Source organism: Somniosus microcephalus, chromosome 3 (assembly GCF_052327205.1).
Source record: "Somniosus microcephalus isolate GS21.2 chromosome 3, FLI_Smic_1.0, whole genome shotgun sequence".
NCBI lineage: Eukaryota > Metazoa > Chordata > Chondrichthyes > Squaliformes > Somniosidae > Somniosus > Somniosus microcephalus.
In genome coordinates, this window is record NC_140989.1 from 336698501 (window position 1) to 336842679 (window position 144179).

Consider the following 144179-nt stretch of genomic DNA (forward strand, 5'->3'; position numbering starts at 1 on the left):
CAATTATGAATCTACTATGAGTCATAGAAAGATAGCGTCTCATTATTCTTCACTGCTGTATCACTATCTGATGAGTTTCAAGCACTTTAATCAATGGTCGTTCATTCAGAAATAGCAATTTAAAGGGATACAAACATTAACATCATTTGGTATGTCACATTTGTCCTGTGTAGGCATGTGATAAATTGCTTTTTTTGATGTAAAATGCTAATTCTGTGTTTGCGACAAGGTAAAAGTACCCTAGTAAGTTATCTATATCTATGTCTATCTATCAATAAATTAAAAATGACATGTCGGCACATGTGAATGTCAAACTGCAGATGTCACATTGCAAATGTTACACTCTATATAATAAAATGGTAAATTGTATGCATAAATGCTACACTTAGTTACAGTAGTGAAAGAATCTTAAAGTGCTGTGATGTTTTTGCCCCCCATTCACCCTCCCTCAGGTTCAGAAGCTGGCTCTTTTTTCCTCTTTGCCCAGTTCAAGGTGGCAATCTTTCCCTCCCTCCAATTGAATGCTGGAACTGTGCTGTTACCACTCTGATATCATGCTGGCACCTTTCTCCCCTCCCCAATGTCATCTCCCCTCTCCAATGTCATCTCCCCTCTCCAATGTCATCTTCACACACTCTGTCTTCTCCAATTTCATGCTGGTACTGTTCTCCCCCTTACATTTTCAAACAGGAACTATTCTCTCCACTTCCATTTTTATCCTGGCACTCTTCCTACCCCTTTCTAATTTCAAACTTGTACCATTTATTTCCCCCCTATCCAATTTTATGCTGGTATTCTCATGCCCTCAGTGTGGTTCCTGCCTTCCCCAACCTCAGCATGGCTCCCAATTTCTATCCATAGCTGCTGCTCCAAGTGACTGAACACCATTGCACATTGAGGGTGGGAAGTTTTATGAGATTGAGCATTCCTGCCCACGCTGTGCCGTGGCGTTCAATTGTTTGCAGCAGTCGGGAGGATCCACGAGCCATGTTGAAGGGGCTTACCTTCTTAATAGCAATTAACCTTTGAATGAACTTATCCACTGTTTAATTAACATCAATTAGGCTTTGTAATACAAACATCTACATTTTAGCAGCAGAACCATAAATTAGTCTAGATTTTCCACTGTCACTGCAAAAGAAAATGGACGGGAGTTCTATCCTTTGGATCTCTCCCCACTTTATGCCATGATGCAATTTCTGGGGGTGGGGGTGGAGGAACCAGTGGCATAGGCACAAGACAGTGGAACATTTAAATATTCCTTTAGAGTGGGCACATCTTGCATCCCATTTTAGGATTTTGGGCATCTGGGGCATTATTTCTAAAGGATGTCCACGTGAAATGGGCACCCAGCATTGATAGGGAATCAACTGTGACGGTGGCTGATTTAAAGGGCCTTGCAATATTTCCGTCATTCTGACCTTTTTTTCTTATTTTAATTTGGGATTTTTTCTGGTACTTAGTTTCTCATGCGCCTTTGTGCCAATTGTTCATTATTTCCTCCCCAAGTAACATTGTAAAAACATTATGCATGTGCGCATGTCTTGTCCAACAAATTTCAGATGTCCATCACACTTCAGACATTATACATTGCCCATTGCAAATTTGAGTGTTTCACTTGGAAAAAAATCCCCATTTGGTTTAAAGAACCAAAGGTGCTGATTTAGAATGTACAGGCAAACTCAAAACATGCTAGAGCCACAGGTCTACAGCCCTTTAACTGGCTTGTGTATGAAATTACCTAGTATTTGCTCAGTAGGCTTAAAGGAATACACATCTATGCTTAGCAGCATAATAATAAATTCTGTTTTACATGGTTTAATGACATTTCTCTCGAACAGTGTATCCTCTGACTTACTCTGAGCAGCACCATGAAGATTTGCTAGTATTATTATAAAACCAATACGTCAGCAGACATTCTCTCTCTGTTACACCATTCTGCCTATCACAGTTTATCATAATGAAAAATATTTCAAATTCTGGAAATTTCTGTGCTATCTTTACAACTTATTAGCTTATAAGTTCTTTTCTAGGTAAAGCTTATATTGAGTACTTCTTAAAACATAAGTGTGTGTGCGTGTGTACGAGAGAGTCAGACAGACAGAAACACCGATTACATGCTTGTATCTTTTACTTGTGATGAAATAGTAAAGATTCAATGAACTTCAGAAATGTATCAAGCTGAGAGAGACACAAAGAGACTGACAGAATAGTCTCTCCTAATCGAATTTGAGTTCTTTTTTTTAAAAAACCCAATTTAATTTAATTTTGAAAGCATCTCAGGCAAACAGTAAGGCTTTTAACATCACCTATATTTTCAAACATTCTAATTCATGAGAGCTCTAAGAGAGAGAGAGAGAGACAGCGAGACACACAACCAGGAACTAATCACAAACCACTGAATTCAATGTTTGCAGACATTTCCGAAAAATGTACAAACCAGAGCTCCATCAGTACTCTCAGGCCCATGCCCTAACTCCCCTTCCCTCATTGTTGACATTTACCAGGAAAGTACCAATGTGCTAAAACACCACGCTCTACGTCTCCCAGCTCTGCCAAACCTCAGCACCCCACCAGAGCTCTGTCAAAGGTGAGGTGAGAGTGACTGCCCACGACATCAAGGCAGCATTTGACCGAGTCTGGCATCAAGGAGCCCTAGTAAAACTGAAGTCAATGGGAATCGGGGGGAAAATGCTCCACTGGCTGGAGTCATACCTAGCACAAAGGAAGATGGTTGTGGTGGTTGAAGGTCAATCATCACAGCCTCAGGACATCGTGGCAGGAGTTCCTCAGGGCAGTGTCCTAGGCCCAACCATCTTCAGCTGTTTCATCAATGATCTTCCCTCCAACATAAGGTCAGAAATGGGGATGTTCGCTGATGACTGCACAGTGTTCAGCGCCATTCACAACTCCTCAGATAATGAAGCAATCCTTGCCTGCATGCAACAAGACCTGGATGACGTTCAGGCTTAGGCTGATATGTGGCAGGTAACATTCACGCCACAGAAGTGCCAGGCAATGACTATCCTCAACAAGCGAGGGTCTAACCACCTCCTCTTGACTTTTAACAGTATTACCATCGCCGAATCCCCCACCATCAACATCCTGGGGGTCACCATTGACCAAAAACTTAACTGGACCAGCCACATAGATACAATGGCAACAAGAGCAGGTCAGAGGCTGGGTATTTTGCAGCGAGTGTCTCACCTTCTGACTCCCCAAAGCCTTTCCACCATCTACAAGGCACAAGTAAGGAGTATGAAGAATACTCTCCACTTGCCTGGATGAGTGCAGCTCCAACAACACTCAAGAAGCTCGATACCATCCAGGACAAAGCAGCCCGCTTGATTGGCACCTCATCCACCATCTTAAACATTCACTCCCTCCACCACCAGTGCACCGTGGCTACAGTGTGTACCATCTACAAGATGCACTGCAGCAACTCGCCAAGGCTTCTTCGGCAGCACCTCCCAAACCACGACCGCTTCCACCTAGAAGGACAAGGGCAGCAGATGCATGGGAACACCACCGCCTCCAAGATCCCCTCCAAGTCACACGCCATCCTGACTTAGAAGTATATCGCTGATCCTTCATTGTCTCTGGGTCAAAATCCTGGAACTCCCTCCCTAACAGCACTGTGGAAGTACCTTCACCACATGGACTGCAGCGGTTTAAGAAGGCGGCTCACCATCACCTTCTCGAGGGAACTTAGGGATGGGCAATAAATGCTGGCCTTGCCAGTGACGCCCACATCCCATGAACGAATAAAAAAAAAACTACTCCAGGGCCCCTGCCTTAGTTCTGCCAAACCTGAGTGATACCAAAACCCAGGAATACCCTTAGTACAGCTCAGACACACTTCCCTCCTTAACACTGCTCAATACAGTCTACCTACTTCCAACTAGTACATTTTGCCTATCATCTTCCTGTATAGCCCCAGCTTTCAAAATGTTAATAGATAAAATGAAATACTTAGGCAAAGGAATATAAAATATAATGGTCATTTATTTCCGGTATTCACAGAATAATGGACAGAATTGTAATCAATGCAATGAATTCAATCACTAAATCAGTGGTTAAACACTCCAGAATATAATGTAATAAAATGGAATTTGACTTATTCAGTTGCAATGATGTTACAGCGTACATGGCATGAATGTTCATATTATGAAACAACACAATACCACAGGCTTTCTGTTGGTATATGTATTGTAACAAGCTGAAGCAGGCTCAGAACCCAGTGGTCAATTAGGCACGCAGACAAGAGCTTAGTGTTCAAAACAAGTGGGGGGAAAATTCAGTTGGTTAGCGCCTCCCATTAGCAGCTGCAGAGGACGGTAATGGGGCCCTGATGCAGTCGCGCTGGGGCGAGGCAAATCCAGCGCCGCACAGCAAATCCGGACCCCCCGTTGCGCCGCCGGTACGAGGTACTGCTGCAGACTTTGACGCCAGGCAGATTGTGACGTCAATGAATGTAGAACGCTCACTGGGCGCCCGATCTGCAAAATTTATTTTTGGCACTTACCTTTGTGCTTCGACCAGACAGCGACAGGGAGAGGAGGCACACAGCTGCAGGACGCTGGCTCCAGGGACGTTATTTAAAAGCATCCGCATTAATCACTCCCAGCTGTCAGGGCAGGTTAGTTTCAGTGGCTTCTTGTCAGTTTCAGCCAGTGGAGCAGTTTGTATGTGTAATTTCAAGCTTCTTTTTTATCAGCAGTGTTCTGGCAAGTGCAAAGTGCCTACATTTATTGTTCAAAGATTCAAACTGCTACACTTGGCAACATTATGGGGGCTGCACTGGTGCCACCTCGCCCTCCAGGATCTACCTTCAATTAAGCGAGGAGCAGTGTATTAGACAGCTCCACATCACCAAGGTGATGGTCACAGAACTCTGCCACCTCCTCTAAACAGACTGCCAGCTTCACACCAGGATGACTAAAACCCCAGATCCCTTTTGCTCACCACATGCCCATCATACCATTCCTGCGACATGCCATATCACAGCGTTCTCCTGGGCGCAAAGGTGAAATGAGAGAGACTACAAAATATTGCAAGCTCCATTAACAAATTTATGCATAAACATATCACATTCATTCTAATAACTAATGACCCTTGTACCTGCCTTGAATAGCTGCTATTGTGTGCAAGGTGTGAGACGTGGATGTGAGTGTTGGTAGGTAGAGAGTGTTGGTGGGTGAGCGCTGGGCGTATGGTGCTTTGGGCAGTGTGTGAAGCTTGTGGTACAGATGGTGGTATGTAGCATTTGTTGAAGCATTCAATCACACTGACCACCTGACTGAGGTGGATCTGCCATGAGCACACCTGCTTCAGTCCTCCGGCTCCTTCTCCTTGTTGTGCTTCTCCTTGCTGAGGCAGCTGCACAGCCAGCAACGCTGTGAATGAGATTTTGCAGTATCAATGAACCTCCCCTTTAAGTATTGGGAAAAGCTTGTGGCAATGATGAGTTGAGATTAGACTGTACCTGATATTGGTCCACCCTTTGTAATTCTATATAATTCCTTTGAGGGTAATGCCGCTGAGCTAGGCCTTTAAGACTTGATTTAGCACCCCAATCATTCCTTTGAGCAGTGAGAATGAATTTTGCATGTAGTCTAAAGCATTAGCACCTGGTGCTAATTCTCAAACTTTTCTAAAGATACCGCCCATTCCTGGGCTATAATGAATTTCTAGCCCGTGAGGTTTATTCACCCACGGCAGCATACAGATTCTCATTCTTAGCAACTTTCTCGCTTACCTTCCCCAGCTGAACCATTTCCCTGTGATTTAACCGTTCAGGGTGAGAGTCCTTCCTGATTGCCCTTAATTGTCTTTAAAGATTTCTTAAAGCTATACTGCCTTGCCTTGGTCATTTTGACAGTTTATACAGTTTCTTAAAGCAGTAGCCCTATAGCGGATACAGAGCTCTCAAAAGCCTATGGCTCACATATCGTCCCTCTCTCACTCTGTTACAATCTATATAAAATTTGTGCGTGTCTTGCACCTGCTGTGTGCTCATTAGGCTCCAGACATTACATTCCTTGCAGAGATAATACAATCTTTTCAAAACAGAGGAAGAGCTCCAGACATTTCCACTCTACATAAAAAGTCCCAAGCTACACATATTAGCTTCTAATTATTTTTAGAAGTAACGCCCCAAAAAAATGTATACAAAATCACTAGAGGTCTACTTTCAACTTCTCCCTTTGATTTGTGTGTAAACTCGGCATGGCTGCTTTCAGTGTAAGATCCTCTGTGTAGCTTGCTTAATATCAGCTACGATGAGTGCCTTGAGTGCAGATGTTGAGCTACCAAATAAGTGAAAGCCTCAGCTCTCTCTGAATAAATGACTTCTTGGCAGTTTCTGAATTTAAGTGTCCTGACATGTAAGCAGCAGGAATATCACATCCAGGGAAATAGATAAAAATCGAGTCACAATCTTGGACTCTCAGCAACCAGCGTGGGATTCTGGAAGAAAATTTAGACCATGGCCTGGGGAGTATGGAATTAAAGATTTGTGGACCTAGAAATTGGTTTGCGCCGGCCGGTATCGCAATGAGTGGGCCCGAGAGTGGCGGCCTCCCGAGGTCCCTTTAAGGACCGCCGGTTCGGCCGCATGTTGACCACGTTTTCCTGAACGCAGCCAGCCCACTGCTGGCGGTATTTTTCTGGATATGGATTTGGGCCTGAATGCTTCATTGGATGTTTTTGTAGAGATCTATGGCTGGCTGATTGACAGCATCAGCAGAAGTGATTTTTTTTTTGCCTGCCTGCTTGACCCTTCAGAATGGGTTTAATTTCCACTGCAGTAATAACCTGCGATTGGAGTTGACCTGGTGTGCCTGTGGTTTTGGCCTGGCAGGGTGCATTTTCTGCTTGACATTTATCTAGTTGATAGAAACTTGTTGCTAAGTTTCCAGATCTGCTGCCTGGCGCTTGACTGGATTAACTGCCCAGCAGAGTTCTAAACGCTTATCTAAGGTGTACTCGTTCTCAAGGGCTCAGTGGCACAACGTTTTAGAGAAACATTTTCTATAATCTGTTTTTAGGTTTTTACGACCTTGCAGATTCATTCTTATGTGGTTCAGCTTGTCGAAATTTGTTGTATTTTATCTGGGCTTTCTTAGCTTTTTCATAGCCTGCAGCAGTTCTACAGTAAGCTCTTTCGTATCCGGCACCTACGGGACCGAGATGGTGCCGGTTTATGAAAAATTCCGGATAACAGAGAGGTAGGCAATTTTTAACACAAAAAAATAAAAACCACTGACTAACTCGGCCACCGCGGGAAAACTCGGACTCGGAAAAACGAAAAATGGATGGATTCGGCAAGATTACCGGTTATCTATTTTGCCGGTTATTAAAGAATTCCATATGATGAAGTGCCATTTAAACAAGAGTTTACTGTAGTATTGGACAGAATGTTGAATATATCTTGCAAATATTCTCCTTAATGCAAAAACGAAGCTCTCTTTTGTCTGGTACTGGTGATGTCAAAACCCCTTATGGTACATTCACACAATTTCACCGAATTCGGGTGGTTTAGCAGAGGAGAAGAAAGGACAATTAGTCAGTGAGGTTGACTGCCATGTTTCCACCCTGACCTCCATTTCACACTACCCCACCTCAACCCCCGCCCCCCACCCCCCCCGTCCCCACTGGGATGGCCAACAACCACCCCATCACTATCCGCAACATGTAAATACTGGTAGAGAGGTGGGGCCTGGTCAGCCTTCCCCCACCCCATTCCACCTCACTATTTCCCTGCTTACTGCTGCTGCCTTCACAGACCCAAGGGACCACCAGGAGAAAGGTGGCGGTAGTCATCATGGTAAGCCTTACCTTTTTAGACCCCGGCTGAGTCCAAGGACTAATAAAACCCTGAAATTCTGATCTTTGGGGTTCTTCCTGCAGTAGTGCCAGAATTTCCCACTATCGCAGCAGCGAGCTTCCTCTTGGTGGGAGGAAAATGGGTCAGGGCACCACCGCTACCTTGTCAATGACAGGAAAATCCAGGTCGCGCGTGCCTACCAATGGAACAGAGTTGGATAGAGAGCAGTGCCTCTATGAACCGGACTATGGAGTGAACAGAATGCTGTTGTGAACTGGGCAGTGGGAAGTTGGATGTGCAAGCTCCTTTTTTCCAAAATTAAAGCTCTATTAATTGTGAAATATAAAATTGCTTAGAATTAACCAGAATGCATTGTTTTTAATGTAAACATGAATTCTTTTTCCCAGGGAAGAATGGCTAGAAGTGATAATCAAGATGGCTTCTTACATTAATGTGACATGAATGTTTCTTGCAGCTGGCAGTGTGTTGTCCTTCACATACTTAACAGGCTGCTGTTGCTCCTCTGGCTGACCCCCCTGCTATTTTCAGGTGACTTCCTCTTTGGGGTGCAAGGTTGGGGGGGTGGGGGGGGTTGGGATGCGGGATGCGGGGGGCTCCATGCTGAAGCTTTTTTACAAGGCAAAGTTGTGCAGCACGCCCTAGCTGGACTATATTGTAGAACATACACAGATTGATCCAGACACCTGCAGAGCACCATCACATTCTAGTTGTGTGCTTCATGACAACTTTGGTGGAGGAATGACCCTTGTTACAATGATGCTCCTCTGGTATATTCTGATAAAAGTGCACAAGCATCATCAGCCATGGCTGTAGAGGAACCATCCCTGCCTTTCTGGGTCAAAGAGCACTGGTGAGGTAGACTGACTTTAAAAGGAAGGCATTGTGGCAGCTCCCAGGAGAGTGAGCATTCACTTGCATGATACGCTGCTGCTGTTAACCAACAAGCTGAACGTTCAGATAGTGGAATTCTTTCGTGTTAATGGAAATGTGACGGAATTGATCAAGGGAGCACTTCTGGCCACATGACTGTAATCTATAACTCCTTGGACCTTGGAGAATCCTGACACTTTTAAATTATAGTGCCCTGTCATGCGGCTGCTAGTTGTCCAAGGGAAAATTGACGAATAAGCTTTCTCCAGTAAACAACGCCTCTGTGACATGCTTTATATATCTGTGCACAGCTGATTGGCTATTGTTACCAATGTTCCCAGTGACTGCCTGGAATGACCCCACTGTATACATGTTCAGGGTAGCTGTAAAGGTACTGGCAGTGCAGTGCCTATGGTGGAGGTGGGCTATAGGTTGGGTTGAAGCATATGGCATAACTTATTGATGGCTTCCTTTGTGAAGGTCAACCACTGCCAGCACTGTTCCTGGCTCAGCATCTTGATCTGTATATTCTGGTGTGAGGGTACTGGCGGGTGGGTGCTATGTTTTTCATTTGCTGCCTGACCAGCCTGGATCCCCTTTTCTTCCTCCAAAATGCAAGATACAAGGAATGCATAAAAGTAAATGGTAAAGCAGTTGTCAGTGGCAAAAACATCCAAAAGTGGCTGAGGATGAACCTTTCTACGGATTCTTATAAAGTACCCGCTGGCCCTTAAAATCCACCCTACCTTTTCTGTATTACCTAACAACACTGGGCATGCATTTTATACAGACATGATTGGTGCTGAGTGTAAATGTAGCGTTGATGACAGAAAATGGGACATATGATGCCAACAAGTCATTTCTGCCTCATCTCAAATAGGAACTTAGGAACATTAGGAACAGGAGTAGGTCATTCAGCCTCTCGAGCCAGCACCTATCTCAGCCTGGAAAGCTCCAATTGACCCAGCATCCACAGCCTTTTGTGGGGAGAGTTCCAGATTTCTACTACCCTTTGCCATAGTTTTGTTAATGTCCCTTTGCAACTTCCTGCTCTCATCTGCACTACTTACTGTCCCTCCTAACTTAGTGTCATTTGCAAACTTGGATATACAACTCTCTATTCCTTCATCCAAATCATTAATAAATATGGTGAAAAGTTGAAGCCCCAGAACAGGTCCCTGGGGAACACCACTTGCCACATCCTACCAATCAATGTATCAACCCTTTATCCCCACTCTCTGTCTCCTATCTCCCAACCAATTTCCAGCCCAACTCAAAAGGCTACCTCCAGTTGCGTACACACTCATTTTTGCTAATAATCTTTTGTGTGGAATCTTATTAAATGCCTTCTGGAAGTCTATATAGATAATACCCATAGGCACTCCCTTATCTATTTTATGAATGACCTCAAAAATTCAACTAGATAAATCAAACATGACTAACCCTTAACAAATGCTCTGATCAGCTCATCTTTGTTCAAATGCTCAGTCACTCTATCCCTAATGATAGATAATATTAGCTTCCCCACAACTAATGTTAAACTGACAGGCTGGTATTTACCTGGTTTCTCTCTCTCACCCTTCTTAAATAATGGAGTGACATTTTAAAATTCCCAATTTAACGGTACAATTCCTGAATCAAGAGAGCTTAGAAAGATTATGGCCACAAATTTGCCAGTGCTCAGAGGGCGGGTTTGGAGGTAGGCCGGGGTTAAAATCCAAATGATTGATGGCAGGTTGCCATCCCACTGCCATCCCACCTTCACGCAACTTTGCAAAGTGTTGGATCTGCGAGTCCCAATCAAACCCGATACCAAACGGCGGGAGAGGCACTTAAGGCAGTCGCTTGTTAATCCCTTTTTGACTGGTTCTTCCTATTTTACAACATTTTCAGCGTGTTGCCCATCATGCGACAAACACGCCAGCTGATTGTGCCGGGTTCAGCAAGTAGCTGAATTGCTGACAGCTGCTCCTGCAGCATAAAAGTGGACCTGCAACATTGCTCACTTTCAGATGACAGAACTTTGTACTTTGAGGTTTTGTTACACATTTTGGAGGTCTATTGAGCTTGTGAGTGTTAAAGCTGAGATCCATATGCACTGTAACCTCCTTGGAATACCCTCTGGCCACATTGACTGGGTGCTTCTAACATCTCTTCTCACCACCTTCTCAAGGGCAATTAGGGATGGGCAATAAATGCTGGCCTTGCCAGCGACGCCCACATCCCATAAACAAATAAAAAAAAACCTGAGATATATACCAGCAGGATTTATACCCTCATCCTGGTCCTCAGAATCGGAGGAAGAGCAGCCGCGGCAGCAGCAGAACCAGGCACAACAGCAGCAGCAACAACAGGAGCGCCAACCTTCTCCTCACCCACCTGATGCTGCACAGGGCAGAGGGCGTCAGCGCAGGGCTGCTCCACGCTGCAGGAGATACCCCCAACACAGGGTTTACAGGCTGAGGATGAGCTTCCTCAACATGAGTCAGCAGCAGTGCCAAAGGAGGCTGAGACTTCCGCGAGAGGTAGTCGCTGACATCTGCGCAATCTGCACTAACACCTGGAGCCCAGAGGAACGGGTGGCCACTCCTTACCAGTGGCTGTAAAAGTCACCCCCGCACTTAACTTCTTTGCTTCGGGGTCCTTCCAGGGATCATCAGCATACATCAGCGGTATCTCCCAGTTGGCCACACATACTTGCATCACGCAGGTTACCTTTGCCTTCTTTGCAAAGTAGCACAATTACATCCATTTTTCCACGGATGAAGCAAGTGTAACCGCGTGTGCGGTTGACTTTGCAAATATGGCAGACTTGCCAAGGGTACAGGGTGTCGTAGACTGCACGCATGTGGCTATTAGGGCACCCCATCACAACCCAGCTGTATTTGTCAACCGCAAGGGCTTCCACTCCCTTAACGTCCAGCTGGTGTGTAACCACAGGAAGAACATTATGCATGTTTGCGCCAAGTTCCCTGGCAGTTGCCATGACTCATTCATCCTGTGGCAGTCTATTGTGCCTCAGCTCTTTAATCCGCCAACCCAACTTTCTGGATGGCTACTTGGAGACAAGGGCTATCCACTGAAAAAGTGGCTAATAACACCGATGAGGAGGCCATCAACCAAAGCTGAGGAGCGCTACAATGTGAGCCACATTTCCACCAGATGCATCATAGAGCAAACCATCGGCTTGCTGAAAATGCGATTCAGATCTGGTGGAGCCCTACAGTATGCACCAGCCAGGGTCTTCAGAATCATCGTGGTCTGCTGTGCCCTGCACAACATCGCACAGCAGCGTGGCTTAGCGCTGCCTGAGGAACAAGTGGCTCAGTGCACAGCCTCCTCGGAAGAGGAGGAGGAGGAGGCGGCAGATGAGGGACACCTTGCAGGGGCGGATGTGCCAAATCCACCAGCACGTGAGCACATTGCTGGCCGTGAGGCAAGGGATGCACTCATCCATGCCAGATTCGCATAATTTTATGCATCAACCACATATGGCTGGCACATGGAAATGAATGTCTGGCCGACCTTCTTAACACACCATACAGCATTTGTGAATTAACTGTGGTTTCATAGAAACATAGACATAGAAGATAGGAGCAGGAGTAGGTCATTCGGCCCCTCGAGCCTGCTCCGCCATTCGATGAGATCATGGCTGATCATCCAAATTCAGTACCCCGTACTTGCCTTCTCCCCATATCCCTTGATACCTTTAGCTCTAAGAAATATATCTAACTCCTTCTTGAATATATTTAAAGACTTGGCCTCAACCGCCTTCTGTGGTAGAGAATTTCACAGGTTCACCACTCTCTGGGTGAAGAAATTCTTCCTCATCTCTGTCCTAAATGGCTTATCCCTTATCCTTAGACTATGACCACTGGTTCTGGACTCTCCGACCATCGGGAACATTCTACCTGCATCTAGTTTGTCCAGACCTGTCAGAATTTTATAAGTTTTGATGAGATCCCCTCTCATTCTTCTAAACTCCAGCGAGTATAAGCCCAATCGACACAATCTCTCCTCATACGTCATTCCTGCCATCCCAGGGATCAGCCTTGTGAATCTTCACTGAACTCCTTCCATGGCAAGAACATCCTTCCTCAGATAAGGCGACCAAAACTGCACACAGTACTCAAGGTGTGGTCTCACCAAGGCCCTGTACAACTGCAGCAGGACATCCTTACTCCTGTACTCAAACCCTTTCGCTATGAAGGCCAACATACCATTTGCCTTCTTTACCGCCTGCTGCACCTGCACGCTTACCTTCAGCGACTGGTACACAAGGACACCCAGGTCTCGTTGCACTTCCCCTTCTCCCAATCTATTGCCATTCAGATAATAGTCTGCCTTTCTGTTTTTGACACCAAAGTGGATAACCTCACATTTATCCACGTTATATTGCATCTGCCACACTTCTGCCCAATCACCCAACCTGTCCAAATCATCCTGGAGTTTCTCGGTATCCTCCTCGCAGCACACACGCCCACCCAGCTTTGTGTCGTCTGCAAACTTGGAGATATTACATCTAGTTCCCTTATCTAGATCATTAATGTATATTGTGAATAGCTGGGGTCCAAGGACCGATCCCTGCGGTACCCCACTAGTCACTGCCTGCCACTCGGAAAAAGACCCGTTAATTCCTACTCTCTGCTTTCTGTCCGCCAACCAGTTCTCTATCCAAGTCAATACCTTGCCCCCAATCCCATGTGCCTTAACTTTACACGCTAATCTCTTATGCGGGACCTTATCGAAAGCCTTTTGAAAGTCCAAATACACCACATCTACTGGTTCTCCCTTATCTATTTTCCCAGTTACATCCTCAAAAAATTCCAGTAGATTAGTCAAGCACGATTTACCTTTTGTAAATCCATGTTGACTTTGTCCGATCCTGTCACTGTTTTCCAAGTGCTCAGCTATTACATCCTTTATAATAGACTCTAGCATTTTCCCCACTACTGATGTCAGGCTTACCGGTCTGTAATTCCCCGCTTTCTCTCTACCACCCTTTTTGAATAGTGGGGTAACATTAGCTACCCTCCAATCCATGGATACAGTTCCAGATTCCAGCGAATTTTGGAAGATGATCAGCAATGCATCTACTATTTCTAGGGCCACCTCCTTAAGTACCCTAGGATGTAGATTATCAGGCCCTGGGGATTTATCGGCCTTCAATCCCGTCAATTTCCCTAACACCATTTCCCTACAAATACTGCTTTCTTTCAGTTCCTCCCTCTCATCAGACTCTATGTTCTCCAACATCTCTGGGAGGTTATTTGTGTCCTCCTTTGTGAAGACAGAACCAAAATATGCTTTTAATTGGTTTCCATTTCTTTGTTCCCCATTAAAGCTTCCCCTGCTTCTGACTGCAAGGGACCTACACTTGATTTCACTAATCTTTTTCTCTTCACATATCTATAAAAGCTCTTACAGTCAGTTTTTATGTTCCCTGCAAGCTTACTTTCATATTCTCTTTTCCCCTTCTTAATTAATCCCTTTGTCCTCCTTTGTTGAATCCTGAACTGCTCCCAATCCTCAGGGATACCGCTTTTTCTGGCCAATTTATATGCCCTCTCCTTGGATCTTATGCTATCCCTAATTTCCCTTGTTAGCCACGGTTGAGTCACCCTTTTTGTTTTATTCTTATCTCAAACTGGGATGAACAACTTCTGTAGTTCATCCATGCGGTCTTTGAATGTTTGCCATTGCCTATCCACCGTCAACCCTTTGAGTGACATTCCCCAATCAATCCTACCCAATTCGCACCTCATACCATCGTAGTTTCCTTTATTTAAATTCAGGACCCTAGTCTCCGAGTCAACTATTTCACTCTCCATCCTAATGAAGAATTCTATCATATTATGATCGCTCTAACCCAAGGGGCCTCGTACAACAAGATTGCTAATTAATCCTCTCTCATTACATAATTCCTATCACTCTCACCACCATCATTACAGATGAAACACATCCAGACCCCTCACTGTGCAACTTCCATTTCTGAGCACACATAGGCCAACTCTTTAAATCTTTTCCCTCGCTTTTCTTTAATACATTTATAATCATGATGACAAGCATTTGTATCAGATGAAAACACCCAAATGACTACCCTTGTGACTATTTGTGTGTTAACTTTGTCTTACGCATGCTTCTACGTGGTGCTTCTCCTGTGGCTTCAGCAGCTGTAGTGGCACCTTGCTCACTTCTATGCTGCACCTGCTTAGATGCCTTTGGTGGGCGTCCTCTGGGTTTGGGAGTCTGGGAGGGCTCCGCAATAGTCTGCTCTTCCTGCGGCTGTTCAGGGGCTGAGACCACCATCTCAGTTGGCTGAGGAATCTGGGCCTCTGACCGAGGGCTCCGCTGTGGCATGGTAGTGAGAGCACTTGGAGAGGAGCCCATACTTCCTTGTTGTTGATCACCAACATCCCTCTCATGGGTCACCCGCACTTCACTGCTAGCAAGTGGCTGGAGAGCACCTTGCTGCACATCAGTGGGGCCATGAGGACCCATCTTTGCACTGACAGTCCTCATAATGGGGACGTCCATGTTCCTCTGGTTCCTCTCCTCAATCGTTGCCCATCTATTTAGGAGAGTCACCATGCTCATTTGAGTCTGGCGATTTATGTCCTCCATGGAGGTTGCCATCCTTTCCATGGCGGCACTTACATTCGCCATTGACTCCTCCATTCTCTGCACACTTGCAGTTACCATGGATGCAAACCCTGTCAGAGACTCCTGCACTTGTTTATGGAGTTCCAGCACCGCTCCTTTCTGGATGGCCCCAGAGGCCCAGCATCTACATGCAGCTGAGCAGAGCTAGGAGCGTCCTGCAACCTCTGACGAGGACTCTCCACTGCTGTCCCTTTCTCCACCATCTGCTGATGCTCATTTGTGAGCTGTGACACACCAGGTGACAACACTACTCTATTTCGCGAAGGACCCACCGAGGTGTGCGTTTCTGCGCTGGAGCTGGGTGCGCTGATTTCTGGTGACGCTGCTCCCTCAGAGGCTGCAGGTTCCTCTGAGGAGTCGTCCGGCTCTTCCTCCTGGACAGTGGGAAGGGGTCTCTCGATGGTCCTGTGGGGGAGTAAAGGCATGAGTTAGACATGTGATATTTAGGTAGCAGACACATCCTACTGTGCAGATGATCAGAAGTCAATCTGTATGAACATCAGAAGCCATATCAGTCACTCATGAAATCGAAATGAGAGGGTTGCAAATCTATTCTGTCACCAGCTTGCTCGACTGCGCCCATCTCTCCGTCCCCAACTTTCAGCTCCACTGCACCTCCGACGATGTCAAGAGCAGCTTCCTCAGCATTTGATAAAGTCGCCAGGGATGGTGGGCCTCCTCCTGTCCGCCCTCTCTCCCTCTTATTGTGGGCTCTCTTTTCCTGCAATGAGGGACACAAGTGGAGTTTCAGAGAGATTGATGGAGTGAGTGTAAAGAACCTGTAACATTGAAGCTTAGAGGGAGACAAAGATGGAGTGAGGTGCCAAAACCAAGGTGCCTCCCTGTGCATTTTACTATTAACCTATATCACTTGCAAGTTTTTTTCTGTGTTTCATTTTTGCAGCTCTTAATATTTTCTTTGTGTCTCTTTGTTGCTTTCACTACACCAGGCTGAGCAGCAGGAGACAGCGAGTAGGGATAATGTGTAGGTACTCTAATTGGCAGGATGTGATTAGTGGCGTCCCACACAGATCTGTGTTGGGGCCTCAACTATTCACGGTATTTATTAATGACTTAGATGATGAGGTAGAGAGCCACATATCCAAGTTTGCCGATGATTCAAAGATCGGCAGCATTGTAAGCAGTGTAGATGGAATCATTAAATTACAAAGAGATATTAATAGATTAAGCGAATGGGCAAAACTGTGGCAAATGGATTTCAATACAGGTACACTATCCCTTATCCGAAAGCCTTGGGACCAGCTGAGTTTCGGTTTTCGGAATTTTTTGGATTTCAGAAGGTATTATTATAAGACTGGGAAATTTGTATTTAATATAAATTTTAAAAGTTCAGGCTACCTCTTGCGACTGTTCTGTGTCTCATTCCCCTTCCTGCTTCTCTGGAAAGCCGGATATCGGCTGACTCCTACTAAGCTGGCCCGCAAATCAGGTCAGGGGTCGGGGGTCGGGTGGGGGGGAGAAAAGAATATCGGACGGGCCGCGGTTCAGGTCGGGGGGGGGTCGGGTCTGAGAGCGGGGGGAGAAAAGAATATCGGACGGGCTGCGGTTCGGGTCGGGGGTCGGGTCGAGTGCGGGGGGGGGGGAGAAAAGAATATCGGACGGGCCGTGGTTCGGGTCGGGTCGGAGGGGGGGAGAAAAGACTATCGGACGGGCCGCTGCAGCTATCGGACGGGCCGCTGTATTGTTGGGTTCACTCTCCCGCTACCTCCTTCACACTGCCCGGCTTGGCCTGCAATCTCCTACCCAGGAGGGAACTCTGTGACCCTCTGCCCTGCTCAGCGTAAGTCGTGCGCCACTCTGGTCATGTTGTGCGCACGACTTACGCTGAACGAAAAAACTTTCGGTTTTTAGAGGTTTTCGGTTTTCGGAAGTTCGGATAAAGGATAGTCTACCTGTATAGGCAAGTGCGAGGTCATTTACTTTGGACCTAAAAAAGGATAGATCAGAGTACTTTCTAAATGGTGAAAAGCTAGAAACAGTGGAGGTCCAAAGAGACTTGGGGGTCCATATACATAGATTGATAAAATGCCACGGACAGGTACAGAAAATAATCAAAAAGGCTAGTGGAATGATGGCCTTTATAGCTAGAGGACTAGAATACAAGGGGGTCGAAGTTATGCTGCAGCTATACAAAGCCCTGGTTGGACCACACCTGGAGTACTGTGAGCATTTCTGGGCACCACACCTTAGGAAGGATATATTGGCCTTGGAGGGAGTGCAGCGTACATTTACCAGAATGATACCTGGACTTCAAAGGTTAAATTACGAGGAGAGATTACACAAACGAGCATTGTATTCCCTGGAATTCAGAAGGTTAAGGGGTGATTTGATCCAAGTTTTTGATATATTAAAGGGAACTGATAGGGTAGATAGAGATAAATTATTTCCGCTGGTTGGAGAGTCCAGGACTAGGGGACATGGCCTAAAAGTTAAAGCCAGTTAGGAAACACTTCTTCATGCAAAGGGTTGTATATGTTTGGGACTCTCTTCCACAAATAGCAGTTGATGCTAGGTCAATTGTTAATTTTAAATCTGAGATTGATAGATTTTTGTTAACCAATCATATTAGGTGAGGGGGGCAAAGGTGGGTGGGTGAGTTAGCTCACAAATCACTCATGATCTCATTGAATGATGGAACAGGCTCAAGGGGCTAAATGGCCTACTCCTGTTCCTATGTTCCTATATTTCTTCTCGTCCGCTGGATTACTACTTTTCTTGCCGTCTGTGTAAGCCGCTTTTTTTAGTTTTATACTCTGCCTTACCTCATATTGACCATGGCTGCTTGACTGGAATTCCTCCCCACTGTTGTTCTGTGGTTTTACCTGTTAACAGCTCAGCCCAGTTTAACATGTTCAGCTTACATCTCATTTCTTTGAATTCAGCCTTACTTAAGTTTAAAGCCTTGGTTTGCATGTAATCTTTCTCCTTCTCAAACCTAATGTCAAACTCTATCATGTTATCGTCACTGTTTGCAAGATGCTCCCTGTCATAAATCGCAACTTCTACAAGAAGTAACTCAGGAAGTACTACTGAACGGCCAGCTGAGGGCGCCGCCCGAGGAGTATAAATACCTTGGCCAGAGACAGTCTGGAAACAGGAAGCTAGTGACTACTAACTAGACCTCCATGTTTTGTTACAATGTAGGAATTGACGAATTCATAACCAATAACTGAGGTCGACTCAGGAGATCAATCAAACAGGTCTTTAATGTAAGACTAAACGAGTTCAAACAGTTTGTTGAGATCGATACAGGAGAACTACGAAAACAGGTCTTAACAAGATGGAGATTCCACGAGGACTGCCCGGACAGTCACGTGGTTTGCGACGTGACATCATCGCGTTTGCCTGCGTTTTCCCGCGCTCTTAAAGGGGCCACGCCCCGTACATACAAACACTATATACAAAACACAGTAATGTCTAACACAATGGTACAGGCTTAGGCTGGTGTTAGAACATCGTTAAAGGGAATTATATACAGTTGCCCAGAGTCATTCAGTGGCTTCGCCACAACAAGTTGATTAAAGCCTTGCTTTATGTACAACCAAGTGCGTAGTGAGTCTTTATTACGTCACTCCCATTACAGTCAGATTATTAATTAATTCTGGCCCATTACTCATTACTAAATGTAGTATATGGCCGCCCAGTTCCACTGTTGGCTGGAAATTACGATTAAAAGTTGGCGAGCCACAAAATGGGTGAGGTTCTATCATAATGGATCTTTGTCCCATTTCCTGCCCCTGCACCCGGGAAACTGTCCAAATACAGAAATCTGGTAACAGATGGAAAGAAAAATAACACCTTCATGGGCTCACTAGGATTCCTTCATAGATACTCTGGAGTCCAGGTGTCTCCAGGTTGAAAATGTATGCATAATGAGATTGAAAAAGAGTAGAAAGTAAACAGAAAGATAACGAGAGGGCAACAAGAATCATTTATAGGACAGAAGACAGAGAAACAATTAAAGAAAGAGAGAAACTTTAAAAAACGTGTTGCCCATGAGTCACAGGAGGTCAACCTTTTGTCATTAAGAAACTGAAGGACATGAAGGTTCATAAGGCACAGATGGAATACAATAATACTAATACTAGAATAAACCAATATAGAAGCAAAGCATTGGTGTGTTAAACCTTGCAAAGCTTATTGAGGGTTGTCACTAGCGGATTGCAAGATAGCTACTGTGATTCCAATCTTTAAAAAGCTCAGAGGTGCAGTGCTGGGAATTATAGGCCTGTTAGTGTGACATCTCTTGTAAGAAAAATACTAAACTTTGCAGTAAAATAAACAATTCAAGAGCATCCAGAAATGGCAAACCAATATATCCAAGCCAATAAAGCATTGTAAAAGACAGATCGTAGCTCACAAATTTATTGGAATTCTTTGAGGAGAAGCAGTGGGTGGATAAAGGGAAGGATGACTTTCAGAAACTATTTGTTAACATCCCACAAGATTTGTGGCAAAAGTGAAAGCTCAGTGGACCCGAGCTGAAGCAGTAAATTGGATTATTAATTAGCTAGATAATAGGAAACAGAAGGTAGTTATTAATGGTAATAATATTAATTGAGTGCTTGTGACCAGCAGAGTCCCTCAGTGAACAGTCCCAGAAAACTGCTTTGTTAATACATTTATTAATATCTAACAGGGTTATCGGAGAAGATGGATTTAATTCAGATATGAAGTTAACAAGTGGGCAGATGAATTATAAATTGCACTTAACATACCAGTTAATGCATACTGCGCTAAAATAATAAATATGATCACCGTGGGGTGTGTAATATTATGCAAGTTGCGTTAGGGAAAAGATTTAAGTGTGTTAATGTGATGGACCTGAGGATCGCTTCTGGTTCAGATCATATATTTTTTAATTAAATTTTAAACTAGGCCAATGCCCTGGGATTTTTAAAAATGGGCTTGAGCCAGCAATTTCCGAGACTAACCTATTGTTTCTGTTGCTTGGAATACAATGCTGGATTGTTTGGTTTGATGCCTTGTAATCCTTTGAAATCTGCCTACCAACTTCTGCATCCTTTGCAGGACAATGGAGGTCTCATTTTGGTCATTCCTATCAGAAAAGTACTAAAAGATGGAAGCTGCCAGACACGAGCGATTTGCTTGTGATTGCGGTCTCATCGTGGGGTCTTCTGCTGATATGGACAAACATTATCTCTAATAGTTGAACCAACAAGAGGTGAGTTTGCTTTCCAAAAGATAGTCAGGTGCACATTGAATTAGCATCTTCTGGTGAAAGTATTTTTGGATATGCATTTATTGTCCATCTCTAGTTGCCCTTGAACTGCCAATCAATACGGTACGTGAGGCATCTCCTGTTACTGTGTATTTGTCTTAGTTTTGATCGTCAATTCTGTCTCCAGAACTAGTGTATGCTGGGAATAACCGTGACAGCTGCTTCAGTTCATGTGATTCAATCATTCAGCTCCACATCATAGTGGTAAGTTGGAACTTTATGATCTTACAGCCTATATTTGTCTTATAACCTGAATAAAGGAATAATACTTCTTAGAATAAAACACTAAACTCAAAATGACTTGTTATGTTGGTATTGAAGAACAGGTACATGTAAAATTTAAGCAGTGTATTACTTTCCAATCTACTGTTCTTTTTGTGCATCTGTATAGTCATGGAGGCCGAAACTTCCGTCGCCCTCCCAGCACATTCTTGCCATAACTCTGGTGGGAGTGAGCCAGAAGAGTTGCAAATTAGGTCGGATATAGTGAATCCTGGCTTTACGTCAGGGATCCCTTGGGGTTTTGGTCCTCACAGGGCCAGCGGGGTAGGAGTGGGCGGGGCCGACATCAGGGACTCCGAACACCAGAAGTTCTCGCAGCCCCGACCTCACTGCCAGTGGGCCCATCAGTGGTGGTAGTGTTCCGGGCCGTCAAATGGTGCATGTGTGCCCTACCTGGGGGGTCCAGGCCGAGATTGTGGCCTGGACACACAAAGGTTCTGCTGCTAAGTGATGAGTTTTTGGCCCTCTTATGAAGGGAGCCAGTGGGGACATTGTTTACACGTAACCCAAAATCCACCCCACCACGCCCTGCAGACTGCCAGTGAGGAGAGATGATTTGAATTGATCCTCTTCATGAAGCGTAATGGCCTTCACTTCTTCCTATTTTATGTTCTTTTCGACAATTACAAGTCAAATCAAAGGGAAATGTGGAGAAGTTTGAGATTCCTTGCTGCCTTTCTGCCTGGCAGAGGCTGGATGAAGATACGTGATTGTGAGTGACTCCGACATTGTTGGCTTTGCAGCTGGAAAATGTGCAACCCAAAATACCTGTGCCCTCAGCTGGAAGAGGACGCATATTGTAAATTGCTCGTCAGATCATGCTGCCCTCCTAACAAGCCCAGAATTTCCAGTCAATTTGCACCCCAACATAAGGCGTAATTGAGGTGCAATACCGATTTCTGCCTCAAAAGATCAGACTTATGCTCATTCTTATGGGTTCCATGCCCGAATTTCTTCGATCTTTTGAACCGGTTCAACGAGACTTTCACCGGATCCTCCACTGCACATTAAAGTTGCCCTGCGTCCCCATCCAAAAATGCGGACAATGCGAATTTCTCACATTACGTTGGTTCAGAACAACTTGCGGCAAAATTTTAGCAGCGTAGGCTTCCTTTGAACTTACGCTCGCGATTGACAAAAGCAATTCCAAGCAGTCTTGGAATTCAGTTTTACATAATACCAGATATACACATTTAATAAAAGACGTATTTTGCAATTCAAATTATATTAAACAGCAATATCAAACAGAGACGAGCTTGCACTGAATTAGCAGTGAGATGGTTGCCAAATAATTACAGCAAAACAGAAATTGACTGCATCAGATTTTCTCACTGAGTGAAATAACAATTAGAATTCCCCCTCGGCAGCGCAGGGGCCAATCTAGATGGATGATAATTGGCAACACGCACAAAAGCAGGACAAAATAAAACTAAATAAAAATATGGCTGTGATTTGTAAGGATGGTGTATAGATTTGGCTTTGATACAACTCAGCTTCATAGGTTCAATGAAGAAATATTATTTTAATGCTGTTGTTTATGTATTTCCGTGTTAAACGGGTTTAGGATGATCAATATTCACTGTTCTGCAAATGAAACAATAAATGTAAAAGCACTATATATTCAAAGAACTCCAATAAATATGAGCCGAAATATAGTGGCTTAAATGGCAACTATTTCTAAAACACTCAACTGATAACCTGGATTTAAATTATTTGTAAACTTGATCACAACAAATGTTTGGAAGCGATAAATTCTGCACAAGTTTATTGGGTGGTGTAGATCCCTAAATTCTTCTCACAGCGTAGAATGTATGGATACTTCATGGTTAAAAAAGAGCAAACATAAGTGACCTTTATTTAATGAAATTGCGATATTATTAAACAAGAATTCTCAGTCAACACAAAAAATATAGATCAATCGGAGAGTTAAAGCTGCCAACTACAATCTGTTTTGAATAGTCAAATGCTAATATTAAAGCAAACTTTTTACTCTACAATTAATTTGGTAAAGAATTGTGCCATTAGATTGGAAATTTGCTAATGTCACTCCATTATTTAAGAAGGGTGGGAGAGAGAAACCAGGGACTGAATTTTAATGGAGAAGACGGGTTGGGAGACAGGGGGGCCGGGGCAGGGGGGTGCTCTGAAGTGATCGGGATACCCGGCAGAATGGGTATCCGGCATACCATGCTGAATTTAACACCAGAGCCTGATTTACATGGGAAGCCTCAGTTTCCCACCCGCAGTCAGCCAGACTGAGAAGCTGGCTGGCTCCTGGCGGGTAGGCCTGTGGCACTAGGCCGCAAAGAGGAGGAAGGGAAGGATCGCGTGGGGGCTGGGGGGCAGCTGGAGGAGTGAGGGGAGGGGGGCAGGCAAAAATCACGGGGCAGGAGGAGCATGGAGGGTGGGGAGGGGTGAGGCGGGAGGAACACAGCGGTGGGGTAGGGGGGGGAAGGCAAATATCGTGGACTGCGGGGAGCACTGGGGTGGGGGTGGGAAGGCAGAGATCGCGGCCGGTAGGAACACGGGGTGGGCGGGGAGGCAGAGATTGCGGTCCGGGTGGAGCATGGAGAAGGGGTGGGGGTGAGGAGGCAGGGACCGTGGGCTGGGAGGAGCACGGGGCACCAGCAAGGGGGATGGGTGTCTGATGAGATTGGGGGCCGGGACCTATAATGGGTGGAGTGTTCTGAAGGGATTGGGGTCTGGGAGGAGCACGGGGAGGGCTGGAGGAGCGGCGGGGGATGGTGTCAGCAAGGATCAGCGGCCGGAGGAGCAGGGGTTGTGGGGTGCGGTTGGAGGCAGATGACATCGGAGGGCCAAAGGAGCATGCGGTGAGCAGGGGGAGGCCTCATGGGTGGATCGGAGGCCTCGTGGGGTGGGGTGGGTTGGGTTTCCGATCGTGGGGATGTGTGAGGTAGGGACACTGAATCCAGGAGTCCTCGCGTTGTATTAGCTGGCAGGTTTCTCAAGGCCTGCAAAACCTGACCAGCTAAAGTTAAATTCAAAATGGAGGTTAAAGCAGAGGCTTCCAGCCTCATTTTATAATATATAAATTGAGAACCCGCCTCCTGGCAGCAGATTGGCTGGCCGGCCCCGCCCATCTCCGTTAAAACCGGAAGTGGGCGGGTTGGAGACGGGTTCAGGTCGGACTTCAGATTTCACACTTTAACTTCTCACACGCCCCCAACCCAACCGTGCTTTTAGATTAAAATTCCCCCAAAGTAACTACAGGCCTGTCAGTTAAACATCAGTTGGCGGGAAGCTACTAGAATCTGTCATGACAGATAGAGTGACTGAGTACTCGACCAAATGTGAGCTGATCAGAGAGAGCCAACATGGGTAAGTCATGTCTGACTAATTTAATTGAATTTTCACTAATAAAATAGATAATGGAGTGTCTATGGATGTTATCTATATGGACTTCCAGAAGGCATTCGATATAGTTCCACACAAGAGATCATTGCAAAAATGAGAGCACACAGAATTGGAGGTAGCCTTTTGACTTGGGATGGAAATTGGTTGGGATGTAGGAGGCAGAAAGCAGGGATAGAGAGTAGGTACTCTGATTGGCAGGATGTGACAATTGGTGCTCCCTAGGGATCTGTTCTGGGAACAACGTTTCACCATATTCACTAATGACTTGGATGAAGGAATAGAGAGTTGTTTATCCAAATTTGCAGAATGACCCTAAATTAGGAGGGTCAGTAAGTAGTGCAGATGGGAGCAGGAAGTTGCAAAGGGACATAGATAGATTAAGGCTTTGGCAGATGGAGTTCAATGTGGGCGTGTGGTGGTCATCCACTTTGGAGCCAAGAAAGATAAATCAGAGTACTTTCTAAATGCCGAGAACTAGGAACTGCAGAGGAGCAAAGGCATTTGGGAGTTTAAGTACCCGAATCATTAAAAGCCAGTAGACATGTACAAAAAGCAATCAAAAAGGCTGAAGGAATGTTGGCCTTTATCTCCGAGGGCTGGAATACAAGGGGGAGGAAGTGATGCTTCAGTTGTACAGAGCCTTGGTCAGATCCCATCTGGAGCACTACACTTACTTTTGGGCACTGCACCTCAGGAAGGATATATTGGTCTTCGAAGGCTACAGTACAGATTCACCAGAATGATACCATAGCTTAGCGGGTTAAACTACAAGGACAGGTTGCGTAAACTTGGCTTGTATTCCCTTGGGTATAGGAGGTAGAAGGGTGAGCTTATAGAGGTGTTTAAAATGTTAAAAGGATTTGATAAGGTGGATACGGAGAAATTATTTCCTCTGGTGGGGGAATTAAGAACAAGGGGACATAATCTTATAATTAGAGCTAGACTGGTCAGGAGCGAAATCAGCAAACACCTTTTCACACAAAGGGTAGTGGAAGTTTGGAACCCTCCACCAAAAGTCTGTGGATGCTGGGAGAATTGGAGCTTTCAAGACTTGGATAGATAGATTTTCAAGTTCCTAATGTTCCTCAAGATGAAACAGATGTATGGGATGAGATTTGAATTTAAATTACAGTGAATACCTGGTGTATAAGAAATGAAAATCAGTTTCATATGGAGGAAATTTGGGAAACATCATTGTCCAAAATCAAGATTCAAAATTTATTTTCTCAAAGGAATATTCTTTAGCCTTTGGAGTTGTTTTTTAAACTTGACAAATAATTCGGGTCCTAATTGTCATGACCATTAGGATTCCAAGTGTGACTAATTCTAAATGTTAAGGGGTCGGCAATTTAGGATTGAGATGAGGAGCAATTTCTTCACTCAGAGAGGGTTGTGAATCTTTGGAATTCTCTACCCCAGAGGGCTGTGGATGCTGAGTCGTTGAGTATATTCAAGGAAGAGATGTATAGATTTTTGGACTCTAAGGGAATCAAGGGATATGGGGATCAGGTGGGAAAGTAAAGTTGAAGTGAAAGATCAGCCATGATCTTATTCAATGGCTTAGCAGGCTTGATGGGCCATATGGTCTACTTCTGTTCCTAATTCTTATGTTTTTATGTTATGAAAGGCAAGTGAAGCAATAATTATGCTACTTAGTTTGCATGCCAAAACTTCCAAGGATGCTATTCCTTGCAGCATAGATGTTCATCATTCCTGGTCATTTTCTTTTAAGGAGGTTGTGGGTTGGGGAGGGGATAGATGCAGTAGCCAAGTAGCTTAGGAATGCAAAGAGTTATAATAAAGAGAATTCTAAACTTGAAATTAATTATCTAGTCCAACAAATATACATAAAGGTAGATATTTACTCAAACAGTATAAAATTTGCTGCTTGTTTTAACATTCAACAATTTTATTAATTCATTAATAAAATCATGTAATGTTATGCGAGTTGATGACTTCCAAAATCGATTTCAGACAACGTTGGAGTCATCCAATTTATCATGGATGCTGAGGACATTTCTACATTATGTTTCAATTAAGCTAGTTGTTTTATGTTGCGGCATAGTCTAATTAGTTCCACGGGAAATGTCACCGTAAATTGACTTTGGCAAAATCGGCATATGAATCGGATGGGTGCCCCCACAGGAAATTCCAAGCCATAATCCTTAAGGAATGTTGGCTTTATCACTCTGTGGTGGAGTGCTAATTCTTCAGCTTCATTTGAGGCTCAGGCTCTGTTCTACCTGTCAGAGTTTTGGCATGTTTCTTCAACCTGGTGGCTATATTGTGGCAGTCAAATTTACTACTGGGGGAAGTTTGAAACCAAGGCTATGCAAGTGGCCATTTCTGTTTCATTGGTAACATGGTCCTACATTAAGCTTGATCAAGTGACTCCACAGTTTAATAAGCTTCTGTTCGATTAGCCATGTGATCCTCTTCTGTTCAATTGGTTTTATAACGCTGCACTGAGATTACTTTTGTTGCACTGGCTGTAGTGAGTGAGCTTATGTTCCATTGCCCATCTGACCTTGCCCCTGTCCCATTGACTACATCATCCTGCAGCAAACTTGCTCCTGTTCCATTGGCGATATGACTCTGCAGTCAGCTTGCTTTTGTCCCATTGGCTGTGTAGTGCTCATCACTCTGCATCGAGTAAGCTATGATTCTGTTGCCTGCCTGGACTTTCAGAGAACAAGCTGTCCTGTTTGACTGCCCAGTAATCTTCAAACATGGCTCCTGTTCCCTGAACTTGGGGCAGAATTAACATCAGAGTTCTGACCAAGTGCAATTTCCCCATTGACTGCATGAGAGCATGATATATTTCTGTACAAGGATGGCATAAACCTACAGTATAAAAAAGTACTTGCTATGCTGCAACACTCACATGGAAACATAAGAGACACAATGGGGGTAATTTTGATTTCATCGTTATGAGGGTCTGATCTGCAATTTTAACATGAGGCTTGAGCGGGGAAGCAGTGTTAGATTCCCCGCCAGGCCAAACCTGCCGGGAACAGCAGACAGGGTCACAAGAGGCCCAGCAAGGTAAGCTTTTTATTAATTTTTTCTGTTTCCTTCTAGGCCAGGAGCAACAAGAGTTCTCCTCCGGGCTCCACGAGGAAACCTTGGCTCTCCTTTGCCCTGGGCTTTCCCCCCCTCCCTGCCACTTGATCGGGATTCCCCTTCCCAAGACTTACCTGACTGCCGGGTACCATTCCTGAGGGCCCTGGTGGTGGCTTCCTGCCGCCCGAATTTGACTCCCGACTGCCGGCCAGGCAATGGTGGATTTGGAAATGAGGCCCAGGAGTTAAAATCTCACTGGACCGCGGCATGCGAGTTTGTCGTTGCCCTGCCATCCTAACCCCCCCTGCTCCCCATGCACCGACCCTGCCCTGAGTTAAAATCGAGACCAAAGAATGTAAAAGAGTATGAGGAAAGGGCAGGGGAATGGGACTAAGTGAATAGCTGTTTCAGAGAATGAGCACAGGAGCATTGGTGTCTTTCTGAGCTGTAAAATTCTACAATGCCCTGGGAAAAACAGAAGAAGCAAATGGTAATTTTCAGATCATCGGGCATTAAGAAGCTTCTGGCAGTACATATGAATGCACAAAAACAAAAGACGTGCTAGTCCATCAAGCCTGTCCATCAAGCCTGTCCATCACCTCATCAATGCCCTACATACCACCCCCACCTCCCACTCACCAGCCACGCAGCCTCCTGAAGGACATTTAAAAAAGAGAAAAAAACCTTATGCCAGTTTTGGAACAAAACTCACGGAAATTCCTCTTCAATCCACAAAGGTTCCAGAGGACCACTGGGACTGGGAGACTGGGCGGGCTTAACAAGGTCAATCAAGGGAAAATAGTGTGGGTTGGCCACAAGTCGATGGAGGCGGGACTGAAACCCGACAAGTGGGAGTGCCGCTTCCAAAAGCTCCCCATTGGCAAAATCACCCCCAGTGTTTTAGACAAGGTGTGACCAAGACCTTCTCCAGTGACAGAATAGTATTTCTTGTTTTCCATTTAATAGTACCACCTGAGATTATTCACTTTTATGATAGCTGTGTGGCAGTGGTCATGGGAGCTCAATGATTCATGCACTGTAAAACCCAGGTCCTGTTCCCGGTCAGCAGCCTTGAGCACATAACCCTGCATGGTGTACAAATGCTTGGCCTTGTCCCTACCCAAGTGCATAACATTACATTTATCTGTATTAATAAAAGACATAAGAACATAAGAATTAGGAGCAGGTGTGGGCCATACGTGCCTTCATAGAAACATAGAAACATAGAAGATAGGAGCAGGAGTAGGCCATTGGCCCTTTGAGCCTGCTCCGCCATTCAATGAGATCATGGCTGATCATTCAAATTCAGTACCCTGTCCCTGCCTTCTCCCCATATCCTTTGATCCCTTTAGCCTTAAGAAATATATCCAACACTTTCTTGAATATATTTAATGAACTGGCCTCCACCGCCCTCTGTGGCAGAGAATTCCACAGGTTCACCACTCTTTGGGTGAAGAAATTCCTCCTCATTTCAGTCCTAAATGTCCTACCCCTTATCCTTAGACTATGACCCCTGGTTCTGGACTTCCCGACCATCAGAAACATCCTTCCAGCATCTAGTCTGTCCAGGCCTGACAGAATTTTATAGGTTTCGATGAGATCCCCTCTCAATCTTCTAAACTCCAGTGAGTATAAGCCCAATCGACACAATCTCTCCTCATACGTCATTCCTGCCATCCCAGGTATCAGCCCGGTGAATCTTCGCTGCACTCCTTCCATGGCAAGAACGTCCTTCCTCAGATAAGGCGACCAAAACTGCACACAATACTCAAGGTGCGGTCTCACCAAGACCCTGTACAACTGTAGCAAGACATACTCGAACCCTCTTGCTACGAAGGCCAACATACCATTTGCCTTCTTAACCGCCTGCTGCACCTGCATGCTTACCTTCAGCGACTGGTGCACAAGAACACCCAGGTCTCTTTGCACTTCCCCTTCTCCCAATCTATTGCCATTCAAATAATAATCTGCCTTCCTGTTTTTGCCACCAAAGTGGATAACCTCACATTTATCCACATTATAGTGCATTTGCCATGTTTCTGCCCAATCACCTAACCTGTCCAAATCGTACTGGAGTTTCATGACATCCTCCTCACAGCATACCCTCCCACCCAGCTTTGTGTCATCTGCAAATTTGAAGATATTACATCCAATTCCCTCGTCCAGATCATTAATATATATTGTGAACAGCTGGGGTCCTAGGACCGATCCTTGCGGTACCCCACTAGTCACTGCCTGCCACTCGGAAAATGACCCGTTTATTCCAACTCTTTGCTTTCTGTCCACCAACCAGTTCTCTATCCAAGTCAATACCTTGCCCCCAATCCCATGTGCCTTAATTTTGCACGCTAATCTCTTATGCGGGACCTTATCGAAAGCCTTCTGAAAGTCCAAATACACCACATCCACTGGTTCTCCCTTATCTATTTTACCAGTTACATCCTCAAAAAATTCCAGTAGATTAGTCAAGCATGATTTACCTTTTGTAAATCCATGTTGACTTTGTCCGATCCTGTCACTGCTTTCCAAGTGCTCTGCTATTATATCTTTTATAATGGTCTCTAGCATCTTCCCCACTACCGATGTCAGGCTTACCGGTCTAGAATTCCCCGCTTTTTCTCTGCCACCTTTTTTGAATAGTGGGGTAACATTAGCTACCCTCCAATCCATGGGTACTGTTCCAGATTCTATTGAGTTCTGGAAGATGATCAGCAATGCATCTACTATTTCTAGGGCCACTACCTTAACTACACTGGGATGTAGATTATCAGGCCCTGGGGATTTATTGGCCTTCAGTCCCATCAATTTTCCTAACACCATTTCCGTACAAATACTGATTTCTTTCAGTTCCACCCTTTCATCAGACCCTATGTTCCCTGGTATTTCTGGGAGGTTATTTGTGTCCTCCTTTGTGAAGACAGAACCAAAATATGTATTTAGTTGGTCAGCCATTTCTTTGTTCCCCATTATAAATTCCACCGATTCTGACTGCAAGGGACCTACGCTTGACTTCACCAATCTTTTTCTCTTCACATATCTATAAAAGCTTTTACAGTCAGTTTTTATGTTCCCTGAAAGCTTACTCTCATATTCTATTGTCCCTTTCTTAATTAATCCCTTTGTCCTCCTTTGTTGAATCCTGAACTGCTCCCAATCCTCAGGATTATTGCTTTTTCTGGCCAATTTGTATGCCCTCTCCTTGGATGTTATGCTATCCCTAATTTCCCTTGTGAGCCACGGTTGAGTCACCTTTTTTGTTTTATTTTTATGCCAAACTGGGATGAACAACTTCTGTAGTTCATCCATTTGGTCTTTGAATGTTTGCCATTGCCTATCCACCGTCAACCCTTTGAGTGCCATTCCCCAATCAATCCTACCCAACTCGCTCCTCAGACCATCGTAGTTTCCTTTATTTAAATTGAGGACCCTCATTTCTGAGTCAACTACTTCATTCTCCATCTTAATGAAGAATTTGATCATATTATGATCGCTCCAACCCAAGGGGCCTCGTACAACAAGATTGCTAATTAATCCTTTCTCGTTACATAATACCCAGTCTAAGATGGCCTGATCTCTGGTTGGTTCCTCGACATATTGGTCCAGGAAACCATCCCGTAAACACTCCAGGAATTCTTCCTCCGCAGTATTGTTACTAATTTGGTTAGCCCAATCTATATGTAGATTAAAGTCACCCACGATGACTGCTGTGCGCTTATTGCACGCTTCTTTAATTTCCCTTTTAATGCCATCCGCAACCTCCGCCTTACTGTTTGGAGGTCTATATACCACTCCCACTAATGTTTTTTTTCCCTTAGTATTTCTCAATTCTACCCATACAGATTCCACATCATCAGAGCTAATATCCTTCATTACAATTGTATTAATCCCTTCTTTAACCAGTAATGCTACCCCACCTCCCCTTCCTTTTTGCCTATCTTTCCTGAATATCAAATACCCCTGAATGTTGAGTTCCCAGTCTTGGCCATCCTTGAGCCACGTTTCCGTAATCCCAACCAAATCATATTCGTTTACCTCTATTTGCGCAGCCAATTCATCCACCTTATTACAAATGCTCCTCGCATTAAGACACAAAACCTTCAGGCTTGTTTTTTTAATGCTCTTAGACCTATTAGAATTATTATTTACTGTGGCCACATTTGATTTAAACCGTTGATTTCTCTGACTGCCACTTTTGTTTTTCTCCTTCCTATCTTTTGCTTTTATCCTTGTTTCCCTTTCCTCTGTCTCCCTGCTCAGGTTCCCAACCCCCTTCCATTTTAGTTTAAACCCTCCCCCACAGCACTAGCAAACAAACCCCCTAGGACATCGGTTCCAGCCCTGCCCAGGTGCAGACCGTCTGGTTTGAACTGGTCCCACCTCCCCCAGAACCGGTTCCAATGTCCCAGGAACTTGAATCCCTCCCCCTGGCACCATTCCTCTAGCCACGTATTCATCTGAAGTATCCTTCTATTTCTACTCTGACTAGCACGTGGCACTGGTAGCAATCCTGAGATTACTACCTTTGAGGTCCTGTCCTGTTGAGAGACTGCTCCGCCATTCAATAAGAACATGGCTGATCTTCAACTTCAATTCCACTTTCCTGCCCGATCTCCATATCCCTTGCTTCCCCTAGACTCCAAAAATCTACCTATCTATGTCTTGAGTACATTCAATGACTCAGCATCCACAGCCCTTTGGGGCAGAGACTTCCATAGATTCACAATCCTCTGAGTGAAGAATTTCCTCCTCATTGTAAGAAATAGCTGTCAGAATTAAAACCTCATCTTTGAATCTTCGAACAGAGACTGACAACATGCAGCCAGGAACAGATGGCAGAAATGCCAGCGAGGTCGAATAACAAGCACCAAAAGGCAAATAGAGTGATAAGGGAATCGTAAAATGCAAAACAACACAGGGTGGTGGAATAATAGACAAAATGGAGCCGAAACGTCATAAAATGTCCTTAAAGAAATATAACAAAACATTCCTCAGAAAGATAAGAGTGAGGCCTCGACAGCCATGCAGGACAGGACGGTGAGGGATGCCTTCCCACTTCAAAATTGGACAATAGGATGGGGAACAAATGATTGACACCAGGTAATCCCCAGCCCACTTATAAATATAAACGACCGAGAGAGGGAATCAGGCATTTCAGGGCGAAGGCTTTCCCGAGGTCGCTATGGCCTAACATCTTGGTCAAGTTTAGCCTCTGAGGTGGCTGACAGCCTAATACCTGCAACAACCGTCCATCTGGTTGTTTTGTTCTGTTCCAGGGCTGTAGATCGCCCTCATCTGTCACGGGTTCTATGTCTACTGTATCTATTTCAATTGCATGTAGTAATATCTGATTATGCTTTAAACTGCTCTTTAATAAAAAGCCTTACAACTCCTAAACCCTTTGGGTAATCTGTGTGTGACCTGTGATCCAAACCTTACAGTGGTGTCAGAAGTGGGATCACAGAGTTGGGAGTTGTAAGGTTGAGGGGACTGGAGGGACTTGGTCAAACGCACGTGATCGTTGCTTAGACTGAGTATTTTTCTCTCTAAAAGAAGGGAGTGGGAAAGAGCATGTTAAAAAGTAAAACCAGAAATACAATGGCATTGGCATATCACCGGGAATACTTGATAGATAACCTGAAGGAGGTGAAGCATAAAGTGCAGGAGAGACAGGGAGGAGATAGAGAAGGAAAACAAAATCTAAATTGCAGGCTAACCAAGCTGAAAATTCAGCAAAGAAAGGGAAAAAGCAGGGAATTTGAAAGCCAGGAAAATCTGCTGAGATGCCGATTTTTAAAAAAAAAAGGGAAAAGAAAGAGAAATTTAAAGTTTTACCGACATGGAAGTTATTAACGTCTGTGCCGAAACAAGGGGACTGGAAGGAACAGCTTCTTTCCCAGGGCTGTCATCATACTGAACTCTACAAATAAACTCTAAAGCCTGCACATCTGCCAATGCACTTTATTATGTTTATGTTTATGTATTACAAGCCAAATGAATGTTGAATGTTAAATGTCTTAATCAAAATGTACACTCTCGGGAGCCGCAAGCCTACATTTCGTTGTACTGCACTTGTGCACTAACAATGACAATAAAGTTGATTATTGATTATTGATTAAAACACAAGATTTGCTAAGTGAAAGGAAACTTAAAAAAATGCTGGAATTTCAGTTTGTGTGAAAGTGTGTGTTAAAGAATGGAAGTTTTTCTGACGATGAATGTTTAAGAAGTTACAGTATTCCTTTTCTGTGAAAGTCTGTCTTTAAAACAAAAAGGGCAGGATTTTCATTGGGCCATGGAGGTGGGATTGGAGGCATGTGGGGGGTTAAAATCTCGAAATCGGGGGGCACGAACCCATCCCGCCCCCAACCTGCCTCCATGCCAGTTTCAAAGGAGGCGGATACCCAACCTGAGCTGGGAGCCGCCTTCCCGAGGCAGGAAGGGGATTAGTGCCAATTAACTGCCTGTTAACAGGTAGTTAACAGGCAGTTTTAGCCTAATCCCTATTTTTATTCCTGAAGTGTGGGATTCCCGACGGCTCTAAACCATGCCAAGTTAGCGAGGCGGACCGTCGGGCTGAAGGGTTCGAGATGTCCAGTGTTCAGGTGAGTGATGGGTGCATGAGTGCAGAGGTAAGTGTGTTTGGTGTGTCTAAAGTGTTTAAAGAAGTTTTACTTACCTTTACAGCCTTCCTTCCTTCAGGTCTCGGGAGTCCCTCATTTCACTGGCAGAGAAAGCAGAATGGCCGCGAGCTGTCAAAAGTTGCAGCATTCAGCTTTCTGTTCTGAAGAGATCTCTGAATCAGCCTGAGAGGAAGGAATTAACTTAGTGTACAGATTGTCAGTGTTTGACAGCTTCAAAGAGTTGTCAAATGCTGATATTTCATCTGTCAAACGCCCTTGACAGGTGAACTGTCAATCTGTGATGTCACCTGTTGCCGGGTGGCCCTTAATTGGCCTGCTGAGCCCGCTGGGCGGGCTCAACAAGGTCAATCAAGTGAAAATCGAGTGGGTTGGCCACAACTCGATGGAGGCGGGACTACAACCCCGAAAGTTGTAGTCCCGCCTCCTACACGCCTCCAGTATCAAAATCCAGCTCAAAGTGTCTGTTATGTGTGTTTTAGTTCCACCCACATCTCTGTGTTAAAAGCATTTAACCCTTTTGTCTTGTCTTGGATTTTGGAAGTGTTAAGAATGTGCAGATAAGATTGTGCATCCAGAATTGGAATTTTTTTTTAAAGTTAAGCTGGTGTGTAAAAACTGAGAAGAACAACAAAAAGTTTGTTTAACGAAAGATTAAGTTTCAGTCTAAGATTTAACCTTGGAGTTGTGGTTGCTATGGTGAAATGTTCCAAAGCAGTTTGATTTGATTTGTTTAAATGTGAAAAACTAATTTTTCTCCAGTTATATTCAATGTTTTTACAGTCATTTGGAAAGGCATCTGAAGAAAGGACAATAAGAAATATAATGTAATTTACTGTTTTCTGCAAGCATGTGTTATTTTGTTTAGTTTTATCTGTTCTGTTCGTGTTTAGTTAATAAAATATAGATCTGAATCAGATTGGAATTATTAAAGGTAACTAACATATTAAATTGTGAAAACATAACTGTCTTTTTTGATCGGGATAGTTTTTTTAAATTTACGAGAAGTGATGCAATTGTGTGCGCCTGACAATGTTTCACTCCACCTTCTTAAAAACCTGCAAAGGAGTTAACCCTTTCCACTGACAGCTGTTTAAGTTCACCAAGCAACAATTTTAGTATGACATTTAAAGATATTGGACATTATTAAATTTAAGTTTCTTAATTTTAAGTTAATATTTCTCCACAGTGACAGAAGGAAAATTATGCTTTGATAAATTAACCCCTGGGACTCTTAAGCAGAGCCACAATGGATTCTCTTCTTTCTTTTGTTATATTAACATTACCTTGTAAACTAATTGCAGCACTTCTGCCTCTAATGTTAAAACACTGTGTAAACCACCTAGCCTGGGAATCACTTGTTTCTGAAATTGGAATTGATAAGATAAATTGATAGAAATGAAATTGAACATTGGCAAAACCTGTCAGTTCAACAATACTGCTGTTTGGAATTTGGGATAATTTTGAAATAACAAAATGGACTCAGGCACTATATATATTGGGTTATTTTTTGGGAAAATAAAAGATCCTCTAAAATAATGATAAATAAAAAGTGTCAATAATCTTAAATATTGTACTGGACAGTAAAGTTCATCCAGGGCTCATGAATGGGATATGAATGGTAATTAATGGGATGTGTAAAATGGAGAGAGGAAGTGACTGAGGGTGTAAGATAGAAACAGGAAAATTACACCACCAAATGGGAATTTTCCAAACTTTCTTGTAAAAGTCAGGAAAGTGTAGTTACGAATAGTAAATTGATAGCTTTCTCTTGGAGACATTTGTGTCCCTGCCTATAATAAACCATTTAAGAAAACTGAATTTGATAGTCCGGCCACTACCCAAGACATTGGGACCATGCAGAGGAAGATGAGCAAAGATCTCCAGACGATTACAATCTTTTGATACCTGAATGTCCGAGAATGGCTTGTATCAGATGGCACGTGTGGCATAATATGGAGATACCGATATGAGCGTGCAAATGTGATTTGTTACATATGAAGCAATTGCCATCCGCAAATGCGTGATTAATCTGCACTGAAGAACGGGTCTCAGACATGCTCAGTTACTTGACAACAGCCAGACATGAAATGGTTAATGTGGCTCAGGAGAGCGAGACAACTTTTAAAGCATTGACACATACTCCATCGAGAAACTATCTTATTAATGAAACAATCAGAATAGAGTTAAACACACTGGTGCCTGTTAGAGGGATTGAAATTGAAGTTGAAGTGGCGGGTTACATGGAATTTAGATTGGGACAATTGAGGGCTAAGGAGAAACCATGTTTAGCGAGATGGATATGAGTAAAAGAGATCTGGAGAATCTTTTAAGTCCATGATTTGTTGATTAGATGTTAACTGTAGTGTCGCTTGAAATGATTGTAAGACTGAATTATAACTTGTAACTGTAATAATTGTGTTTTGTAGGTAACAGAGCATGGGGAAAACCAGTATGAATCCAGAATGGTGTGGTTTTCGTGGTGCATCCTGTGTCACTACTACCACAACTACCATGCTTTATGGGTCTAACAGGACCTGTCCCATCAACCAACACATTTTATTCAATATCAAAACCTATGCTTAAGTGAAATTGACAGTAAGTGAGATACTTAAGTATGAGCTGCACAATTATGTGGCACAATTCGGATACGACATTCCCCTGTTGTCTGAGGGTTTCAGTGAGCTCGTGATGTGACTGAACTCCGCCCTAAAGCATTTTTATGTTTTGGAGCAAGAAAACTCGAGAATAGATATTGAAATTGACAGCATAAGGGACGATTCACACTGGTGGGATATTGGGCTTAACACATCAGCACCCCCTTAGGCTCGTATTATTTTACATGCTCTGGTAGTTCTCCAACTTGTAATGATAGTGTATTTGATATATGTATACCCTATGTAGTAAGACTTTGATACATAAGCCAATTGGGTACTCATGCTTATAACTAACCAGCACCAACAAATTAACTGAGCACATCGACAGAGAAGATCCAAAGCAATGTAGAGGAGGCCCCAGGCGGGGTAACATCAGGAAAGATAGAAGAATTAGAGGATATCCCAGGTGGGGCAGAATTGGAACAGTGAATTGAATTTGAGTAAGGGGTCAGAGGTTGCTCCACCCCGTCAAAGGAATGGACTGTTAGGAAGGGGGAAATCTTAATTTTCGAGACTCCCTACTAACTAACGCCCAAGTTGAGAGAGCAATAAGAACTAGCTAGATTAGTCAAGATCCAATTGTGAGAAGTCAATAAGGATATTTCCTTCTCAAAGAAGGGAATTGTAGGAAATAGCTGTTAGATTCAAAGATGGGGAGACTGACAAGATGCAGCCAGGAACAGATGGCAGAAATGCTAGCGAGGTCAAATAACAAAGCACCAAAAGACAAATAGAAGTGATAAGGGAATCGTAAAATGCAAAACAACACAGGTTGGTGGGATAATAGGCAAAATGGAGCCGAAAAGTCATAAAATGTCCTTAAAGAAACGTAACAAAACATTCCTCAGAAAGATAAGAGGGAGGCCTTGTCAGCCATGCAGAACGGGACGGCGAGGGATGCCTTCCCACTTCATAATTGGACAATAGGATGGGGAACAAATGATTGACACCAGGTAATCCCCAGCCCACCTATAAATATAGATGACCGAGAGAGGGAAGCAGGCAGTTCAGGGCGAAGGCTTTCCCAAGGTGGCTACGGCCTAACATCTTGGTCAAGTTTAGCCTCTGAGGTGGCTGACGGCCTAATACCTGCAACAACCGTCCATCCGGTTGTTTTGTTCTGTTCCAGGGCCGTAGATTGCCCTCATCTGTCATGGGTTCTATGTCTACTGTATCTATTTCAATCGCATGTAGTAATATCTGATTATGCTTTAAACTGTAGCACTTTAATAAAAAGAGGGAGGCCTTGTCAGCCATGCAGAACGGGATGGCAAGGGATGCCTTCCCGCTTCACAATTGGACAATAGGATGGGGAACAAATGATTGACACCAGGTAATCACTAGCCCACCGAAATAACTATAAATATAGATGTCCAAGAGAGGGAATCAGGCAGTTAGTGCAGGAGTCCCCTGAGCCTATCTTGCTCACCAACCAGTATTCGGTGCTGAGTACTGGTGAGGGCAATGGTTCCTCTGGGGAGTGCAGCTAGAGCCAAGTCCACCGCACCATGGAAGGCTCAGCTGCACAGGGGGGAGGGGAAGAGGAGAGGTAGAGCAATAGTGGTAGGGGATTCAATAGTTAGGGGAGCAGACAGGTGTTTCTGCGGCCGCAGACATGACTCCAGGATGGTATGTTGCCTCCCTGGTTCCAGGGTCAAGGATGTCACTGAACGGCTGCAGGGCATTCTGAGGGGGGATGGTGAACAGCCAGAGGTCATGGACAATATCAGTACCAATGACATAGGTAGAAAGAGGGATGAGGTTCTGCAGGCAGAGTTTAGGGAGCTAGGAAAGAGGTTAAAAAGCAGGACCTCAAAGGTAGTAATCTCCGGATTACTACCAGTGCCATGTGCTAGTGAGTACAGAAATAGGAAGATAGAGCAGATGAATGCGTGGCTGGAGAGATGGAATAGCCATATTTCAGAAAGATACACCATCCTATGAACGGAATTTTTGACTTTATTAAAACATGAAAACTGTTTAAAAATCTAAAAAGCCTCAAAGACACAGGCTGTAAACAGAATACAGGCTTCGGAGATAAGATGAAGGGTTGTTAACACAAAAGTTGTAAACACCATACAAGCTTTTCAAATGGGAATCGGTTGTTAATACTAAGACAATAGCCTTGTTGAAACAGCAGGTTGGAGGTTCCTCTATGTCTGAACATTGGAAGAAACACAGGTTAAGTGTTATAAACTAACACTTCAGAAAGCATCACATAAATTTCAAGAAAAACATGTGCCTTTGAAAAAATGATATCGGCCCAGAAATTCGGGTTGGGGGCTTCCCGCGGGTGCAAGCCCCCGACCTGCACTTACCTTGCGCGCCGGCAGTTGAGCTGTAGGGCCCCGTGGAATTCCGCTCCGGGGCCTGGCCCAGCTGCCGACGCACTGTGCTTGCGTGTCCCAGGGGCGTAGTTAGTGCGATGCGTCCCTTGGGACCACGTGAGCCATGGGCAGCCAATCGGAGGAGGGAAAAGCCCATTCATAAGATTGACAAGTAGACCTGTCAAAACTTATAAATACTACAGACCCAAAATAGCAGTAAACCTTCAAATAAATTTTTTAAAAAATCACACTTTTTAAATAAATTATAAATTACATTAAATAACTATTTTAAACAATAATTTAAATTTTTGAAAAAAATAATTTTATATTATAACGAGGCTAAAAATAAACTTACCTTGCTTTAAAGTATTTAAAAATAATAAACCTGTGGAAAAAATGTTTTAATTTTAATTAATTGACCACTTACCTTGCAAAAAGTAGGCCTTGCGCCTGCTTTTTAAATGTGTAAATCCTGCAGGCTTACCCTCCCGGGAAAACCTGTAAAAAAAAAACCTAAGTTCAAAGCGCACGCGCAGCCTCCCCGCGCGCGCGTTCGACCTCTGAACCCCTTCGTTCAGAGGATCGGAAGTGTCGGTTTCCCGCGCATGCACAGTGCATGCAGGAAACCGGCAATTCCATTCGGCCTACGGGTGAGTACCCCGTGCGTACTCACCCGTGGAGAGACGAATTTCTGGGCCATCAAGTAAAAGAAATACCTGCCGTAAAATAGTTTTATGTTAAACATAGAACAAGCAGACAGTCTGTGATATAACCATTGAAGTAGCTAAGAAATGCATAGAACACCCTGGTTGAAGTGTTTTTGATTTACATATTGTAAAGGGTACAAACAGAAGACTTTGTAAATATTACATCAATAGATGCTCCAAGCAATCACATTGTTTTTGTATTGAAAATGGAACAGTTAGGAAACACAACATCTGCTTATAACCAGTTAAGGTGATATTAAGAATTGAATTGAAGCCCTTCGTAAGAATGGCATCAAATAGGTACATCAGTCAGAACCATTTTTTATGATAAGTTTTTGAACACCTAAAGGTAGAGACAGGAGTCTGTAAGTTAACAGCTGAATTGACAGCAAGAGTAGAAAACAAGTCAACAGAAATATGACTAGAGATAATTAGCTTACATCAGCAGAAAACTTCAAAGAATTTACCACTGCAAAAAGGATATAAAATATGGAAATTTCAGATAGAAAGTCAGAAGTCGCTGGAAGGGGCAAGCGATTCTCAACTTCAGAGGCTGGCTCTGTAAGTTTTTAACTCTTTGAGTCTCAGGATCAAAAGGTACTCTTTTGATTTTGGTGGATATTCTGGATTAAAAATAAATAGAAATGTAAAAATGTAACGAAGTTAAGATTTGAGAATAAGGATCTCTGAGAATAAGGAATGTAAGCTATTTGTATTTTGAACTGTTAATGTTGTGACTGAAATCACCAGCTGTTAACTATATGTCGGTTCTTTAATAAATCTATATATTTTTAGAATTGTCTCACAGATTACTTCTGTATCAAACTCGCGAACTCAATCTCTGTACACTCTTTGGTGAGGAGTTGCAGAATTCTGGGGGAGTATTCCATACCCTCATAATATCCGGAAGATTACAGTCTAGTTAAACTTATTAAAAGTGCTATCTGGAAGCCGATAACATCTTCAAGTCGTTCCTTTCCTTTAGAGAGAGATAGCCTGGACCTTTAGACCCAATTAAGTGTCTTGTAGAATTCGGCTATCTCTAACTTTAGTTGAAGGTGAACGTCTGGGGAATACGCCTAATCTGGGTTAGCCCGAAAAGGGCTAGGATAGTAATTATCCCTTCATAGGAGGGATGGCTTTAGATTCCTGAAGAATTGGAACAGTTTCTGGGGGAGGTGGGACCTCTACAAGCCAGACAGGATGCACCTCAATGGGAACGGGACCAATATCCTCATGGGGGGTTTTGCTAGTCCTTATGGGGAGGGTTTAAACTAGCTTGGCAGGGGGATGGGAACCTGAGGGTAGAATCAGAAGGGAGAAATGCTAAGCTGGAAATAGAAGATAGGCGTTTAGGTGAAGGGGTATTTAGGAAGGCAAAGAGAAAGGAGAAGGCAATAGTGCAGGGCAACGACAGGGGTAACGATCACCAGAATGTATCAGGAAGGGGCAGAGTGTACAAGCATAAGAGTGCACCAGAAAATAGAGTCAGAGTAAGGAAAAATTATAAGATAAAATTAAAGGCTCTTTATCTGAATGCACGCAGCATTCGTAACAAGATAGATGAGTTGATGACACAAATAGAAATAAATGGGTATGATCTGATAGCCATTACAGAGACGTGGTTGCAAAGTGACCAAGGCTGGGAATTGAATATTCAGGGGTATTTGACATTTCGGAAGGATATGCAGAAAAGAAAAGGAGGTGGGGTAGCTCTGTTAATAAAGGATGAGATCACTGCAGTGGTGAGGAATGATATTGGCTCAGCAGCTCAAGATGTAGAATCAGTTTGGGTGGAGATAAGAAATAGTAAGGGTAAGAAGTCACTGGTGGGAGTAGTATATAGGCCCCCTAACAGTAGCTATACTGTAAGACAGAGTATAAATCAAGAAATAATGGGGGCTTGTAAGAAGGGTACTGCAATAATCTTGGGCAATTTTAATCATCATATAGCTTGGACAAATCAAATTGACAAGGGTAACCTTGAGGACGAGTTCATAGAGTGTATTCGGGATGGTTTATTAGAGCAATACGTTGATGAACCAACCAGGGAGCAGGCTATTTTAGATCTGGTAATGTGTAATGAGACAGGATTAATTAATGATCTTATAGTAAAGGATCTCCTAGGAAAGAGTGATCATAGCATGGTAGAATTTCAAATTCAGTTTGAGGGTGAGAAACTTAGGTCTGAAACTAGTGTCCTAAACTTAAATAAAGGCAATTACAAGGGTATGAGGACAGAGTTGGCTAAAGTGGACTGGGAAAATAGATTAAAGGGTAAGACGGTCTTCTTCTTAGGCAGTCCCTTGGAACCGAGGATGACTTGCTTCCACACTATAAATTAGTTCTCAGGTGACTGATGAGTTCAATGTGGGACCTACAGTCTCTGTCACAGGTGGGGTTGAAGGGGCAGGTGGATGGCATGCTTGGGTTGACGTGAGCTCCTTCTGCTGTTTGCGCTTGGCTCCCGCTTGCTCCCGGCGAAGAGACTCGTGGGTTGTGATTTTCATTCAGAAGTCGGGGAGGAGGCGGGACAACAACTTTCGGGGTTGTAGTCCTGCCTCCATCGAGATGCGGCCAATCCACGCGATTTTAACTTGATTGGCCTTGTTGAGCCCGCCCAGCGGGCTCAGCAGGCCAATTAAGAGCCACCCCACAACAGGTGACATCACAGACTGAAATTTCATCTGTCAAGATGTTTTGACAGATGAAATATCAGTGTTTCACAGCTGTTTGAAGCTGTCAAACACTGAGTCTTACTTCTAACCGGAGTCCTTCTACACAGACTCAGTTAGAAATCTCACCGGCACAGAAAGCTGCAGGCTGTCACTTTTGACAGATCGCAGCTATTCTGCTTTCTGTGCCGGTTAGATGATGGACTCCCGAAACCTAGAGGAAGGAAGGCTGAAAAGGTAAGTACAGGTAATTTAAACTTCTTTACACACTTTATACACACCAAACACACTTACCTTTGCATTCATGCACCCATCACTCACCTGAACACAGACATCTCGACCCCTCCAAGTCCTTCAACCCAATGGCCCGACTCCTCTAAGTTGGCATGGTTTGGAGCCATCGGGAATCCCACACTTCAAGCTTTAAAATAAGGATTAGGCTAAAAACTGCCTGTTAACTACCCGTTAACAGGCAGTTAATTGGCACTAATCCCTTCCCGCCTCAGGTAGGCGGGTCCCAGTGCGGGGCGGGTACCCGCCTCCTTTGAAACTTACATGGAGACGGGTTGGGGCAGGATGGTGTCGGGACCCCTGAATTCGGGACTTTAACCCCCCCGCCCGCCTCCATGCCCGACTCCACGGGTTAATGAAAATCGAGGCCGATGTGGATGCTTCTCCTCCACTTTGTGTGATCTTGGGCCAGGGATTCCCAGGTGTTGGTGGGGATGTTGCACTTTTTCAAGGAGGCTTTGAGGGTGTCCTTGAAGTGTTTCCTCTGCCCACCTGGGGCTCTCTTGCCATGTCAGAGCTCCGAGTAGAGCACTTGTTTTGGGAGTCTTGTATCGGGCATGCGGACAATGTGGCCTGTCCATCGGAGCTGATCGAGCGTGTCAAAGCTTCGATGCTGGGGATGAGTGCAGTTTCAATTTCAATTTTTATTTGTCACATAACCAAATAAAACAAGTGAAATCCAGTCAGTGAAATGCTTTTTTCTTAACGAGCCGAGCGCACCAATCAGCAAAGGACACTTAGCTGCCTGGTACGCACGGAGCCCGCAAGGACGGCAGCCATCTTCATCGGCGCCATCACAATAGGGTCCGCTCTCGCCTTGCTCCGCCTTTCCCGCACTCCTGCCCGACAATCTTCAGCCGCCGTGGTACCGACGTCCCGGGGCCTGTTTCTCCCTGGCTCTCCTTCCACCCGGTCTGACCTCCGAGCCTCCCGCGGTGTCCGACCTTCCAGGGCCTGCTTTTCCCGACCTCGGTACGCTGGCCGCATTCCCTCCTACCAGTTCGACCTCTGAGCCTCCCGACAAGGAGCTGCCGGCCGCCATGCTACAGCGGGTCATCGTGGCCTCCATCGCTGCTTCTGCTGACTCACCGCCGACTCTTTCTTTCTAGAGGGACTCTTTTTGCCTGAATACCATTCAATAAAGAACCAATGCAAAACCAAAGGTAGCATTGCCATGAAACCAAGATACAGCCAGTCATATAGCTCTGGTGATTCCTCACATTTACCACAAATCTTCAGAGCATCTGTCCTTTTCCCTCTTGGGCATACCCCACAGTCTCCATATTGCAGCTGACTACCATTTAGGCTTTCTGTTATTTGTTTTCCACAGTATAATCCAGGGCACATTAAATCAACATCCATAGTGAGAACCAGTGGCGGCCGCTCCACAGACTCCGACACGGTGAACCCGGGGTATTCCACATCAGAACACTACCAGCGTCTCTCACCGCCTGCTTCCGGTTATGGTGGCGGTGACCTTTGCCCTTACCCGCGAGCCGAGTCCGTTAACCCCCGGTGTTGTGTATGTATCTTTAAGGGAATAACTGGTCTTAGACTGCAGTAATGGCAGTGACCACCCCTGTATAAAAGGCCCTAGCAGGCTTCTGTATTTCAGTCTGACGTTGCCTCCTGTTCAGTAAAGTACCTGTTAAACTGTTCTCCCGAAGTCCGTGTATTATTGAGGCGCGGACTTTACAGTGGTGATGAGTAAGTTCGAACTCACCTGCAGTGTGGCATCATCTCACGGGGATCTCTCCCTGAGAGGAGGGTTCTGGAAGGTCGTAGTCTGAGCAACGGGCGTCGACCGAGGGCAACCGCCCAAAGAATTCATCGGTGTCCGGAGAATTGCGGGAGAGACTGTGGAGAGCTGTGCTTGGCTCCCCAGTTAAGGTGTTCCAGCAAATCGTGCTGGTAGCAGGTAGCACGCTGACCCTTCCGGACTGCGGTGGGATCAACTCGATCGAGCGGCTCTACAAAACGGGCTGCGCAAAGTCGCCGGGAAAAGAAAATAAGAGAGAGAGAGGGTGGAGCACACAGGGCGCGGTCGGTGCTCAAGAACAGGGCAGCGGAGAGAAACTAAACGGGGGGGAAGGAAAGCGAGACGCGCTGAAGCTGCGGGTCACTGCCATTACCCCGTAGAACGCTAGGAACAGCGTGGCAGCAAGGGGAAGAAGCAAAAGCGCGGGAGGCGCCATTTTAAATCACCCAAGATGCCGAAAAGTGGCAGTATCACTGCTTTCGATAACGAGGTAGAAGACTGGATCACGTATGTGGAAAGAATTGAAGTGTACTGCAAGGCAAATGAGGTGGCCGATGGAAAGAGGGCGTCGGTATTATTAAATCTGATGGGTGCGAGTACGTACGGCCCATTGCGGAATTTAATTACCCCAGCTAAACCAATGGAGAAAAGTTTTGAGGAGATTGTTCATATCTTACAGGAAAACCTAAGCCCTACACCACTGCTGATAGCAGAAAGATTCAAGTTCCATAAAAGAAACCAGCACAAAGATGAGAGCAATGCTGACTATCTTACGGAACTACGCAAGTTATCGAAGCACTGCCAGTTCGGAGCAGGACTGGCAGACACCTTACGGGATAAGTTTGTCTGCGGTCTCCAGAGTGAAGGAACCCAGAAACGACTACTTTCAAAAAAGGACCTGACGCTAGAACAGGCTTTCAGCGTGGCAGTATCCTAAGAAGCAGCAGCACGGGGAGCTGCGGAAATACAACAGAAACCACAAGAATACAGCGCTAACGAAATGGTGTATGGAGCAGAAAAGTGCTATCGCTGTGGCAGAACAACCCATGAGCAGAAGGACTGCTGGTTTAAAGACAAAATATGCAGGCAATGTGGGAAAATGGGACATATAGCAAGAGTCTGCAGGTCGGGAAAGAAAACCAACATGACAAGAACTACTAAGGAACAGTACAGGAAAGTAAAGAAACTGACAGACAGTAGTTCAGAAGATCAGGAGAGTGATAAGGACTCCGGGAGCAGGAGACTAAGTTGTTTAAAGTTACACAACGTGATCGCAAAGGAAGATCACCGAACCATTTGGGTCACCCTCATGATAGCAGGGTCCCCAGTAAAGATGGAATTGGACACAGGATCAGCCCTAACTGTCATGAATCGACGAGACTATGAGCGGCTATTCTCACACATACCCTTAAAAGGACACGTCCATTGTATTGAAGACATACACGGGGCAAAAGGTCTACCCCAGAGGAAAAATAAGGGTGCCAGTTGAATATAACGGAAAGGAAACACAGAAACTATACATGTATATACTACGAGATGGAGGACCACCATTATTGGGACGTGAATGGATCCGAAAAATACAATTGGATTGGCATTCCATTCTGGCACTAACGGTGACTGACAAAAAGGATGATGACGTCGCACCTGGACGTCTGTCACAAATTCTATCTGACGCGGAAGAGGTGTTCCAACAAGGACTTGGGACTCTAAAAGGAGTAAAGGCAACCATAAAGATTGAGGATAACGCAACCCCAAAATTTTTCAAGGCCAGACCGGTGCCATACGCGATCCGCCCAGCTGTTGAAGCTGAACTGGAGAGTCTGGAGCGTTCGGGGGTGCTGTCTAAGGTGGACTGGAGCGAGTGGGCCACACCCATCATTCCTGTAATGAAGAAAGCATTGAGCAGCACGCCTGGGGAGCCAAGGAAGGTTCGCATCTGTGGGGACTTCAAGGTGACTGTGAACCCAGTCCTGCACACAGTACAGTATCCACTTCCGCAGATAGAAGATATTTTCGCCTCACTATCTGGAGGGAAATGTTTTACAAAGATTGATCTGGCTCAAGCGTATCTACAAATGGAGGTGGAAGAAGCATCTAGGAAATACCTCATGATAAACACTCACAAAGGCCTTTACCAGTACAATCGACTGGTATTCGGGGTAGCATCGGCCCCGGCTATTTGGCAGAGGGCAATGGAACAAGTCCTGCAAGGGATCCCAGGGACCCAGTGTTATTTGGACGACATCCTGGTTACGGGCGAAAATGACAATGAACACCTTGCCAACCTGGAACAGGTGCTCACGAGATTGCAGGAATATGGGCTACGAGCCAACCGCCCCAAATGCGAGTTCTTCAGGAGACAAATCTCGTATTGTGGCCACATGATTGATGAGGAAGGGTTGCATAAGTCGTCGGACAAGATTGAGGCTGTAGTCAAGGCTCCAGCACTGGAAAATGTGTCGCAACTGAGGTCATTCCTCGGGTTGGTGAACTACTACCATAAGTTCTTGCCGAATTTATCTACAATTCTGCACCCACTGAAGACCCTGCTTCAAACTGGTGTAACATGGAAATGGAGTGATGAGTGTAAGTGTGCCTTTCAGGAATGTAAATGCCTAATCACTTCAAAAGAAGTATTGGCCCACTACAACCCAACACTACCGATTCGGTTAGCATGTGATGCGTCACCTTACGGCATTGGAGCGGTGCTGTCACACAAATTCCGTGACGGTTCAGAGAGGCCAATAGCCTTTGCATCGCGCTCGCTAACCTCAGCCGAGCGTAACTACGCACAGATTGACAGGGAGGCCCTCAGCCTGGTATGGGGGTGAAGAAGTTCAATCACTATCTGCACTGGCAGAAATTCACCCTACTGACTGATCATTAACCCCTGGTCTCAATTTTTAACCCAAAGACGGGCTTTCCAGTGATGATGGCGCAACGGCTGCAAAGATGTTCACTTTTTCTAGGGGCACATCAGTACGACATAGAGTACAAAGGTATGAAACAGCATGGAAACGCTGATGGGCTGTCGCGCCTACCGTTGCCTACGGCGGAAGAAGCACCTGCAGTGGACCCTGTGGAGATATTCCATGCGACCATAGTCAAATGTTTGCCTGTTACAAACGCAAGTATTGAGAAGGAAACCCGAAATGACCTGACACTCTCTCGGGTCTATGATTTGACGGTGAAGGGATGGCCAGCATATGGCGACTCACTGTTGCCAGCATTCTCGCCAAGGAGAGAACAGCTGTCAGTGTGCCGGGGAACCTTGATGTGTGGATCCCGAGTGGTAATTCCACCCAAGTTGAGAGATAGAGTGCTCAATGAGCTTCATGAGGGTCATCTGGGAGGGGTAAAAATGAAGAGCATAGCCAGGGCATTTGTGTGGTGGCCGGGAATCGATAAAGAAATCGAGGATATGACCAAGAGATGCACAGGATGCCAGAAGGTCCAAAACGCTCCACCACAGGCCCCGCTACATCCATGGGAGTGGCCCTCATCTCCATGGCAACGGGTACACATTGATTTCGCTGGTCCATTTATGGACTCAATGTTTCTAATCGCTGTGGACGCCCATTCGAAATGGCCAGAGGTCATTAAAATGTCCTCCACCACCACGGAGAAAACTATTGCAATTCTGAGGACCATCTTCATCAGGAATGGGGTGCCAGAACAGATCTGTTCCGACAATGGCCCACAGTTTGTGTCTGAGGATTTCCGGAGGTTCCTGAAGAATAATGGGGTGAAATATTACACATCTGCCCCATATCATCCAGCCACAAATGGATTGGCTGAGAGGTTTGTTCAGACCTTTAAAAAGGCCATTAAGGCAATGTATAATGACAACATACCACTACAACACAAGGTGGATAATTTCTTGTTTGCTTGCCGGAATGCGACACATGCAGTAACCAACCAAACTCCAGCCGTACTGTTTTTCAACCGAAGACTAAGATGTCGCTTGGATTTGCTGAAACCAAACATAAGACGAGATGTTGAGGATAAGCAGTTCCAGCACATAAATGATAAGCCAACCAGGAGCTTCAAGCTAGGGCAACCAGTCTTGGCCCGCGACTACCGAACAGAAAAATGGCAGCCTGGAACGATATGCACACAGCAGGGACCACTAATGTACACAGTGGACGTTGGAGAGAGCATCGTGAGACGCCATGCTGACCAGATTCTAGCGTCACAGGAACAAGCCAAATCTATACCACAAGCAGGTGCACCTGGTAATGAGCCCAAAGTACAGATTGCGCCTACCTCAGAAGCAGGGGTATTGGAAGCTGACGAACCAACCAATGACAGTGAGCCAGAATTGACTCCACCGCAAGAACAGGATACTCGAGAAAGGAGCTATCCAGTCAGGATCAGGAAGCCTCCTCAAAGACTGAACTTATAAATGACTATTTCAGTTGATGTATATAGTACCGAGAAAATTGTAATTGTAATTAGTTATTATTTAGTTGTTAAATGAATGTTATGTACTGTTTATCTAAAAGGGGAGGAATTGTTGTGTATGTACCTTTAAGAGAACTGATTCTATACTGCAGTACCGGCAGTGACCACCCCTGTATAAAAGGCCCTAGCAGGCTTCTGTATTTCAGTCTGACGTTGCCTCCTGTTCAGTAAAGTACCTGTTAAACTGTTCTCCCGAAGTCCGTGTATTATTGAGGCGCGGACTTTACACCCGGGGCCCACGAGCCGAGTCCTTTAACCCCGGGGCCCACGAGCCGAGTCCGTTAACCCCCTGGGCCCACGAGCCGAGTCCGTTAACCCACTGGGCCCACGAGCCGAGTCCGTTAACCCCTGGGGCCCGCGAGCCTAGTCCGTTAACCCCCTGGGCCCGCGAGCCGAGTCCGTTAACCCCCCGGGCCCACGAGCCGAGCCCGTTAACCCCCCGGGCCCACGAGCCGAGTCTGTTAACCACCCGGGCCTGCGAGCCGAGTCCGTTAACCGTTTAAACAGAGTGCTGTGAGTTGGGTGAGTCAGGGAGTCTTAACTGTTTGCTGAAATCAAACTTTTGTTTGTTTCACATTTACTGTTTTTTTTGAGTCAAACATATTTATTTAAATATGGTAGTACTTGTTACAACTCATCAATTACATAATAAATCCATTACATTTATTAGCCACAATAAAACAAAGCCTTAAAAACAGCTTTAGGATTAACAGTACAAATGCAGTGGTAAATTTTACAGACAAATCAACAATATTAACAGTACAGGTACCCATAGTAAAAAACAATTTTATGCCAGTCCTATTGGCAATCTAGTAACTCTTCGTTTTTGCTTGGTATTACCTGTTGTCCTATTTTTTAAATTTTAACATTCAAGTACAACAGTACTTATACAACTCATCAATTACATAGTAAATCCATTACATTCATTGACCACAAAAAAAAGCCTCAAAAACAACTTTATGGTCAACAATATAATCAATAATGTTTACAGTACAAACTGCCACTATTTAATAAACCAAAAAAGAAAGAACCCGTATATGCCAGTCCTACTGGCATCGCTCAATCATTCAGTCATTCATTCCTCCGTTCGTTCGTTCGCTCAAGCGTAACTTCCATTGTGCATGTCTGCGTGTCATTTGTCTATCTGCGTGCATGCATGCGTTCATTCATCTGTCCAAGCAGGCCTCATGCTCACCAAGCCGGCCTTCATCCTGGGGAGCGAGGGCCCTTCATTCGGTCGAACCTAAGTTCCATTGTGTATGTGTGTGTGCGTGCGTATTATTTGTGTCCGCATGCGTGCGTTCACTTGAGCGTTCGTTCGTTTGTCCGTACATTGAGGAAGGCTTTAACACTAAATAACACCACAATATACAAAGTCCCATAACCATAACAGAAATCAATTAAAACTTCAAGTAAACTACTTTTAACCAGAAACCCGAAACTTCTTCAACAAAACAAGTAAATACCAGCTCTACGCCAATCTTATTGGCACGCTAATAACACCATGTTTTCACTTGATGTTATCTAACCATATAATGTCATGATCCTTGTCTACAGTCTTCAACTTTTCCACAGAAAAGAAGCCGACCACTTTCTCAAATTCCGTAAAAGAAGAAAACGACTACTCAAATTTCCTCCTTCTTGCTGTTATCACTCACAGGATCCAGCCATCAAGACATTCATTATTCCTTGCTGATATTACTTTATTGTTTCTTTTATCTTCCTTTTTTTTTCCACTTTTATTCCGTTCTCTTTTCCCATCCTATGGCCGCTCATGTGCCATGCTACAGATGGAAACAGTCTGTCTTTTCTCCACCAAAATGGCAGCACACAAACCCGGCGGCATCACCGAAACAAAGCCTCACAGCTGCCACCAGATGGAGCACAGGTGGGGCCGCTGGAATTCATTCGGGCCCGAGAACATTCTTCAACCTTAGAAACCGTACAGCATGCTCACCCACAGCATCACCCGACTCCGCTTCTGCCGACCAGCCGCACTGCCCTGAGCCCCCCGCCTAGGGTCCTCCATGCTGGGCCTCCCGCCTAGGACACTCTGCTCTGGGTCTTCCACCCTGGGCCTTCTGCACTGGGCCCTCTGCACTGGCATTCCCCGCGAGCAGCCGGGGTGTGGAGCAGCCCGTTCACACAGCACCGAGCAGAGCTGAACTGAGCTGCTGAGAATCTCGCAGCCTGTGTGTCTCTCTCCACATTGACTGTGACTATCTACTGTTTAAAATCTACATTTCCCACCTTTAAGCAGGGTTATAAAGGGATATACAAGGCCTACAATTCAGAGCAGCTGAAGGCAGTTAATTAGGGAAACTAGATTAAACTGGTTCTCCTGTAGCAAGTCTCCTTTGTTTCAGGGCCTATAAAAACAGGCTTTGAAGTACGATTTTGCACTGAGTGTGGTTTAAACAGAGTGCTGTGAGTTGGGTGAGTCAGGGAGTTAGGTGAGGATTGGAAAGAGGAGCTCCCTTGCTTCGCCTTTATTTTTCCTAACTTTTCACCCTGTAGGAATTGGTTCTTACTTTACAACAGGGAAAGAGTCCAAGAGCGGGAGCAGTCATACAACAACTGCGAAACCGCTAAAGTGATGTCACAACTAGGGAAGGTGCTGACTGGTAAGTAGGACCTGGTGAGTATTTCTACAGTCCAGTCATTGAAGGTAAGGTCTCTAGTTTAGAGTAAGTAGTGCTTAAAGGGAATTAAAGTCCCTAGTGTATTTAATATTCTTTAACGTAAAGGGAGTAAATTAAGGGTAGGACATGGCAGGGCAGCGCCACACCGTGGAATGCTCCTCCTGTGCTATGTGGGATAGCACGTTTAACGAGGTGGTCACACTGCAGGTAAAGAGTGCACAGGCAGACAGGAAATGGGTCACCGCCAGACAGAGTAAAACGACTAGGAAGGTAGTGCAGGAGTCCTTAACCGAGACTCTGTCTTCGATGCGAGTGTCCTCAACTCCATCCCGCAGCATGCTACTCAGCACAACCCCAGCCCAGCATAAGGTTGAAAAGGCCATCCAACAACTGAAGAACGACAATGCCTCAGGAGCAGATGGAATCCCTGCCAAGGGGCTAAAACATGGCGGAGAAGCATTATTGGCGCATATACATGAGCTCATTTCTCTTATTTGGATGGAGGAGAGCATGCCAGGGGATCTTAGACGCCGTAATCGTGACCATCTTCAAGAAAGGTGACCAGTCCGATTGTGGTAATTACAGAAGAGTCTCCCTGCTGTCTGCCACAGGGAAATTCATCGCAAGAATCCTCCTCAATCGCCTTCTCCCAGTGGCTGAAGAGCTCCTCCCATAGTCGCAATGCGTATTCTGCCCACTAAGGGGCACAATGGACATAATCTTCACCGCACGTCAACTACACGAGAAATGCAGAGAACAGCACCAATTGCTGTACATGGCCTTCTTTGACCTCACAAAGGCCTTCGACACTGTCAACCGCGAGGGATTATGGAGTATCCTCCTCAAATTCGGCTGCCTTCAAAAGTTTGTCACCATCTTCCACCTGCTTCACGACGACATGCAAGCCGTGATCCTGACCAATGGATCCACCACAGACCCAATTCACGTATGGACCGGGGTCAAGCAAGGCTGTGTCATCGCACCAACGCTCTTCTCGATCTTCCTGGCTGCAATGCTTCATCTCTCCCTCGGTAAGCTCCTGCTGGAGTGGAACTAAACTGCAGAACAAAACGGGAAACTGTTCAACTTCCGTCGCCTCCAGGCCAGATCCAAGGTCGTCCCATCCTCTGTCATTGAATTACAGTATGCAGAGTAGGAAGGAGACACACTAGAAGGAGGTAAGATGGTAGATCAGCAGTGGCAGACATTTTAAGGAGATATTTCATAAATCTCAGCAAAGGTATATTCCAGTGAGAAAGAAAGGCTGTACAAGAAGGCTGCACCATCTGTGGTTAACTGAGGAAGTTAAGGATGGTATCAAATTGAAAGAAAAGGCATACAATATTGAGAAGATTAGTGGTAGGCCAGAGGATTGGGAAATTTTTAGAAACCAGCAAAGGATGACACAAAAAATTATAGAGGGAGAAGATAGAGTACGAGAGTAAACTAGCAAATAATATAAAAACAGACAATAAGAACTTCTACAGGTATATAAAAAGGAAGACAGTAGCTAAAGTAAACATTGGCCCCTTAGAGGATGAGACTGGAGGATTAATAATGGGAAATAGAGAAATGGCAGAGACTCTAAACAATTATTTTGGATCGGTCTTCATGGTAAAAGACACAACATCCCAATAATAATAGATAATCAATGGGCTATAGGGAGGCAGGAACTTATTTTTTCTCTAGTGATAGAGATTGTTTTACTAGGCAAACTAATGGGGCTAAAGGCTGACAAATCCCCTGGACCTGATGGCCTGCATCCTAGGGTCTTAAAAGAAGTGGCTGCAGAGATAGTGGATGCGTTGGTTGTAATCTACCAAAATTCCCTGTGTGCTAGAGAGATCCCAGTGGATTGGAAAACCGCGAATGTAATGCCACTATTCAAGAAAGGAGGAAGACAGATAGCAGGAGACTACAGGCCAGTTAGGCTAACATCTATCATTGGGAAAATGCTGGAATCCATTATTAAGGAGGTAATAGCAGGACATTTAGAAAATCATGACAATCAAGCAGAGTCAACATGGTTTTATGAAAGGGAAATCGTGTTTGACAAATTTTCTTTGAGGATGTAACAAACAGGGTGGTTAAAGGGGAACCAGTAGATGTAGTGTATTTGGATTTCCAGAAGGCATTCGATAAGGTGCCACATAAAAGGTTACTGCACAAGATAAGAGCGCACGGGGTTGGGGGTAATATATTGGCATGGATAGGGGATTGGCTAACTAACAGAAAACAGAGAGTCGGGATAAATGGGTCATTTTCCGGTTGGCAATCAGTAACTAGTGGGGTGCCGCAGGGATCAGTGCTGGGGCCTCAACTATTAACAATCTATATTAATGACTTGGATGAAGGGACCGAGTGTACTGAAGCCAAATTTGCTGATGATTCAAAGATAGATGGGTTAGCAAGTTGTGAGGAGGACACAGAGTCTGCAGAGGGACATAGATATGTTAAGCGAGTGGGCAAAAAATTGGCAGATGGAGTATAATGCGGGAAAATGTGAGGTTATCCACTTTGGTAGGAAGAATAGAGAAACACAATATTTTTTAAATGGTGAGAAACTATTAAATGTTGGTGTTCAGAGAGATTTAGGTGTCCTCGTACAGGAAACAGACAAAGTTAGCATGCAGGTACAGCAAGCAATTAGGAAGGCAAATGGCATGTTGACCTTTATTTGTTAAACATGATTTCCCTTTCACAAAACCATGTTGACTCTGCCGAATCATATCATAATTTTCTAAGTGCCCTGTTACCACTTCCTTAATAATGGATTCTAGCATTTTCCCGTGACTGTGATGTCAGGCTAACTGACCTGTAGATCCCTGTTTTCTCTCTCCCTCCTTTCTTGAATAGAGGGGTTACATTTGCTACCTTCTAATCCGCTTTACAATCCTACATCTACCAGATGTGGGGCAGCACGGTGGCATAGTGGTTAGCAGGGGCAGCACGGTGGCATAGTGGTTAGCACTGTTGCCTCACAGCACCAGGGACCCGGGTTCGAATCCGGCCTCGGGTGACTGTCTGTATGGAGTTTGCACATTCTCCCCATGTTTGCGTGGGTTTCCTCCGGGTGCTCCGGTTTCCTCCCACAGTCCAAAGATGTGCGGGTTAGGTTGATTGACTATGATAAATTGACCCTTAGTGTTAGGGGGATTAAATACGTGGGGTTACGGGGATAGGGTGGGATATGTGTTGGTGTAGGGGTTACGGGGATCGGGTGGGATATGTGTCGGTGCAGGCTCGATGGGCCGAAATGGCCTCTATCTGCACTGTGGGGTGTCTGATGTCTGATGTCAGATATAAGCTCATTTCCCCATCACTCTAGATCTGCCTCCAAGCTATTTGTCTGCTCTGATTCCTTATACACTGCCATATCTTTGTACCATCCATGAACTTGCAGACAGTTCTCCCAATGCCTTCATCCAGTTCATTGATAAGAAATGGTGAAGAGCTAACACCAATCCCTGTGCGACTCTGCTAGTGACCGGTCCTCACACAGAACCACTAAATGAGTAGTAACCCTTCATTTGTCACGAAACTATTTTGTGAGTAACTAATTTACATGTTTCATTATCCAGTGGTTAATTAAATTATCAATCGTAAATTACTTTAATTTATGCAAATTAACAGCTGGAAATGACAGTTACAAGTGAGTGACTTACAGTATTGAGGTAGTCAATGAAGGAAAGTGATAACTTTTAAAAAACATTTCTTAATATGTGGACAACACCGGCAGGGTTAAATTTATTCCCCACCTCAGGTTGCCCTAAAATGGTAGTGATGTGAGTTCTACTTGAAATGGCTGGAAGGTGCAATTTTCTGGCTCTTTTAAGTATGTTCTGTACTGGTGGGACTAATCCTGTTGACCGGAAAACTACCCTTGTATCTGTAGAGTGAAGAAAAAATTGCATGCGTGTAATTCACCTCCCAAACCCACAACCTCTACCACCTAGAAGGACAAGGGCAGCAGGCGCATGGGAACATCATCACCTGCAAGTTCCCCTCCAAGTTACACACCATCCTGACTTAGAAGTATATTGCCAATCCTTCATCGTCGCTGGGTCAAAATCCTGGAACTACCTCCCTAACAGCACTGTGGGAGTACCCTCACCACATGGACTGCAGAGGTTCAAGAAGGCAGCTCACCACCACCTTCTCAAGGGCAACTAGGGATGGGCAATAAATGCTGGCCTTGTCAAAGATGCCCACGCCCCATGAATGAATTTAAAAAAAACAGAAGGTAAAAGCATGAACTACAAGAACTATTGACTATTCCGTGATCTAAAACTTGTCTCGCTGACGACACCCAGCTCTACCTCATTACCACTTCTCCCATAGAAACATAGAAACATAGAAGATAGGAGCAGGAGTGGGTCATTCGGCATCTCAAGCCTGCTCCGCCATTTAATGAGATCATGGCTGAGCATCCAAATTCAGTACCCTGTCCCTGCTTTCTTCCCATATCCCTTGATCCCTTTAGCCTTAAATATATATAGCTCCTTCTTCAATATATTTAATGAATTGGCCTCAACTGCCTTCTGTGGTAGAGAATTCCACAGGTTCACCACTCTCCGGGTGAAGAAATTCCTCCTCATCTCTGTCCTAAATGGCTTACCCCTTGTCCTTAGACTGTGACCCCTGGTTCTGGACTCCCCCACCATCGGGAACATCCTTCCTGCATCTAGCCTGTCTAGTCCTGTTAGAATTTTATAAGTTTCAATGAGATCCCCTCTCATTCTTCTAAACTCTAGCGAGTACAAGCCCAATCGACCCAATCTCTCCATGCGTCAGTCCTGCCATCCCAGGTATCAGTCTGGTGAATCTTCGCTGCACTCCCTCCATGGCAAGAACATCCTTCCTCAGATAAGGTGACCAAAACTGCACACAATACTCAAGGTGTGGTCTCACCAAGGCCCTGTACAACTGCAGCAAGACATCCTTGCTCCTGTACTTGAATCCTCTTGCCATGAAGGCCAACATACCATTTGCCTTCCTAACCGCCTGCTGCACCTGCATGCTTACCTTCAGCGACTGGTGCACAAGGACACCCAGGTCTCGTTGCACTTCCCCTTCTCCCAATCTATTGCCGTTCAGATAATAATCTGCCTTCCTGTTTTTGCCACCAAAGTGGATAACCTCGCATTTATCCATATTATACTGCATCTGCTATGCATCTCCCCAATCACTCTCGACCCTTCCACGGTCTCTAAATTGTCAGACTGCTTGTCCGACATCCAGTACTGGATGAACAGATATTTTCTCCAATTGCTACAAACTCCGTTCCCTAGCCGTTGACTCCATCCCTCTGCCGAGCATCTGATTGAGGTTGAACCAGACTGTTTGCAACATTGGTGTCATATTTGACCCTGAAATGAGCTGCCGCGCCTTCACTAAGACCGCCTATTTCCACCTCCGTAACATCGCTCGTCTCCACCCCTTGCTTCAGCTCATCTGCTGCTGAAACCCTCATCCATGCCTTTGCTACCGCTAGACTTGACTATTCCAATGCACTCCTGGTTGGCCTCCCACGTTCTACCCTATGTAAACTTGAGGTCATCCAAAACTCGGCTGCCCATGTCCTAACTCGCATCAAGTCCCGTTCACCCAATACCCCTGTGCTCAGTGACCTACATTGGCTCCTGGTTAAGCAATGCCTCGATTTTAATATTCTCATCCTTGTTTTCAAATCCCTCCATGGCCTCGCCCCTCCCAATCCCAATCTCTGTCATCTCCTCCAGCCCCACAACCCCCCGAGATATCTGCGTTCCTCTGATTCTGGCCTCTTGAGCATCCCTGATTTTAATCGCTCAACTATTGGTGACCATGACTTCAGCTGTCTAGGCCCTAAGCTCTCTAGTTCACTCCCTAAACCTCTCCGCTTCTCTACCTCTCTTTCCTCCTTAAAACCTATTTTTTTTGACCAAGCTTTTGGTGATCTGCCCTAATATCTCCTTATATGGCTCGGTATCAAATTATGTTTGATAACGCTCCTGTGAAGCGCGTTGGGACGTTTTATTACTTTAAAAGCACTATCTAAATGCAAGTTGTTGTTGTTGCCATTCCTCAAGAGGTCACCTAATCTGTCAAGTAAAATGCCTTAAATAAAAACAGAAAATGCTGGAGAAACTCAGCAGGTCAGGCAGCATCTGTGAAGAGAAACAGAGTTAACGTTTCAGGTCGATGACCTTTCGTCAGAACGGGAAAAAAGCAGGAAATGGAACAGATTTTTAAGCAAGTGAAGAGGCTGGGAAAGGGGGGAGGGGATGAAAGAACAAAAGGGAAGGTCTGTGATAGGATGGCAGGCAGGAGAGATTAAGAGATATTCAAGGCAAGAGGAGATGGTAATGGGACAGGTTAAGAAACAAAGGATGGCTCTAGATGGAGTGTAAATTCTGCTGGCAGAATGGAAGACAGCTGCCATGTGGGGGAGAAGAAAAAAAGGCACAGACAAAAAGTGTGGATAAAAAAAATATATATAATATATATATTAGGGGCCGAGGTTATGATCTGAAATTGTTGAGTCCGGAAGGCTGTAAAGTGCCTAATCGGAAGATGAGGTGCTGTTCCTCGAGCTTACGCTGAGCTTCCGTGGAACAATGCAAGAGGCCGAGGATGGTGAGGTCTGAGTGGGAATGGAGCGGTGAATTAAAGTGACAGGAGACCGGAAGCTTGGGGTCCCCCTTATGGACTGAACAAAGGTGTTCCGCAAAGCGGTCACTCAATCTGCGTTTGGTCTCCCCAATGATTTTAAGGAGTCAAAAAAAGACCCCAACATTTTTTTTTCCAAGAACAGTTTAATAAAAATTTGTGACATATAAAGAAATATAGAAAAAAAAATTATAATGCCTGATTGGGTTCTACCAATCAGCTGCCATAAGTTTGGTGGAAGGTTAGCACTTGGCATATGCCCTGTTTTTTACCTGGTTTATCCAGGGGTTCCTCGGAAGTTATGAATGGCTGAATGGGCATCCCCCCCCATCCCTGCGAAAACTCTGGCATCTGTTCAGTCAGAAATTTCTACCAAGTCATTATATTGGTTAATATGAAAGTGTACTCAGTGTCAGGTTATAAAACATAAGAAGGATATGGTCCAACACTGTCCTAGTAAGCTGTAGCGTGTCAGCTAATTCTGTGTTCAGTTCCCAGCTGAGTAAAGGTGAGAACATTTGAGGAGGAATAAGGGGAGAGAAAAACCTGTGAAAATGATCAACGGTCAGCCAGAGAATCTCAGCCAAATAAATAGCATTGTGTTGGGAAAGAGGTGACATTTAAAGGCCATGGAAGCATAAGCATGAATCCGGTAACCAAATTAGCTGATGCAACCAGTGATACATTTAAATGTTAGGAATGTTAAATTCAAAAATATCACTGCAGATAATAACATGAAGAAATGAGTTATAGAGCCATTCACTTACAAAAAACTGTTTTTCCATGGCGATTACTTCCCCATATTTTCTACTCATATTTTGGGCTGATTACGCAGTCTGGTGAGACCTCTGTACTTTGTGCGTACAATGTGCTGGTCGTGAAGTGACCTGTCTTCACTAGATCAGGTTTTTGGAATTATTACAATATGTTCTCTGTGCACACTGGCCCAGGTGCAGGCTGGAGGATGTGGGGGGAGATAGAATATTTGGCGTGACCTCGCACGCTGAGGCAGATTTCGCTGGTCATTTGCAGGTAGCTGGTCAGGGTTTGTCAATATGGCCTGGTGCCCGCTGATCTCCCCAGTGTGCTTACACTCGTCTTGCACCAACTTGACCGTAGAATACTGTACTTGAATCACTTTAAAAGAAAACTGATTTTAAGGAGTCAAAAAAAGACCCCAACATTTTTTTCCCAAAACAGTTTAATAAAAATTTGTGACATATTATAATTTTTTTTCTATATTTCTTTATAAGAACAACACAGTATTACATTACAAGAAGCATCAAGGCCTGTTCCACGTTATTAGCTCCATTGCGCATGGAGGTTCCCTTACTCCCATTCCAAATAGACATTGCAGGAAAAATTAGCAAATCCCACAGAATTGTGTTAGGTGTTCACTTAAATATTTTCGCATCAACTCTCGGGCCTCAATGAGTTACGGCATGAAATAGGTGCAAGGACTCAGTCCAGTAAGTACTTGGTGTGAGGACTGCTTTCCCCATTCAGTAATTCCCTGCACTCTCGGTGCACCTCCTCTCCTGGCACACAGCACTGCAGCATACCCCCTATTATTTGTTTCTAACAGTGAAGTTCATCACTCTCTCTTATCTCGGAGTGATTAGGTAATGGTGCAAGCCTGGGACACAGGCCGTGCTTGTGGTAACACAGAAGGTCGAAGTTGAACATCATAAAACTGCTGAAGACCCATCCTGGCTGCTGACTGCAAGCTGTATGCTCTCCAATAAATCCATGCACTGACCCTATGCTCTATCTTCTCCTCATCTGCCCTAACTAACTCGAAAGCTGTGAAATATTGTAGTTCTGTGATACCCATCTTTTCATTTCAAAACACGACACGCACTGATAAATCCAAGGGCAATGCGCTTTCATAATTATTCTATTATGTTCTCCGAGCCTGACATGGATTGTCCATGTATTCTGCTCTCTCTGCTTCAAGAAACTATGATAAACGGATCACTTTCCCTGGCTGACAGCCATTGCCTCACACTAAAAATAAGAACTGATTAGAGCACGGTTTCTCCAGTATGCTCTGCCGTTTCCTCGCTTTCTTTAGCTGCCCCTCAATAGGGTTTGGAATGCAGAGTAATGACCTAACCAGGGATAAAGGGTCATTGTGCCCTCTCACCATGGTGACAAAGATAGAGGAGAATTAGAATAATTTTATCTATTGTCACACTACTGCCATTAAAAAGACATTTGAATTTACAGGTCATTTACTAGTAATGTTTCACTAAAGTGTGACATTTTAGTTTCTGCGCTACATCCACTAAGGAGCCCCCACTACACAAAATTTTCAATACTTCTAAATTTCAAATGCAGTGTCTCTTTAGGGGGGCGGGGGGGGGCAATATATATCAAGCAGAATTCAATTTAAACATATGTCACCCTGTAGAGCAGAACATTTCCATATCTATGCTTAATTTTGGCAATAACACGGAGCTAGGGAACGGAGTCTTGTTAATTGGGGAATGACATCCGTCTGAAACTTTAGCAAACAATCTGTTTCTAACTGCTTAAACCTCCGACAAAATGCAGCGTGCACATTTTAAAGGTTAAAAACTGCTGGATGAATCTTGCAGATCTTTCCTGTTATATATCATTAAGGGGTTGCTGTCACCATGGTAATGAGTCTGAGAAGGTGTTTTACCCCTGTTACTACACAGAGGGTAGTGTGATTACATTAATCTGTGAGTTGCTACAAATATTAGTTTTATTTTAGTTTTCAGAAAATAAATAAGACAAAGGTAGGAAAATCACACTGATAAAGCTGCGGCAGCCTGTGGCAGTGTTTACTTGCTACTCCATCCAATATGGCAGCTCGTCAGCATAGTCTTTATAGCAAACCGGATAGAACTTCTTGACACGGTAACATTGCCCCTTTCAGGATCATCCACAAATTAGCAATGTCAAACATTTTAATGTGACAAGTGTTTTTTTTTTAATTAAAAGAATACGGAGAGTGCAGGGGGAATTGAAAAAGGATATAAGAAGGGCAAAGAGAGTATGGGAAAAGATTAGCGGGTAACATGAAAGAAAGAAAGTCTTGCATTTATGTAGCGCCTTTCACGACCACCAGACGTCTCAAAGCGCTTTACAGCCAATGAAGTACTTTTGAAGTGGAGTCACTGTTGTAATGTGGGAAACGCGGCAGCCAATCTGCGCACAGCAAGCTCCCACAAACAGCAATGTGATAATGACCAGATAATCTTTTTTTTTGTTATGTTGGCTGAGGGACACCCAAAGGGAACCAAAAAATCTTTTATACACCTAGAAAAAAGTAAAAGGTTACTGTGTGGAGTTTGCACATTCTCCCCGTGTTTGCGTGGGTTTCCTCCGGGTGCTCCGGTTTCCTCCCACAGTCCAAAGATGTGCGGGTTAGGTTGATTGGCTATGATAAATTGACCCTTAGTGTTGGGGGGATTAAATACGTGGGGATAGGGTGGGATATGTGTTGGTGTAGGGGTTACAGGGATCGGGTGGGATATGTGTCGGTGCAGGCTCGATGGGCCGAAATGGCCTCTATCTGCACTGTGGGGTTTCTGTGATTCTGTGATTAAGGGAGTGGTGATCCCGATTAGAGACAAAGAAGGAAATCTTCTTGTGGAGGCTGAGGGCGTGACTGAGGTACTGAATGAGTACTTTGCATCTGTCTTCACAAAAGAAGAGGATAGAGTTCCTGTCACAGTAGAGGAGGGGGGTGTAATGATATTGGGTAGGATAAAAATAGATAGAAAGGAGATGCTAAATAGGTTGGCATCACTCAAAGTTAACAAGTCACCCGGTCCAGATGGGATTCATCCTAGGTTGCTGAGAGAAGCAAGGGTGGAGATAGCAGAAGCTCTGACCACAATCTTTTAATCCTCCTTGGATATGGGAGTGGTGCCAGAGGACTGGAGGATTACAAATGTTACAACCCTATTCAAAAAAGGGGAGAGGTATAAACCTAGTAACTACAGGCCAGTCAGTCTAATGCCAGTGGTGGGAAAACTACTAGGGCTAGAAATTCATGTACTCACCGCCACACCGTAGCGCCATGAAATGGCGATAAAATTGTGGCCGCCGCTCTTTTGCCAGCTGATGGCCGGCCCCGTGGCGGCCGCCAAATTCCTCTTCCCCTTTGTGCTGCTGGTAACTGGCAGCGCCTTGCAAGAAAAAAGGCGGCGTGGTGACATCAATCGGCATGCAATGCTGACTTAACATCACCAACGCGAACTTTGACCCTAGCGCTGAATTCAGCACTGGATCTTAAGCACGCCAGGTTAACCTGGTGTTCAAGCAGGCTGACTGGTTGACAGTGGCGATGTCTGCAGCTCTTAAAGGGACACACACATCAGTCAGCTAAGTTTGAATTTATTAATAATAATCAACTTTATTGTCATTGTTAGTGCACAAGTGCAGTACAACGAAATGTAGGCTTGCGGCTCCCGAGAGTGTACATTTAGATTAAGACATTTAAACATTCAACATACATTTGGCTTGTAATACGTTAACATAAACATAACCATAATAAAGTGCATTGGCAGATGTGCAGGCTTTAGAGTTTATTTGTGGAGTTCAGTAGGATGACAGCCCTGGGAAAGAAGCTGTTCCTAAATCTGGTCGTGCGGGTGCGAGTGCATCTGTAGCATCTCCCAGATGGCAGGAGGGCGAACAGACTGTGGCTGGGGTGGGTAGGGTCTTTGATGATGGACCGTGACCTCCGTAAACAGCGTTTCTGGTATATGTGCTCTATGGTCGGTAGCCGGGTGCTGGCAATGCGTTGGGCAGTTTTGACTACCCGCTGCAGGGCTTTCCGGTCATAGTAGCTACAGCTGCCATACCATACTGTGATACAGTTCGTCAGGATGCTCTCTATTGTGCAGCGGTAAAAGTTAGAGAGGATCAGGGGTGACAGGTTACATCCCTTCAGCCTCCTTAGGAAATATAGGCGCTGCTGGGCCTTCTTCACCAGAGAGGAGGTATTGAGGGACCAGGAGAGGTCTTCCGTGATGTGGACTCCGAGGAACTTAAAGCTGTCCACCCTTTCCACCACAGCCCCATTGATGTGGATGGGATTGGACTGGGTTTCTTTAATTTTATTGAAGTGGTGGCTTGCAGCAATAGATGTGAAAAGTTTTTTAAGTGTTTAGGGAGTGCTGCTGGATGCTTGCAAGGGCTCGGATGGTAAATGAAGGCATTTTAGAAGACAGAACATGCTGCGAATACTCAGCAGGTCACGCAACATTCATGGAGAGAAAAACAGAGTTCACGCCTCAGGTCGACATGCTGCCTGACCAACTGAGTATTTCCAGCATTTTATGTTGTCATTTCACATTTACAGCATCTGCTTGCAGAGGGAAGAGGAAGATGCAGAAGAGGAGGAAGCTTAAGAGGAGGAATCAGATGGAAGGATGCATCCCAGACAGCCCCTTTGTGGCTGGGATATCCAGAATGGAATCATGTGCATGCCATCCCACTGGCTGGGCTGGCTGCATTTCTTAGGTGTGTGAAATGAGGAAGGCACAAGGGTGGAGTTGTGCTGATGGGAGGGTGGGAAAGCAAGAGGTGCATGTCAGAAGGAAGATAACATATGAGGATACCAGCATCTTCTATCCTTTCAGTCCCACTGCTGGCCAAGGGCTCAACCATGCCCCTGCCAAGAATGGCCTGAACCGTCTCCTCCAAGGTGTTGAGGTGAGGCTAGGAATGGGAGATGTGCCTCATCACTGGTTCAGATTGTTGGTAGGTGAGTGATTGGGGGTTGTGCATTGAACAGTGTGTGAGGCTAGTGGTGCAGTTAGTAGGAGACGGCTTTTGAAGATGCATTCACTGAACTTGACCAGTGGTCTGAGGCCATGAAGCTTCTTTGAGCAGTGGAGCCAGGGGGTGGGGGCGATACTGCTGGCAGTGACGGCTTTAGTGATGTACTCCCACATTGTTCTTTCTGGAGGGCCTCCTGGCCCCTGTAGATAGAGGGCTGCCCTTGCAGTGTTGAACCCCTGCACAAAGCTGGAGTGCTGTGTGTGAAACCCTGGGTGCCCTTTCCCTGGCTTGCTGAGCCATTTGTGTTAGTGCTGAGGCAGTTTTCCCATTTGTTGAGGTTAGGAAGGTAATTCAGCTTTAACAGCTGAATATTCACATTTGGAACTTCTTTTAAATATTGAATATTTCTTAAAAAGTAGCAAAGGCTGAAAACTGTATTGATTTACTGCATTTTATTTTGTATTGCTTCAGTGTGCATGGCCCCTTTAATTCTCAGACCTCTTCATTGCCCGCAATTCCTTGCGAACTCCACAGGTTCGCTCCCAGAGGCTGTGGGAAGCTGCAACGTCTGACCTGGACACAAACTTCGTCCTGGATCCCTCCAGCAACGCCACCAGGACGGCGATGCACGGAAGGTGAGCGCTGCGTCACCTATCTCCATGTTCCCCCACCCCCCCGCCCCCGACTAATTTCACTCAATTAGCGTTGCAGCCATTCCCAGCGACCGTTAACTGCAGCAAATTTGCTGCCAAACACGAATCCCCCCCCACCGAAGAGACCATTGACACGGACAAAATTAATTCTAACATGGAGAAGCATGGGTAAATAAGGGACAACCAGCATGGGATCTTAAAGGCAAATCGTGTCTGTCTAACCTGATTGAGTTCTTTGATGAAGTAACAGAGATGGTTGATGAAGGTAATGCAGTAGATGTTGTGTATATACAGACTTTAAAAAGGCATTTGATAAAGTACCGCATAACAGATTAATTCAGAAAATAGAAACGCATGGGCTTAAAGGGACATAATTGGTTAAGCGATAGGAGGCAGAGAGTAGTGGTGAATGGATGTTTTTCTGACTGGAGGGAAGTATGCAGTGGAATCCACAAGTGTCGTTATTAGGTTAATTGCTTTTCTTGTTATATATAAATGACCTGGACTTGAGTATAGGGATTGCAATTTTGAAGTTTGTGGATGATACAAAACTTGGCAATGTAGTAAATAATGAGGAGGCTAGTGGTAGACTTCAAGAGGACATAGACAGACTGGCGAAATGCGCAGACACATGGCAAATGCAATTTAATGTGGATAAGTGTGAAATGATGCACTTTGGGATGAACAACATGGAGATGCAGTATTAACTAAATGGCACTATTTTGAGGGGGTTGCAAGAGCAGCGGGACCTGGGGTGCATATTCACAAATCTTTGAAGGGTGGCAGGGCAAGCTGATGAGGTGCTTAAGAAAGCATACAGGATACTTGGCTTTGTAAATAGGGGCATTGAATAAAAAAACAAGCAAGTCACGCTAAACCTTTACAAATGACTGATTAGGCCTCTGCTGGAGTGTTGTGTACTATTCTGGGCACCACACTTTAGGAAGGATGTCAAGGCCTTGGAGAGGGTACAGAGGAGGTTTACCAGGGTGATGCCAAGGATGAGGGAGGGTCTTCAGTTATTTGGAGAGATTGGAGAAGCTGGGATTGTTCTTCTTGCAGCAGAGAAGGTTAAGGGGCAATGTTCCCTCTAAGGTGCACAGCCATGCAGTAATCTCAAAGGTCCCACGCAGGCCGCTCACAGGCTTTTACAATATAAATACCACACATGCACAGAAATCTAAAGGTACCACACATTAAAAGAAACAGACTGCACTGAACAAAGTGCAGCTTACAGGGAACATTGTTAAGGGGAGACCTAATAGAGGTATTCAAATTAATGAGGGTTTTTTGAGCAAGTAGGGAGAAACTGTTTCCTATGGCAAGTGGATCAGTAACCAGAGGTCATAGATTTAAAATAATCCTCCCAATAAACTTAAGGTGCCAGTTCAGAATTGTAGGTTTCCATAAGGGGTCCATTATAATTAATAAGACCTTTTAACAGAATGTTTTTAGCTCCCGTTGGCCTTCGTAGCGAGAGGGTTTGAGTACAGGAACAAGGATGTCTTGCTGCAGTTGTACAGAGCCTTGGTGAGACCACATCTTGAGTATTGTGTGCAGTTTTGGTCGCCTTATCTGAGGAAGGATGTTCTTGCCATGGAAGGAGTTCAGCGAAGATTCACCAGGCTGATACCTGGGATGGCAGGAATGACGTATGAGGAGAGATTGGGTCGATTGGGCTTATACTCGCTGGAGTTTAGAAGAATGAGAGGGGATCTCATTGAAACTTATAAAATTCTGACAGGACTAGACAGACTAGATGCAGGAAGGATGTTCCCGATGGTCGGGGAGCCCAGAACCAGGGGTCACAGTCGAAGGATAAGGGGTAAGCCATTTAGGACAGAAATGAGGAGGAATTTCTTCACCCAGAGAGTGGTGAACCTGTGGAATTCTCTACCACAGAAGGCAGTAGAGGCCAATTCATTAAATATATTCAAGAAGGAGTTGGATATATTTCTTAAGGCTAAAGGGATCAAGGGATATGGGGAGAAAGCAGGGACCATGTACTGAATTTGGATGATCAGCCATGATCGCATTGAATGGCGGAGCAGGCTCGAGGGGCCGAATGGCCTACTCCTGCTCCTATCTTCTGTGTTTCTATGTAAAAGACCTAATCATTTTAATGATTCATTTTCTCTCATTTTAACCATTTCAGGGTTGCTCCAGTGCTGCCGCTGATCTTCCAAGTACCTTCCTTCTGCTGGGTTAGAAGGATAATGAACTCCAAGTTATCCTTGTCATCGATTGAATGGCAATACTGTATGGGGAAAATGAGCTGCAGTTTATTGTGGAGATTGGACAACAGGGCCATGGGAAGTGAACTGTCGGGAAGACAATGTACTGTATGATTGTTCTATTGTATTTGAGCTGGATTCCAGAACAGTGAGCAGCAAATTATCCTCACCATGGAAGAGAAGAACCAGGGACTGTGGGCTGTCACATTTGTGCTGCTGCCAAAGACCAATTTCACCCCCTCTGAGTTTTTCAATAATATCTGGCTGGCTGAGTTTTCCTCACAGCTTCTCTGAGTTGTCAAACTCCTGCCTGACACGAAAAAGCTGACTTCACTGATAAGTAAATGGCAAAAAGTTGAGCCCGGTGCATCTAATTTATTTCAATTTTTGTTCCATTTTCACTTTAATATTAATTTCCAAAATTTATAATTGGGTTAATTAATTTTTATTTGAAGGAACATTAATTGAAAAAATTCAATTGGAAATTAAGACAGAGATGAAGAACTTTGACCAATCATATGCATGGGATACTTGGGCACACAGTGGAGCCGATGGAAATGTGCACTGGTTTGGGTGAATCCGAGGCCAGAGGGCAGTGACAGACTTAGTATTTATTTTCTGCTGAATTCAGCCATATTGGTTTGTGAAAATCCCTCAGCAAATGCCACAGGAACTACTTCGGAGTTTCTGATGAGGAAAATCTGGTATTACTGCTAGCATTCAGTTTTAGCTTGATACTTAGCTTGTAGAGGCTGGGATTTTCCTGAGCATTCACTGTTTGCCTCTTTCCCTCACTCAACTTGAGGACACGCGGAGAAGCTTGCTCAGTTGGAGAAAGAGGGACTTTAGAAAGAAAGATGTAAATGGACATTAGCTCAGTGAATGTGGAGGAGTTGGATGATCTGCTGTTCAGTATCACTGCACGAGGTATGGGGTACTTTATACTACCATTTTGATAGAGATCATTTCAGTATTTTGTCAGTTATAATGTTGGCATCTCTCCCTTTGTCCTTTTCAGATGAGCACAGTAACAATTGTTGGGACAAACCAAGAATCATTAGAGATAGCAAATGAAAACAATAATTGAGGTGTGTTTATAGAACCTGTGACATCTACCTGGACGTGTCATAGGAGCCCTGTCTTCACCTCATCCACTTCACAAGAGTGACTACCACAGAGGATTACACGTATGATGAGTTGGTCACGCTGCAGGGTAGGGCTGCACAGGCAGAAGGGAAATGGGTGACCACCAGGCAGAGCAGTAGAAGCAGGCAGGTAGTGCAGGAGACCCCTGTGGCCATCCCCCTTTCAAACAGGTATACCAATTTGGATACTGTTGAGGGGGGTGACTCACCAGAGGAAGGCAGCAGCAGCCAACTTCCTGGCACCGGGGGTGTTGCTGCTGCTCAGGAAGGGAGGAAAAAGAGTGGGAGAGCAATAGTGGTAGGGGATTCTATCGTAAGGGGAACAGATAGACGGTTCTGTGGCCGTAGACGTGACTCCAGGATGGTTTGTTGCCTCCCTGGTGCCAGGGTCAAGGATGTCACTGAACGGGTGCAGGGCATTCTGAAGGGGGAGGGTGAACAGGCAGAGGTCGTGGTTCACATTGGGACCAACGACATAGGTAGGAAGAGGGATGAGGTCCTGCAACAAGAATTTAGGGAGCTAGGTAGCAGATTAAAGAGCAGGACCTCAAAGGTTGTAATCTCTGGATTACTCCCGGTGCCACGTGCTAGTGCGTATAGGAATAGGAGGATAGAGCAGATGAATGCGTGGCTAAAGAGTTGGTGCAGGAGGGAGGGCTTTAGTTTCCTGGATCACTGGGCCTGCTTCTGGGAAAGGTGGGACTTGTACAAGTCGGACGGGTTGCACCTGAACCAGAGCGGGACAAATATCCTTGCGGGGAGGTTTGCTAGCACTGTTCGGGGGGGTTTAAACTAAAATGGCAGGGGGTTGGGAACCTGAGCAGGGAGACCGAGGAAAGGAAAACAGGGTTAAAAGCAAAAGATAGGAAGGAGAAAAACAAAAGTGGCAGTCAGAGAAATCAACGGTTTAAATCAAACGTGGCCACAGTAAATAATAATCTAATAGGTCTAAGAGCGTTAAAAAAACAAGCCTGAAGGCTTTGTGTCTTAATGCGAGGAGCATTTGTAATAAGGTGGATGAATTGGCTGCACAAATAGAGGTAAATGAATACAATTTGGTTGGGATTACAGAAACGTGGCTCAAGGATGGCCAAGACTGGGAACTCAACATCCAGGGGTATTCGATATTCAGGAAAGATAGGCAAAAAGGAAAGAGAGGTGGGGTAGCATTACTGGTTAAAGAAGGGATTAATACAATTGTAATGAAGGATATTAGCTCTGATGATGTGGAATCTGTATGGGTAGAATTGAGAAATACTAAGGGGAAAAAAACATTAGTGGGAGTGGTATATAGACCTCCAAACAGTAAGGTGGAGGTTGGGGATGGCATTAAAAGGGAAATTAAAGAAGCGTGCAATAAGGGCACAGCAGTCATCATGGGTAACTTTAATCTACATATAGATTGGGCCAACCAAATTAGTAACAATACTGTGGAGGAGGAATTCCTGGAGTGTTTACGGGATGGTTTCCTGGACCAATATGTCGAGGAACCAACCAGAGATCAGGCCATCTTAGACTGGGTATTATGTAACGAGAAAGGATTAATTAGCAATCTTGTTGTACGAGGCCCCTTGGGTCGGAGCGATCATAATATGATCGAATTCTTCATTAAGATGGAGAATGAAGTAGTTGACTCAGACAAGGGTCCTCAATTTAAATAAAGGAAACTACGATGGTCTGAGGAGCGAGTTGGGTAGGATTGAGTGGGGAATGGTGCTCAAAGGGTTGACGGTGGATAGGCAATGGCAAACATTCAAAGACCGAATGGATGAGCTACAGAATTTGTTCATCCCAGTTTGGCATAAAAATAAAACAAAAAAGGTGACTCAACCGTGGCTAACAAGGGAAATTAGGGATAGCATAAGATCCAAGGAGAGGACATATAAATTGGCTAGAAAAAGCAATAATCCTGAGGATTGGGAGCAGTTTAGGAGTCAACAAAGGAAGACAAAGGGATTAATTAAGAAAGGGAAAATAGAATATGAGAGTAAGCTTGCAGGGAACATAAAAACTGACTGTAAAAGCTTTTATAGATATGTGAAGAGAAAAAGATTAGTGAAGTCAAGTGTAGGTCCCTTACAGTCAGAATCAGGGGAATTTATAATGGGAAACAAGGAAATGGCAGACCAACTAAATACATATTTTGGTTCTGTCTTCACAAAGGAGGACACAAATAACTTCCCAGAGATGCCAGGGAACATAGGGTCTGATGAAAGAGAGGAACTGAAACAAATCAGTATTTGTAGGGAAATGGTGTTAGGAAAATTGATGAGACTGAAGGCCGATAAATCCCCAGGGCCTGATGGTCTACATCCCAGGGTACTTAAGGAAGTGGCCCTAGAGATAGTAGATGCATTACTGGTCATCTTCCAGAACTCTCTAGACTCTGGCACGGTACCCATGGATTGGAGGGTAGCTAATGTTACCCCACTATTCAAAAAAGGTGGTAGAGAAAAAGCGGGGAATTATAGACCGGTAAGCCTGACATCGGTAGTGGGGAAAATGCTAGAGTCTATTATAAAAGATGTAATAGCAGAGCACTTGGAAAGCAGTGACAGGATCGGACAAAGTCAACATGGATTTGCAAAAGGTACATCATGCTTGACTAATCTACTGGAATTTTTTGAGGATGTAACTGGTAAAATAGATAAGGGAGAAGCAGTGAATGTGGTGTATTTGGACTTTCAGGAGGCTTTCGCTAAAGTCCCACACAAGAGATTAGCGTGCAAAATTAAGGCACATGGGATTGGGGGCAAGGTATTGACTTGGATAGGGAACTGGTTGGCGGACAGAAAGCAAAGAGTTGGAATAAACGGGTCGTTTTCCGAGTGGCAGGCAGTGACTAGTGGGGTACCGCAAGGATCGGTCCTAGGACCCCAGCTGTTCACAATATATATTAATGATCTGGACGAGGGAATTGGATGTAATATCTCCAAATTTGCAGACGACACAAAGCTGGACGGGAGGGTAAGCTGCGAGGAGGATGTCGGGAAACTCCAGTACGATTTGGACAGGTTGGGTGATTGGGCAGAAACATGGCAAATGCATTTTAATGTGGATAAATGTGAGGTTATCCACTTTGGTGGCAAAAACAGGAAGGCAGATTATTATTTGAATGGCAATAGATTGGGAGAAGGGGAAGTGCAAAGAGACCTGGGTGTTCTTGTGCACCAGTCGCTGAAGGTAAGCATGCAGGTGCAGCAGGCGGTTAAGAAGGCAAATGGTATGTTGGCCTTCGTAGCAAGAGGGTTCGAGTACAGGATCAAGGATGTCTTGCTACAGTTGTATAGGGCCTTGGTGGGACCGCACCTTGAGTATTGTGTGCAGTTTTGGTCACCTTACCTGAGGAAGGACGTTCTTGCCATGGAGGGAGTGCAGCGAAGCTTCACCAGGCTGATACCTGGGATGGCAGGAATGACTAAGAGGAGAGATTGTGTCGATTGGGCTTATACTCACTGGAGTTTAGAAGATTGAGAGGGGATCTCATCGAAACCTATAAAATTCTGTCAGGTCTGGACAGACTAGATGCAGGAAGGATGTTTCTGATGGCCGGGGAGTCCAGAACCAGGGGTCATAGTCTAAGGATAAGGGGTAAGCCATTTAGGACTGAAATGAGGAGGAATTTCTTCACCCAGAGAGTGGTGAACCTGTGGAATTCTCTGCCACAGAAGGCGGTGGAGGCTGGTTCATTAAATATATTCAAGAAAGAGTTGGATATATTTCTTGAGGCTAAAGGGATCAAGGGATATGGGGAAAAGGCAGGGACAAGGTACTGAATTTGGATGATCAGCCATGATCACATTGAATGGCGGAGCAGGCTCGAAGGGCCGACTGGCCTACTCCTGCTCCTATCTTCTATGTTTCTATGAGTGCATCATCTTCTGCAGGATAAGCAGTTTACAAAGTTCTGGGTCAGGCACAGACTTTCACATAGAAGTGAAGGTTACCACAGCGTGAAGCTTTCATGCTGCTGTATTCTTCAAATCCACCACAAGGTACATCCACCAGATCAGGCAGTCTGCAATGGACATCTTGTATGAAGCAAGTGACAAATGCTGTGTTTGCTTGGACCAACACCTTCATCAGTTTTCCTGTGGAAAGGACACACCAGCTGGAGAGGGTGTACAATTTTCACTGGGTGTCAGGGTTCAATTCAAGGCATAGTAAACAACACCCTTGTGCGCATCAAGGGGGAAAAATTTGGTTGATTTGTGCCTTCCGTTAGCACCCTAAGAGAGTGCTAACGAGGCGCAAAGCAACTAGCACCCCGGCGCGGCGCCGCTAACGCCTCCCGTTTCATTCATCGGGTGGTTAGTGGCGGCGATAACCGTTAGCTCCCCTTGGCGCCTCACCTCCAGTGATGACGTCATCACTGTGCGCAGCGTCCTGCTTGCACCCCGGCTGTGATCTTCAGTAGTGCCCCCTGACTTACCGCCGGACGCTATGTCCGACAGGGTCAAGGGGGCCCACCTGCGGCCGGGGCGGCGCAAATTAAAGGGGAGGTGCCGGGCGGCCATTTTTGTTGCTGTCCGCCTGCCAGCACCTGGATAATGTTGGGGAAGATGGCTTATCGGGGGAAGGCAGCAGCAGTCAACTTCCTGGCACCATGGGTGGTTCTGCTGCACAGGACGGAGGAAAAAGAGCGGGAGAGCTACAGTGATAGGGGATTCTATTGTAAGGGGAATACATAGGCGTTTCTGCGGCCACAAACGAGACTCCCGGATGGTATGTTGCCTCCCTGGTGCAAGGGTCAAGGATGTCTCGGGGTGACTGCAGGGCATTCTGGAGGGGGATGGTGAACAGCCAGTTGTTGTGGTGCATATAGGTACCAACGATATAGATAAAAAACGGGATGAGGTCCTAAAAGCTGAATATAGGGAGTTAGGAGGTAAATTAAAAAATAGGACCTCATAGGTAGTAACCTCAGGATTGCTACCAGTGCCACTTACTAGTCAGAGTAGAAATATAAGGCTATTTCAGATAAATACGTTGCTCGAGGAATGGTGCAAGGGGGAGGGATTCAAATTCCTGGGACATTGGAACCGGTTCTGGCGGAGGTGGGACCAGTACAAACTGGACGGTTTGCACCTGGGCAGGACCAGGACTGATGTCCTAGGGGAAGTGTTTGCTAGTGCTGTTGGGGAGGGTTTAAACTAAAATGTTGGGGGGTTGAGAACCTGTGCAGGGAAGCAAGGATAGAAACAAAAGACAGGAAGGAGAAAAGCAAAAGAAGAAGGCAGAGAAATCAAGGGTTTAAATCAAACAGGGCTACAATAAATAATAATTCTAAAAGGACGAAGAGTGTTAAAAAAACAAGCCTGAAGGCTTTGGGGCAAAAATTCAGTATCGCCCCGTTTGGGGTGCCATTATCGGCCGTGCGCAAAGTTTAGCGCCTGGCACTAATTATCGCCTCCGATGGCAAACTTGGCTTTTGTCGTCCCTGGAGGTGATTGGAGTGCTAAATCAGGTGCTTCACACCTGTCTTAAGGCGCAAAGGCCGAGGAGCGAAGCGGTACCTCAGAGCGCTGGTGAAGCTCATGTGATGTCAGTCAGCAATGGAACACAGACACACTGGCGCCGGCCAGTTCTTAAAGGGGAGTTCTGACGAAAGGTCATCGACCTGAAACATTAACTCTGTTTCTCTCTTCACAGATGCTGCCTGACCTGCTGAGTTTCTCCAGCATTTTCTGTTTTTATCTTAAAGGGGAGGGTTGATTTTGATCTCCATCCACAACCTGTTCATTGCAGCCTTGAATCTCAGCCTGGAGAGACCTGTACATCAAATCTACTGGAAAGAACAATGGAGAAGCCCAGGGAAAGAGCTCAGAATGCAGCCCCCACAGTCTCTTCTAAATTGATACAAGGAAGGGCAAATCAAAATGCACCTGCAAAGTGCTGCTCAGTACCCAAAAGTCCTTCACACAGCGTTGAATCTCTCCAGAAGTCTCTCTCTCTCTCTCAGAATGCGTGGTGCAAAAATGTCACCAACAAAAAAAGGCAGGAAGTGGTCGCCTTTAAATAGCACTCCCCCAGTCCCTTTCTGACTGCAAAACGCTCCCCTCAACCTGTTGTTGCTAGCGGCAGGTGGTAAGGCATGGAGCGCCACTCAATATCCGGTCCGGGCGCTACCGGGGCATTGCACACTCGACTGATGTCGTGATCTGTTGGCGCAGGAGATTGTGGCGGTAGTGTTTAGCGCCACCGCAAAATGTCTAGTTAATTTAATGAGCGGCGCAAACATCGCCGCGCCCAGGCGCTAGTTGCTTTGCGCCCCATTAGCGCCCTCTTAAGGCACTAACAGAAGGCGCAAACAACTGAATTCCTCCCCCCCCCGTGTCTTAATCCGAGGAGCATTCGTAATAAGTTGGATGAATTAACTGCACAAATAGATGTAAATGGATATGATATAATTGGGATTACGGAGACATGGCTCCAGGGTGACCAAAGCTGGGAATTCAACATCCAGGGGAATTCAATATTCAGGAAGGACAGGCAAAAAGGAAAAGGAGGCGGGGTAACATTGCTGGTTAAAGAGGAGATTAACACAATAGTAAGGAAGGATATTAGCTCTGATGATGTGGAATCTGTATGGGTAGAGCTGAGAAATACCAAGGGGCAGAGAACATTAGTGGGCATTGTATACAGCCCCCCATACAGTAATGCTGAGGTTGGGGATGGCATTAAATGGGAAATTAGAGATGTGTGCGATAAGGGCACAGCAGTTATCATGGGTGACCTTAATCTACATATAGATTGGGCTAACCAAATTAGTAACAATACTGTGGAGGAGGAATTCCTAGAGTGTATACGGGATGGTTTCCTGGACCAATATGTTGAGGAACCAACTAGAGATCAGGCCATCTTAGACTGGGTATTATGTAATGAAAAAGGATTAATTAGCAATCTTGTTGTGCGGGGCCCCTTGGGGAGGAGCAATCATAATATGATAGAATTCTTCATTAAGATGGAGAGTGAAGTAGTTGACTCAGAGACTAGGGTCCTGAATTTAAATAAAGGAAACTACGACAGTATGAGGCGCGAGTTGGCTAGGATGGATTGGGGAATGTTACTTAAAGAGTTGATGGTGGATAGACAATGGCAAACATTTAAAGATCGCATGGATGAACTACAGAATTTGTTCATCCCTGTTTGGCATAAAAATAAAACAAAAAAAGTGACTCAACCGTGGCTAACAAGGGAAATTAGGGCTGGCATAAGATCCAAAGAGAGGACATATAAATTGGCCAGAAAAAGCAGCAAACCTGAGGATTGGGAGCAGTTTAGGATTCAGCAAAGGAGGACAAAGGGATTAATTAAGAGGGGGTAAATAGAGTATGAGAGTAAGCTTGCAGGGAACGTAAAAACTGACTGTAAAAGCTTCTATAGATATGTGAAGAGAAAAAGATTGGTGAAGTAAATCGTAGAAACATAGAAACATAGAAGATAGGAGCAGGAATAAGCCATCCGGCCCCTCGAGCCTGCTCCGCCTTTCAATGAGATCATGGCTGATCATCCAAATTCAGTACCCTGTCCCTCACTTCTCCCCATATTCCTTGATCCTTTTAGCCTTAAGAAATATATCCAACTCCTTCTTGAATATATTTAATGAACTGGCCTCCACCGCCCTCTGTGGCAGAGAATTCCACAGGTTCACCACTCTCTGGGTGAAGAAATTCCTCCTCATCTCAGTCCTAAATGGCTTACCCCTTATCCTTAGAATATGACCCCTGGTTCTGGACTCCCCGGCCATCGGGAACATCCTTCCTGCATCTAGTCTGTCCAGGCCTGACAGAATTTTATATGTTTCAATGAGATCCCCTCTCAATCTTCTAAACTCCAGTGAGTACAAGCCCAATCGACACAATCTCTCCTCATATGTCATTCCGGCCTTGTAGGTCCCTTGCAGTCAGAATCAGGGGAATTTATAATGGGGAACAAAGAAATGGCAAACCAATTAAATATATACTTTGGTTCTGTCTTCACAAAGGAGGACACAAATATCCTCCCAGAGATGTTGGGGAACATTGGGTCAAATGAGAGGGAGGAACTGAATGAAATCAGTATTTGTAGGGAAATGGTGTTAGGGAAATTGATGGGATTGAAGGCCGATAAATCCCCAGGGCCTGATAATCTACATCCTAGGATACTTAAGAAAGCGGCCCTAGAATTAATAGATGCATTGCTGGTCATCTTCCAAAGTTCTATAGGCTCTGGAACAGTTCCCATGATTTGGAGAGTAGCTAATGTAACCCCACTATTTAAAAAAGGTGGTGGAGAGAAAACGGGGAATTATATTAAGCCTGACTTCGGTAGTGGGGAAAATGCTAGCGTCCATTATAAAAGATGTAATAGCAGAGCACTTGGAAAACAGTGACAGGATCAGACAAAATCAATATGGATTTACAAAAGGTAAATCATGCTTGACTAATCTACTGGAATTTTTTGAGGATGTAACTGGTAAAATAGATAAGGGAGAACCAGTGGATGTGGTGCATTTGGACGTTCAGAAGGCTTTCGATAAGGTCCCCCATAAGAGATTAGCGTGCAAAGTTAAAGCACATGGGATTGGGGGTAAGGTACTGACTTGGATAGAGGACTGGTTGGCAGACAGGAAGCAAAGAGTTGGAATAAATGAGTCTTTTTCCAAGTGGCAGGCAGTGACTAGTGGGGTACCGTAGGGATCGGTGCTAGGACCCCATCTATTCACAATATATATTAATGATCTAGACAAGGGAACTAGATGCAATATCTCCAAGTTTGCAGATGACACAAAGCTGGGTGGGCATGTGTGCTGTGAGGAGGATGCAGATTTGGACAGGTTGGGTGATTGGGCAGATGCATGGCAGATGCAGTGTAATGTGGATAAGTGTGAGGTTATCCATTTTAATGGCAGAAACAGGAAGACAGATTATTATCTGAACAGCAATAGATTGGGAAAAGGGGAAGTGCAATGAGACCTGGGTGTCCTTGTGCACCAGTTGCTGAAGGTAAGCATGCAGGTGCAGCAGGCGGTTAAGAAGGCAAATGGTATGTTGGGCTTCATAGCGAGAGTATTCGAGTACAGGAGCAAGGATGTCTTGCTACAGTTGTACAGGGCCTTGGTGAGACCACACCTTGAGTATTGTGTGCAGTTTTGGTCACCTTATCTGAGGAAGGGTGTTCTTGCCATGGAGGGAGTGCAGCGAAGATTCACCAGGCTGATACCTGGGATGGCAGGAATGACGTAGGAAGAGAGATTGGGTAGGTTAGATCTCAGAGGGTTTCAAAAGTAACATTCTTGGCCACATGTCTCCACTGCAGTAATGTGAACAGTTCATCAACTTTTCTGTTACTGCCGCAACCTCCCCTTTAACGGCAAACTTGAGCTCTTTTAAGACCTGCTGCAGCACTGGATTTTCTATTCTCAATTCAAGTGTGCTATGTGCAGACATATTATTCAAATTATGGGAAAGGTCTCCCATCAGACAATCTGACGAGACGCAGCCTGTCCTCTAACCTGTCAATGCAGGCAAGCCAGCACCAAAGGCCAGCTCAAGCCCATTTTTGCCATTTTTGGAAAATCAACCTCCCATTGGCCACATGTTAAATGTGATCAGGTGCAAGTACTGTGACATTCTGTGAATTTGGTGTGACAACAAGGAGCTGTGTCACAATTCATAGAACTACATAGAAGTTCCAACATAGAAACAGTCCATGTCAGCAGTTACCTTCTGTTGTGTATGTACCTTTAAGAGAATAACTGGTCTCAGACTGCAGTACCGGCAGTGACCACCTCTGTATAAAAGGCGCTAGTGAGCCTCTGTTGTTTTCAGTTCCCGATTGACTTCAATCAGTAAAGACTTGTTTTGTTCAACTCCTGCTGTCCGTGTCTCAATCATTCACGGACATAATACTGGCGACGAGCAGATACGAACTTACCGACAGTCTGCACCACCTCCTGGGATCCATTCCTACAGTGAAGTGAGCAGAGGTCGAGGTCAGAAAAAAATAAAAAAAGTAAGAAGCAGTAGAAACGGGCGTCGACCGTGGGCATCCGCCCCTGTGTTAGCGGAGTTGAAGATTGCTGGAGAAGCTGTCGAAAGCGGGGCCTGGTTTCTGTCGAGGGTGCTTCAGCTAATCGGGCTGGTGGCAGGTAGTACACTGATCCTTCCTGGGCTGCGGCGGTCGCGAACTCGAGCGGGTGGCTTGCAACGGGGCCGAGCAGCGTTGTCGGGAAGAAGAGAGAGAGAGGGTGCAGCACACAGGGCGCGGCCGGTGCTATGAAGCCGGGCTGCGTATAGACCCGAGAAGAGGGAGGCAAGAGTCCCACAGGGTTGTTCCACGACGGGAAAATAATTATAAAAAAAAGAAATATTAAACGCGCAAGAAACCGCGAGGAGCTGCAGGTTGCAACAGAAACCGCGGAAAGCAGCGCTAGCAACAGCGGGGAAGAAGGCAAAACGCGGGAGGCGCCATCTTATTCAGCGGGGAAGAAGGCAAAGCGCGGGAGGCGCCATTTTGTTAAATCGGGGAAGAAGGCAAAGCGCGGGAGGCGCCATTTTAGATTTACAAGATGCCGAAGACTGGCTGTATCACTGCCTTTGATAATACAATAGAGGACTGGACCACGTATGTGGAAAGAGTCGAGGTATATTGCGAGGCAAACGAAATAGCTGATGAGAAAAAGGCATCGGTATTGCTAAACTTAATGGGCGCTAGAACGTACGGCCTATTGCGGGACCTGATTACTCCAGCCAAACCGAAGGCGAAGAGTTTTAATGAAATTGTTGCTGTCCTACAGGAACACCTAAACCATGCACCGCTGTTGATAGCAGAAAGATTTAAATTCCACAGGAGAACTCAGCATAAAGATGAAAGCAATGCTGAGTACCTTACGGAACTACGCAAGCTATCAAAGCACTGCCAGTTCGGAGCAGGACTGGCAGATACCCTACGGGACAAACTTGTCTGTGGACTCCTGAGTGAAGGAACACAGAAGAAGTTACTCTCAGAGAAAGAGCTGACGCTAGATAAGGCTTTCAGCGTGGCAATATCGTATGAAGCAGCAGCCAGGGGAGCTGCAGAAATTCAACAAAAGCCACAGGAATACGGCACCCACGAAATGACACGGGGATTTGCAAAATGTTATCGCTGCGGCAGAACTAACCATGACCAGAAGAACTGCTGGTCCAAAGACAAAATATGCAGGCAATGCGGAAAGATGGGACACATTGCACGAGTTTGCAGGTCTGGGAAGAAGACCAGCGACAACAAAAAGGCTACTAAGGAACCATACAAGCAAGTACAAAAGATGACGGACAGTAGTTCCGAAGACCAGATGAGCGATAGTGAATCCGGGAACAGGAGACTAAGCTGTCTCAAACTTCACAATGTAATCGCAAAAGAGGATCACCGAACCATTTGGGTCACATGATAGCAGGGTCCCAAGTTAAAATGGAATTGGATACAGGATCAGCGCTAACCGTCATGAATCGACGAGACTACGAGCAGCTATTCTCACACATACCCTTGAGAGAGACATCCATCGTCTTGATGACGTATACGTGGCAAAAAGTATACCCCAGAGGAAAAATAAGGGTGCCTGTCGAATACAACGGCAAGAAAATACGGAAATTGTATCTCTACATACTGCAAAATGGTGGACCACCGTTATTGGGACGTGAATGGATCAGGAAGATAAGCTTAGATTGGCACTCCATTCATGCAATGACGGCGGACGGTAAAAAAGATGAAGCCGTCACTCCTGGACGATTGTCAACAATCTTAGCTAATGCCAAAGAGGTATTTCAACAAGAACTGGGCACTCTTAAAGGTGTAACCGCCTCGATAAAAATAGCAGAGAATGCAATTCCCAAGTTTTTCAAAGCAAGACCGGTACCATATGCAATTCGCCCAGCCGTCGAGGCGGAGCTGGAGAATCTGGAGAAGGCAGGCGTGTTGTCTAAGGTCGACTGGAGCGAGTGGGCGACTCCCATCGTTCCTGTCATGAAGAAAACGTTAAGCAATAAGTCTGAGGAGCCAAGGAAGGTTTGCATCTGTGGGGATTTCAAGGTGACGGTGAACCCAGTCCTTCACACAGTACAATATCCTCTTCCAAGGATAGAAGACATCTTCGCCTCACTGTCTGGAGGGAAGCGTTTTACAAAAATTGACCTAGCACAAGCATATTTGCAGATGGAGGTTGAGGAATCCTCTAGGAAGTATCTCATGATTAACACTCACAAAGGTCTTTACCAGTATCATCGATTGGTATTCGGAGTAGCATCGGCTCCAGCGATATGGCAAAGAGCGATGGAACCAGTCCTGCAAGGGATTCCGGGGACTCAGTGTAACTTGGACGACATCCTTGTGACAGGTGAAGATGACAGTGAACACCTTAACAACCTAGAACAGGTGCTCACTAGACTACGGGAACATGGGCTACTAGCCAACCGCCCCAAGTGCAAGTTTTTTAAGAAACCGATATCGTATTTGTTGTGTATGTAATATGTGTGCTACTTTGAACCTATGGACAGGACTGCACTACTTGTTGGGCGTAGTGATACGCAGTACCACTCCTGGCCATAGGGGTATAAATAGTACTGTGGGTACTGATCCCCCTCAGTTCCCGCCTGTGGGCATGAAGTAAAGACCTATGTGCAGTCCCTACCTCCAACCAGTAAAGGCCTGTTTGAGTTATACGTTTAAGTCTTTGTGTTAATTGTTCAATACAATACACATACTTAACACTGGCGACGAGTCAGGCTCTTACCCTGCGGCAGTTATTCCAGGCGGCTTCGTCCAAAGACAGGACGTTGAAGAGAGGTTTCAATCCTCAACACCCCACTCAAAACTGAAGGGCAGCAGAAATCCTGACAGCTTCCAGCGACTGGAAGAGACAGGCATTAGGACCCTGAAGCCTCCATCAGCTTGTGAACCGGAGTAAAGACAGGACTGGGGAAGAGAGAGAGGTAGGGCGATAGCGATCGGCAGATAAGGGCCGGGCCGCTTTGAAGTGAGGGGCGCAGCCGGGCCAGCGATCGGGACCAAAGATAAGAGCCGCACTCGGACTGAAAGGCGCGGCGGCTGCAGAAGCTCAAGGTGCGAGAGTCGCGGTGCACAGCGCGGGCTATCGATCGCGGCGAAGATAAGGGCCGCACTCGGGCGATCGCGGCGAAGATAAGGGCCGCACTCGGGGGCTGAAGGGAGACGGCGTCGGGGGACGGGTGAAGACCGCCAAGCGCGGGAAAACCGCCATTTTGTGGGCGGAGGACGACGGCAAGAGCGGGAAGCCGCCATCTTTGATAACAAGTAAAGAAAATAAAATCTGAGAAATTGCAAATCTACAATGCCTAAACACGGGAATATTAGCACCTTTGATAGTGACCTCGAAGATTGGGCCATATATGTTGAAAGAGTAAAAAATTATTGTAAGGCCAATAAAATTCGTGACCAAGATAAAGCTCTAACATTATTAAATTTAATGGGTGCGAAGACGTACGGGCAATTGAAACACCTGTTATCACCAGATGAACCGGCGGATAAGATGTTCGATGAGATTGTTACTGTCCTGAAAGATCATCTAAACCCCACGCCGCTGATGCTAGCGGAACGATTTAAATTTTACGACAGAAGGCAGCTACAGCATGAAAGCAATGCTGAATATTTGCTGGAATTGCGTAAATTAGCGAAATATTGCCAGTTTGGAACGGGATTGACAGATGCACTACGAGACAAATTTGTGTGTGGTTTATTTAAACAGGATACACAAAAGCGACTGCTCGAGGAGAATGAGCTGACGCTTGAGAAGGCGGTCACTATGGCAGCAGCACACGAAGCCGCAGCGAGAGGCACGGCAGTAATGCAGCTACGGTCACCGGAGCTCAGTGCACACAAATTGGGTGTGAGTTCTGGCAAATGTTATCGTTGTGGAAAGACAACGCATGATCAGAACCAGTGTTGGTTTAAAAACCAAGAATGTAGAACTTGTGGTAGGCTTGGACATATAGCTAGAGTATGCAGGTCAGCGAAGAAGACCAGCAACAAGAAGTCACCGCAAGGAAAATACGCAAAGGTACACAAGGTGGCCGAACAGGAGTCCAATTCAGACGCTAGCAGTAATGAACTGGCTAGCTTAAGCTGTAATGAACTGGCTAGCTTAAGAGTACTCAACGCTGGTAAGGGTGCAGACCTCCAGACAATTTGGGTCACTCTTCAGATAGAAGGAGTCCAAGTAAAACTGGAATTGGACACTGGATCGGCATTGACGGTCATAAATAAGAAAGATTACGGAAAGTTATTCCAACATATTCCCCTACAGGATACGGGGATTAGATTGAAAACATACACGGGGCAAAGAGTGTACCCCATCGGGAAAATAGAGGTTGCAGTGGTCCACAAGGGCGAAGACAGTCAAATAATGGACTTATATGTGATATCTGAAGGAGGTCCTCCACTACTAGGATGGGAGTGGATTAGGAAAATGAATATGGACTGGCATTTCCTACAAACAATAACGAGTGAGAACTCGGTGAAGATAGTCGGCCCAGATTCTGGAACGGATGATGGTAAGCCCAACTCAGGTGCAAAAGACAAAGTTTCAGCACAGAATTCCACTGAGCAACAACAACATAGTTTAACTGTGGATTCTGAGTCTGGCAAGTCTACTGATGTGCCCATTTCTGAGGGACACCGGGCTCGAACTCAACTCCATTTCAAACTACAACAGCAATTAGAACAAATGCTTCGCTGTTTTGAGCAAGAGTTGAATGCAACGAAAGAGTTCTTTGATATAGAGTTGGAGAATCTGGAAAGACAACAGAAGCAGCTGATGGAGAAAATGGAGCAGGAGCACACAAAACGTCTGGTGTCAGAGGAGTTAACGGTCAGCCAACTCCTGCATATGCTGAAGGACAGGACTCTGAAATGGGAAAAACTTGAACATGAACTTCAATATTCAAACGAAAGGGGTTCGGAGCTCTCAAAGGTTATTGGAAGAGCTGAGGTGGCAACACAGACTGAGATGACTGCAACAGAGCAGCCCTTGGATGCCAAAAGTACGCTGACTCACGTCAACGTAGAACAACAGACCGCTGAAACAGCTGCTCCGGTAGAGGGATTGCATAGTCCGATCAATCAATCTCCAAAGGAAGTTGAAGTATTAAAATCACAAATGAGGTCACTAGTAAACGACTTGCTGAAAGCCCAGAAAAAGCTGGATGCAGAGGTACACATGAAGAAGTCTCTTCAGGAAAGATGTCTGGATTTGGAACAAGAGCTGGCTAACGTCCAGCTGGGTATGGAGGAAATAGACGACCCTCTCACTGGTCTAGCTCAGGACGACACCGAATATTACGATGTCCTGTCCTGCCCAGCTTGTAACTTCGACTCCCAAAGTGCAGAAATCATGGAGGAGCACCAAAAGTCTACGGAACATCGGGAGAAGCTGGCTCTACGACGGAAACAGGAGGAAGAGAAGGAGGAACTGCGCATGCAGCTGGCAGCTGTGGCAGCTGACAATGGAGCCCAGAGAGTCTCCAAGAGGCAGAAAAGGAAAAGTAAAAACAGATGACCCATCTGAACCATTATCACCTCTACCAGATCACACACGTGGTCCCTCCGAACGGAGCCAATTCAGTTCGGAAGTTCAAACTGTTAAATCCATGGAAGGACTATTGAATGAGTCACTCCAGCAACGTGAACCGACTCCACCACAGAGATTGAATCTGTGAACTGTTTTCCGCAGAGACTGAATCTGTGATCTGTTTTGACATGAAGTTATCTATGTATCTATGTTATTCTGTTATGTAAACCTGAAGTTATATATGTATATATGTTATTACGTTATGTTAAATGGGGAGATGACTGTAAAGCTAGGAAGGGAGGAATGTTGTGTATGTAATATGTGTGCTACTTTGAACCTATGGACAGGACTGCACTACTTGTTGGGCGTAGTGATACGCAGTACCACTCCTGGCCATAGGGGTATAAATAGTACTGTGGGTACTGATCCCCCTCAGTTCCCGCCTGTGGGCATGAAGTAAAGACCTATGTGCAGTCCCTACCTCCAACCAGTAAAGGCCTGTTTGAGTTATACGTTTAAGTCTTTGTGTTAATTGTTCAATACAATACACATACTTAACAGTATTGTGGCCACGTGATTGATGAAGAGGGGTTACATAAGTCCCCTGACAAAATTGAAGCGGTTGTTAAGGCCCCAGCGCCTGAAAATGTGTCGCAACTGAGGTCATTCCTCGGATTGGTGAATTACTACCATAGGTTTTTGCCGAATTTGTCAACAATTCTGCACCCACTGAACGCCCTGCTACGAACGGGAGTAGCATGGAAATGGAGCAATGACTATAAGCGGGCCTTTCAGAAGAGTAAGGACTTAACCACTTCAAGAGAAGTATTGGCTCACTACAACCCAGCACTGCCGATTAGACTGGCGTGTGATGCGTCTCCCTACGGCATTGGGGCAGTACTGTCACATAAATTCCTTGATGGTTTAGTGAGGCCGATAGCTTTTGCGTCACGCTCGTTAACTTCTGCCGAGCGTAACTACACCCAGATTGACAGAGAGGCCCTCAGCCTAGTGTGGGGGGTGAAGAAGTTCAATCACTACCTGCACGGTCAAAAATTTACTCTACTAACCGATCATCAACCTCTTGTCTCCATTTTCAACCCTCAGAAGGGCGTACCGATAATGACAGCACAACGGCTGCAGAGGTGGTCCCTTTTCCTAGGGGCACACCAATATGACATCGAGTACAAAGGAACTAAACAGCATGGGAATGCTGATGGATTGTCACGCCTACCATTGCCGACGGTGGAAGAAGAAGACCTTGCAGTGGATCCAATGGAGTTATTCCACTCGACCATAGTCGAATGTCTCCCTGTGACGAATGCAAACATAGAAAAGGAAACACGGAATGACCCGACACTATCACGGGTCTATGATTTAATGGTGAAGGGATGGCCAGCACATGGCGAACCACTGCTGCCAGCATTCTCGCCGAGAAGAGAACAGCTGGCAGTGTGCAGAGGAATCTTGATGTGTGGATCCAGAGTAGTAATTCCACCTAAGTTGATGGATAGAGTGCTCAATGAGCTTCATGAGGGTCATCTGGGTGGGGTAAAAATGAAGAACTTAGCCAGAGCGTTTGTGTGGTGGCCGGGAATCGATCGAGAAATCGAAGAGGTGACCAAGAGCTGTGCAGGATGCCAGAAGGTCCAAAACACCCCACCACAAGCTCCTCTGCATCCATGGGAGTGGCCCTCATCTCCATGGCAAAGGGTGCACATTGATTTTGCTGGTCCCTTCATGGACTCGATGTTTTTAATTGCGGTGGATGCACATTCAAAGTGGCTAGAGGTAATAAAAATGTCCTCAACCACCACGGCAAAAACTATCACAGTTTTACGAACCATATTCGCCAGGAATGGGCTGCCTGAACAGATTTGCTCTGACAATGGACCACAGTTTGTGTCTGAAGAGTTCCGCAGGTTCTTAAAGAACAATGGTGTTAAGCATTACACATCTGCCCCATATCATCCAGCCACTAATGGATTGGCCGAGAGGTTTGTCCAAACATTCAAGAAGGCTATCAAGGCAATGTGTAATGAAGATATACCCCTACAACACAAGGTGGACAACTTCTTGTTTGCCTACCGGAATGCGACACATGCGGTTACCAACTAAACTCCAGCCATGATGTTCTTCAATCGAAGACTACGATGCCGCTTGGATTTGGTTAAGCCAAACGTCTGAAGAGATGTGGAGAACAGGCAGTTTCAGAATATGAATGAAAGGCCGACCAGGAGTTTTAAGATAGGTCAACCAGTTTTGGCCCGGGACTACCGCACTGAGAAATGACAGCCAGGAACGATCTGTACACGGCAAGGACCTCTCATGTATACCGTGGACGTTGGAGAGAGCATTGTAAGACGCCATGCTGACCAGATTCTAGAGTCACTGGAAAACGTCAACTCCAGACCATGATCTGATACACCCGGCAATGAAATCGACGTACCAATTGCAGCTACCGCAGAACCGGTGATATTGGAAGCAGATGAACCAAACAACGACATTGATCCCGACTCAACATTGCCAGAAGAACCTGATATCCCAAAGAGGCGTTATCCAGACAGAATCAGGAAGCCTCCTCAAAGACTGAACTTATAATTGCTTAAACTTAACCAATGTATTTAGCAACCGTAATTGTGATTGTAATTAGTTATCATTTAGTTGTTAAATGAATGTTATGTACTGTTTATCTAAAAGGGGAGGAATTGTTGTGTATGTACCTTTAAGAGAATAACTGGTCTCAGACTGCAGTACCGGCAGTGACCACCCCTGTATAAAAGGCGCCAGTGAGCCTCTGTTGTTTTCAGTACCCAATTGACTTCAATCAGTAAAGACTTGTTTTGTTCAACTCCTGCTGTCCGTGTCTCAATCATTCACGGACATAATACCTTCCACATGAAAAAATTGTTCTAATCACATTTACCCACCTTGTTCCCACATCCCTTTATCCCATTTCCTTCCTCTACCTATCTGATCTATGCTTGAATGTTGACCTCTTTTCTGCCCTAACCATTAACCGGAGAAGTGAATTCTACAGCCTCACAACTCTCTGTGTAAACAGATTTCTCTTGATCCCCGTTTTAGTCTCTTATATTTAATCTGTTATCTACGACCCCTTGTTCTAGACCCACCAACTACTGGAAACAGGCTGCTTCTATTTCCCTTGTCCCATCTGTTCATAATTTTACACACTTGGATCATATCGCCCAGTAATCTGCATTGTTCTAATAAAAAAAATATTCAAATCTTTCAACATATTTGTATTTCCTCATACCAGGGAGCATTCTAGTGAATTTGCATTGTACCCTCTCTAAAGCCTCAATGTCCTTCCGATAGTATATCTGAAATTTTAATTTTATTCATCATAATATCACTCATTTTTCTTTCAACTGCTTCAGGATTCATCTCCTGTCTGATAACATTTGGTTGCGATCTTTCTTTAGAATCATTGGGCGCAATCTTGCCAGCCCTGGGGAGGTGGGTTTGGAAGCAGGACTGCCAGGGAAAATGGCAGAATTTGGGGGCAGGTGCCCAACCTGCCCCCAACCCGCCTCCGTGCCATCTTGCCAGGAGGCAGGTAGACGTCCCTCCTCGGAGGCGGGAAGGGATTACAGGTAGTTAACAGGCAGAAAATAGGATTATCCCCTTGCCCTCACAAGTGCGGGCTTCCCGAAGGCTCCAAACCCTGCCAGGTCACCGAGGTGAGTAGGGGGTCCGAGGGGGTCGGCGGGGTCCAAAAGTGTTCTGTAGAGGTGAGTGATGGGTGCATGTGTGGAGTGGTGAATATCTGAGATAAGTGCAAAGTGTTAGAAAAAGTGTACTTACCTTTGTTTCTTCCTGCAGGCTTCAGTCGGTGTGTATGCGGAGAGTCTCGGACCTCCGCGGTAGAGATGACAGATGGCCGTTGCATTCTCCAATGCAGCAACCATCTCATTTCTGCAAAAGAAAGAGGTTTGATGAGGTTCAAGACCTCATCAAACTACAGAGAATGTCAGTGTTTGACAGCTTCACAGAATTTTTGACAGATGAAACGTCACACGTTGACGTTCTCTGCAACCGGCTTTCCCTTAATTGGCCTGCTAAGCCCGCTGGGCGGGCTTAATAAGATCAATCAAGGGAAAATAGCGTGGGTTGGCCAGAAGTTGATGGAGGCGGGACTGAAACCCAACAAGTGGGAGTCCCGCCACCAAAAGCTCCCCATTGAGAAAATCACCCCCATTGTTTTCAGTTTCCTCAATTTATTTCCCACACCATGTAATACATGCATTTTAATATTTTTTTTTAATGCTACTTCTTTTCCCATGATTTTTTGTCTAAGCTACCCTTTACATTTAGCTCAGTCTTTTGCCATTTATAACTAGTCCATTTGATATTTCTCTGCTCTATATCCCTCCTGCTAAATTATTTTCTGCATGAATATTATCCTCATCTATTTCTCCCTTCCCTATTACCTGATTCTGGTTTGTTTTATTTTCCCAGTTTCTGCACCCCCCACCCTCCCAGCTTAAATGCTTTGTCACTTCCCTATTTAGCCATTTTTCCAGTACATTAAAGAAAGAAAGAACTTACATTTATGTAGCACCTTCCACAGTCTCAGGACGTCTCAAAGTGCTTTACAGCCAAATGAAGTTGTTTTGAAGCATCGTCACTGTCGTATTGTAGGGAAACTCACCATCCCTATTCAGATGCAGCCGATCCTTGTGGAATTGGTCTCATATGTCCCAGACCTGGTGCCATAAAGTTTATGTATTTTAATATCTATCTATGATGCGACTGGCTACTTAAAAAATTTGTGTTACTATCGACTTATAAGATACAATTTACTGAATATGGCTGGGTGGTGTTTGGCCAATAGGTGCTACTGGCTGATAGGTTCCCTGCTGCCACGCATACTTGGCAAACGGGGCCCACACTTTGGCCTGGTTGAGGTAGTAGCCACTGCCTTTATTTCACTATTGTTAGCTTACAGGAAACATAAGGTTCAATTAGAAATACAAAGAAATAATTTTACTCTTGACGCCATCACATTTTTGCTTCTGTGCAGTTACCTGGCAGTGGGGATAGACTGAGCTGTAAACACTTCAAAGGGTTACATCAGTGCTGCTTTAATATGCACAGCGAAAGAAGCCCAGGGCAAACAAATCCAACCTTCTCTCTGTGGGCTGTATGGCACTACTCTGAGGTGCTGCAAGTAATAGCTCAGCGGAGAAACAGCAAAACTCACCCTTTGGGGATAAGTAAATAACCAAGTGCAAGTCTGAGTGGAAGCCCAGATTTAACCTGATGTTCTAGCACAGTGGCATAAATGTATTGCATTGTATGTGAAAAATGATCAAAGTAAGTTCCAACGCATATATTGGTTAGATGGGAACAATTGAAAAAGCAATTGTGTTACCTTAGTCTTGTTCATTTTTAAAAAACCAAACAGCAACATGTACAAGGCAATACAAAGATGGAGTTCTCAACATAACAGTCATGTTACTCTGTTAAAATGATGGCACACACAAAGTTACAGAGCACTGTCTCATGCCAGTGGCCTTAGTGAAGAGCTGCTTGCGCAGTTTAGTTATGGTGGAAATTACCCCTGGAAATGGGAGAGAGACAAACCTATTTTAGTTGTCTTTTGTCAGGAAGTTAGAGATGTGTGCTGACAGGAATGGGCTCCTGAATTATTGGGCAAAATGTAGAATCAGTGTTCAGGCACACTGGCGTGCTGAACACCCTCACTAAGCCTTAGCAGTTGATAAAGAGACCTACTACGACCTGATGTCATCACATAATTACTTTGGCTGGCTCCCTTCTGCAGCTTCCCAGTGAGTTCTCCATATTCATTGCTTGCAAGCCTTCACAGGCCCTTCCACTTTCTAGTCGTCATTCTGGATTTTGGATGTTTTATTTCACAGTTGTGCCACTGGCACAACAATGCACGAACAACACCTGTGATACTATGAATGGCTCTTTTTCTGGTTGCATTATCTGGCAAAAATCCCAGAGGCTGTGAGATTCAAGGCAGTCTGGTACTCCCTGCATTCAGTTGTCCATTGTGGCACAGCTTGAAAGTTTATTTTGGGTGAGTAAGCGTAATAACTCAGTCAGTACTTCATTAAACAAATAAAAACACCATTTGTTTGCAAAATTATTTGTGATCATCAGCACTATGATCCGTTATGCAGTAAAAGACAGTTTGAAATAATTTGTTCTAAATTTAACTTATAAGCAAATGGAACAAAGATTTCTTCCATATCGAGCCTGTCATGTTCACTGTTCTGAAAAATTTAAAGGGGAGAGTCAACCAGGAGCGCCTGTAATGCCTCAGCTTGGAAAATTAAAAGCTATAAAATTAGATATGATTGACGTGGTCAGTTTTATATCTGAGGTAGGCTTTTCAAAATTTAACAGTAGGGAAGAGAAGTTAACATTTTATGCTTAGCATGTTCTCAGCTATCACCTGGGAGGGGGAAATCAATAATACGATTTTTTTCCAGTAGAAAAACTGACATCCAGAAAAAGAAGAGGCTATTCGTCTGGTAGAGTGGCCTTGAATTGAATTGAACAGCAGTAGTTTACCAGCAAGTGACAATTGTGATAAGGCATTCTTTATATAGCAGGAGAGCCTTTGCTCTGGAATAGGACAATGTAGACTTCAATCCTTGTGAGAAAATAACAAAACATGCTAGAAATGTGCAGCAAGTCAGTAAGTATCTGAAAGAGAAAATAGGTTAACGTTTTGGGTGGGTCCCTTCATCTCAACCAGTTGACCTTAATAATTTAGTTCATTAAATGAATTAATAGGTATATCTGCATACAGTGAGACACAGGTATTCATACAGACTTGTGAGAAAGAGGATGGACATTTACTAAATTTGACAAAAAAAATCATAATTTCATAATGGAAGAAAACATGGTGTATAATGGGTGGCCAATTCAATATTGCCCATTTTAAAACATCGCCAAAATTACAATAACCTCCAATGAGCTCATAAGAAATGCATTAACAGAGAAAGAACTGCTTTGATGTCTCATGATGGCAGGGTCCCCTCAAGAAACAAGCTGAAGCTCCTTCAAGAGTTGTGTAGCAAGTGAAACTAACTAAAATATGAATCCTTTAAAGTACTGAGATTTAACTCACAGGCATGTTGAAAATGTTTGAGAAGAAGACAGAGAGCATACCATGTGGAACCTGCTTATTCAGCAGAGAAAGAACCTTTTCCATTTAGAACTAAGTTTATTTAGTTGACAAACATAAGAAGTGTGTGTTAGCTAGGGTGGTATGGGCTGGTATGGTTTAATGAAGGTGAGCTTTTTCCTCTCCTTCCACTGTTATGCCCGTGAGAAAGAAGTAAAAAGAAATAACTTCTTCCACATTTTGGTGGTGTTATTATTGTTTAATATATAGGTATCTGATGTGATATGGAGGAGAGGAGGAGGTGGGGGGGGAGGAGATCGTTCCTGGGAAGAACAACTGAATAGTTGCACAGATGTTTACAAGGAAATCGCTGGTTAGGAAATGGACTCCTACAGAGGTCAGTTTGCGAGCCCTGTTCCCAGTGTGGAGCCTCACCAGAGAGGAGTGTTGATTGCAGAATCAGCCCTATAACGCTACAGCCTTATCTCTGGCCCATGCTCCTATCTCGTGAGACTCTCGCCCAAGTGCCTGACCTCACAACATTACCCTTTCTAGGTGTCAACAGACTTATTTGTCCAAAGAATTAGTGTAAAAGGAAAAGAGAGACTCGCATTTATTTAGCACCTTTCACGACCTCAGCACATCCCAAACTGCTTTACAGCCAATAAACTACTTTTGAAATGTAGTCACTGTTGTAATGTAGGAAACGTGGCAGACAATTTGCACACAGCAAGCTCTCACAAACAGCAAAGTGATAATGACCAGATAATCTGTTTTAGTAATGTTGGTTGAGTGATAAATATTAGCCAGGACACTGGGGAGGACTTCCCTACTCTTCTTTGAAATAGTGCCATGGGATCTTTTACATCCACCTGAGAGGGCAGGCAAGACCTTGGTTTTACATCTCATCCAAAAGTTGGCACCTCTGACAGTGCAGCACTCCCTCGTTACTGCACTTGGGTGTCAGCCTAGATTGTCGGCTCAAGCCTCTGGAGTGGGACTTAGAACCCACAACCTTCTAACTCAGAGGCGAGAATTCTACCACTGAGCCACAGCTGACAGCCTATCTGAAGAAACTACAGTATTGACCAGTGCCGAATTTCTGGATTTTCAGCTTTGAGTTAGGTAATCAGATGTGGATGATGTGGCTGTCCTGCTCCCTCAGGTAAGCTTCTACGAGCTGCCGTGAAGGATTCTTGAAGGGGATGGAATTCGGTGGCACAACTGTTATCAACTACATGCTGTCAATGGTGATTCTCCTTATGCATAGTTATAAGAAGGAAGAGCCGATTTCAAAGTATCAGCACAGCTAGTACTTATGGTGTTAATTTTTGTGATTTAGTGCTCCTGTTGGAGAATTTTGTGCGACAGGAACACATCAGGAATTCAGCTGCGAAGATCAGCGTTCAATTCATGGCCTGTACCATTTCTTGTCCATTAATTTTAATGGATGAAAAATTGTGCGGGCTGGGAAATGAGCCTAACCTCCATGCCTGCAATCCCAATATGCACTTTTATTACTTAAAAATTATCCAGATATAGTGCCATAGAATAACAAAACAGCATTGCTATAGATAATTCAGATGTATTTTATAAAAATGACAGCTTATAGCCAATACTTTATTAACCATGCAATACAGCATTTTTGTGCCTGCTATATGGTAAAGGTTCAATTATAGTTTGAAGCAGATGTATAAATAAATCAATTGTACCACTGCATCACACTAATGATAAAATGCAGTGATAACGATTTAACCAAATGTGATAAAATTTCTAAACATTTCAAAACCATTATTTCTTATATTTTGAATGTTCAGGATAGGTAATTTATACACTGTGATATTTAACTTTATTTTGAATTCACTATGAATTATTAGCATAATTCTCTGTTGAATAATTTCCAATGTACTATCAATAATAATAACAGATTTTCTAAAATGTAAACAGATTTACAACCTTATTATCTTAATGTATTGAATTTGGGAAAAGCAACCAAAGTCATGAATTAGATTATTATAAAATGCAATTTGGACTAAAAGTGGGAGTATTAATAATTGGAATAAAACAGAAGTACTTATTCAATAGCACCCTTGGAGTTAATATAATAAGTCTAGAGAGAGGAATGATGTTCTGTTTTTATTTTCTTTTTTTCTTCATATCAAACCCATTCACATTAGGTATTTTACTACTTTAAATATGTGTTATTAAGTCTTTCAGTTGTAATGAACATTTATAATGTTTCTCTCCATTAACTAATTAATTCCCAGCATATTATCTCAAGGAGTTTTACAACTGACTCCTCATACATATCTCCTAACTGTTTAGAAGCACATGGCATAGTGGTTAGCACTGTTGCCTCACAGCGCCAGGGACCCGGGTTCGAATCCGGCCTCGGGTGACTGTCTGTGTGGAGTTTGCACATTCTCCCCGTGTTTGCATGGGTTTCCTCCGGGTGCTCCGGTTTCCTCCCACAGTCCAAAGATGTGTGGGTTAGGTTGATTGGCTATGATAAATTGACCCTTAGTGTTAGGGGGATTAAATACGTGGGGTTACGGGGATAGGGTGGGATATGTGTTGGTGTAGGGGTTACGGGGATCGGGTGGGATATGTGTTGGTGCAGGCTCGATGGGCCGAAATGGCCTCTATCTGCACTGTGGGGTTTCTGTGTGATTCTGTGATTCTGTGATTCATTCTGCAAAAGTCCTTTTGTTTGATTGCAAGGAGTGTGGGGATTGAGTTAAATGATTTTTCTTGTTGTTGGTATGTGCCTTGATCAAATAGATAGAATGTTGATTTTAAGGAATTTTAAATGGTTTAAAGTTAATCTTGAAATTTTAGAAATAGGAGTGAATTTATACCAGTTTGAGCAACATTTGTTCAAAACAGATGCAAATGTATCAACTATCATTGGAATGCTGATTTTTTAAATGATTGAATTAGGTCCTTTCTGGTTTGTGATACACACTATGCTAATACAGTACAATCAGCTATTCAGACAAATATTAGGAAAGCAGAATTAAATGAGCATTTCAACCAGTGCCTTTCTGTCTGTGATCCAAAATCACAATGTAAACACGTTTGGATAAATAACTTGGAAAATTAAATATCTGAGTAAATTGTTTTTTTCCCCCAGACACGAAGCCTGTAAATAATATGCCATTGATACTGTTTGCTATGTTTTAATAACTGTGTAGTTCTCGCCTCAATTAAGTGTTTTAATGGAAAATTAATAACTATAATGTGTAACCAGTGATGACAAACAGACAATCAATAAATATTTATGTGAAATGCATTGTATGGGACAAAGTGATTTCCTTTTGACCTGTGGCACGATTCAGGTGAAAAATGGGGGCTCGTGCTATCTCAGTTTCAAGGATAGAAACATAGAAACATAGAAACATAGAAGATAGGAGCAGGAGTAGGCCATTCGGCCCTTCGAGCCTGCTCCGCCATTCAATGAGATCATGGCTGATCATTCAAATTCAATACCCTGTCCCTGCCTTCTCCCCATATCCCTTGATCCCTTTAGCCTCAAGAAATATATCCAACTCTTTCTTGAATATATTTAATGAACTGGCCTCCACCGCCCTCTGTGGCAGAGAATTCCATAGGTTCACCACTCTCTGGGTGAAGAAATTCCTCCTCATTTCAGTCCTAAATGGCTTACCCCTTATCCTTAGACTATGACCCCTGGTTCTGGACTCCCCGGCCATCAGAAACATCCTTCTGCATCTAGTCTGTCCAGACCTGACAGAATTTTATAGGTTTCGATGAGATCCCCTCTCAATCTTCTAAACTCCAGTGAGTATAAGCCCAATTGACACAATCTCTCCTCGTACGTCATTCCTGCCATCCCAGGTATCAGCCTGGTGAATCTTCGCTGCACTCCCTCCATGGCAAGAACGTCCTTCCTCAGGTAAGGTGACCAAAACTGCACACAATACTCAAGGTGCGGTCTCACCAAGGCCCTGTACAACTGCAGCAAGACATCCCTGTTCTTGTACTCGAACCCTCTTGCTACGAAGGCCAACATACCATTTGCCTTCTTAACCGCCTGCTGCACCTGCATGCTTACCTTCAGCGACTGGTGCACAAGAACACCCAGGTCTCTTTGCACTTCCCCTTCTCCCAATCTATTGCCATTCAAATAATAATCTGCCTTCCTGTTCTTGCCACCAAAGTGGATAACCTCACATTTATCCACATTATAGTGCATTTGCCATGTTTCTGCCCAATCACCTAATAGATTTTACAAATTCACGCAGAGCTTCCTGCGCCAGGAATGCACATTTGGGAAATTGAGTAGCAAATCCTGGAGGATTTTCAGCCCATTATTTTACTGTGAGACCCACTGACCTCTGCGCCAGATGTTGGCAATTTGCACTCCTGGGCGTAAAGGTCTATGCCAGGAGCGCAAATTTGCAGAATCAACCCTTTAGTGTCCTGCAATATATGGTCAACATCTGGGAGAACACCACAGGGATTTAATGGGAAAGAACAAAAGGTAATTTAAAAAAAAGCCTTGTGTCAAATTTTGCTGGATAACGCTCCTGTGAAGCACCTTGGGACGTTTTAATACGCTAAAGGTGTTTTTAAATGCAAGTTGTTACCTTGCATAGGATCTGGTCCTACACCAACAGCTTCCCAAGGGCGCTGGAACAAGTTCATTTTACTCAAAGTTTACTGCCATGTGACAACCACTGTCCTTTGTAAATATGCCGTGGAGATTGCTGTATGGTTCATTCCTTTAAATTTGTTTTTATGGGATGTGGGCGCCACTGGCAAGGCCAGCATTTATTGCCCATCCCTAGTTGCCCGTGAGAAGCTGGTGGTGAGCTGCCTTCTTAAACCACTGCAGTCCATGTGGTGAAGGCACTCCCACAGTGCTGTTAGGTAAGGAGTTCCAGGATTTTGACCCAGTGACGATGAAGGATCGGCGATATACTTCCACGTCAGGATGGAGTGTGACTTGGAGGGGAACTTGGAGGTGGTGGTGTTCCCATGTGCCTGCTGCCCTTGTCCTTCTAGGTGGAAGAGGTCGTGGGTTTGGGAGGTGTATTGTTTTCTATGTGGGTTCAATGACGACACATTGATGAAAGAGTATGGCCTAGAAATTCAGTGGGTTGCGCCAGCCGCTAACGCCATAAAAGGGCTATATTTCCGGCACTAGACACTTAGCGCCTGAACGCAGTCCGATCTGCGCCGACGCCCAAATTCAGTTGACATTTAGCGCCGGCGCAAAGTGTTTGCGCCCGCTCAGGTGCGCGCGCAGCTTATGACGTCATATCGTCGCGCAACGCTGTTTGTGCACCCCAAACCGGAAATTCAGTGGCGCCCGCCCAATGTGGGCGTGGCGCTGCTAAGAACTGTGAGGTGGAACGCAAAAGAGGCCCTGTGGGCCTCGGGGAGCGCAAATTAAAGGGCACTTACACTGACCTATAAAGCCCAGCCATTTTGCTGCAATGACTTTACTGCTTTGGATTTCTGGACAGAGACCAAGGGACAGAGTTTACAGATTTGGGACAACATAGGAGAGGTATTTTTGGCTTCTGGCCAGTGCTTTGACATTTGATTCATTGTGATTTATCTGTTCTCAACTTTATTATGGGGGCTGTATGGGGGGCCAACCCTCAGCTGCAGCATTATGTGCGAAGGGCTCACAGACGCTGTGAGAGAGGGCCAGCCATGCCTAGACGCAGAGGGGCCATCAGGCATCGGCAACATAGGCCTTACCCACTCAGGCAATACCGGCAGCAGGTGTCCTATCTCACCATGACTGCGGCGCATTGTGTGAAGAGGCTGCGCTTCAGAAGGGAGGTGGTTGCAGAGATCTGCCAGCTGCTTCACACAGATCTGCGTCCACAGCTGATGTGCAGGACGTCTCTCTCGGTGGAAGTGAAGGTCACGGTGGCTCTGAACTTTTATGCAAGCGGATCCTTCCAAGCCGCTGCTGCGGACATAGTGAACATCTCCCAGTTCGCCGCGCATCGCTGCATCCGGCAGGTCACCGATGCACTTTACGCGAGGAGACACCAATTCATCTCCTTCCCCATGACCCGACAGAGGCAGGAGCAGCGTGCAGTCGGATTTGGCAGGATCGCGGGCTTCCCCATGGTGCAGGGCGCCATTGACTGCACGCATGTGGCTATGCGGGCACCTATCCACAATGCCGAGGATTACCGCAACCGGAAGGGCTACCATTCCCTAAATGTACAGCTGGTGTGTGACCACAGGCAGCGCATCCTAGCTGTCAATGCCCGCTTCCCAGGAAGCAGCCACGATGCATTTATCCTGCGCCAGACTACTGTGGCTGACATGTTCGAGGCACAGCCTCCACCAAGGGGATGGCTTATCGGGGACAAGGGCTACCCTTTGTGTACATGGCTCATGACCCCGCTCCGCGCGCCCAGGACCCCCGCGGAGGAGGCATACAACGAAAGTCATCAAGCCACAAGGAACATCATCGAGCAAACGATAGGCGTCCTCAAGCAATGGTTCCGCTGCCTGGATCGTTCCGGAGGATCTCTTCAGTATTCGCCGGATAGAGTCTCCCAGTTCGTCGTCGTGTGCTGCATGCTGCACAACCTGGCTATCCGCAGGACTCAGGCACTGCCACCTGGCATTGCACCACCACCTCAGGAGGACGAGCAGGAGGAGGAGGAGGAGGAGGAGGAGGACCAGCCCAGGAGGGAGCGACAAGGGCCAAGGGCCGTCCGCCGGGGGCTTATTGATCGACATTTCTAGGCCCCCTGTCAGGGAATGGCCTGTGGCAATGAACGCACCTGAGGCAGCCGCTCCGCAAGCCCTCAGCCGGTTAACGCAACAACCACTTCAAACATGACACCTGGACATGCTGAATAAATCAAAAGCTTTATTTCACAAACTCAGGGCCCTTCCCACATGAAACAGAAAAACAGACAAGACCCCCAAAAAACAGTCAAAAACATCTGTCACTCCCAAAACCTGGGGAGGACTAACAAAACTTGCCCATCCAAAAGGCCTTCAACAGCGGCCTTACAAAAATAAGCCCCCCCCTCCACAACAGAGACACCCCCATGAAAACAAAAAATGCCTTGATCCTCGGCCTTAACAAAATAATGCCCCCCACAACACAAGCCCCCCAATATAAAAGAAACCGCTCTCACCACACTCTAATGGGTGTGCCGAGAGGGCGAGTCCTTAGACAGGCTTCTCCGGCCCCTGGCCGACCTGCTGCTCCGCCTCAACCTGGGCCCTGCGGGTGTGGCGAGGCTGGGGGAAGGCTCATGAGGGCCACAAAGCATGTCGGCAGATGCCCTTGGGGGTCGGCCTAGACGAGGCCTGGCCCGGGAGGGGCCGGCTGCTGACTGATGCAGCTGTGGCTGGGCAGCATCAGTCTTAGCAGCAGCTCGTCGCACCTTGGCTGGGGGAGTGGCAGTGTCGGCAGCACCATTGGGGGCAAGCTGGCTGATGGCAGGTGCGCGCTGCTCGCCAGAGACACTGGCACTCGGCCGGGCTGGCAGTGTAGCAAGCGCAGCAATCTGGGGGAGGCCAGACCGCTGTGCTGCAGCAGGGCGGTGGGTGCCATGGCGATGCCTCTGTGCCACAGCGAGTGTGGCAGAAGTGAGTGCCCGAACTGCCCTGGTATGTGCCCGCATCAGCTCTGCCAGTGTCTGGACGGCACCACTCATCTCGCGAGTCGCGTCCTGCGCTGCCGCCAGTTGCTGCACACCCGCGTCCTGCGCTGCCGCGAGTTGCTGCACACCCCTGTCGTGCGCTGCGGCCAGTTGCTGGACACCCCTGTCGTGCGCTGCCGTGAGTTGTTCGAACCCCCTGGCCTGTGATTCCCCGAAAGCCACCACACTCTGAGCCAGGGACTCAATGGCGTGAGGCATCTGTTCGACCACCCCCATGAACTCTTGGTTGCGCCGCTCAGACGCCGCCGACATCTCATCGAGGACGCGCACCTCCTGGGCGAGGACCGTGTCCGGACTGGAGGGCGGACTCTCCCTCCGGGGAGAAGGCCGCCGAGCTGGCCGACCCTTCCCGCGTGCGTCGACCCCACTTGGGCCAGGTTCTGCCCTCCCCTCCAACACCTCCCTCCTCTGGGCAGAAGGCCGGCGTGCTGCCGGAGCCTTCCCGCGTGCGTCCACCCTACTGGGACCAGCTTCGGCCCTCCCCTCCAACACCTCCCCCCTCTGGGGAGAAGGCTGGCGTGCTGCCGGACCCTTCCCGCGTGCGTCCACCCGACTGGGACCAGCTTCGGCCCTCCCCTCCAACACCTCCCCCTGGCTCTCCTGCAGGCCAGACGTCTCCCCTCCATTGCCATCCCCTGGCGCGGAGGAGGGTTCCCCCGATGTGCCGCCTTCCTCCTGGTCCTCGACGTCCTCCTCCGCCAAGGGCCTGGCTCTCTGCGCTTCAGGGACCACCTCCTCCTCACCAGCTGAAAGCAGGAAGGCACAAGAGTAGCTTTAGAGTGAGGACAGGCCGTCAACGAGGGAGGCCTGAGTGGTGCATTATGCGCATTTGTCGGTCAGTGGGAAAGGATGTAGATCTGAAGCGCGAGGGCAACGAGAGAGGTGCAACCGGTCATGTCCTTACCAGTGGGTACCAGTACAGGGTCCGCCTCGCCGATCACGACAGGGCCAGTCACCCGGCCACGCATGAGTCGTGCCACGCTCTCCTCCAGATCAGTGAGCGCCTGGTACTCGGGACGGCCTCCACCAGTGACAGCCTGGCTCCTTACATTGCTCGCCAGCTTGGCCTGCAAGAGAAAGGACGGCCTCTAAGTACAGTGTGGTGCCCTGTCGCTGTGTGCACTGCCTCCCATGGTGGAATAGCTTGGCCAGTGTGGTGCCCTGTTGCTAGGTGCACTGCCTCCCATGGTCGAATAGCTTGGCCAGTGTGTTAAGTGCAGAAAGTGCTATTGATGAACATGCAAGTGCCATTGCTGCGGGAGGAGGGCTGCCCATTAGGCCTTTGAGGTCCCTTTGCCCATAATGTGAGGTGCACATGCAAGGATGAGGGGGACACTGGAAAGGGTACTCACCTTCACCATCCGAGTGAGGTCGTTGAACTTCTTGCGGCATTGGTCCGCACTCCTGGGGACATCACAGGTGGATGACACCCTGCGGGCAATTTTGCCCCAGGCTCTCCTGTACTGGCTCCTGGGAGCCTTCCTGCCACTGTCCGGGCACAGGATCTCTCTTCTCTTCTCCACACCATGAATGAGCACACTCAGAGCATGCTCTGAGAAGCGCTGCGCTCGCTCACGGGCCCTCTCCATTGCTCCAGGCGCTATTTTGGCACACTAGTAGTGCTGAGGCCTAGCTGCAGGGCTCCAGTATGCAGGGCGTGGCAGCAGTCAAAGTTGACCCTTCCCCCTTTAAGAGCTGGCCGGCGTCAGGGTGTCTGCTGTCAATCAAAACATGACCGCACCTGCGCTGCGCCCGGCTTCGGCGTTATTAGGCCACATCGCCGGCTTAGCGCCGGAACACAGCATTTCAACGCCAGTTTCAGCGCTCGGCCAAACTTAGGGCCAACTCTACTGAATTTCGGCGATGTGGCCTACACTTTCCGGCGGGCGCTAACTTTAGCGAGCGCCCGACTTTAGCGCCCCAAAAGTGTCCAGACTGAATTTCTAGGCCTATGTCTTTTAATCTAAAGTGTGTTCAAGTAAGTTATCTGCTTTACAGGAGACACCATCTTACAGATCCATCTAAAATGAAACGAAACTGTCTCTCTCACATGCCCTCTGCTGGTAAGGCATAAATAATCAAGCAGGCAAATATGCTGGTAAGGCATAATAATCAAACAGGCAAATACCATCACTATTTGCTGATATCATTACATCTCCCTTTCTTAAAACAAAAGTATTTTACTTTTATCTAACAACATGTTTTCTTTGTATTACTCTGCATTTTAACTGTAACACTTAATGAACTTACATTATCATTATCATTATCAAGGTTTTTTAACCTTGTTTTGTGTGTTCACATGAAATATGTAAATACACTAGAACTTGAAGAGAGAATAAGATAACATTACTTCCTTCTATAACAATAGTCCTTAAATTTGCTCAATGAGTCTCTCAGGAGGCTTCACGTGTCTTGAGGATTTTCTGATTGATTGTCCTTGAATCTGAGTTGTTGCCTCAGATGATGAGTTCTCTGCTGTGTGATCAGGTTGTTCAACAGCATCAGTCTTTTGACCTGCTGTGGCTGGTCCCATGAGAAGATCCCGACGATTTCTTCGCAGAACAGCACCCTCATCTGTCTGAATGGTGTATGATCTTGGTTGGACTTCACTCAGGACAGTTCCCTTCTGAGTCCATATGTTTGTTTTGTCTTTGAACCTTACTTGGTCACCAGTGTGGAGTTCAGGTAGGTTTTGTGTTCCTCTGTCATAGTAGTACTTTTGCTTTTCTTTCTGTTGTTCTTTGAACTTCCTCACTTTCTCCCCCTCTTTTGTTTTCAGGAGGTTCTCCGGGATGGGTAGGTTTGACCTTAGCAGACGTCCCATAAGGAGTTGGGCTGGTGACATACCACACTCGAGCGGCATTGTGCGGTATACAAGCATGCTCTGGTAGAAGTCAGTTCCACTGTCTTTTGCCTTGTACATCAGTCTTTTCACTGTCTGGACCGATTTTTCCACTAGTCCATTGGACTGTGGAAAGTGAGGACTTGACGTTGTGTGGACAAAGTCCCACTCTTTGGCAAAGTGTCGGAAACTTGCATTGTAAAACTGGGGTCCGTTGTCTGTGAAGACCTCGCTTGCCACGCCATGTCTGGAGAATATGGCTTTCATACATGTTATCACAGCATCTGCAGTGGTGGTGTACAGTCTACAAACCTCTGGATACAGGGAGTAATAGTCTGTGACTACAAGATAGTCCTTCCCTTGACATACGAATAGGTCAGCGCCTACCTTCTGGTAAGGTCTGTCTGGCGCTGGGTGTGGCTTCAGTGGTTCTACAGGATTGCTTGCTTGATATTTCAGGCATATTGTGCAGTTTGACACCTCATTTGTCACATCTTGGTTGATTCATGGCCAGTACATCACCTCTCGTGCTCTTTTCTTACACTTTTCGATTCCCAGATGTCCTCCATGGATCCTTTTTAGCATCTCTTTTCTCAGACTCTTTGGGATAACTATTTTACTTCCTTTGTAGATGATGTCTTCGACCACTGATAGTTCTGCCCTGCAGTTCCAGTACTCTGCCATGTCAGGTGAGCAGTCTTGCTTCATGTTGGGCCATCCATCCAAGATGCTTTTCCTCAGTCGTCTCAGTCTTTATGAGCTCCATTTTTGCATCTGCTATGGGCAGTGCACTTGTGATCATGTCCACGTAGGCGTTCACGTCTTCATCCCTTTTGGTGTTTGTGGGCTCTCTTGGGTCAACAGCTCTGGACAACGTGTCTGCTGTATACATCAGCTTACCCGGGGTGTACGCAACATTCAGTGTATAGCGTTGCAGCCTGATCATCATTCTTTGTATTCTAAGCGGACATCCATTTAGTGGCTTTTGGAACAATGCAATCAAGGGCTTATGGTCAGTCTCTACACTGATTGCTTGTCCTGACACAAACTGGTGAAACCTTTCACAGGCGTATGTGATGCTGAGCAGCTCCTTTTCTATTTGAGCACATCGCATCTCCGCGTCTGTCATTGAGCGCAATGCATATGCAATAGGTTGCCAGTCATCATATTTTTGCAGAAGAACGGCACCGAGCCCACTCTGTGATGCATCTGATGATATCTTGATGGGTCTCGCTGGGTCATAAAACCTCAGAACTGATTCCTCTGTGAGCAGTTTCTTTAGATCGCTCCATGACTTCTCATGCTCATGATTCCATTCCCATTCTATGTTCTTTTCAGTTAGTCGTCTCAGTGGCGCCATCTTTTCTGAGAGGTTGGATATGAATTTACCCATGTAGTTGATCATTCCATTAAACCTCTCCACGTCCTTTTTGCATTGTGGCTTTGGCATATTCTCAATGGCAGACACCTTTCTGGGATCTGGTCTGATGCCCTCACTGCTAAGGATATCTCCCACGAATGTCAGTTCTGTCACCCCGAGCTGGCATTTCTCTCTATTCAGCTTCAGGTTTGTTTTCCTTGTTGCTTCCAGCACTTTTTTCAGTCTCTCGTCATGCTCAGTTCTCGTGGTTCCCCATACTATGATGTCATCCATTGAGGTATCAACTCCCTCCAGGTGCTCATAGATCATATGGATAGTTTTGTGATACACTTCAGGAGCTGAGGCAATGCCAAATGGTAACCTTAGGAATCTGTATCTGCCAAATGGACTGTTGAACGTGCACAGTCTTGAACTTGCCTCGTCCAGTTTCATCTGCCAAAATCCTGATGATGCATCTAACTTGCTGAAATACTTTGCATTTGCAAACTGTGACATGATTTCCTCACGTGTAGGAAGCTTGAAGTGCTCTCTCTTTATTGCTCTGTTTAGATCTCTTGGATCCAGGCAAATTCTGAGCTTTCCATTCTTTTTGTCCACAACGACGAGGGAACTCACCCACTCAGTTGGCTCATCTATCTTCTGAATCACGTTCAGGCTTTCCATCCTGTCCAACTCTGCCTTCAGTTGCTTTTGAAGAGCAAACGGAACTTTTCTGCATGGATGTATGACCGTTGGCATACTTTTATCTACTCTGATCGTGTGTTCTCCTGGAAGGCAGCCTAGACCCTGAAATAGGTCGTTGTACTCTTTCATGAGTTCATCATAGACTGTCTCTCCTTCGCTTTCCACAACGAGGACTCTCTTTACCAGGTTCAGTCTCTCACAGGCTATTAAGCCTAGTATGGCCTGCACATCCTTTGGCACCACGATTAATGCTAGCGTGTGCTCTCTGTCCTTGTGTGTCACTTTGACAATGCATTTTCCTTTCACTGGTATATCAGTACCTGAGTATCCTGTCACTTTCACTTTTGTTCCATGTATCTTTGGTTTGGGTCTAATTTTCTTATAATCAGTCTCTGATATCACATTAACTTGTGCTCCAGTATCCAATTTAAATGGAATGTGTATGTCATTCACTTTTAGTGTCAACATCCAGTCTCTTTTTTCTTTTTTGTTTTCAGACACAACATCCACATAGAACTCCTCTATCTCTCTTTCATCTACTGCATGGACCTTGCTTTGTTGCGCTTGGTTCTTACAGCAACGGGCATAATGGTTGTTTTTGTTGCAACTATTGCATGTTTTACCATATGCTGGACACTTTTTTGGTGGATGCTGTGTACCGCATCGACTACATGACTTTCGTTTGCCCCTTTCATTTTTGTTCACTGGCCACGCCTCTTTTTTCACATTGGCGCTCTTTTTGTTAAACGGTTTGTGTCCGTTCTTTCTCACTGCATCCACGTTGCAGCTACTGTCACTGAACAGCTCCTTTGCCTGCGACTTCACAGTCTCTGTAGCCCTACACAGTGCTATGGCTTTTCCCAGGTCTAGATTTTGCTCTCTTAGCAGTCTTTCCCTTAGACCATTATCTGGAATACCACACACCAGTCTGTCTTTTATCAGCGAGTCTGTCAGTCCCCCAAATTCACACGTTTTGCTTCTGTTTCTCAGTTCAGTCACATACTGATCAATAGTCTCTCCCGTTTTCTGTACACATGTGAAAAATCTGTGCCTCTCAAACGTCACGTTACGTTTAGGTATGCAGTAGGCCTCAAACTGTTCCATTATTTTATCCAGCTTCATTTTGTCTCCATCAGCAGCGAATGTGAAGTTATTATACACCTCCAGCGCTTCATCACCCACGACATGTAAGAACACTGACGCTTTCATTTTATCACTTTTCTCGTCAGCTCCGATTGCTGCTAAATACAACTCCAAACGTTGTTTGAACCTCCTCCAACTTTCAGCCACATTACCTGTCAACTGAAGCTTCGCCGGTGGGTGTAAACCTTCCATTTTTCACTTCGTTAGCTATTCTCCAAAGGTAAGTAACGATGTTCTCTTTTGGCTTGCTAATATGTGAAGAGCTGATTTCGCTGGGTAGCTTTCTTGCCACGACTCCGTTCACTGTCTTGTCGAGTTGCTAACTTCAGATTTTTCCTCTTCATCTCTTTCAATCCCGTTTTCTGACACCATGTATTGTTTTCTATGTGGGTTCAATGACGACACATTGATGAAAGAGTATGTCTTTTAATCTAAAGTGTGTTCAAGTAAGTTATCTGCTTTACAGGAGACACCATCTTACAGATCCATCTAAAACGAAACTAAACTGTCTCTCTCACATGCCCTCTGCTGGTAAGGCATAAATAATCAAACAGGCAAATATGCTGGTAAGGCATAATAATCAAACAGGCAAATACCATCACTATTTGCTGATATCATTACAGGAGGTGCTGCCAAAGAAGCCTTGGCGAGTTGCTGCAGTGCATCTTGTAGATGGTACACACTGCAGCCATGGTACGCCGGTGGTGGAGGGAGTGAATGTTTAAGGTGGTGGGTGGGGTGCCAATCAAGCGGGCTGCTTTGTTCTGGATGGCGTCGAGCTTCTTGAGTGTTGTTGGAGCTGCACTCATCCAGGCAAGTGGAGAGTATTCCATCACACTCCTTACTTGTGCCTTGTAGATGGTAGAAAGGCTTTGGGGAGTCAGGGGGTGAGACACTCGCTGTAGAATACCCAGCCTCTGACCTGCTCTTGTTGCCACAGTATTTATGTGGCTGGTCCAGTTAGGCTTCTGGTTAATGGTGACCTCCAGGATGTTGATAGTGGGGGATTCGATGATGGTAGTGCCATTGAATGTCATGGAGAGGTGGTTAGACGCTCATTTGTTGGAGATAGTCATTGCCTGGCACTTCAGTGGCACGAATGTTACCTGCCACTTATCAGCCCAAGCCTGAATGTCGTCCAGGTCTTGTTGCATGTGGGCATGGACTGCTTCATTATCTGAGGAGTTGTGAATGGCACTGAACACTGTGCAGTCATCAGCGAACATTCCCATTTCTGACCTTATGTTGGAGGGAAGGTCATTGATGAAGCAGCTGAAGATGGTTGGGCCTAGGACACTGCCCTGAGGAACTCCTGCAGTGATGTCCTGGGGCTGTGATGATTGACCTTCAACCTCCACAACCATCTTCCTTTGTGCTAGGTATGACTCCAGCCAGTGGAACATTTTCCCCCTGATTCCCATTGACTTCAGTTTTACTAGGGCTCCTTGATGCTAGACTCAGTCCAATGCTGCCTTGATGTCAAGGGCAATCACCCTCACCTCACCTCTGGAATTCAACTCCTTTGTCCATGTTTGGACCAAGGCTGTAATGAGGTCGGGAGCTGAGTGGTCTTGGCGGAACCCAAACTGGGCATCAGTGAGCAGTCTATTGGTGAGTAAGTGCCACTTGATAGCACTGTCGATGACACCTTCCATCACTTTGCTGATGATTGAGAGTAGACTGATGGGGCAGTAATTGGCTGGGTTGGATTTGTCCTGCTTTTTGTTGTCAGGACATACCGAGGCAGTTTTCCACATTGTCGGATAGATGCCAGTGTTGTAGCAGTACTGGAACAGCTTGGCTAGAGGCACGACTAGTTCTTGAGCACAAGTCTTCAGCACGATAGCCGGGATGTTGTCGGGGCCCATAGTCTTTGCTGTATCCAGTGCGCTCAGCCATTTCTTGATATCATGTGGAGTGAATCGAATTGGCTGAAGACTGGCTTCTGTGATGGTGGGAACCTCGGGAGTAGGCCAATATGGATCATCCACTCGGCACTTCTGGCTGAAGTTGGTTGCAAACGCTTCAGCCTTGTCTTTTGCAGTCACGTGCTGGGCTCCACCATCATTGAGGATGGAGATATTGTGGAGCCTCCCCCTCCCATTAGTTGTTTAATGGTCCACCACCATTCGCACTGAACGATCACACCATGCTGCTTGATCATAACTTTGCACAAAAATTGAATTGAGATCGGTGCAGGTTGCTCAGCCGAGTGTGAGTTGGAAAATTCGGGCGAAGGACCATTTCTTGCCTGGTTCGTACTGCGCACAATTTCCCAGTGGCATATGAAAACATGGTCAAAGTGCTGCTGCTGTACAAATCATGCAGGAGCTTCTTTCAAGTTCATGCACAGTAATATAAGTAGCTGTCTGCTATGGTCTCACTAACATGCTTGAAGACAGAGAGCAGTGGGAATCACCTTCTATGAAAAAGCAGGAAACCAGACCAGTTAAGGGAGCATCTGGCACCCCAGAACCTGAGTTGATACCTGCGCTGACCTATATGTAAAACATGCACCTTTAGACATCACCCACCACAGGGAAGGCTCTGCCGGTGGCTATGAAGGTGACAACAGTCTTGAACGTCTTTGCTACCAGAATGTTCCAAACCACCCTGGGTGATATTTGCCAAATAAGTCAGTCCTCTGTGCACTGATGTGTTAAGCAGGTGAACGAAGCGTTTATCAGCATTCCCCATGGAAAAGCAGCAACAGCACAAGAGGGCACAGTACTTTTATATGGTGACAGTTTTCTTAACATGCAGGGCATCACTGACATAGCCATTCAGGCTCCTATCAGCAGCCCCATGCTGTTCATGAACAGAGAGAGGGTTTCATTCAATTAATGTGCAGATTCTCTGTGACTATAGGCACCAAATAATGCAAATCAATGTCCAATACCCTGGTAGCAGTCACGATTCCTTCATTTTACATGCTACCATTATGAGAGGGGGCAAGATTGGACAGATGCTGTCCTGGGGACCAAGGATACATGGCTGATGGTTCTCTTAAGGCAGCCATGAAGAGGAATGGGGTGACAATATAATGAGGCCCGTGCCTTACCAGAATTCCTGTGGGATGTATGACTGGCATGCTAACCTGAAGTTTTGATATTTGGATAGATGGCGAGGGGGGGAGGGGGGATGTTTGCAGCATAGCCCAAGATCTCCAAAACTATATCTGTGTTGGTTGAGAGTGCTCAACTGAGGAAACAGTCCTATGATTCATGATTTTTAAAATTTATGCACAGTCCACGATCTAGTTCAATTTAATTTAATTTGAAATTGAAAAAATAATTTCTCAATGTTTTGCAACATTTAACTTCACTGCTGTAATCTATTCCAAGAATTCTTCTATTTCCGTTGAAGATTCTCAGTACCATTAATCTTTTGATAGTAAAACTCATATGACATTTACTGCTGCAGATTTGATGTCGTTAGACAACTATATAACGTCTGCATCACTGGGTCTGCTGAGTTTGATTTGATTGGTAGAAATATATTACTTGTTATAACTAATTGCTAGATTTCAAAGTGTTGAGATGTGAAACACATTTAAAATTGTGTTTTCCTGTAATATTCAACTGAGATTTATTGACAGTGTGCATAGAATCATACAGCATAGAAGGAGGCCGTTCAGCCCATCGTGCCTGTTTTAATGTTAAACATTATTTAATATTTTTATTATTGTCGAACCTTGCCACTTATGGAAGCAATTTAATCATCTGCTCATGCTCTCAAATTGTTATTTTCAATGACCTTTTATTCTGCTTAATTTAAACTTCTGCTAAACAAAACTCAAACCATTCCAGTAACAGTTTAAATGGCAGTTACCAATTACATGCTGATTATAGTCTAAAAAGTGTGAATTACTGGAACTTGTGAGTAAATTGTGATGTTTATCCTTTTTGTGGGGCCATTAAGTACAATGCTGTGCACTCCACAGCCAACTGAATTAAACTCTTGTAATTTATATCGACTAAATGACTTGTAGCTGATTGGAAAGTGTTAAAAGAGCTTTACGAGAGATGCATAGTGATTATCCGGTTTTCTGTCATTCCAATCATCAGTTCTGAGTTTCATAAAAATGACGACTGGAAAATTGTGCCCATCACCCATAAAAATCAACAAAAATAAATTATTTTAGTCTTTTAACTAAGTTATTTCTTTTAAAATGTTTTTATGATTAAAATACTTAATGTACTTTTATCCTTGTGCTTCCTTGCTCCAGCATCCTTTTTGATGGTTGCAGCAATTCTTTTAAAAAGATTTTCATTGGTTGCAAACTGGCTGCAGCTTTTCCAACCAATTGAAAGCCTAAGATGCACCTAGGTTAATCTTTGATGAAAAAGTTGCATCCAAGTGCTGCTGTTGATGAATAACTTTAATGGTCCCAGCTGCTGCAGCAAAATCCTCTCTGCGGCACTTGTGGGTTTAATTCATGCATTTATAACTACGGCTATACTGACTTAGCTATCAATAACATATAGAGAAATCATTAAAGCTCATGTTATGAAGAAGTGCCCAGCATTAAGGAATGCCCATTTACCACTGTGTGGAATACAGCACTTGGGGCAGTAAGAGTATATTTAGCTTCGGTGTTATATTTTCTGGTGAGGATTCAACACAGTGGCAGCAGTTGCTGCTCATGAACTGAAGATGCCAATTTAGCCAATTATTGGGAGCCAGATCACATTAATTTAGTTAGTCTGCCATTTTTCACTATTTCAAACCTGCTATGTCATCAGCATAAGTCGCATTCCAACCAGATTTTATCACCACTGGCAGACATAAGTCAATGGGTTTTCATTTGTTTTTCAATTTGACAGAATTTGCAATATAAAATGACTGTTCAAACCTTTAGGATGCATAATAAGTAATCACAGAACAATACAAATCATATTTTCCAACTTAGCGATGACCTGTCAGAATTACATTATATGGCTGCATTATTCTGAGTAGGTACTTATGAAAAGTTTGCAATTATAGCACTTTTGGGCAGAAATTAGACGTATAAGATAGAAATTGGTCCTCGTTGCACCTGTTTCTGGCCGGAAAATGGGGCAAAAAAGACTAATTTCAGGGTGCAACTTCCCGCACTTAATCCGAGTCTGTATTACTTCATTGGCTTAGAGTGCTTTGGGATGTCCTGAGGGCATGAAAGGCGCTATATAAATACAAGTTCCTTTTTTTATATCGAGAGAACATTTACCCCTTTTTGCAACAACGCTTCATACTACAGAAGGTGGAGTGCACAATAAGAGTGGGGCCTAATACTTTGCGCATAGCAGTTCAAAGTTCAGCTCACATAGCGTACTGCCAGGAGAAACACCATATTAGTTGATTTGCAAATCCCTGGCCCTGGGAAGGAAATGACATGGGCTGCTTGGACTGCTCAGGAAGTTGTTATCATCTTCATAAACATCTTCTGCTTACAGGACAATGCCGTGTACAACCAGAGGGGGAAGACCTGGGCAGGTGCAGAATCAGCCCTGCTAAAGCAGCTCACTGAATGTGAAGAGATGACAGAAAAGCTGTGAAAGAGATCCGCAAGGGCAAGTTTGGAGGCATGGTGCCACCAGCCAGCAAGTACCCTCCCTTTATCATGATCTGTCCTACACTCTCTTAACCTGCTCTGCTGGGGCTAAACTTCCGAAGCAGCTACATGATGCAAAAACTATCTTATGACCTTACCTCACATTCAAGGCATTGTCTTGGAGATGCATTGTAAGTCTTTTCCTTTTCCTAGTGCTATGGGTTCTTCCCAAAATGACGTGAGACCAAGTGACAACACAGATCCTGACACATTACAACATGTTGCATCACACACTCTACCTACCCCCAACACCAGTATAGATCTTAGCACCCTGGGACATGAAAGGAAGAGTTTGGGGAAGGCACACAAAGTAAATCACAATTCGTGAGGAGCAAGTAGAGGTGGCAGGAGAGAAAGAAAAACGATCTGGCCAGGCTGCAAGCCCATGGAAAATGACAACTGTAAAGGCAAAGGACTATTATTCTATTGGGCCTGTCTTCAGATAATGCAAGAGCAAAATATGCTTGCTACACCCTTTGAGGCTGCCATGAGCAGCATGCAGCAGTTGTCAGACATGGTTAATTAGTGCGCCTCTGCCACCACTGTAATCTTGTGGGAGGAATTTATGGAAATGTTGAGAACCATGGGGCAAATGGCATCTCCATGGCCCCTGCCGTGAAGCCTAAAGGAAGTGAGGGAACAAGCAACGAACATTGCTCTCTCTGGGTCCTTGGGCATGCAGTTGTATGAGACTGTCACTGCCAGATATGATAGACTGGGAGATTGTTTGGAGAGATCAGTGATAGCAGGCTTTATCCATATCAGAGACACTCGAGGACTGCTGCCACGCAGATCGATGGTCATGCAGATGGAGTGCCGAGCACTGGTGGGGGGTGGGGGCGGGGAAGTGGGGGGAGGGGATGGTGGCAGGAGATGGGCCTAATGAGGTGGATCCCTCTCAATGTGGCAACAGATCCACCTTCTCCAGACAAGCCATTCAAACCTTAAAACTTCGATGTGTGCAGGGCATGTGTAACTTGATTGTTGTGGAAATGGGTGAGGTATCAGGTAAAGCTCTGCTTAATATTTTTAAGCATTGTGCAGCAGTGTGTCTATGTGCATGCCTTTCTCTCTTGCTGGTGTTATTTCCACAGGATTACATAGGATATACGGCACAGAAACAGGCCATTCGGTCCAACAAGGCCATGCCAGCGTTTATGCTCCACTTGAGCCTCCTCCCGTCTTTCCTCATCTAACTCTATCAGCATAACCCTCTATTGCCTTTTCCCTCATATGTTTGTCCAGCTTCCCCTTAAATGCATCTATACTATTCGCTTCAACCACTCCTTGTGGTAGCGAGTTCCATATTCTCACCACTCTCTGAGTAAAGATGTTTCTTCTGAATTCCCTATTTGATTTCTTGGTGACTATCTTATATTGATGGTCTCCAGTTATGCTCTTCCCCACAAGTGGAAACTGTAGTGTATGTACCTTTAAGAGAGAACTACTTTTACAGCTCCTGTATACTGTAGTACTGGCAGTGACCACACCTGTATATAAGCCTTGAGCATGCCTCTGTACCCCCAGTCTTGAGACTACCCTACTCCAGTAAACACCTGTTGATTGTTAAGTTACAGCATCCGTGTAGTTATTGGAAAACATCATACTCTCAGAATCACGGATCTAACAGTGGCGACGAGTGTCGATTCGAATCTACCTGCAACTCTGCATTTCCCTTCGAGGATTCGCTCCGGGAGGGCGGTGGAAGAAAGTCGAGGCCAGAAGCACGGGCGTCAACCACGAGCAACCGCCCAGTCGTCCGGCAGAGAGTGAACATCGCAGGGGAGGCTGTTGAGAGCCGGGCTTGGTTCCCCAGCCACAGCGATCAGCAACAGACTGACAACAGGTACAGCGCAGAACCTTCCCGGACAACGGCGGCTGGAGCCGACCGACGGCAGAGAAAAAGCTGAGCAGCGTCGACGGGGTAAGAGAGAGGGTGAAGCGCACAGGGCGCAACCGGGGGTTGAAAACCGAGCGGCGTCGAGGAAAAACAAAACAGAGAGAGAGAGGGTAAAGCAGCAGCCGGGTTCAGGACCGAGCGGCGGAAATCGGAAAGGCGCACTGAAAAAAACGCGCAGAGCACAGCCAGGGCTCAAGGGCTGAACAGTGTCCGTGGGGAGAAGTAGGGAGAGCGCGGGAGATGCCATTGAGCCGCGGAGAAGAAGGAAGAGCACGGGAGATGCCATTTTTAGAAGCCGCAGCGGAGAAGAAGGGCGAGCGCGGGAAGAAAGGAAAGCGCGGGAGAAGCCATTTTGTGCCAGCGGAGAAGAAGGGAGAGCGTGGGAGACGCCATTTTTGACAGTTAAATCACACCCAGGGATGCCGAAGAGTGGCAGTATCGCTACGTTCGACAATGAAGTCGAAGATTGGGCGACATATGTGGAATGTATTGAGGTGTACTTCAGGGCGAATGAAGTGCCAGATGCTAGGAAAGCACTGGTTTTGTTAAATTCCATGGGTGCAAAAACTTATGGCTTACTGCGAAACCTAATAACCCCAGAGAAGCCCGTGAATAAGAATTTCGAAAGCATAGTAGAAATCCTACAGGACCACTTAAACCCCACACTGCTGCTGATAGCAGAAAGATTTAAGTTCCATAAAAGGAACCAGCATAAAGATGAAAGTAATGCTGAGTACTTAACAGAACTGCGCAAGCTATCGAAACACTGCCAGTTTGGATTGGGACTAGCAGATACGTTAAGGGACAAGTTTGTGTGTGGGCTTCAAAGTGAAGGAACCCAGAAACGGCTTCTATCAGAAAAGGATCTTACGCTGGACAAGGCTTTCAGCATGGCAATATCACATGAAGCAGCCGCAAGGGGCGCTGCAGAGATACAACGGAGACCGCAAGAATATGGCACCAATGAAATGTCCTATGGAACAGGGAAGTGTTATCGCTGCGGCAGAACAACACACGACCAGAAGGATTGTTGGTTCAAGGAACAAGTGTGCAGACAGTGTGGAAAAGCAGGACACATAGCAAGAGTCTGCAGGTCTGGGAAGAAAACCAACAGCAAGAAATCTCCACAGGAGAAGTACAAAAAGGTACATAAGGTGATGGACAGTACTTCAGATGAACAGAAAAGTGATACAGACTCCGGAAGCAAGGAGCTGGGTTGTCTAAAACTACATAAGGTAACCAAAATGGAGGATCACCAAACTATCTGGGTTACACTCAAGATAGACGGAGTCCAAGTGAAAATGGAATTGGACACAGGATCAGCCCTAACAGTCATAAACCAAAGGGACTACAAGCGGCTATTTTCACATATACCCTTGAAAGATACAGAGATTGTCTTGAAGATGTACACGGGGCAAAAAGTCTACCCCAAAGGAAAAATAAGGGTGAAAGTGATATACAAAGGCCAGGAAATACCTAAAATGGACCTATATGTATTGCCAGATGGAGGACCACCACTACTAGGATGTGAATGGATCTGGAAGATACAATTAGATTGGCATTCCATACAGGCACTGAAGGTTGAGGCCAAAAAGGATGACGACGTCACACCTGGACGACTGTCAAAAATGCTAACTGACGCAAAAGAAGTGTTCCAGGAGGGACTCGGAACACTAAAAGGCATAACAGCAACGATTAAAATAGAGGAAAATGCAAGCCCAAAGTTTCTTAAGGCCAGACCAGTGCCTTATGCGATCCGACCAGCCATCGAAGCAGAGCTGGAAGGGTTGGAACGTTCAGGAGTACTGTCCAAAGTAGACTGGAGCGAGTGGGCTACACCCATCATTCCTGTAATGAAGAGGTCGTTGAGTAATACGCCTGGGGAACCAAAGAAGGTCCGCATCTGTGGGGATTTTAAGGTGACAGTGAACCCAGTCCTTCACACGGTACACTATCCGCTTCCACGAATTGAGGATATTTTCGCCTCGCTATCTGGAGGTAAACGCTTCACCAAAATTGATCTAGCCCAGGCGTACTTGCAAATGGAGGTAGAAGAAGCCTCGAAACAATACCTCACGATCAACACTCATAAAGGTCTCTTCCAATACAACCGGCTAGTGTTTGGGGTAGCATCGGCTCCGGCTATTTGGCAAAGGGCGATGGATCAAGTCCTGCAAGGGATTCCAGGGACCCAGTGTTATTTGGACGACATCCTGGTCACGGGCGAAAATGACAGTGATCACCTCGCCAACTTGCAGAAGGTGCTCACTAGATTAAAGGAATATGGGCTACGAATTAATCGCCACAAGTGCGAGTTTTTCCAGAAGCAGATCTCGTATTGTGGCCACATTATCGATGAAGAGGGGTTACATAAGTCCCCTGAAAAGATTGAGGCAGTAGTCAAGACTCCAGCACTGGAAAATGTGTCACAACTGAGGTCGTTCCTCGGGCTGGTGAACTACTACCATAAATTCTTACCAAATTTGTCTACAGTATTACACCCACTGAACACCCTACTGCAAACAGGGGTACCATGGAAGTGGAATGACGAACGTAAACGAGCTTTCCAGAAGTGCAAAGAATTGATCACATCAAAAGAGGTGTTGGCCCATTTCAACCCAGCACTACCAATTCGTTTGGCATGTGATGCATCACCCTATGGTATTGGAGCGGTGCTGTTGCACAAAGTCCCAGACGGGTTGGAGAGGCCAGTAGCCTTTGCGTCTCGGTCACTAACCTCAGCCGAGCGCAACTACGCCCAGATTGACAGGGAGGCCCTCAGCCTAGTATGGGGAGTAAAAAAATTCAACTACTATCTGCATGGGCAGAAGTTCACCTTGCTGACTGACCACCAACCACTTGTCTCCATCTTTAATCCAAAGAAGGGCGTTCCGGTGATGACTGCACAACGGTTACAAAGATGGTCCCTTTTTCTAGGGGCGAACCAATATGAAATAGAATATAAAGGCACGAAACAGCATGGAAATGCTGATGGGTTATCACGCCTGCCACTGCCTACTGTGGAGGAAGCACCAGCAGTGGACCCTATCGAGATATTTTATTCGTCAATAATTGAACGATTGCCAGTAACTAACGCGGATATAGAGAAGGAGACCCGCAATGATCCGACGCTGTCTCAGGTATATGATTTGACGGAGAGGGGATGGCCAACACATGGTGACTTACTGTTGCCAGCATTCTCATCCAGAAGAGAACAGCTGTCAGTATGCCAGGGGACAGTGATGTGTGGATCCAGAGTGGTGATTCCACCCAAGTTAAGGGAGAGAGTGCTAAATCAGCTTCATGAAGGTCATCTGGGAGGGGTGAAAAAGAAAAGCCTTGCTAGGGCTTATGTGTGGTGGCCGGGGACCGATCAACAAATCGAGGACCTAACCAAGAGCTGCTCAGGATGCCAGAAGGTCCAAAATGCACCACCACAAGCCCCTCTACACCCATGGGAGTGGCCCTCCTCTCCATGGCAACGGGTGCATATTGATTTTGCTGGTCCATTCATGGACTCAATGTTCTTAATAGCAGTGGATGCTCACTCGAAATGGCCTGAGCTGATAAAAATGTCCTCAACCACTACAGAGAAAACGATTGCAGTCCTACGGACCATATTTGCCAGGAACGGCTTGCAAGAGCAGATTTGCTCTGATAATGGACCACAGTTTGTGTCCGAAGAGTTTCAGAAATTTATGAGAAGGAATGGGGTAAGGCATTACACATCCGCCCCGTATCATCCAGCCACAAATGGATTGGCTAAGAGGTTCGTATAAACCTTTAAAAAGGCGATAAAGGCCATGTGCGACGATGAAATTCCACGACAGCATAAGGTGGACAATTTCCTATTAGCCTATAGAAATGCGGCACATGCAGTTACCAACCAGACCCCGGCCATGATGTTCTTTAACCGAAGGTTGAGATCTCCTCTGGATTTGCTCAGACCAAATGTGCGAAGAAATGTTGAGGATAAACAATTCCAGCACATCAATGAGAAGCCGACAAGGAGCTTCAATGTAGGACAACCAGTCTTGGCCCGTGACTACCGAACAGAGAAATGGCAACCCGGAACGATATGCACAAGGCAGGGGCCATTAATGTACATAGTGGATGTCAGGGAGAACATTGTGAGATGCCACGTCTATCAGATCTTAGCGTCACAGGAACGAGTCAACCCCATGTCTCGCGTACCTGGGGATGAACCCGACATACCGGTAGCATCTACCTCAGAACCAGTAGCAGTGGAAACTGATGAACTAACCTGCGAAAAGGGGCCAGAATCGCCTCCGCACCAAGAACAAGAACCTCAGGAAAGTCGCTATCCCAAAAGGATCAGGAAGCCGCCCCAAAGACTGAGGCCTAGAAATTCAGTTGCGTTCGCCAGCCGTTAGCGCCATAAGAGGGGTAGATTTCGAGCGCTAGGCACTTAGCGCCCAGGCCAGGCCGATCTGCGCCTACGCCCAACTTCAGTTGACATTTAGCGCCGGCGCAAAGTGTTTGCGCCCGCTCAGCTGCGCGCGCAGCTTGTGACGTCATTTTGTCGTGCAACGCTGTTTGTGCGCCCCAAACCGGAAATTCAGTGGCGCCCGCCCAATGTGGGCGTGGCGCTGTTAAGAACTGTGAAGCGGAACGCAGCAGAGGCCCTGTGGGCCTCGGGGAGCGCAAATTAAAGGGCACTTAGACTGAACTATAAAGGCCAGCCATTTTGCTGCAATGACTTTAGTGCTTTGGATTTCTGGACAGAGACCAAGGAACAGACCTTACTGATTTGGGACAACATAGGAGAGGTATTTTTGGCTTCTGGCCAGAGCTTGGAAATTTGACTCATTGTGATTTCACTGTTTGCAAGTTTATTATGGGGGCTGCATGGGGTTCCAACCCTCAGTTCCAGCATTATGTGCGAAGGGCTCGCAGACGCCGTGTGAGAGGGCCAGCCATGCCTAGACGCAGAGGGGCCATCAGGCGTCGGCAACGTAGGCCTTACCCACTCAGGGAATACCGGCAGCAGGTGTCCTATCTCACCATGACTGCCGCGCATTGTGTTAAGAGGCTGCGCTTCAGAAGGGAGGTGGTTGCAGAGATCTGCCAGCTGCTTCACAGAGATCTGCGTCCACAGCTGATGTGCAGGACGTCTCTGTCGGTGGAAGTGAAGGTCACGGTGGCTCTGAACTTTTATGCAAGCGGATCCTTCCAAGCCGCTGCTGGGGACATAGCGAATATCTCCCAGTTCGCCGTGCATCGCTGCATCCGGCAGGTCACCGATGCCCTTTTCGCAAGGAGACACCAATTCATCTCCTTCCCCATGACCCTAGAGAGGCAGGAGCAGCGTGCAGTCGGATTTGCCAGGATCGCCGACTTCCCCATGGTGCAGGGCGCCATTGACTGCACGCATGTGGCTATGCGGGCACCTATCGACAATGCCGAGGATTAACGTAACTGGAAGGGCTACCATTCCCTCAATGTACAGCTGGTGTGTGACCACAGGCAGCGCATCCTAGCTGTCAATGCCCGCTTTCCAGGAAGAAGCCACGATGCATTTATCCTGCGCCAGACTACTGTGGCTGACATGTTCGAGGCACAGCCTCCACCAAGGGGATGGCTTATTGGGGACAAGGGCTACCCTTTGTGTACATGGCTCATGACCCCGCTCTGCGCGCCCAGGACCCCAGCGGAGGAGGCATACAACGAAAGCCATCAAGCCACAAGGAACATCATAGAGCAAACGATTGGCGTCCTCAAGCAACGGTTCCGCTGCCTGGATCGTTCCGGCGGATCTCTACAGTATTCGCCGGATAGAGTCTCCCAGTTCGTCGTCGTTTGCTGCATGCTGCACAATCTGGCTATCCGCAGGACTCAGGCACTGCCACCTCACGTTGGACCACCACCTCAGGAGGACGAGCAGGAGGACCATGAGGAGGAGGAGGAGGAGGAGGAGTACCAGCCCAGGAGGGAGCCACAAGGTCCAAGGGCCGTCCGCCGGCGGCTTATTGAACGACACTTCTAGGCCCCCTGTCAGGGAATGGCTTGTGGCAATGAACGCATCTGAATGCAGCCGCTCCGCAAGCCCTCAGCCGGTTAACGCAACAACCACTTGAAACATGACACCTGGACAAGCTGAATAAATAAAAAGCTTTATTTAACAAACTCAGGGCCCTTCCCACATGAAACAGAAAAACAGACAAGACCCCCAAAAAACAGTCAAAAACATATCTCACTCCCACAACCTGGGGAGGAATAACAAAACTTGTCCATCCAATTGGCCTTCATCTTTGGCCTAACCAAGACAAACCCCCCCATACAGAACACAAACACCCCCATATAAAAAAACAGTTGGCAACACACCCTACTTGGTGTGCCGAGAGGGCGAGTCCTTGTGCAGGCTTCTCCGGCCCCTGCCCGAACTGTTGCTCCGCCTCAACCTGGGCCCTGTGCGTGTTGCAAGGCTGGGGGAAGGCTCCTGAGGGGCACAATGCGTGATGGCAGATGCCCTTGGGGGTCGGCCTAGACGAGGTCCGGCCCTGGAGGGGCCGGCTGCTGACTGCTGCAGCTGTGGCTGGGCAGCATCAGTCTCACCAGCAGCTCGTCGCAGCTTGGCTGGGGGAGTGGCTGTGGCGGCTGCAGCAATGGGGGCAAGCTGGCTGATGCCAGGCGCTCGCTGGTCGCCAGAGACACTGGCACTCGGCCGGCCTGGCACTGCAGCAAGCGCAGCAATCTGGTGAAGGCCAGACCGCTGTGCTGCAGCAGGGCGGCGGGTGCCCTGGCGATGCGTCCGTGACACAGCGAGTGTGGCAGAAGTGAGTGCCCGAACTGCCCTGGTCTGTGCCCGCATCAGACCAGCCAGTGTCTGCACGGCACCACTCAGGAACTCTCGACTCGCGTCCTGTGCTGCCGCGAGTTGGTCGACACCCCTGGCCTGTGAGTCCCCAAAATCGGCCACACTATGAGCCAGGGACTCAATGGCCTGAGGCAACTGTCCCACAACCCCCATGAACTCGGTGTGGCGCCGCTCCGAGTCCGCGGACATTTCACCAAGGAGGCGCACCTCCTGGGCGAGGACCGTCTCCGGACTGGAGGCCGGACTCTCCCTCTGGGGAGAAGGCCGCCGAGCTGCCCGACCCTTCCCGCGTGCCTGGACGCCACTGGGCCCAGCAACTGCCCTCCCCTGCAACACTTTCCCCCTCTGGGGAGAAGGCAGCCGTGCTGCCCGACCCTTTCCGCGTGCCTGGACGCCTCTGGGCCCAGCAACTGCCCTCCCCTGCAACACTTCCCCCCTCTGGGGAGAAGGCAGCCGTGCTGCCCGACACTTCCCGCGTGCCTGGACGCCACTGGGCCCAGCAACTGCCCTCCCCTGCAACACTTCCCCCCTCTGGGGAGAAGGCAGCCGTGCTGCCCGACCCTTCCCACGTGCCTGGACGCCACTGGGCCCAGCAACTGCCCTCCCCTGCAACACTTCCCCCTGGCTCTCCTCCAGGCAAGACGTGTCCCCTCCATTGCCATCCCCTGGCGCGGATGAGGGTTCCCCCGATGTGCCGCCTTCCTCTTGGTCCTCGTCGTCCTCCTCTTCCGAGGGACTGGCACTCTCAGCTTCAGGGACCTCCTCCTCACCAGCTGAAAGCAGGAAGGCACAAGAGTAGCTTCAGAGTGAGGACAGGGCGTCAGCGAGGGAGGCATGAGTGTTGGCATTATGCGCATTTGTGGGACAGTGACAAAGGATGTAGATCTGAAGCGCAAGGGGAACGAGAGAGGTCCAAACGGTTATGTCCTTACCATTGGGGCCCAGCACAGGGTCGGCATCTCCAATAGCTACGGGGCCAACCACCCGGGCACGCATGAGTCGAGCCACGCGCTCCTCCAGGTCACTGAGCTCCTGGAACTGGACACGGCCTCCCCCGGTGACAGTCCGGCTCTTCAGATTCTGCGCCAGCTTGGCCTGCAAGAGAAAGGACGGCCTCTAAGTACAGTGTGGTGCCCTGTTGTTGTGTGCACTGCCTCCCATGGTCGAATAGCTTGGCCAGTGTGGTGCCCTGTTGTTGTGTGCACTGCCTCCCATGGTCGAATAGCTTGGCCAGTGTGTAAAGTGCAGAAAGTGCTATTGATGATCATGCCAGTGCCATAGCTGCAGGAGGAGGGCTGGCCATTAGGCCTTTGAGGTCCCTTTGCCCATAATGTGAGGTGCACATGCAAGGATGAGGAGGACACTGGAAAGGGTACTCACCCTGACCAACCGAGTGAGGTCGTTGTACTTCTTGCGGCATTGGTCACCAGTCCTGGGGACATCGCTGTTGGCTGAGACCCTCTGGGCGATTTCCCTCCAGGCTCTCCTGTACTGCCTCCTGGGAGCCTTCTTGCCACTGTCCGGGCACAAGATCTCTCTTTTCTTTTCCAAACCCCTAAGCAGCACCCTCAAAGCATGCTCTGAGAAGCGCTGCGCTCGTTCACGGGCCTTCTGCATGGCTTCAGGCGCTATTTGGGTCCACCAGCAGTGTTCAGGCCTAGCTGCAGGGCTCCACTATCCAGGGCGTGGCAGCAGACAAAGTCGACCCTTCCCCCTTTAAGAGCTGGCCGGCGTCAGGATGTCTGCTGTCAATCAAAACATGACCGCACCTGCGCTGCGCCCGGCCTCGGCGTTATCAGTCTGCACCGCCGGCTTAGCGCCTAAAGATAGGAGTGCAATGCCAGTTTCAGCGCTCGCCCAAACTCCTTGGCCAAAGCTACTGAATATCGGCGAAGTGGCCTCCACTTTCCGGCGGGCGCTAACTTTAGCGCCCGCCCGACTTTACCGCCCCAAAAGTGGCTACACTGAATTTCTAGGCCTGAATCTATAAATGGACTATTGTTGTTTAATGTGCATGTTAAAGTGTTAATTGTTATTTGAATATTATGGGTACTGCTACTCTGAAAGGGGAGGAATTGTAGTGTATGTACCTTTAAGAGAGAGCTACTTTTACAGCTCCTGTATACTGTAGTACCGGCAGTGACCACACCTGTATATAAGCCTTGAGCATGCCTCTGTACCCCCAGTCTTGAGACTACCCTACTCCAGTAAACACCTGTTGATTGTTAAGTTACAGCATCCGTGTAGTTATTGGAAAACATCATACTCTCAGAATCACGGATCTAACAGAAACATTCTCTCTGTATCCACTCTATCAAAAGCTTTCATAATTTTAAAGACCTCTATTAGGTCACCCTTCAGCCTTCTTTTTTCAAGAGAAAAGAGACTCAGCCTGTTCATCTTTTCCTGATAGGTATACCCTTGCATTTCTGGTATCATCATTGTAAATCTTCTCTGCACCCTCTCCAGTGTCTCTACATCCTTTTTATAATACGGCGACCAGAATTGTATGCTGTACTCCACGTGTGGTCTAACCAAGGTTTGATTCAAGTTTAGCATAACTTCACTATTTTTCAATTCTATCCCTCTAGAAATAAATCCTAGTGCTTGGTTTGCCTTTTTATGGCCTTGTTAACCTGTGTCGCTACTTTTAGTGACTTGTGTATTTGTACTCTGAGATCCCTTTGCTCCTCTATCCCACCCAGAATTGTGACCTCCCTATTTTTCTTACCAAAATGTAATGCCTCACATTTATATGTGTTGAAATTCATTTGCCAATTATATGCCCATTCTGCCAGTTTATTAATGTCCTCCTGTAATTTGCTGCAGTCCTCGTCAGTATTGACTATCCCCCCCAATTTGATGTCATCTGCAAATTTAGAAATTGTGTTTTTGATTCCAAAGTCTAAGTCATTAATAAAAAATGTGAACAACAGTGGTCCCGGCACTGATGCTTGTGGAACACCACTACCCACCTTCTGCCACCTCTCTGCTTTCTGTCTTGAAGCCAGCTAGCTATCCATTCTGCTACTTATCCCCTGACTCTGCATTCTCTGAGCTTATTCATTAGTCTATTATATGGTACCTTATCGAAGGCCTATTGAAAATCTAGATAAATTATATCTACTACATTACCCTTGTCTACTCTCTCTGTTACCTCTTCAAAAAATGTAATGAGGTTGGTCAAGCAAGACTTTCCATTTTGAAATCCATGCTGACTATTCATTATTATATTTTTGGTTTCTAGATGTTCTTCTATTTTCTCCTTTAGTAGGGATTCCATTATTTTCCCTACCACTGATGTTTATCTGACTGGTCTATAGTTCCCTGAACATGATCTATCTCCCTTCTTAAATATAGGTATTAAGTTAGATATCCGCCAGTCCTCTGGCACTATACCTTTTTCTAAGGAATTCTTAAAAATGTGTAGTAATGCTTCTGCTCTCTCTTCCCTAGATTCTTTTAAAATGTGTGGATGTAATCCGTCTGGACTGGGGATTTTATCCTCTTTGAGTTTGATTAGTTTATTTAATAATATCTCCTCTTTTTATTTTAAATGCAGTTATTTCATTACTAATCTCATGATCCAATGTCATGTCCACCTGTTCTATCTCTCTGGTAAATACTGAGGTAAAGCAATTATTTAATATTTCTGCCATTTCTCTGGCACTGCCTGTGGTATTATCCTATATATTCCTTAGTGGCCCTATTCCCATCCCGACCTTCCTTTTTTAATTTATGTGTCTGTAAAATAGTTTACTATTTTGTTTTATGTTCCTTTATAATTTAATTTAATTGTTCTTCTTTGCCTCCCGAATTGTTTTTTTGACTTCTCTCCTAATCTCTTCGTATTCTCCTTTATCATGTTCTCCCCTGCTGTCCATGTACTTAATGTATGCCTCTTTCTTTACCCTCAATTTTCCCCATATGGCTTTATTCATCCATCGTGGCTCATTAGTATTTAGTTTATTCATTTTTTAGTGGAATATATTTTTCCTGTACTCTGATGAACACATGTAAAATGTTTCCCATTGCGGTTCTATATTATTGTTTGCCAATGTATGTCCTTCTCAATTATTATCTTAAAGCGTATTATATTATGGTCACTTTTGCCTAGATGTTCCCCTACTTTTACTTCTCTTATCTGCTCTGGTTCATTCCCCATTACTAGATCCAATAGCAAATCTGCACTTGTTGGGCATTTTACATATTGGGTTAGAAAGGAGTCCTGTACACATTGTAGGAACTCCATTCCCTCATCCCCTTTTCTGTCCAATTAATATTGGGGTAGTTGAAAGCCCTCATTATTATTATTCTATATTTTTTACTCATTTTCCTAATTTGTCTGGTTATTTCTTCCTCCACCTACCTTCCACTATTAGGTGGTCTGTAGACTACCCCTATTAGTGTGATTGATCCTTTATTATCTTTTATCTCTATCCATATGGATTCTATTTTTGTCTTGCTAATAGCTGCATTGTTTTTTTCTACTGCCATTATGTTATCCCTAATAAGTACAGTTACTCCACCTCCCCTTTTTCCCCTCTCTATCTTTTCTAAATATGTTATACCCTGCAATGTTTAGGTCCCAGTCTATAGCCATGGGCTGGATTTTCTCAATGGAGACGCGCTGGAGACTTCTGTTTTCCAGTTTTCAGTCCTGCCCCCAGCAATGTCTGACCAGCCCACGCTATTTTCCCTTGTTTGGCCTTGTTAAGCCCGCCCTGCAGGCTTACCGGCCAATTAAGGGAAAGCTGGTGACATATGACGTCAGTGTATGATGCTTCATCTGTCAAAAAATTTTTGACAGATGAATTTTCAGCATTTGACAGCTTTGAGGAGCTGTCAAACATTCGGCCCCTTGAGCCTGCTCCGCTATAAGGTTCGCAAAATTCTACAGATTCCCCCAAACCAAGAAAAGAAGAGATTTTGGACTGTTTAAAAGAATATTGGGCCAAAAGGGGACTTAAAGTTTAAAACCCCAGGATTTTGGTTATTTTAAAAGGACATGTCCAGGCCTATGGAAGGCTGCGACAAAGGAGTTGGGATGGGCCCCTGTAAAACAAAAAGTTTGAGTATTGGCATAGGCCAGATTGTCTGGGAATGTTCTGGACTGTCTCAGTCATTCCACATAAATGACAATAGGCCTATGGAAGGACAGTTCCCACCACAATTACAGAGCCATCAAGAATATGAATAATACAGTACATGCCACTAATCAACAAAAGGGACCCTGACCCCAGCAGGAGAAGACAAAACTCACTAATCAGACAAAAGTTTAAACAGCCATTAAACACTAATTTAAGTTTTGACAGACCATCCCGAAACTAGTTTACACCAACTTAAGTCAATTAAAAGTAAATGGGACCAGCCCTGAACTCGTTAAAGATTTTAAAACTATTAAAGTTAACGAGCCCGCCAAAATTAGCAATGGGCCAGAGAAGATTTGGCGGGCAGATAAGCAAAACCTCAAACGGTATAATTGAGGCCTGCTTTCACACAGAAACAGTCAGAGAGCCATACAGACAGTCAGTGAAGGTTATTCGGACGGTGTGTGAACTTGAAGGTACAGTTCATACAGAAAGAGGCACAGCTAATTCGAAAGGCATCAGCCTCAGAACAATCAATCGACGGAAGGACAACAGAAGGAGAACGGAAAGGAATCGCGGCAACCAAGGGCCCCAAGAAACAACCAACCAACAATATTACCAACAACTAGGTAATATTGGGCCACCGCGACCAACAAGAAACCAACCTGGAAGAAAACGAAGATTCGCAAGTTTGTTTCCACTCTGCAAGCTATCCTGACTTACCCCTGGGTAAGATTTGATGAAAAAGACTCTAAACCCTATACCTAACCAAAGGAAATTGGGTACTTACCTGATAGATCCAAATACGCATCCGACCGCATCAGCGGACACGCGAAGACTGAAAAACCAACGCAGGTGAAGTCTTCCACCACGTCCGGGGTACGGCAGGCCCCAACTGCCACACCTAAAGAGAACCCCGAAATCGCAAACCTCTACAACTGTCAAGGAAGTCGTTTGGTGAGCATTTCCCTGGTCCTCTGGAATCCAACCTAGTTAGTGTAGTGGGATTGGGAGGGGTGAAGTATTTTGTCTATTGTTATTCTCCCTTGTATATTCCAAAGTGTTTCCCCCTTTTAGAGTGATAAGGTTATTGTGTTGTGTATATTTTCCTGTCTCAAATAAAAACCAAAGTCCTTGTATCAAATTCAGTTGTTTGCTGCAATTTCATTACAACCCCCAAATAAGTCCAGGTCTAGAACCAAGGGAGTGGGAGCGATTCGAACCGCTCAGGAGTCAGAGGCAAAGCTGACCACACACACCACCCCTTACACCGCCATTTAATGAGATCATGGCTGATCATCCAAATTCAGTACCCTGTCCCTGCTTTCTCCCTATATCCCTTGATCCCTTTAGCCTTAAGAAATATATCTAACTCCTTCTTGAATATATTTAATGAATTGGCCTCCACTGCCTTCTGTGGTAGAGAATTCCACAGGTTTACCACTCTCTGGGTGAAGAAAATCCTCCTCATCTCTGTCCTAAATGGCTTACCCCTTATCTTTAGACTGTGACCCCTGGTTCTGGACTCCCCCGCCATCGGGAACAGTCTTCCTGCATCTAGTCTGTCTAGTCCTGTTAGAATTTTATAAGTTTTAATGAGATCCCCTCTCATTCTTCTAAACTCCAGCGAATATAAGCCCAATTGACCCAATCTCTCCTCATACGTCATTCCTGCCATCCCAGGTATCAATCTGGTGAATCTTCGCTGCACTCTCTCCATGGCAAGAACATCCTTCCTCAGATAAGGTGACCAAAACTGCACAAAATACTCAAGGTGTGGTCCCACCAAGGCCCTGTACAGCTGCAGAAAGACATCCTTGCTCCTGTCCTCGAATCCTCTCACTATGAAGGCCAACATACCATTTGCCTTCTTAACCACCTGCTGCACCTGCATGCTTACCTTCAGCGACTGGTGCACAAGGACACCCAGGTCTCGTTACACTTCCCCTTCTCCCAATCTATTGCCGTTCAGATAATAATCTGCCTTCCTGTTTTTGCCACCAAAGTGGATAACCTCGCATTTATCCACATTATACTGCATCTAACAATATCTGTTCTAATGTGGGCCCTTGCACTAAGGCTCACCAAGACCTCTCTCCTCAGCAGAAAGCAGATGGCTGCTGCATCTGAGAATGCAGCAGCCATTCTGTCATAAGAACATAAGAACATAAGAAATAGGAGCAGGAGTAGGCCAATTGGCCCCTTGAGCCTGCTCCGCCATTCAATAAGATCATGGCTGATCTGATCCTAACCGCCAATCCACTATGACAGGACTATCTCCTGAATCTAACAGCATTAGACACACGAAAACAGGAGCAGGATCAGGCTACACGGCCCCTGGGCCCGCTCCGCTACCCACAGGGCCATGACCTATCCGAACCTAGACTCATGTCCAAATTCCTGCCCGCTCCCCGTAACCCTTAATTCCCTTTTCTACTAGGAAACTGTCTATTTCTGTTTTAAATTTATGTAATGATGTAGCTTCGACAGCTTTTTGGGGCAGCATATTCCATGGACCTACCACCCTCTGAGTGAAGTAGTTCCTCCTCATCTCAGTTTTGAAAGAGCAGCCCCTTATTCTAAGACTATGCCCCCTAGTTCTAGTTTCACCCATCATCTGGAACATCCTCCCTGCATCCACCCGATCCAACCCCTTCATAATCTTATATGTTTCAATAAGATCGCCTCTCATTCTTCTGAACTCCAATGAGTAGAGTCCCAATCTACTCAACCTCTCCTCATATGTCCATCCCCTCATCCCCGGGATTAATCGAGTGAACCTTCTTTGTACTGACTCGAGAGCAAGTATGTCCTTTCTTAAGTATGGACACCAAAACTGTATGCAGTATTCCAGGTGCGGTCTCACCAATACCTTGTACAACTGAAGCAATACCTCCCTATTTTTATATTCTATCCCCCTAGCAATGAAAGCCAACATTCCATTGGCCTTCTTAATCTCTGCTGTTGAGATGAGGCACCTCCAGATCCTCAAAAGTTGACGCTTGCAGAAAGAAGCAAAGGAAAGGAAACATTTTCCAACACTTTACACTCACCTCTCATACTTACCTGTCCATACTTGCACCCATCACTCACCTCTACAGCTGACATATCGACCCCTCTCACCCCCGCAGACCCACTGCTCACCTCGCTGACCCTGGCGGGGTTTCCTGATGTTGGGAATCCTGCATCAGCAGCCGTAAAATGGTGAAAAGCCTCTTAACTGCCTGTTAACGACCTGTTAACATGCAATTAGTTGGCTCTAATCCCCTTCCCGCCTCGAGGAGATGGGTTCCTGCACGAGTCGGGGACCCGCCTCCCGGGAAGATGGCACGGAGGTGGGTTGAGAGTAGGGTTGGGACCCGCTCCCAATTTTTCCCATTTTCCCAGCAGTCCTACCTCCAAACCCGCCTCCTCAGGGCTGGTAAAATCGAGCCACATGTCTCAGTAATCTCTACTATGTCTGGTTCCTCGCAATGCATGATTGCCTCCAGCTCCCCTGTTTTATTGCGGACAATGTATGTATTGCTGTACAGAGAGTTTAACTCATTTTTAATAGCAGTTCCTCTCACTTTATTTTTAACCATCTTTTTACACTCCTGTTCTATAACTCCATTTATTCCTTGGCCATCAATATCCTCCCTTACTTTACTCTTTCTTATGCTCTCTTTTCCTGTTTTGTTTTTATTTAGGCTGGTTTCATTTCATGTCGATCCCTCCCACTCCCCCCTCCCCCATCTTACTAGTTTAAAGCCTTTGCCACCTCCCCATTTACCCTTTCTGCTAGGACACGGGTCCCATCCCGGTTCAGGTGGAGCCTGTCCCATCGGTACAGCTCCTCCCTGTCCCAGTACTGGTGCCAGTGTCTCATTAAAAGGAACCCCTCTTTCCCACACCAGCCCTTTAGCCACATGTTAATTCTCCTGATCTGTCTGCTTCTATGCCAATTTGCATGTGGCTCGGGCAATAATCCAGAGATTATTACCCTCGAGGTCCTGCTTTTTAATTTAACTCCTAACTCCTGATACTCCTTCAGCAGGACCTCCCTCCCTGTTCCTACCTATGTGGTTTGTTCTGACATGGACTACGACAACTGGATTTACCCCCTCCCTTTCCAAATTCCTCTCCAGCTGCCACGAAACATCCCTTACCCTGGCAGCGGGTAGGCAACACACCCTTCGGGATTTTCATTCTTGGCTGCAGAGGACGCTATCTATCCCCCTAACTATAGAATCCCCTATCACTACCACATTTCTATTCTGCTCTTCCCCCCCTTGGACAGCCTTCGGAGCCACGGTGCCTTGGTCTGCATTGTGGCTGTCCTCCACGCAGTCTTTCTCCTTGTCCTCACAGGTAGTGAGTACACCGTACCTGTTGGACAGGACCAGTGTCTGCGGGACCGCCTTCTCAACCTCTCCTAAGTCCCCTCTATTCGGCTCCCTAGCAGTCACACCCTCCCCTTCCTGAACCTGTGCTTTTCTCTGGGGTGTGACTGTATTCTGGATAAAACTGTCCAGAAATTCCTCCCCCTCCCTTATGTGTCTCTAACTCGCTCTGCAGCTCAATGACTCTGAGCTGGAGTGACTGAAGGCAGAGACATTTCCTGCAGAGGTGGGAATCCAGGACAGTCGCTCTGTCCACAAACTCCTACATACAGTACGACAATCCCAACACATAGCCTGCCCTGCCAGCTCTAGAATTCTTTATTTATTTGCTTATTGATGGCCTGAATTAATTTAATTAATTAAAGTTTTTAATCAAATGATTATTTATAGTTAAATTAATTAATTTGTTTATCTAGTTAAGTGATTAATTTAATAAAGTAATAATTATAGTTCCCCAGCTCTTAGTTTAAACCACTGCCGAGCTAGAGAAAACAAATGCTGTGATACTCACCAACCAATCTCCTACCTGCTGTCCTGTGATGCCAGTCCTTAGTTTTTCTTTTCTCTCTCTCTCCATTCCTTTGATCCCTTGCTGATTCTGCCGCCGCCACCGTTGTTTAAACTCCTCAGGCCTCTCCCATGACGTTCTGCGCTCTGCCTGTGATAACTGATAATATCATCCCTCTCCAGTGACCCTCCCCCCCCCACTCATTTGATCAAATAATTGGGGACCTATTTTAATGACCCATTTTTGAACCCTTTTAGTTGAAGCTATTACTCATTTTCTGATGTTTCTGTGAAGTGGATGATATCAATATTTTCATTGTGTAGGCATGACTAATTTCCATTGTTTATCCTCAATACTTCGTCCATTAGAGATATTGTGTATTTGTAATTTATTTTTGGTAAAATAACTAATGTGCATTTATATTAGGAGTACCAGACTGAGGCTAGTTTCAGACAGGAAGCATCTAGTTTGCAAGGTGCCTCACAGGAGGTTGTCACAAAACATTAGGCATATGGTCTGAGGAAATGTAGCAGCCGAGATATGTTGTTTGATGGACACCAAACAAAGTATTAAGATTAATGGATATTGTTCAGATTGGAGAAGGATGGGAGTGATATACCCCAGTGGTCAGTGCAGGGTTCACTTTTGTTCTCAATATATATAGATGATTTGGACTGGGGAGTAGGAAGCATGCTATTGAAATTAGCTGATGACACAAAGTAGTGGATTTGGCAGTGAGGAGATCTGTAAAAGACTTCAACAACAACAACAGCAACAACTTGTATTTATATAGCACCTTTAACGTAGTAAAACGTCCCAAGGCGCTGCACAGGAGCATTTTAAGACAAATTATTTGACACCGATCCACGTAAGAATAAATTAGGGCAGGTGACCAAAAGCTTGGTCAAAGAGGTAGGTTTTAAGGAGCGCCTTAAAGGAGGAAAGAGAGGTAGAGAGGCGGAGAGGTTTAGGGAGGGAATTCCAGAGCTTAGGGCCTAGGCAACAGGAGGCATGACCACCAGTGGTTGAGCGATTATAATCAGGGATGCTCAAGAGGGCAGAATTAGAGGAGCGCAGATATCTTGGGGGGCTGTGGGGCTGGAGGAGATTACAGAGATAGGGAGGGGCGAGGCCTTGGAGGGATTTGAAAACAAGGATGCGAATTTTGAAATTGAGGTGCTGCTTAACCGGGAGCCAATGTAGGTCAGCAAGCACAGGGGTGATGGGTGAACGGGACTTGGTGCGAGTTAGGACACAGGCAGCCGAGTTTTGGATGACCTCAAGTTTACGTAGGGTGGAAAGTGGGAGGCCAGCCAGGAGTGCGTTGGAATAGTCAAGTCTAGAGGTAACAAAGGCATGGATGAGGGTTTCAGCAGTGGATGAGCTAAGTCAAGGGCGGAGATGGGCGATGTTACGGAGGACATAGACAGATTATCAGAATGGACAGACAGGTGGCAGATGCAATGGAATGTAGAGAGGTGTGAAGTAATGCATTTTGGGAGGGAAAATAAGGAATGGCAGTATTAAGGTTGCAGGAAGATGCTGAAGGGTGTGCAGAAACAGAGAGACCTCGGGGTTTAATTCCTTGAAAAGTCGGTGAAGGTAGATAAAACCGTAAACAAAGGCTAGTAGCATTTTGGGTTTTATAAACAGGAGCATACAGTACAAGAACAAAGAGATTATGCGATACATTTGTGCAAGGCAATATTTAGGCCCACATGGAGTAATGGGTGCAGTTTTGGGCACCCCATATTCGAAAGAGCATTAAAGTCATGGAGAGCATGGATTCACCAGCATGCTTCAATGGATGAGAAATAATCGTTATATGAAGAAACTTGAGATAGTGGGACTATTTTCACTGGAACAGAGAAGGTTAAGAGGAGATTTAATAGAAGTTTTTAAAATTATGAAGCATTTTGATAGGGAAAGACCATTTCCTCTGTTTTGGGAGGTAGTGACGGGAAGGGATCATCCATTTAAAACTGCCACTCAGAAAGTGAGGAGAGAAGTTTGAAGACAGAGTTATTAGAGCATGCAATGCTTTGCCACAGGTAATAGTTGAGGTAGAGACCATTGCATCTTTTAAAGAAAAAGTAAGTAATTGAAGTAGAGGAAGATACAGGCTATGGGGAGAGAGCAGGGCTATAGAATTACTTTGGATTACTCTAGCAAAGAGCTAGCACAGACATGATGAGCCGAATGGACTCCTTCTATGCTGTAAATCTCTGTGGTTATACTGCGTGATTCTTTGCCAGGTGTAATGTAGCTAGAGTGGACAGGAAGGACCTATTTCCCTTAGCAGAGTGGTCAAAAACCAAAGGGCATAGATTTAAAGTAATTGGTTGAAGGATTAGAGGGGAGTTGAGGAGAACTTTTTCACCCAGAGGGTGGTGGGGGTCTGGAACTCGCTGCCTGAAAGGGTGGTAGAGGCAGAAACCCTCATCGCATTTAAAAAGTACTTGGATATGCACTTGAAATGGCGTAACCTACAGGGCTACGGACCAAACGCTAGAAAGTGGGATTAGGCTGGCTAGCTCTTTTTCAGCCAGTACAGACACAATGGGCCAAATGGCCTCCTTCTGTGCTGTAAATTTCTATGATTCTATGTAAGGGGACTGGGCGGAGGATTTGCCCACCAGCTGCCCATTGGCATTTTGGACAGTAGGGAAATGGGGCGGAAAGCCTGCGAATCTGGATTCCACTCTAAATTGGTCGCCGCCTTGGTCGTTTGGCCTGAGTTGTGCCCTTCCCCACCACAGGAATTTCAGATCCTAGGGGATTAGGACTAAAATAGGAATTCAGGCATTACAAGTCCAAAGGCGGAAGTCACACCCCCATCCACATCAATGGGGCGGAGGTGGAAAGGGTGGCCAGCTTTAAGTTCCTCGGAGTCCACATCACGGAAGACCTCTCCTGGTCCCTCAACACCTCCTCTCTGGTGAAGAAGGCCCAGCAGCGCCTATATTTCTTGAGGAGGCTGAAGGGATGTAATCTGTCACCCCTGATCCTCTCTAACTTCTACCGCTGCACTATAGAGAGCATCCTGACAAACTGTATCACGGTATGGTATGGCAGCTGTAGCTCCCATGACCGGAAAGCCCTGCAGCGGGTAGTCAAAACTGCCCAACGCATTACCGGCACCCGGCTACCGACCATAGAGCATATATATCAGAAAAGCTGCCTACGGAGGGCACGGTCCATCATCAAAGACCCTACCCACCCCAGCCACAGTCTGTTCGCCCTCCTACCATCTGGAAGACGCTACAGATGCATTCGCACCCGTACGACCAGATTTAGGAACAGCTTCTTTCCCAGGGCTGTCATCCTACTGAACTCCACAAATAAACACTAAAGCCTGCACATCTGCCAATGCACTTTATTATGGTCATATTTATGCTAATATACTGCAAGCCAAATGTATAAATGTAGAAATGTATGTTTAAGTGTCCTAATCCAAATTGTACACTCTCGGGAGCCGCAAGCCTACATTTCGTTGTACTGCACTTGTGCACTAACAATGACAATAAAAGTTGATTTGATTTTGATTTGATTTGATTTGATACTTTTCACACAAAAGGTAATAAACAAATGAAGACTGAAATTGCGAGGCCCCATTGACAGCATGGAGCCTCACGAGTGGTAAGAGTGGAGCCTGGCACTTCTGGTGATATAGAACATTTAACAGGGTAGGTCACCATAGTAAATAGTATAAACACGCTCAAGAGGCAAGCACATTCTGGGGTTTCTGGAGAAAGGAGAGACAGATGGATATGAAGGCAGAAAAGTCAGGTTGACATCAATCAAAAAAGGGCAGGGTTAGTGGACTGAATTTGCTATGTTCTTTTGAACACCCTTAGGTTTAGTCTGATCACATCCAAGGGTAAATCCACTGTAAATTCCCAGCAGCAAGCCATGTTCAATGGAAACGTGGGTTCTGGAATCAGCATCACTGTGTTATAGCTCAGTGTCCAACCTGTGCTCCCTTTGAGCCCAGCTCTCCTCTGGGGGCATGGGATTGGCAAATTTACCCTCCAATCTTACAATTTTTTTGTATTGAAAAACCAAGGTGAAAGGCCAAAGTGCACCATACAATCAGGGTGAAAAAAGTAAGAGTGAAGATGAGATAAATAGGGAAGTAATGATTAGGTGATTAAAAACAGAAAATGGTGGAAATACTCAGCAGGTCAGGCAGCATCTGTGGCGAGAGAAACAGAGTTAACGTTTCAGGTCGATGACCTTTCCAGCAGCCGCAGTATTTTGCTTTTGTATTAGTGATTAGGTGATGTCTAATTTGGGTTTTGAAAATCTGAAGAATATAGGAGGAAGGAAAAACAAAAGAAGGTAAGGAGTTCCACAGTTTTGAGGTTCTGAACAAAAATGAGTTAGAGTAGGAGACTGCGGTGAGAGAGAGGTTAGGGAATTCAGGAGAAACGTCTTTACCCAGAGAGTGGTTAGAATGTGTAACTCGCTACCACAAGGAGTAGTTGAGGTGAATAGCATAGATGCATTTAAAGGGAAGCTAGATAAATACATGAGGGAGAAAGGAATAGAAGGATATGTTGACGGGATTAGATGAAGAAGGGTGTGAGGAGGCTCATGTGGAGCATAAACCTGTTGGTCCGAATGGCCTGTTTCTGTGCTGTAAATATTATGTAACAGACAGCAAGTTTCTTCCTTTATTCTGTCTAGGATACAGCAGAGATCTAGATGAACCTCCTCAAGTGAAAGAAGTACAGGTAGACTATCCTTTATCCGAAAACCTCGGGACCAGCCGTGTTTCGGTTTTCGGAAAATTTCGGATTTCAGAAGGTATTTTATAAGACTGGGAAATTTGTCGGGGGTGGGGGTCGGCGGGGGTCGGGGGTCGGCGGGGGTCGGGGTCGGCGGGGGGTCGGCGGGGGGGTCGGCGGGGGGTCGGGGTGGGGGTCGGCGGGGGTGGGGGTCGGCGGGGGGTCGGGGGTGGGGGTCGGCGGGGGTCGGGGTCGTGCGCACGACTTATGCTGAACGAAACCTTTCGGTTTTCAGAGGATTTCGGTTTTCGGAAGTGCAGATAAAGGATACACTATCCCTTATCCGAAAGGGTGGGGGGTCGGCGGGGGGTCGGCGGTGGGGGTCGGCGGGGGTCGGGTCGTGCGCACGACTTACGCTGAACGAAAAAACCTTCGGTTTTTAGAGGGTTTCGGTTTTCGGAAGTTCGGATAAAGGGTAGTCTACCTGTATTCAAGTCTTGGACAGGCTTGGCCTTTATAGAGAATTAAGAGTTGCTAAGAGGAAAAGAAGTGTTTGGCATGAAAGAAAAAAAAGTGGTAATTCCACTTCAGCTCAAAGGATGTAGTAAGGCCAACAATGTCAACAGATAAAGCATGACTACTGGTTGAGACATCAAAGATAAGAGGTGGCAGCTGCAGTTAGACTTGTGAGAGACACAAATGAATTGAAATTAACAAGGTTTTCATGGTTCTGCGGAGGGTGTGGAGGAGATCATCAGGCAGCAATTCTGTGATTGCACTGTGAAACGACTGAAAATTGTGAGCATAGGTGGCATACAATATGAAGTAACTTGATGAATGTAGAGGGGAATCATCAGCAAAAGAGTAGATAGGGTTGAATGATGAGTGCCAGAGGTCATTGATACGAAGAAGGAACAGAGTGGGAGAGCGTATAGAGCCTTAAAGAACTCTATATTCTTTAAGTAATAGAAAAAGAGTCAGAGAAAAGAACATGAAGTACACCACAGATAGAGTGATTTGAAAAAAAAAATGACTTAGCCATGAATACAACTTTGGTGGGAAGCCATATAACAGTAACGTGTTTAAACTGAATAATGCCACACCCTGTCAAAAGGCCAGAGCTTTTGAGGTGATGGAATTTAACAGCAACCTTCGTAACTGTAGAAAGTTTTGTTATAAGGACAATAGAGTTGTAGCTTGAAGGGCAAGAGGGATAACATTTCCTAGTTATAGGGTGAACACCTATGAAGGTAAAGGAAAGGTGGACTGAGAGAAAGGGGTCGATTTTAAGCAGAGGATGTAGTAAGGCTAACAATGTCAACAGATGAAGAAAGACTACTGATGGAGGCATCAAAGGTAAGAGGTGGGTGGGCAGTCAAAAATGAGCAAGTTACTGACTTGCTTGGAATGCAACCTTTTTGCGCCATTTTGGATTTTCACCTCCAGGGTTCTGTAGGCGGATGAGGTGCCCCTCTAAAGCAGGTGGGGGCCTGGTGAATTTATGCAAATTGGAGTCCTATTACATCAATGGGACTCCAATTGCATTTAACTGAGGCCTGAGCAGGGAAGTGGGTGCAGTTTTCCTGCCAGGCTAAAGCAGGTCTGCAGACAGAAAACACCTTTAGGGTAAACGTAAAAGTTTCTTTGTTGGGCCCAGAAGGAAATGGTGTAGTGTATGTAACCTGTACCACCTTAAGAGGATACCTTAAGGTGATGGACTACTTTTGATGGCTCCTTTACATTGTAGTACCGGTGGTGACTGTGGTAAACCACTGTTGTTAGTATTGTTGTTCACCACTGTTGTTAGTACTGTTGTTCACTGTTAGTACTGTTGTTCACTCTTGCATATTGTTGTACTTGTCTGTGCATGCCTCAGCTGACTCCGCCCCTGGCTCCACCCTCATGGCTGGATATAAAGGTGGCTGCTCGGCAGCCCCCGGCCCTTTTGGATACCAGGCAACCACAAGAGGCATGCTCTGTTCTTTGGTAATAAAAGCTTGTTTGTTACTTTCTCAACTTCCAGTCTTTTGTAGCAATTGATAGTGCATCAATTTTATTACCAAAGTTAAATGTTGGCTGCGAATGCTGATCAACCGATGGCGCAAAACGCTGAGCAGCAGGCGCTGCTGCGAGCCCTCAGACCAACATGCCTGGACCTAGACCCCCAAGAAGCGGGTTCGTCGACTAAATTCGCACAATGGCTGCGTTGCTTTGAGGCGTATCTGGAAGCCTCGACCGTGACTCTTGATGAAAATAAACTGAAAATCCTGGCCTCGAAGGTGAGCCACCAAGTCTATACTTTAATCCAAGATGCGACGACCTACGCGGCGGCTATCGACCTACTGAAAGGGCAGTATGCACGACTGGTTAACACGGTCTATGCCAGGCACCTTTTAAGATCTCGCAGACAGCAGCCTGGGGAATCGGTGGAGGCCTTCCTACGGGCACTGCGGGTACTCGGACGCGGCTGCGACTGCAAGGAAGTATCGGCCGCGGCACATGCGGAGGGACTGATACGAGACGCTTTCGTTGCAGGTCTAAGGTCCGACTACTCCCGGCAGAGGCTGCTGGAGAAGGGTGAAATAGACCTGACAAAGGCAGTGTCCCTCGCGCTCTCGCTCGACGCGGCCCACAGAAATATGGACACTTTCTCCCCTAATCGCCCCGCGCCGTGGACGCCGCAATCTTGGGCCATGGGACCGCCACCTCCGACTGCTGCAGCGATGTCCAAGGCACAAAAATGCTATTTTTGTGGCCAAGCTAAACACCCTAGAGCACGCTGCCCCGCGAAGAATGCTACCTGCTCAGGCTGCGGGAAGAAAGGTCACTACATTAGCGCCTGCAAAGGGAAGACCGCTAACGCCAGCAGCGCCGCGTGTGAACCGTGGGCGCAGCCATCTTGCCCGCCATCTTGGGCTCCCCCAGCCGCGTGGGGATCGGGACCGTGGGCGCCGCCATTTTGTCCGCCATCTTGGACGCCTCCGACTTCGGTTACGGGGGACCCGGACTCCACCACCGCCTCATCGGACGACCGCATCGACGTGCTTGAACATACGCTGGCTTCCGTGACGCTGGATCAATCTCTCCCGCATCAACTGTCCAGGTCCATGATGGACATTACGGTAAACGGCCGCACCTTTTGACAGCGGGAGCACGGAGAGTTTTATACACCCCGACACGGTGCGCAGTTACTCTCTCCCGGTCCTGCCGACGCGTCATCGCATCTCTATGGCTTCCAAAGCCCAGTCAGCGGAAGTCGGTGGCTACTGTATGGTGACTCTTTCAGTGCGGGGTACTGAATACAAAAATTTTAAACTTCTGGTCCTGCCCGATCTCTGCGCTGCCGTCCTACTGGGGTTGGATTTTCAGTGCCACCTTAAGAGTGTCACTTTAGCATACGGTGGACCCCTCCCCCCTCTCACGGTCTGCAGCCAGCAGTTTTTAAATCGCCCGCCGCGCGCCATTTGCAGCCTCTCCACCCTTAAAGTCTCCCCCCCCTCCTTGTTCGCTAACCTCACCCGCGACTGTAAGCCCATCGCTACCAAAAGTAGGCGTTACAGTGCTGGGGATAGGGGTTTCATTAAATCCGAGGTAGCGAGACTCCTGAAGGAAGGGATTATCGAGAGCAGCAATAGCCCATGGCGAGCACAAGTGGTGGTGGTGAAGACTGGCGGAAAACAGCGCCTAGTTATTGACTACAGCCAGACGATCAATCGCTACACCCAGTTGGATGCATACCCACTCCCCCGCATATCTGACATGGTCAATCAGATAGCACAATACAAGGTGTTCTCGACGATTGATCTGAAGTCGGCATATCACCAGCTCCCCTTCAGGGCTGAGGACCGCCAGTACACAGCTTTTGAAGCTGACGGTCGGCTCTATCACTTTCTCAGAGTTCCCTTCGGCGTCACCAACGGAGTTTCTGTCTTCCAATGGGAGATGGGCCGGATGGTTGACCAGAACGCGCTCCAGACCACTTTCCCATATCTAGACAACGTCACCATCTGCGGCCACGACCAGCAGGACCACGACGTTAATCTAGGGAAATTCCTCCGGACGGCCCAGCGGCTGAATCTCACATACAACAAAGACAAATGTATGTTTCGTACTAAGCGCCTTGCTATTCTTGGCTGCGTAGTGGAGAACAGAGTCATCGGCCCAGACCCCGATAGAATGCGCCCTCTTATGGAGCTCCCCCTCCCCCACTGCCAGAAAGCACTGAAGAGATGCCTGGGGTTTTTCTCTTACTATGCTCAGTGGGTGCCCAACTATGCGGATAAAGCCCGACCCCTCATCAAGTCCGCCTCCTTCCCCCTGACAGCAGAGGCCTGTGCAGCCTTCACTCTCATAAAAAGCGATATTGCGAAGGCCACAATGCACGCTGTGGATGAGTCCCTCCCTTTTCAAGTGGAGAGCGACGCATCCGACTTTGCCCTAGCTGCAACCCTTAACCAGGCGGGGAGACCCGTGGCCTTTTTCTCAAGGACCCTCCAGGGCCCCGAGATTCGACACTCCTCTGTCGAAAAGGAGGCCCAGGCCATTGTGGAAGCCGTGCGACATTGGCGGCATTACCTGGCCGGAAAACGATTTACCCTGCTCACTGACCAGCGTTCAGTAGCTTTTATGTTTCATAATAAGCAGCGGGGCAAAATCAAGAATGACAAGATATTAAGGTGGAGAATCGAACTCTCCACCTACAATTACGATATCTTGTACCGGCCCGGGAAACTCAATGAGCCCCCAGATGCCCTATCACGTGGTACGTGCGCCAACGCGCAGGTTGATAGATTACAGACCCTCCACAATGACCTCTGCCACCCGGGGGTCACCAGGTTCTTCCATTTTATCAAATCCCGTAACCTGCCCTACTCCATCGAGGAGGTCAGGACCATGACCAGGAACTGCCAGATCTGTGCTGAGTGCAAGCCGCATTTTTATAGGCCAGACAGAGCGAGCCTGATCAAAGCCACGCGCCCCTTCGAGCGGCTGAGCATCGATTTTAAAGGGCCCCTCCCCTCCTCTGACCGCAATGTGTACTTCCTCAATATAATTGATGAGTACTCCCGTTTCCCGTTTGCCATCCCTTGCTCGGACATGACCAGTACCACGGTCATTAAATGTCTGAATGACCTCTTCGCATTGTTCAGTTTCCCTAGCTATATCCATAGCGACAGGGGCTCATCTTTTATGAACGACGATCTTCGGCAGTACCTGCTCGCGAGAGGCATTGCTACAAGCAGGACCACCAGCTACAACCCCCGGGGTAACGGCCAGGTGGAAAGGGAGAATGCGACAGTCTGGAAGGCAGTCCTTTAAAACTTAAAATCTAAGGGCCTTCCGACCTCCCGCTGGCAGGAGGTCCTCCCTGCGGCGCTCCATTCCATTCGGTCGCTGCTCTGTACACCCACCAATGCCACTCCTCACGAGAGAATGTTCTCCTTCCCCAGGAAGTCCACGTCGGGGATTTCGCTACCAACATGGCTGACTTCTCCAGGACCCGTCCTACTGCGGAAGCACGTGAGGACCCATAAGGCGGACCCCCTGGTCGAGAGGGTGAGCCTCCTCCACGCCAACCCGCAGTATGCTTACGTGGTGTACCCGGACGGGCGGGAGGACACAGTCTCTATTCGAGACCTCGCACCTGCGGGTGCTCCTGAAACACCCTCTTCGCCACCCACCGCTACTCCTGCCTACCCCCAGGACACAGTCCCCACATGAGACCTCGCACCTTCGGGTGCCTCTGAGAGACCACCATCGCTACCTTGCATTACCCGTGCTCTGACCCCTGTAGACGGCATGCAGCAGCCCCAGGGTCCGCCACCTGCTACACCTCCTCTGAACGAGACACCGGGTTCAACGTTGGATGCTGCACCATCACCGCCGCTGCTGCGACGCTCAGGATGGCTTACAAGGCCTCCTGATATACTTCAGTACACAAATTTTTAGTGCACTTCACCCCGCCGGACTCAATTCTAAACAAGGGGTGAATGTGGTAAACCACTGTTGTTAGTATTGTTGTTCACCACTGTTGTTAGTACTGTTGTTCACTGTTAGTACTGTTGTTCACTCTTGCATATTGTTGTACTTGTCTGTGCATGCCTCAGCTGACTCCGCCCCTGGCTCCACCCTCATGGCTGGATATAAAGGTGGCTGCTCGGCAGCCCCCGGCCCTTTTGGATACCAGGCAACCACAAGAGGCATGCTCTGTTCTTTGGTAATAAAAGCCTGTTTGTTACTTTCTCAACTTCCAGTCTTTTGTAGCAATTGATAGTGCATCAGTGACCACACTGGTATATAAACCCTGTGGAGCAAAGTGTATTCCAGTTCAGCCCTGACCCTCAATTACTAAAGACCTGTTTAATTATTTCTGTAGTCTGTGTCCAGTTATTCAGCATAACTACATTTGGAAACACAGACTCAACAGTGGCGATGAGTCTGATCTTACCTAGCGGCAGTTGCATCAAAGGAAGTGATGTAAAAAAGAGTCTCACACATCAAGGAACTTTAAAGTAAGCTTTAAGCAACTTATAATTATACTATATACAAGAGCGGTCTTCACCATGCCTCTAGGAGAAGCCCTTTTACCATACTGAGCAGTTCAGTATTTATACTAGTCCAAACACAGGAAGTGATGTATGCACAGGAAGTGGTGTATGCACAGAGTTCACAGTTCACAGTTCACAGTTCACCGGAAGTGATGTGCACATAACTTCATCCGGAAGTTATTTATTATTATTACATTTTTCCTCCTGCGAGATTAGAAGGCTGTGGTCTTCCTTTTATTCCGCAGCCGCCGAACGAGGAAGAGTCGCACCCGTTTGGGTTCCCGTCGTAGAGGGTCTCTGGTCCGCTTACATGCTGTTGGCCATTGGTCAGAGTCTGTGTGGCCTGGATTACCCTGTGAAGGGTCGGGGAGATCATGGCTTCGTGTTCGAGCCCCAATAGGTGCAGAGTTGGTCTGTCTCTGTTCAGAGGGAGGTGCAGAGCTGGTCTGTGGCGGATCAGTACTTTGGTGAACGGTACTGGGAGGGTCGCAACTTTGAGTACGGGGTTCTACCGGCACCAAGCTAGTTGGTGTCAGATCAGGATCCTGGAGAGGGGTACCCGGTAGATTCCAAGAGGCTCCTGGTAAAATACCATCACTCGATGTCCCACTAGGTCCTGGTGGGCAGGGAGCCAGATCCCGTAATGATACGGTAGATTCTCGGCCGTCGGGATATCGTATGTATGCATAGGTGGGGTTGGCATCGGTTAGTTCGACCTCGTCTACGAGAGGGTCATTTTTAGACGTCCGAACGTATCTTCGGAGTAGTACAGGTCCAGGAGTAGTTAGCCATGACGGGAGGGATGTCCCATAAGATGAGCGACGCTGGAATCCAAAGAACCGCTCATGAGGTGTAGTATTTGTGGCTGTAGAAAGAAGGGACCGTATAGAGTGCAATGCATCCGGAAGCACTGCTTCCCATTGCTGGTTTGGTAGGCCCCGAGATCTTAAAGCAAGATGTACGGAATTCCAGATGATACCGTTATACCTCTCTACCTGCCCAGTTCCGATGGGATGATATGGCGTCGTTTTGCTTGTAGCAATTCCCCGTTCTGAGAGGTAGTCCTTGAGTTCCCTTGACATAAAGGATGGACCCCGATCCGAGTGAATGTAAGCCGCCATGCCACAGAGAGAAAATACCTGCTCAAGGCAGCAGATCACTGTGGACGCCAGCATATTGGAGCAGGGGAAGGCAAACGGAAAACGTGAATATTCATCAATCATGGTGAGCAAATATGTGTTCCGAGTTGAAGAGGGCACTGGGCCCTTAAAATCGATGCTAAGTCGTTGCATCGGTTGGGTTGCGTGTATGAGCATACCATCTGAGGGGCGGAAGAACTGAGGTTTTAATTCTGCACAAAGCCGACATTCTGAGCACATTTTCTTTACATCTCCAGTAGAAAAAGGGAGATTCCGTGATCGTACGAAATGTAGCATGCGCGTAACGCCAGGATGACACAATCCATTATGGACATCTATGAGAGTAGAGGATGACATAGTGGAGCAGAATGCTCGTGTGAGGGTATCCGGGGCCACATTCTCCTTGCCAGGTTGATAGTGAATGGTGTAACCAAAAGAGGCCAGTTCCATCCTCCAAAGCTGTATTTTATTATTCTTAATTTTGGTTCGTTTTCAATTATCGAGCATGAAGGCGACTGATCGCTGGTCCGTGATTAATGTAAAGTGCTGGCGAGCTAGGAAATGGTTCCACTTCCATACCGCCTCTATGATGGCTGTGGCTTCCTTCTCAACCGAAGGATAATGTAGCTCGGCACCTTGTAAGGTCCTGGACATAAATGCTACAGGACGACCTTCCTGATTTAGAGTAGCCGAGATCGCCACCTCCGAGGCATCACATTTGACTATGAAAGGGAGATTCTCATCGATGGAGTGAAGAGCCGCTTTCTCCAACTGTTTTTTGAGAAAGTTAAAGGCTGCAACAGCCGCTGTTTCCAATGGAAATGATCTAGCATGCAGCAAGGGTTGGATTTTGTCCGAAAAATGAGGAATCCATTTAGCGTAGTATGCAAACAGACTGAGAGCCCGACGTAAAGAAGCCGGATTCTTAGGTGACGGGAGCTCTTGGAGCGGGCGAAGTCTTTCTGGGTCTGGCTTAATGATACCATTGCCTACGCAGTAGCCAAGGATGTTGATGGTCGGTTGCGACTCAACAGATTTAGATTCATTCAAAGTTAAGTTACGGTGATGGAGGGCATCCCGAAATTTTTGGAGGTTGGCGTCATGTTCCTGTTGATCGTGACCTGCAATAGTAATGTTATCAAGATAGGGAAAAGTGTCCCTTAAGTTTTCCTGTTTAACCAGGCCATCCATTGCCCATTGGAAGACAGCCACTCCATTAGTAACCCCGAATGGGAGGTGACGAAATTGGTACAGCCGTCCATTAGCCTCAAAGGCCGTGTACTGCTTATCTGAGACCTTCAAGGGTACCTGATGATAGGCACTTTTTAAATCGTAAGTTGAGAACACTTTGTATTCGGCCAGTTTATTAACCATATCATCAATGCGTGGCAATGGGTAGGCGTCCAAGTCAGTATATTGATTGATGGTTTGCGAATAATCAATGCATAGTCGTTGTTTGTGAGGTTTTAGAGGGTTCTTGATGATGACAACCTGAGCCCGCCAGGGCGACGAATATGGTTCGATGATATCCTCTGCTAAAAGTCGAGAGATTTCAGCCTCAATAAAAGATTGGTCTTCCTGACTAAAGCGCCGAGATTTCATTATTGGTTTGCATCGAGGAGGAATACTGGCAAATAATGAGGGTTCATCAAGTGAAGCTGCTGATAATGCACAAAACGGTAATTTAGACAGTATATTAGAAATAGTAAGTCCAGGTTTGGATCCGCCGAACTCAATGGTGAGTTTCTTATGCTGTTTTTGAAAATCCAGCCCGAAGATGAGATCACTACATAAGTCCTTGAGCACCGAAAGTCGGGTGGAGGGATACATGCGACCATTAAGTGTCATATCAATAATACAAAAGCCGGAGATTCTGGTATTAAGTGATGACTTAATATCTTAATATGACTTAATAACTACATATCTTCCCATCGCAATTGCCTGGTCCGATGGGAAGATATGTAGTTTCAATTTCACAACAATCTGTTCTCTAATGAAACTATCAGTGCTTCCTGAGTCAATTAAGGCATCTAAGGTATGCCCATTAATTGAAACTTTTGTAGCTGCATGAAACAGGTTCTGTGGGCAAGCAGCTGTAATTGGTGTGGTTGCACAGAGAGTGGCTGAAACTCTAGGTGTGCTTCTTCGGGAGAGAGCTCGAGAGGAAGCTTGATAGGTCCTAGCCGGAGCATCTTGATAGGCCCTAATTGGGGCAGTTCGGTAGGCCTTAGCTGGATAGGCCCTCGTAGAGGCTCTTGATTGGCAAACTTTTGCAAAGTGTCCCTTTTTATCGCAATGACTGCAGATCGCATTGCGAGCAGGGCAGAATTTCCTAGGGTGAAAAGAATCTCCACAAAAGAAGCATTCCTTCCTAGATTGCCAAGAGGCTGCTAAAGTGGGGTCATCCTCCTCTTCTTCATCAGAATTATCATCAGGATTAGATTCCTCAATGATAGGGTTCACCTGAGGCCACTTGAATCGTCTGGTTGCAGTTACAGCAGCAGATCGAGATCTGGGCAGCTGATAGAGGTCTGCATTTTTCTTTGCCAAATCCAGAGAACAAGCCAGGTCAAAAGCCTTTTGTGGCTCAAGTGTTTTACTTTCTAGTAGACGCTGGCGTATAAATGGAGAGGCAATCCCGCAGATGAAAGCATCACGAATCATTTCTTCGCGGTACAGCTCAGCCGAGGCTGCCTGAAAGTTACAATCTATGCTGAGCCTGCGAAGTTCTTGAAGGAATTCGTTAATTGATTCCCCTGGCCCTTGTCGGGCTGTGGCCAGTAGATGTCTAGCATAGACCTCATTTGTGGTCTTGGCATATAGGCCTAGAAATTCAGTTGCGTTTGCGCCCACTTAGGGGCGAAAGATTGGGTTGCGCCGGAAGTTTTTTAGTGTCCGAAATTAAGTTGGGCCCTAACATCGGCATTAGCCGGTAGCGCTGCGCCGGCACCGATGACGTCATCGGTGTGCGCAGCGTCCCGGTTCCAACGCGATTCCGTTCCGAAGGCCAAATTCAGTTGCGGCCGCCTCGCCCGCAGCGGCCGCAAACAACGTTTGGAAAAT